Genomic DNA, 121,896 nt, shown 5'->3' on the forward strand with positions numbered 1-121,896 from the left:
GATGACACACTTATTGAGAGAGAAGAAGGCGAGGAGACAGGGAGGAACTTTGGAGTGAGAGACAAACACTGATCAGTCGGCTGCCTCCCCTACACACCCCGACCAGAGAGCAAACCCACAACCCAGGCATGTGCCCTGACTGGGAATTAAACCCGAGAACTTTCGGTTTATGGGACGATGCTCCAGCCAAGCCACACTGGCCAGGGCCAGTCTCATTGTGCCACTCACTCACAGTTCAACCAGAGCCGAGCCTCTCTGAGCCTCCGTCCCTTTGTCTCTGCAATGGCGCCTCCTTCCCAGGACTTTGAGGGGTTAGAGATGACGACAAACCCTTAGAACCGTGTCTGGCCACCGTGGACTCTGATCAATGCCACCATGTCTGGCCACCGTGGACTCTGCTCAAACGCCGGCAGTCTGTTCATGCTGCTTGCTGTTGGACACACGGACAGAAGGTCTGTCCCAACAGAGGGACAGGGGCTGGTGGTCCCGCCCAGACCTCCCTCTCAACAGGCATTCCATCCTGAGCACGGTGTCTTCAAGGAGAAAGGGACTGTCCCAGGGAGAGCCAAGTTCCATCCACGGTGCCTGGGCCACCGCGAGCCCCGGATGTAGCAGGCACTCGGTGGCCTGCTGCACGTCTCCGCTGATTCGCTGAGCAGATGCACACCTGCTCGGCCTCCATCCAGGCCGCCTTCGGACGCCTGGTGCCCCACACAGCCGGTGTTGCCAGGGACAGGATCCCCATTAATCAGTATGCCACCCCCAAACCTGCGGCAGAAGTGTTCTGGGCAGAAAGTTCTTGTTTTGTTAGTTAGGACTTTTTGCCTAATTGTTTAGTCCTGCAAACTCGGATGGGCTACAACTCACAAGTGACAATTTCAGCTGCAATTTCTCATCCACACTGAGCACATGTCTCCGGTCTGCCTCCCTAGTGAATTCAAAAGCAAGAGTAGCGGGTTCCGGCAAATTCCTTGCAGCGGACTCCAGTCCTGGAGAGAAAGCCAAGCCAAGGGGAACACCCGAACCAAGGGCAGTTAGGAACTGGGGTGGTGGGGGTTAGGGAGTGACAGCTCCTCGCCCTCACCTGTCACAGTGCCCACCGAGCCACCCACCCCGCTGGCCCCTCGGGGACGATGAGCCTGACCCCAGCTCACCCACTGCTGTGGCACCCAAAGCTTAGCCACCTCGATCTTTCCAGAAGCATGTCCCCTGCCCCTGCTCCCCCTTCTCTCCGGGGTCTGTGTCCTTCTCTGTCTCTGCTCCCTGCTCCCCAGGCCTGGGCAGCTGCGCAACAGCTGCGCGGCCTGAACAATGTCAGTCTGACCCCTGGTCTGGCCATCAGCAAAGTGCACTCGGCCGAGGGCCCTCGCCTCCCTGCACCCCGGCTTCTTCTCCGTCAGATGACAAGGACCCTGCGGTCTTCCAGCCGGGCTTCAGTTCTCTCTGCAGACGGTGCAGGTCAGAAGCCGAGCTCGCTGCTGCTGCCGGGAATCGAGAGCAGGTGGTCCCAGCCGGAAGACCTGGTGCCCTGGCCTCCCTGCTCCCACCCCCAGCCCAGCATTCGGTGACATGGGACAGACCCTCCTTCCCAGCAGCTGGAGCAATGAGCCCGGTTAGGAGACCCCTGCAAGGGGAGGCCGCTGTCAAAAAGCTACATGAAGTTTCTCTTACAGGAACTGTTCTCAGCAGTGAGGCGGGAATCTGTGTGCGGTGGTCTGTGTGTGTGTAGCCAGGCCCCCTTTTCAACAACTGGTTATAGTGGCATCAGGAAAGAAAGTACTAGAAAGGACGGGAGCGGTCACTGGTAAAACTTGAACACGGCCTGTGTGCCGCATGTTAGCCCTGCATCAGTGTTAAATTTCCTGAACTTCACACTCACAGCGTGGTCCTCAGTCTACACCCTCGGGGACGGAGGGCCGTGCCGTCTGCGTTCCCACGTGGCACAGTGCAGGAAGAGAGCCGTCCCCTAGGTCCGCCCTGGACAGAGCTGCAAGCCCATGGGCGCTGTCAACCACCAGTGAGCGGAGGTCAAGGCCACACAGATGTCCACTGAAGGGTTGAACGTTTTCAGAGTAAAAAGTTAAAAATAAAATGAACTAAGAAAAAATTAAAAGTTTGCTGACCTTCTGGTTTGCAGGCTCGAGAGAAGGGCCGACAGCAGAGTGGCCCACACAGCCGGGCTCTCCACAGGGAATCCCCAGCCTGCCCTCCAGGAGGCCATGGTCAGTGGGGGCCAGAAGCAGGCCACAGTGAGGGAAGGCTACCCAGAGCGGTAGCCGGCCAGCCCTGGACACAGGGGGCTGGCTTCCCAGGGACAGCCAAGCTGAGTCCTCCTGGGACCGCCCCTCAGGCAAGTCCCCTTCGCTCTGGGGCAGTGTGAGCACCTCCTGTGTCCTCAACCTCCGATGTGCAGTTCGGTGCCTGCCCAGGGCACGTTCGGTGTCAGACCAGGCTGCCCCGGGAGCAGGAGGGCCACACCCTGGGTCGCCCACACAACATGGCCCCAAGTCAACACCCCACTCAGTAGCTGTCAGCGGGACACAGTCCCTTCAGGTCACATCAAGAGACAGGGAGCTGTTCAAAGGGATTCGACAGCCCCAGTGTTCCGACTGCCCTTGCCCCTCTCAAACCAGTGACTGCCCATAAAGGAGTGTCACATGGTCACAAAAGACTAGGCTTCTGTGGCCACCTGCACCCCCCAGCCCCTCCCCACCCCCAGTTGCTTAGGGTGGGGAGGATCTGGGGGGCTGCCCACAAAAGGGGGGCAACTCCTCACCTCTCCCTTCCCCAACATTTTGCTCCTCCTCTTACTGAGGCAGCCCTGTGAGGCAGTTGCTTCATTTCCTTCTCTTTCACTCTCACCGCTGTTGGGTGTCCTCTGAGTTAGACCCCTCTGGGATCTAAACTAGCCAAGAAAGGGCCCCGGGGTCCTAGCTCCACTCCCTGCCGGCAGCCTCCCCCCCACCTCGCTCCAAGGTTGGGGTTCTGAGCCCTTCCCCCAAGGGACCACAAGAGGGAGACAGGACGGCCTGGGTCCCCAGCCCTGTGCCCCAAGCAAGTACTCAGAAAAGAGATAAATAATATAATCAGCAGGCGAGAAGTCATGGCCCCAAGGAAAGCCCTCCTACCACATAAGTCCAAAGTACACCTGTCCTTGGGTAAATGAGCGGCTCCACCCCAGCTTCCAGACTGCTGCCCTTCCCCCTCAGCCCCAAACACAGACTGAGGCACAAAGGGGAAAATAGCCCTAACAGCACCTGGGATTATGCGAAGATTTATTATAAAGACAAGACTGTTGTTATGTTCCATAGACTGTTTTTCGAGCAGTTTTAGGTCCACGTCACAACTGAGCAGAACAGAGAGTTCGCACACAACCCGTATCCCCACGACCCCACACACATGTGCAGGCCGCCCATTATCGACATGTCCACCAGAGTGGGCCGTCTGTCGCGGTGGGTGAGCTTATAGTGACACATGATTATCACCTAGAGTCCACAGCTTACACTACAGATTGTCCTTGGTGTTGACAGACGGACCGCGACCTGCGCCTACCACGGCCGCTCCATGCAGACAGAGTGCCCGCACTGCCCCGAAGACCCTGTGCACCGCCAGGCCCCTCACGCCGCGCTAATGCCCACCACCGCCGGTCTCTGCACTGTCTGCACTGACGTGCCTTTTCCAGGAGGCCTGCGCTTGCACTCACACAGCGCGCAGCCCTTTGAGACGTGCGCCTCTCGCTCAGTCACGTGCACTGAGGCGCCTCCGCCTTTTCACAGCCGTATAGCTCATCTCCTTCCATCGCCGAATAACACCCCTAGTCCGGGTGGGCCACGGCACGCACCCATCCGCCCATCTACTGGAGGCCGTCGTGGCTGCCTCCGAGTTCCGGCGGTGACGGAGGAAGCTGCTGTGGACACCCGCGTGCAGGTTTTCGTGTGCTCGCGAGTTTTCAGCTCATTTGCGTAAACACCCAGGAGACAGATGGCTGGGTCTCGCGGCAGTGCTTTTACCAACTGCACTTTTCCATGAAAGGCTCTCAGGCTGTCGGTGGTCTGCCTCCCAGTGACTAGCATCCGATGCACTTGACTCTTGGAAACACTTTTATTTTGAGATACTTACAGGTCCCTATGCAGTTGGAGAAGTAACCCGGGAGGAGCCCTCCACCGCCGCTTCCAGCGGTACCACCACCTTGCGTCATCATCACCGTGCGTCACCATAGCGTCACATCACAACCAGGAGGGGGCAGAGATCACGTGGATGCACCGGTTCGTTCGGCCTGTCACCGGTTGAAGGAATGGTGGGTTGTTTCCGGTTGGGCGCCATCGCAAACCACGCTGCAGGCACATTTTTGCAGAGGTATTCCTTTTTTTACGAACCTAAGTTTTCCTTTCTCTGGGAGAGCATCCTGGGGTGCTCTTGCTGGGTCATGTGGGAAGCGCGTTATTAGTTTGGTGGGAAACTGCCAGACTCTTCCAGAGGGGCTGTGCCACCCAGGGGCCCGGTCGTCCAGTGCACGCTGGGCAGCTGGTGTCGCTGCTTTTACGTGTTGCAGCGGTTCCCACAGGCGTTCGGTGGTATCTCTTTACGGCTTTAGTTTGCATTTCCCTCCTGGCCACCGAGGCTGAAAGTCTTTCTCTGCTTATTTGTCTTCTGTGAATCTTCTTCGGTGGAATGTCTCTCCGTGCCTTTGCCCGTTTTCTAACTGGGCTTTTTTTCTTACCCATGAGTTCTGAGAGTTCTTCGTATGTTCTTGATGCACGTCCTTTGTTAGACATGCAGCTTGCAAATATTTTCTCCCGGAATATAATTCGCCTTTCACGCTCTTCACCAGGTCTTTCACAGAGCAAAGGGTTTAATTTTGAGGAGGTAAAATTGCCCAATTTTCCTTTTAGGGATCATGCTTTTGGTATCAAATCTAGAAATTCTTCATACAGCTCTAGGTCTCCATAGTTTTCTCCGATTTTTTCTAGAAGCTTTATAGTTCACTTTTCACATTTTAAATTTAAGTCCATGATTCATTTGGAATTAATTTTTGTTTAATAATGTGTGAAGTTTAGGGTTTGGGATTTTTCTTTCCTGTGGACACCGATGACTTCAGCACCAAGTGTTCAAAAGGCCACCCGCCCCCCACAATGGAATTGCTTTTGCCTCCTTTTCAGAAGCGCATTGGCTTGACTTTCTGAGTTGCCCCTGTCCTGTTGGGAATCCTCTGTCTGGCAGAACGCTGGGCAGTGCACACCCGATGGCCCAGACCCCCGGCATGGACAGGCCAGGGGACAGTCAGTGATTGCAGCAGCCTGGCTCCGAGGCGTGGCACAGGGCACCCTGACCTACGGAAGTAAGAAGCGAAGATGGTTTGGGGAGAGGACACACCAGTCAACACTCAATTAAATGTTAGAAAAATGGAAACCTGCAGAGTGAGTCTCTTTCTGGGGGGGTGGCAGCTACGCGGGAACCCCGCTTTCCCCTCCCGACAGCACAGGGCTGCCCCAGCCGCAGCGAAGGCTGTGATGGGGGTGTCTCCAGGGTATAACCCCGTGGCGGGGAGACCAAGCCGTTCCCACCACTAGGACCAGCAGCCGAGTCTCTCACAAACTGCCCTGTAGCTCCTCGCAGTGCCCACTCTCCAAGGAGCCCTCCTGACTCTTCTCTGGGGAGGTGTCAGCATGCAGCCTGAAGGACCTCCCTGGAGCCGGGGGACCTGGTGCAGTCGGTTCTGAGCCAGAACCCACAGATCTTTACTTATCTTCCGCTGCCCTGGGCCCTGCCACTCCCCGCACTGAGCACGCTCAGGACGCACTTCACCCTTTGGCTCACTAGGTGGGAAAGGCAGCAGGGGAGGCGGGTGGTAAATGCTGTGGCCAGAGGGGCCAGGGCCTCCTGGGGCCCCCTGAGCATCACCTCTCCCCGCACACACCAAGCTAAGAATCGCTGCTCGAGATCTTTCTGAGTCAGAACGTCGAAAGGCAGGACGAGCCGCTCAGGAAGCAGGCTGCTGGCCCTTCACCGCCGCACAGGAACGGGGAGCTTCCTTCTGCCGACCTCCGGGTCTCCTAGAGCCGAAGGCTACTGAAGACCCCGGCTTCCTGGGCTCGGTCTTCCTGCCTCGCCTGGAGCCAGAGCCGCAGGACTGCCCAGTGTCCTCGGGCAAAACCTTCAAGAGCATCGCAGACCAAAAAGAGCACAAGCCAAAGACAGCAGCAGCCCTTTTGACGCCCCCCCCACCACCACCTTCCAAGATGTGTTCGAGAACATCCCACGGTGGTCTCGTCACAAAGCCACGGTCCCAGGACAAACCAGGAGGCGGTCATGATTCGATCGCCCCGAACGCGGTTACTAAATGACATAAGTAACCACAGCAATGTCAAGCTGTGACTCTGAAACTTGTCAGGACCTTCCAAATTCAACCGCAGCTTGGCACCGAGAAAGCATTCTCTGCATGTGCGCAGAATCTGCTTCTCGCAGGTCTTTGGAGAAGGAGCTGTGCACCCCATAAGCCTTTATTCCCCACCAGAGGCGCCAGCCATCCCAAGGCAATTAAGTGCATTCCAAAGACAACAGGAGGAGCTTGAACAACGAGGTCTACGGTCGGGGAGGAAAACAGAGAAGACGTGAGGGGTCAAAGGGGTCCTGTAATTGCGGTCACTAATATGTTGACATATCCCCAGGGCTCAGAGCAGTAGATAGCACCAAGCCATTTGATTTAATAAAAAAATTCCACAGAGTTGCTGGAATTTTCTCACGGACAGCTGGCTGGAGGTGGTCCAGGCCCGGTACACGGCTGGCGCTGCGCTGAGGGCGGCGGCTCCACACTCTCGCCGGGGGCTGCGCACCCGGTGCCAGGGGGTGCCCCGGGGCGGGGGGAGGACGTCCTCCTGGCCTCTGATCCTCCATGACGACCCCTTCTTGCTTTTCAATCTTTTGAAATGAGGTAAATTCACACAACACAAAACCATTTTTAAGTCTACAATTCAGTGGCATTCACAGCATCAAATCACTGCCACCTGGACTGGTTCCCAAACACTCTTCGAGTCGTGGAAGGAGACCTGTTGGTGAGCAGGCACTCCCCACCCTCCCCCCGCCCCTGCCCCCGCCCATCCCCGGCTCCTGGCACCCAGGGATCTGCTTTCCGTCGCCGCAGGCTGACCTGCCCTGGACGTTCTAGATGCGCGGAACCACGCACTGTGTGACATTGTTGTGTCTGGCCTCTTTCCACGTTGCAGCATGAGTCAGAATCTCATTCCTTTTTGTGCCTGAGTAATACTCCGCAGGAGGGACAGATTTGCTTGGCCATCATCAGCTGACAGACGTTCGAGCTGGTTCCACTTCTGTCTGTTGTGAATGGCACCGCTGTGGCTCCTGGCGGACAAGCTTTCGTTTGCATGCTATTTCGTTGCCCCTGCGCCTCTCCCCAGCCTTGGAGCCACTGAGTCCCGTGGCGCTTCTGGGTTTAAGGATTTGAAGAACCGCCGAACCGTCTTCCCCTTCTCACCTCTGAGGGCGGTTATGCCTTCACTTAAAACTACGCCCTTCCTCTTATTTCCGAGGTTTGGGACATGGGACACGAGGCTTGCTGATGGGTCCCTTGGCCTTCTAGTTACCAGAAGTCCATCCATCATTAAACTAACCTGTTGCAGAATTCCAGGTGGGGATCCGGAAGGCCTGGTCTCCACGCCCGCCCGCCCCTGCCCCAGGGAGAGCTGGCAGCTAATGGTCTCGGGGGAAGAGGAAGAGGACAGCACGGAGGAGGCCGTGGCCTCCCAAAACACTCCACGCGGCTCGTGTGCGCCCCAGCCCACCACCCACCCCCGGACGCCAGGAGAAGCCGTCAGAACTTCTAGTTCCATTTATGTGTACCTAGGAAATTTAAAAAATGAGCTTTGCTCATTGTTATGGGTTGAATGGCGTTGTCCCCACAGAGGAGATGTCAGAGTCCTGACCCCCAGCCCCTCAGCATGGGACCCGGTTTGGGGATGGGGTCTCTACAGAGGCGATTGAGTTTTAAAGTGGGGCCATTAGTGTCTAAAGTAGTAGGACAGGTGTCCTTGTAAAAAGTGGGAGCCTGGGGGGGCACACACACACACACAGAAAACACCGAGTGAGTCTGCAGGCTGAGCCGCCGCAGGCGTGGCCAGCTGCCCAGCGGTGTTTGACCTTGGGGGGTGATGGTACCGTCTGCTGCTCCCAGACCGCCGATAAACGCTGGGCACAAGGCCCTCCTCTGGCGGTATCTCTTTTACCCTTCGGGGGGCCTCCTTCCTAGGGGGTCCTCCTGCCTGGAGTGGCCTCAGGAGCCCCGGGAGCCCCCGGTTCCTCCTGGCGGCTTCATGCACGTCCCAGACAGAGCAGTTCCCAGGGGCAGAGCCACCAGCAAGCGTACCTGGCTTCTCCCCCAGCCCCAGCTTTGCCTGGGCTGACTTGGAAAAGATATTTGTACTAAAGGGCTGAAGCTGAGGGAAGATTTCACCAAGTCTTATCTCTCAGGGTTTAGAAAAACAACAGTATCTCGCTGGCAAGTGACCCCGTGGCGCCTGCCCTTGTGGCTCGAGTCTCTGGGGACCTGTCTCGGTTTACAGGGCTCCGCTCGCTTCCGCTCAGAGTCCCAGGGGAAGACAAGATTCCCACGGACAGGCCCCGTTCTGCTGAGGTGCCCTGCCCGTTCCTGGGGCGCAGGCCTGGACACCAGCATCCCTCCGGGCCCGTCCACATGATGGCCGCCCGCAGTGCTGGGCCTCCAGCCAGGGCTTCGCAAGCCTCTCAGCCCGGGGTGACCTGGAGACCCCCGTTCCCCCTCTGCCGAGTACCACACTCTGCACCGGCCTCAGCTCGTTCCCATGGTCCCCACCCCTAACTCAGGTCCTGCTCACCTCACCCATGCACTCCCGGGAGACCTCGAGGCCTGGGGGGCTCCCCCGCCCCCAGCCTCCCTCTCAGGTCCTGGCTGAACCCCGTTACCTCGAGCTCTCAGCCTTCTCCCAGGAGCCAAGCGAAACTTCGAGTGGAAATCTCTGAGCCCTTCCCCCCACCCTCCTCACCATGGCCCTCGTCCTCCACTCAGCCTGCCACTGCCCCTCCCCACTCCCCGACCTGCTGCTTCACCCTGACAGACGCTGACTGTCCTCAGCCATCTCATCACGTGTCCCCTCCGGCTCTGGGCTTCACGTTGTGATTCTCAATCTTGGCCACAGGTCACATCTCCTGAGGAGATTTCTAAAAAGATACCACTGCCCGGACCGGCCCGGCCACCTTAATTGTGAGACCCAGGGCAGAGGGAATTTGCAGGGTCCCTTGGTCAGAAATTACTAGGCGTTTCAAGATGGCCACAGCAGAGCACTGAGCCAAGCGGGAAGCCCTCGGGAACACGGGGCCCTGGGCAATGTGCCGCGTGGGGACCCGGCCCTGGAAGAAGCCCTGGGCCCCAGCGCAGTCTAGGAAGCACTCAGCTTTAATGAGCCCAAGTGGGGCCCTGGGGCCTGCATGTTGTTTATTTAGTTAGTTTTTTTCAATTACAGCTCACATTCACTATTGTTCTGTGTCAGTTTCAGGGGCCAGCCTAATGGTCAGACAGTGACCGACTTTACAAAGTGTCCACCTGATACCTCCAGCACCCGCCTGGCACCGTGCACAGTTGTCGAAATATTATTGATGATGATGTCATTGCCAATAAAGTCGTTGCCAACAGCATTACTGCCTGGCTAACCCTGAGACACTGCTTCCGTGTGGGGGCCTCTCAGATGGGAACTGTTCTGTCTTATGCTCTTGACCTTGGGGTGAGGAATTGAGCTCATGCCTCCGTTGCTCCGCATTGTCACTTCCAGAACATTCTCTTCTACAGTTTTGCAAATTACCTGCTCAATCCAGGCCAAGGCCATTCCATCTTTTCCTTGCCCTGGTTTAGGTCATTTCTGGACTTTCTCTGGTAGATTTCTTCATCCAACTGCAATTTAGCAAATGGCTCGAAACGTTCTCCACTCCCACTCACGCTGCTGCTGCGGAATCTTTGTGGGTGGTCCAGCCAATGGCCTGGCCCTCATTTCCTCGTTCCCCAGTCCCCAATGACCACTTCCTTCTTCCTCCTCAGCAACCCACGCCAGCCTTGCCCCCTGGATCCATCTGATGTTCAAGGCCCTTCTACCTCTAACCCTCAAAGCCAAGTGCAGCCTCTTGTCCAACCTTCCTCTGTGCTACAGTCCTACCACGTACGTACTCGTACACCGAGGCCTCCAGTCCAGCGGCCCTCCGGATATTCCTGTCCGTTAGTTTTCTCTCTTCGCCTCCATCTTATCCTGCTCATGTTCAATGGTCTAGTCACCAATCACAGCCGATACTAGGCTTCCCCTTCTTCTGTCTCTATTTCCTAACCAGCAAGCAAGATTCCAGCGCTGGAGCAATGCCAACACCCGTCTGTCCTGACACTCGCCCCCCGCCTGCACCGACCCTCCTCCCTGCACCCTCAGGACCGCGGGCCAGCAGAGCCCCTCCGGCCTGTCTGGTCAGGCCGGGATCCAGCCTCACTTGGATCACACTGCAGCCTGCTCCACCATCACCGTGCCGGCCACCCCTCCCCCTCGCCTCACTCGGCGAGCGCCAGCCGGTCTGTGCAGGTGCATTGCCGAGTCTGCACCTGCCGAGTCTGCACCCGGCGCTGCACCCGCCTGGCGGGGCCCCACTCCAGGGAGCTCCCCGCCTCTCCTGCCTCCTGGGAGTCTGATGCTGCCAAGTGCAGTCCCTCTGGCCTGTCTCCTCCGCATCTTCTCTGTTCTGAACCCTTCCCATTGGCATGTGAATGCCCGAGGTGCTGCCCACTTTTGAAAAAGAAAGAAAAGGAGAAAAGCAAAGCTGAAGGCCCCATGTGTTGTTGGAAAGGAAGCCTTGGGCGAGTTGGATTTTTGACGAACTTTTCTTGAGTTCTGCCTTCTGACAATGAAATGTCTCCCCCACTGCAGAGTCCTTCACTGCCTGTTCCTGAGTCCTAAAAACGTAGACTTTTGTTGTGTGTGTGTCAAGAACGGCCCCTTTTTCATTTAGGCATTGTGGATTTGAACCCTAGAATTCTGGGCCGGAGGGAGCTTGGAGATCCCAAGAGCCTCGGCTTCACTGCGTGAGGAAACCGAGGCCCACGGAGGTGAAATGACTGCTCAAGGTCACGCGGCAGCCAGCCCCAGGTCACGTGGCTGGGTCCACATGGTGGGGGCTCGGGAGCCAGGCATGGGAAGCTGGAGCCAGGCCTCGAAGGACTTGACAATCAACCCTAGCCCGATCCAGGGCCTCCCCTGGCCCCTGTGCTCTTGCCAAAGGGAGCTGATATTCGGAGAGGAAATGCACAGGAAAGTCTCATGGGAGGGCTCCCCAGACCCCTGCAGAAAATTCTTCTCTTGTTTACAGCGGAGTGCATCCCAGAGGCAATGCCAGCAGGGCTCGCTCCTTTGTTTATTTTAACCAAGAAGGGAAATTAGTGGCAAAGGAATATTTTGATAATGAATGGAAAGTTTGTCATGGCATTTCTGAGGGGGGAACATAAATAAACTTTTTTAAAAATCAGAGCCATCTCCATGGATGACTGGAGACTCACAGGCCTCAAGCCGTTTGGAGAGAGAATCGAGGTGTCCGAGGGGGGTGCCTACTGGGGGTTCCGGCTTCTCCCTCCGTGCAGTACATGCCTTTGGAGCAGGGGTGCTTAGGGGTGTGTGTGTGTGTGTGTGTGTGTGTGTGTGTGTGTGAGAGAGAGAGAGAGAGAGAGCTCCGACAGCAATTCTCATTAGTGGAAAGGTTTTTTAAATATTTGCAAATGAGCCCCAGAACCTGACAGCACACAACAGCAGGCGTGTATTTCCAAACAGCCTGGGAGAACTGGGTGTCTGCTTGGACCTGGGAAATTTCCACTGTGGGCAGCGCTGCCCGGCCTTGCGTTCCAGCCCAGCTCACTTCAAGTGGCCTGATTTGATTAAGTCTTTCTTTTAATTGCTTGCCAAGGCCCCAGGGCATCCTCTGTCGGGCAGCCTGAGGTGGGCTGGTGCGGGGGTGGAAAGACTCGTCCTTCGTCTAAAAGGCTTGTGTCTGACCTCGCTCTCCAGGCAACAGCTGTGCCGTGCCCGGCAACGCCGCCCACGACGGGGGACGGCCCTGTCTTTGCTGACGGTGAGGTGATTTTCTCCGGTCCGAGACCAGCAGTGTCCGGGGGAGCTGCGTCCACGGAGCCCTGGGCCCCACGGACTGCGGGGAGGGCTTCCCACTGGCCTTGGCCGGTCTCCACCCACCACCTGGGAAACTGCATCTCCGGGCTGCCCACCTGCACACTCTGTTACCATGGCATTTTAGCAGAAGGGTTGTGGAGTAATTTCAAAAACATTTTAACCTGTAAGCGCCGTCTATGCCTCAGAGAAACACAAGCTGCTGGGGTGGAGGTGGGCGTTAGAAATACCGTAGAGCCAGTCCTGGAACATGGTGAGACCCGGGGCAGCAAGCTCCCCCATGGTGACTTCGACTGCCCCAGTGTCTGGTGTGTCAGCCTCCTCCTTCAGAGACGCCCCATCGTTCAGACACCAGCCCGCCCTACCACGCAGCTGGGGCCCAGGCAGACAGGGCCTCAGGAGGAGCCCCCTGCTCTTGAGGGCCAGTGACTTCCTCAGGATGAGCCTGCGACACAGAGATGATGCAGGAGCAGAAGCTGTAGGTGGGGTGCTGGGAGGCAGGGGGGTGATGCTGTGTCTCCCGAGACAGAGGCCCAGGTGGACCGGCTCCTGGTGCCTCAGGACACAGCTTCTCGGGGAGATGCCACCATCTGGAAACCAGCTGGCGGATGGCGCCAGTTCCAGGGAAGACAGGCAGGGAGAAGGGGAGAGACTGGGCCCTAGAGGACAGGGCCATCAGGCCCACTGTCTACCAGGCACATGGCCCAGTCCTCAGGGTTTCTCAGCACCTGCAGAGCAGACGGCCCAGCTGCAGAACATGCCCAGCCCGGGAGATGCTACAAACCAAACGCAGGCCACACAGTTGGTCCCCTCCAAACCGCCTCTGGCTGGAGCTCCTCACCTCCCCACAAGCTGGCTGTTCTCTCCCTCCCACAGTCACCCCCACTACTGAGCAGTGGTACCCCACCAGCAGTGATTCGCCCTTCCTCCTAAGCAGGAGCCTGGAGGGGAGATAAGCGCAGGCCAGGACGGTTTTCTAGAATTTCCCGGAGGAGCGGGAGCCAAGAGGAATGAAAGCAAAAACCTCGGCAGAGGCGGGAGGACCATCTCCCTGCAGGAGAGGGAGAAGGAAATTCCATCCCGAGAAGAACCCCCCCCCCCCCGGGGGCTGCAGACGCAGCTCCTGGCCATGGGGCTCACTGGGGTGTGGACATCGTAGCCCCTCCGTCCACTGGGAGGCTCTGGCTGCAAATAACAGAAACCCCCAGTGGCAGGAGCGGAATCAATAAGGGAGAATGTATCATGTTATGTAATGAGACTCCCCGCAGGGGAGCTGCAGGGCCGTTGACTAAGTGCTTCGAGATGTCGGCAGCCGGCCGGTCCGCTCCCTCTCGGCGCTGGTGTGGGCTCTGAGCTCTGCGGTGTCCAGACGGCTGCAGGAATTCGAGGTATTTCAATAATGACCCCACCGAGAAAAACGCTGGCTTTGCATTCCGTGCCGCTGGAGGACCGCTGACTGCAGATGGATGGGCTTTGAATGAGAACCAAACCCAAGCTCCCAGTGCCTGGGGCAACCTTTAGGCCCAGGGAGACATTTCACAGCCTGTGGCCCTGCAGCCACCCAGGACGAAGAGGATGCTCCAAGCGGTGACCCCTGTGCCCCAGGGGGCAGGGTGCAGACTACCTCTTCGATCCCAGATCAGTAGGTAAGTGGCCAGACTGGAGGGGGCCCTAGAGCAAGAAGCTCTAGAAGCCGTCCAGCAGCGGTCACGCACCTCTCCCGAGCGCCCGTCTCCTCCATATTCTATGGCATGACAGTTGTCCCTGGCCAGATGCTGCTGCTGACAGAGCCCGTGCAAGGACGCCCGCCCACTGTCCTCAACACTCCACCGCCGTTTCTCAGCCTTGGGGCGTTGGGGCCCTCTGCGCTGCAGGACCACCGCGAGTCTGCGGCAGGTTCGCAGAACGGAGGGAAGGAGAGACCTGACTCTGTGTCAAAGCTCTTCTTCAAAAAAAATCACCAAGACGTTCCCAGAAAATTGGGGAAGATCAGTTGCAACACGCGTGACTGAGGTCTGACACCCTTATTTTATCATGGACTCTCACGGGTCAATTTGTAAAAACGCACACACCTGTGAATCATACAAAACATACAGCCTTTGGAACCCCAAAACTACCACCCGCTAGTTATAAACGAGCAAAATTTTAAATGAGCCCCATTTGTTTCTTTTTGTTCTGGTTTGTTTGTTTATAAAACAGTAAAGAGATGCCAGGTTGCAGCAAGGGAGACAGAACTATTAGGAACTGCTAAAGGCAATACAAACTCATGCAACCTCTCCAGAGGTCAAGCTGGCAAAAGCAGAGCAAATAGACTTAAAAAGCGCACATAACTGCTGCACACATAACTGCTGCACTGGCTATTCCACACCCAGAAACGTATCCTGAGGAAACAATGTAAGAAGTGCATTAGGTGGTACCTTGCACTCAAGACCATTCAAGGTATTGTTGCTTTTGAAATGAGAGTGTTGGGAATTACCAAAATGTCTAATGATATTTAGATGAGCTCAGTGGACAATGGTACACCCACTTCCTAATGTGTAGTCATCAGAAAGTAATGGAAAAGGGTAACTCATCAGAGGAGTGATGTTAAGTTAAAAGAGAGAGAGTTACAAATCGGTAAGGTCATCGTCTAAGTTTTCGTAACTAACTCGTGTGGTATAACTTTGTGTTATCTTTATTTTCAAACTTTCTGTGTACACAGTATATACACAGGAAAGATATTCAAAGTCATTAAACAACTGGTTTTTAAGAATAAAGGGTCATGTCCCCAAATATAGTCTGCCTCAGTCTTGGAATTATTTTTATTAACTGATTTATGTGTCAATGGCCTCCACACAAAGCAGTTTTATTTAATAATAAAGTAATTGTTTAAATAATTAGCATTAACTATAATTTATTCAAATAATTAACATTATTTAATTAGCCACACATTAGTAGCTTTATTAACTTTTGTGTTTTCATAGTCCCACTTTTCACATTGGAAATATGTTACTTGTCAAAACATTGATACAGCCCTGGCTTGCGTAGCTCAGTGGACTGAGTGATCCAAAGGATGGAGGTTCAATTCCCAGTCAGGGCACATGCCTGCGTTCAGGCCAGTTCCCAGCAGGGGACACACAAGAGGCAACCATACATTGATGTTTCCCTCCCTCTCTCCTTCCCTTGCCCTCTAAAGATAAATAAATAAAAATCTTTTAAAAAACATTGATCCAATTAATAATGAGGCCAGTGTGTTGGTATTTCTTCGTTCACTGTCCTTTATTCCGCCCTCCCACAGTCTCCGATCCACTTGGAATCTTAAAAGCCATTCAAGCGACATTCCTCAGAAGCCATGAGAGTCTGATCCTGATAGCCACAACCAAACATCTGTCCCTGATGGGGTGTTGGACAGGGGCACCCTCGCCGGGGAGGCCGAGCAGAAGAGACAGACTTGGCGGCTCCTTCAGGGGCAGCCCCGCGCCCTTGTCTGGCTGACGGCGCGGGGTGAAGGGCTGCGATCTTCTGGGGCACAGTCCAGCTGTGGACCAAACCTCAGCGCACAGCCCACCGCCCCATGGACCTGCGCACGCGCCCCTACCGGGACGTCTGCACAGCGCGCCCCCTGCAGGGCTGCAGGGAACAGCAAAAACACAGGCGATGCGGCATCTATCACATGAGACTGCTAGAGTGGGCAATCCACCACACCTGCTGATAGGAAGATATATACAAAGTGTATCAAGAAATTAAAAATGAAAACCCGAAGAACAGGTATACTACAATTCCATTTGTGTTAAAAAGAAAAAAAATACTTGTGCATGTAACATTTCTGGAAAGGTCTATGCGGTTGCTGGCTGCTTGACTCACCAGGGGGAGGGAAGAGGGTGACTTGTTGGGGCTCTTCTTCCTTCCACTCTGCAGCCTTTCGTAGTGTTTTCATTTTGTCATGCGAAACCACAGCTTTTAAAGATCTGCTTCCCAGCATCTCAGGGTGGGCAGGTCCAGGCAAAGCCGGAGGTGCGGACCACGGGGCCAGGCAAGCGCTCTCGGGGTCGGGGTGTGCACTGGCATGCCCCGGCTTGCCCACGCAGCCATCTCTGCTCCAGCAGCCAAGGTCATCTCGGGGCACTGCTCCTCAACTGAAGGAAGTCCCACCAAAGTCCCCGGTGACAGGACTGAGCCAACGTGCAAGCCTGGGGGAAGGAGGAAATTGGCCCAAACCTTTGCTTCAAGCAGAATTTCTGTCCAGACGATCTTAAAAACTAAGACAAATTTTGGGTTTTACTCTAGAATAAAGTTGACTTTGATTTACTGTAAAAAAACAAAAGTTCTCTTCAAATCTCATTTGTAGAATCCTGGTCACTATGTTGGCAAACCCCTCATTTTCAAACGAATAAAAATTTTAGCTAAAACATAAGAGAAAACGTAGCCGTAGGTTCCAAGGCAAGCAAAGGGATAGGGACAGTGGGGACTCGAGACCAGGGCCTTGGGGAAAGTTGGAATGGACGCCGGCTGGGAGCTGCAGTTCAGGGTTCACACGGGGAAAGCATCCGCACCTGACTGGTGCACGAGTTGTACGAACTGATCTCAATGCCGGCTGGGACTCAAAAAACGCTGCTCCCAGTCAACTGGTGGACAATGATGCTACCAACGCCACCAGGAACCCCACTTCGGGGTGCGGTCAAGACAGGAACTTCCTTCTGTGCAAACAGCTCACCAGTCAAACAGCGCAGTGGAGAAATGAGCACGCAGCAGTGAAGAGGTCCCTCTGCACCTAGACAACTCTGCTCCGTGATGCTGTGCTCCCACGACACATTTTCAACTCGGGTGTTTTGGTTCAGGCATGAGATGCACACCCAATAATTTTTAATTGAAAGCAAAAGAATGCTTTCCACGCCAAGGGCAGCTGGCTCATATAGATAAGAATCCTGGGCCCTGGCCCCTGATTGGTTCAGCTTCATGTAAATGAGGACTCCACGTCCTCACAATTTGATTGGTCCAAAAAGCATTGTCCTGATTGGTCAGAATGGAGCTGCTCTGATTGGACTGGAAAGCCTTGGTCCTGTTGGTTGGAAAGGGATTCCAAGAGCTCTCTCTTAGGCTAGGCTCTGCCAACAGAGCCACAGTGCAGGGGGGCAGCTCAGGGCAGGGGCAGGCCGCTTGGTGCCACTTCTCCCCGATGTGCAGTTTGAGTGAATGGCCGGTGTGTGGAAACGGTTGCTAGGCCCTGCTTTTTAAAATTTGAGGCCAGTTGACCACCAGGAGCCCTTCTGCTGTAGATATATCTTTGTCAAGGTTCACAAAACAAGGATTAGGAACCTTCTACCCACCAGTCTGAGAAGTGACAAGGAAGCTTCTCATTGATGTGGACTTTGGGGGAGAAAAAAAAACCCCAGAAATCAGAAGCCCAGGCCAGCATGATTCCTGCATGTAAACTCACACTACCTGTCTGGCACCGTGGCCTTGGGCCACTATATCAATGTAAAAAGTAATTCAACATACACCACCCCCTTAAAAAAAAACCCATAAGGACCCCGATAAAGAGGGGGAAAACTGTTCTGTAAAGATAGTCCCCTAATCCAGGGAAATGGAATTTACCATACAAATGTGAGTCACACGGAAAAATGAACAAACTGCAGGAGGACATGAGCGGCCAGGAGAGAAAATCACAGAGGCGCCGTGAGGGGGAAACCGTGGGGGGAAAACCGTGTGGGGAAACCGCGTGTGAAGAAGCAGAGGCAACGGCACAAGAGAACAGAGACACTCAACATGCTCAAAAATATAAAAACACATGTTTATGCCCTGTAAGAACAGATGCAAATAAAATGGGGATACTGCCAAAGAACCACACGGAAGTTTGAGAAAGGAAACAAACTTTCTACAGGAACAGGCAGCTGATACAGTGTATCTGTCACAGATAAGGAGCCAATCAGTGAGTGGAAAATTACCCAACATGCATCAAAAAATAAAGAGATGGAAAATATGAGAGACGTTAAGAATATAAACAGTTGAATGAAAAAAACCCAACATACATCTAAGAGGAATTCCAATACAGAAAAGAAAAATATGCAACTACTCAGTATTTGAATTTCTGGGCAATATTATTCAATATTGAAGTGAGATAAGAGCTTTCGTTCAATTATCTGAGAATGATAATTGAAATAAGTACATACCTAGACAAATCATAATAAAGCTACAGAATACCGAGACAAAGAGAAAAATAAATCCTCCAACCTTTATAGGGCAAGTGGGGAAAAATGGCAATCCTAAGGGAGAACTATATTACATGATAAATTAAAAAAATAAAGAACACCAACATCTTTTCAAGTTACCACAAAACAAACCTCAAAGTTTCCAAACAACAAAAACAGAACGGAAAGCAGCAGTTTTTAATGACAGTGTAGAAATTAATGTCAAAACCCCCCAAACACAAAGCTTTTACTAGCTGGAAAATTCTAAATACTCTTTCAAACAGCTGCTGAGTCAAAAGAAAAAAAAAGAAAGAAAGGAGAGAATAGGAGATCACAGAACAACAGGGATGGGGGGTGATGAGGAAGATGCTGCCGCCCCACTCACAGCAGGACCACGGCCGCAGGGCTGGATGGAAGAGTGGGGCCTTGGATGCTTCCATTAGTAAACAGAAAACATCAGAGTAAACGAAGGAAGCAAGATAATAAGTGAGTTAGGAAAAATCAAACAGAATAGGATAGCTGAGGGAACAGATTAATAAACACAAAGTTAGAATATAATGATTATAAAATAGAAGAGCATACAGCTAATTAATCAACTTAGAAGTTTTTTTCCTCTGAAAAACAAAATAACAATAAAACATATAAACTGAAGGCTAACAAAACCAGGAGGAAGGAAGAAGAGCAGATATATTATAAGATGAGGGTCAATGAATTCAAACAACCGAAGCAGCCATGGAAATGAAACAAATCATAGGACCACTTTGCCCAATGTTATAAAGATAAATTCTCCAATACATTTGGATGAGAGGGGTGGCCTCCGGAGTGGGGCACGCCCACAGTAGCTGCAGGACACACCTGGGCACTTCTGTGGGTTGTGATGGAAAAGGCTCACTGCGTTCGGAAGACTTATAAAGCAGACCAAGACCACTTCATTAATCATTTTTATTGATCACTTGTTGATAATATTGTTCGTGATAATAGTTTAGATATATGTGGTTAAATAAAACATTACTTCAAACAACTTCACCTGCCTTTTAAAAAATCTTTAAATACGGGCCCTGGATAATTTCCAATTCCATACGTGGCGTGCATCACAGCGACATCGAACAGCGCTGTAGCAACAGCCTCATTTGTTACACCGACTTCAGAAGAGGCGGAGAGTGGGAACCCGGGCCTGCAGGGGGAGGAGCATCAGACGCTGCCCCAGGCTTCGCCCCGCCCCTCTGCAGATCGAGCTCCACTCCCCTCCACTCCACTCCAGCAAGGCTCCCACCAAAGCACCGTCATCAGCGGGGGCTCCAACGGACCAGAGCGTCTTCAAGAGAAAAGTGCGCAAACAGCACCTGAAAGCCTGACAAGAACTGCACACAAAAACTCAGAAATCAACTTCACTTAGAGATACCGCGGCAGCGAACGAACAATGAAAACGCTGACAAATGGGGCGCTTGGGCTTCCAAGGGGAACGCGACCGGTCAGAAAGACTGACGCTGTCCCCGCAACGACAACCACCCCAGCGGGATCAGTCTGAAACTTTCGTGTTTTACAGACGGAGCAGAACCGTGAGAAGAAGGTCTAGATAAACAAAAACTCCACGAGAGAACGAGCTCGCCCTACGTGACCTGACAGCCGTGGGCTGTGCGCGCGCTAACGCCAGCCTGACTCAAATACAGGGGCTCCACGTGGGAAGAGAAACCAGATCTTTTGGTGAGTTCCATGGACTGGAGATTAAAGAGCCCAAAACACATCTTCGTTTTCCCCATGAGACATCTGCTCACTTCTAGGGTGGTCCGGAAGCCTGGGGGCAGAGTGAAATACCCTGCAATCTTACAGGTGCTTAGAAAACCAAGTCCCACCAGGCAGAGTGGCCTGCAAAACACGTGCCCACCTTGCCATCCTGACACTGGCCCAATTTTCACTTGCTGGGGGGAGGGGGTTGCTTAGCTCAAACCCTCCAAAAGCCAGGACTCTCAGGGCAAAGCAGAGGTGGAAGCATGTTCCTGCACCAGAATCCAGCCCCAACCCCCTCAGTCCCTTGCTCAGACCGAAACTGACTGCTCTTAGGGAACCGTCCCCTACTGATGAAAGACATCAATGCACTCAGTCTGCATGAATCCAAGGAAGAGAAATAGAGAGAGAAAATGCATCAAGACACATCTGAGTTAAACAGTCGAAGATCAAAGACAAAAAGATCTTAAAGGCATCTAGAAAAAATGCCCATAACTGTCGATGGTGCAATGGCAGAACTAATAATTGACTTTCTCAGCAGAAACCGTGAAAGCCGCAAGACAGAGGAACGATGTAAAGTGCTGAAAGGAAAAAAAAAAATCTAACAAGAACTCTCCATCTCTCTAAAGATATGAAGACAAAATAAAAACTTTCTGGGAAAAAAACCAAAACCATGAGCTGATCCACCTCTGTGGAGAAGCACCGTGCCAAATACTGAAGTCCGCTTTTCCAAGGAAAGGAAAATGTTCCCAGGAGGAAACATTTCAGGAGGGAACAGACTGCACTGGAAAGGAGGACGACGTGCGGAAAAGAGAAAAGAATGTTTTTTGTTTGAAGCCCAAATAATAATAATGTCTTCTGAGCTTTAGAACATACATGGAGGTGAAATTACACAGCAATACCCCAAAGGGTGGGATGGAGTGAATGGACTTGAACTGTTGCAAGGTCATTACATCAACAAGAGGTCCATCTAAGGTCAAAGGTAGTGAGTCGGGGATGCAGGCGAAAGCATCAGGACAACCACAGTAAAAGAGTACAATTAAAAAGCTAGTAACGGGAAAACAGAATAGGGAGACACATGATTCATTCTCAGCTAGGACTATCGACTTACTTCTTTCCTTAATTCTGCCCATTTCAATTCTGAAATGATGTTATTCAGTGTGAACAAATTTCAGACTGTTGGGCTTCCTTGTTGAATTGACCCTGTTCTCCCAATGACGCGTCTCCGTTTCTCTCTAGTAGCGGCTCCCGCCCCAGAGAGCCGTCTGTCCGCCACCAGGACCACTGGCTGGTGCTGCGAGGCCCGACTTCCTCACCCTTTTACTCTCAGCCTAACTTTGCCCGACTGTGTAAGGCGTGCCCATGGCCAACAGTATGCACTTGGGTCTCGACTCCTTTTGTTTGGTCCGTCTACTCTATTCTCTTGATTGGAGTGTTTCGTATTTATATTCCAAGTACTTACTGATCGAGTTGCATGACTCCTACCATTGTGCTATTTATTTTCTATTTGTTCCATCTGTTCAATTCCTTTGTTCCTCGTTGTCTGCCTTGTTGAGAATTAATTATGTATTTTTTATTCCATTTTCTCATCTCTGCTTTTTCTTAATACTTTTTTCACATGCAGATTGTCATATGAATATATTGCATGTGTGTACATATATGCACACATGCATGAACACATATGTACTGGTACGCTTTAGACTTGTGCATTTTTGTGTATGCTTCAGTTCTGCACACTTTACTCTCTGTAAAAAATGTTAACAGATATTCTAGCGAACAGCATTCACCAGCAGTACACCACGATGCACGGAAATAACGCCGTATACCATGAGCGAATGGGGTCTCTTCCCTAAATGCCAGGCTGATTCGGCCTTAGCAAATCCATTTAATTCCACAGAAAAGCGATGCAGTCGCCTCTGTACAAGTTCCAACAGAACTGGCCAAATGTTACAGTCCAGCCTTGATTAGTCAAAGCCAATAACCTAGTAATAGATAGATGCCTTTAAATTACATGCTTGGTTCTTAAACATATGAAAATATGCTCAATGTCAATCATAAGAAACATACAAATTACAACCATACTGATTTTTAAAACTTTATCAGAATGGCCAAAATCCAAACATTGGAACACGAACAGTTGGGTGAGCCTGGGTGTGGACAGAGGCCCCGGCTGGGCTGCACCGCCCCTGGGAGCGGGCGGGCCTGTCGGCTGCAGAGGGCAATCTGGCCACGTCTGGCCACAGAAGAGAGGCCCTTTGACTCAGCAATTCCTCTTCCAGGGAGTGGCCTTCTGCATACACACAATTGCGTGCGACACTGAGAGTGGAAGACTGCTCGCCACTGAACCGCTTGTCTGCGGGAGTGGTTCGGGCACGTCATGTACCAGTGAGCGGGATGATGACGCACTCCGTGTGCCGTGATGGAAAGAGCCCTTAGCTGACTGAGGGCCACAAGGGACAGAACACGCGAGGTGTGTTAGCAGGCAAGGAGAAAGCAGGAGTCGGGAGTGGGGGGGGGAGATCCATTCAATTTGCTTGTATCTGCCAAAAACAAGACAAAACAAAAGAAAAAACAACAGAAAACCCCCACTAAGGTGGGGGAGAACACTGTACAAAGATAAATAACAAATTAATAATCATGGCTGCCCTTGGGGTGGGGGGTGAGAACTGAGCAAATGGGAAAAGACATTTTCCACTGTGTGATGTTTTATAATTGTTTCTCGAGTCATAGGGTACATTAACGTTTTCAAAACATTAGATAAAACATTTAACTGTGAGCAGGAAGTGCAGACGATGGCCCCTGACTGGCCCCCAGCGTGGCCTGGCCCTGGCTGAGCTGGGCACTGAGTTGCCTCAGTCTCAGAGCCTGCAATGGGCGGGGTGAGTCCCTGCAGGGACAGGACTTGTTCGGGCCTGTCCTGGAGGCCAAGGGCCTCCGAGGTCTGGCAGCCCAGAGTGGAGAGACTGCAGTGATGGGCCTGTGATGTCACAATGAGCCCCTGGCCCCCCAGGCCAGGAGGCAGGCGCCTGGCCAGCCTCTGAGGGGCCACCCCCATGGGGACCAGCCTGCTGGTCCTCTCCTGCAAAGGCTCTGGGTGACCAGGCATTGTGGGTTTTTCTGAACTGACTTCATCAAATTTCTCTGCCCCTGGTCACCCTCCTTGCCTGGCTCTTGCCTGGTGAGAGGCCTCAGCTGGGATTACAAAGCTGGACGGTGGGAGAGACCGGCCTGTCCACAGCACACATCAGCCCCAGGCCCTCGCCCCAGAACCCGGGAGCGCTCTGGTACAGAGATGGGGTGGAGGGTGGGACACCTGATTCCGTGTCATTGTCTCCTTCCGGGAAACATTCCATGTAGCAACTGGCATGGCCAGTGACTTCTTCCAGGGCCTTTTCACACCATGTCCCTGGAGGGCCACCCACAGCCGCCCTGGCCCAGGTGAGGAGAGGAGAAGAGTTAATTAGCCACAAAGCTCTGCTCCTCCCCAAGGCCAGGCACTGGCAGGGTCACAAAGGTCACTGGGCACCTGTGAGATCAGACACCAACCTGGGGCACCCTCCGCACTGGGCAGCACGTGTCAGACGTGGTCTTGTATAGGTCACTGGCTGCTTTTGCAGGAAGTTTCATTCCTCCAAAACTGCGGCCCCTGGAAGTGCGGGTCTCTGTTACATTTCCTCTGCACTCTCCCAGCCCCCACTCACAGCCAGCAGAGTAAGGCTTTCAAGGGGGGGTTGCCAAGGTCCCAGCTGGAACTGGAGGTAGAGGACAGTTGGTGGACCCAAGGTGGATCCCCCGCAGTGCCGTCCAGTGCCACAGTGAAAGCCCATCCCTCACAGCCACCTGCAGGGCCCTCCCAGCCATGCCTGCCCCCTTCTGCCTCCACCAGCCTCCACCAGCCAGACCTTGACCACATCCCACCACTCCCTTGCACCCCCCATGGCGTCTGTCCCTCCCACAGGGAGGGCCCAACTGCCCAGCTGGTGGCCACACCTGGAATGTTTTTCCCCCAGAAATGCATGGGGCTCAGCCCTCACCTCCTGGTGAGGTCCCCTCAAAGATCACCTTGTCCCTGAGCCTCTTCATCACCCATTCCAAATCACTCCCCTCTGGCCATGCACCCCTCTTTTCTGCTTTAGAAACATCACCACATCACCTACTACCACCTAAAGTACCCTGCAGTTTCCTGTTTGCCACCGTCTCCTGTGCCCGTGGGGGCTGCCCGGAGCGGGGCTCCTTGGAGTTTGTTCAGTCTGGGACCCTCAGAGCAGAGGCTGGCCCATAGCAGGTGCTCCGTCGGTATTTGCAGAATGCATTAATACAACACACGCATTGTGTGGTTAATTGAGCTGTGGCTCTTTGTCAAGGTTGATTGCAACTGAAAAGACTCAGATTACGTATTGTTTCTGAACATGGGTAAAAACACTCCCATACACTCCTTTACAAACAGTTGCACAGACAATTTCGTTTTATCATTGAATTGTTGCCTTAGGAATTGTTACCATTGTGATTCTACAAAAATGAAAACGAAGACTCGGAAAAGGGAGCAGACTTTCTCAGACTCAGAGAAGTGGGAGGCCTTCCAGGACGTCAGCAGGCCAGCAGTGGGTCGGAGGCATCCTGGCTCCCGGCCTCCCCAGGCTGCGCTGGCTGGGCTCAGGCCTTTGCACCCGGTGACGGCCCCTCCTCCCTTTCAATTCCGTGGGCTCTTCCGGGAGCTTCTACTCTCCTTTAGAAAGAAAAGCCTGTATTTTTCCCTTTCCTTTCCTCCCCCTCCTAGATGGCTTAGGGCCTTGGCGCCCCCACCCCCATCCCAGAAGAACCCACAGTGATGGTCTCTCCGCCGGAGGGCTCTCGGCTTTGCACAGCGTTCACTGCGTTCTGTCCTGTCGTGAGGCGCAGAAGCGGGGGCCTGGATCCCCTGAAATGGGGGTGCGGGGGGTGTTGGCGGCAGTGATTCACGTGGAGCTCAGAAAGATAGGAATCTGGTAACACAGCCCAGCATCGTGCAAACGCTGCGCCGCCCCGCAGCGCAGCTGGGGCTGGAACACCAGGCTCCTGCGTCTGGCTGGCTCCCTGCTCCTCTCCATCTGCGCCCCCCACGCCCCTCCCCGCCCTGGCGCCCCAGCCAGCGCTCCCTCCTGGGTGGCCCCTCTGCATCCAGGCACGGGTCCAACTGCGTAAGGTTTGGGTGCTGGTCTGGGTCTCTCTTCGCCCCTGGGCGATGAACACAGCTTGGCTGACGCCTAACACTGCGCTCTCTAGGACCCAGCAGCCACGTCCACGGGGCGCCGTGGTTCCCAGGTGGATGGATCTAGAAAGGTGCCCTGTGCATTCGCTCCCCCAAAACGCCGAGTCCAAGAGGCCGGCAGAGGGGCCTGACAATCCTGCCAGGACAGAGCGAGGCGGGGGCTGGAGACGTGGTTTATGACACACACACAAAATGAAGCGGGGGGGGGGGGGTACGCCAACGTAGCTGCGCACCAACCCCGTACTAATGCAGGCGTCGCCAGCTCTTCTTTGGTTGCTTTTTCTTGCAGAAAAGTGGGGACAACCAGCGAAAAACGAGGTCTGGCAGCGCGACTGGAGCAGGAGCGCCTGGAGCGCCGAGGCGTTGGGGTGGCCTCGCGGACCGGCAGCGCGACACCCAGGGGAGGCCGCAGCCGCCAGCGCGGAATTTTCCACCGCCACTCGGAGGCAGAGCCCGGAGCCTGTCCCCGCGCCCTATGCAGACTAGATTAGCCTGGGAGCCTCCTCGGTGGGCCCCTCAGCGTGTTCCCACTAAGTGACTAATGAGGTCGGCGGGGCGGGAGGGGGCAGGGACGGGGCCGGGAGGGGCCAATGTCTGTTTTCAAACAGCCTTTGTTACCTTTCCGTGCAGAAAATGCTCCAGTGAGCCGGAAAGGCCAGGTAGAATTTGCCTCTAAATAGCAACATTTCCCTGGAAGCTGCTAAGAGTCCCAGTGCTCAAGTCCTGTTCCCTCCGGGTCTGTCACCCGCCCCCCACCCCCCCTTAGGTGGGAACCCAGCCAGGCCGCCCTCTCCCTCCCACCCTCTCCCTCCCGGGCCCTGGAAGAGCCTTTGAGTGCCCAGTGCCCTGCGGACCCTCTCTTTACAGTGACTCTCACCATCAGGAGTTCAGAACCAAATCCGGGGTTGCCCCCCCAGGGTACGTGGAGAGAGGATGAGAGAGGCGGAAAGCACACCTCCGCGTCTGTGGTGACCATGGTAACTGCCCACGCTGACCCCACAATGGGCGCCCAGGCCCCAGGACCAGCCCTGTGCCAAGAGGCTGTTGACTGCCTGGGATTTGCGTGGGGGCACCTCGTGTTGATTCATGATTGAAAATGCGGCCCTATTTCGTTTTCTCTGGAAGTTTCTGGCACTGGACAGCAGCTTTCTGAGTCACTGTGAAATCTGCCACAGGGGCGAGCTCACTCTGGCCTTCGTGCGCGCTGAGTAAATGGGGCTCCCAGGCCCGCGGTGGCTCCATCCTGCACTAGTCATAGGGCCTTGGACAACTGGCACTTTCCTTGGGGTTCAGTTGCCTTGTTTCTGAAACAGCACTAACAGGTTCCTCAAAGAGCTGAATAGAGAAGGGTCACACGGCTCAGGTGTTGCAGTCCTTGTAGGCACCCGAGATTGAACACAGAGTCCTGAAGCCTTGTACGCGGATGCTCGGGGCAGCATCAGTCACAGGACCAAAAGGAGCAGCCAGCTGAGTGTCCCTGAATGGGGATAGATGGATGCACAGCCTGCGTTCTACCTGCGAGGCAGCGCTACCCTGCAGCGAAGAGGTGCCACGCGCTGGGGCTTCCCAGAACACGAAAGAGCCTCCGGCACAGCGCTCCCCGTGGAAGGAGCCAAACACACGGGGCCACAAGTCACACGATTCCATTCACATCACCTCTCCAGAACAGACGGAAAGCTGGCGGTGGTGGCTGGTGGGGGTGGGGAGACAGGGAACACAGCTCGATGAGGACGGGCTTCTCCTGGGAGGGATGAAAATGTCTTGGAACGGGAGAGAGCCGTCAGTTGCATGGGGGTGTGAATGTGCTCAGTGCCACTGAAATGGTTCATTTTCAGACGCTTGATTTTGTTACATGAATTTCACCTTGCTGAAAAAAGTTTAATGGGGCCGGTAATAAAAAAGTACCTGACCAAGGATTAAATGTGACATCCGTGTTGATTCTTTTGAGCAAGTTAAACACCCTGTCTTTGGTTCGCTCCACGTTATCCCCCAGGCATTCGGCCCTGTGCCTGCTCCTTGGGGGAAGGAAACTCCAGAGCCAGGGCCAGACAGGGGTCCGTCCTGCAGGCAGAAGGGCCTCGAGGGACCAGGAGAAGCGCCAGAACCGCTGAGTGGCGGAAGTGGAGTCTGTGAGGACACGGGCCTCCGAGAGGAAACAGCACAGAGGCAACGGTGACTCACCACCACTCAGACTAGGGGCCAGGCCGCCTGGGCCACCAGCCATGCCTGAGACCGCAGGTGAGGGCTGTTGCCAAGAGTCACCCTCTTTATCTAAACAATGGGGTTTATTGGCGCACCTACCACAGGGGCCTGCAGTCAGTATTAAGCTAATTAATGCCTGTGCCGGCAACAGCGTGCGCTCACTCACCAGTGTTAGCTGGCATTGTTCAGGAAAAGGAAATGATGAGCAAGAGACACTGGGGGCTACATGCTCTGTTGGGGGCTGGTGGGCCGAGGAGGGCCTTACACAGCATTTGAGGCCAGAGGGGGCGCTCTGGAGTCGGCTTTTGCAGGTGCTTTAAGCAAGGTGCAGCCCTGCAGTGTGGGGGAGGGGGAGTCGGGACAGGACAATGACAGACAGGGCGGGAGAAGTCTGCCATCAAAGGGGAGAGTCTGAAAACGAAGCAAGGAAGCACTGTTACACTAGGTGTGGGGACAGCAAGGACATCTGGCATCTCCGCAGGGCACAGAAGAGCCTTCTTTTGTTGTAACAGTGAGAAAGGGCCTGCAGTTCCGTCCCCTGCGACAGGGCAAGGGGACAATCGCTGTCAAAGCAGGTCCACTGTGCCAGGTGGGCTCCCTCAAAGGAAAACCACTAATGAGCTTAACCCAGGAGACGCCCACCCTGCAGGCACCCCCAACGCCCCCCTCCAGTTCCTGCCCAAGATGGAAGTCCCATCATCACTTTCGGCAAACCGGCCGAAGCCAACAGCCTTTTGCAGCCAAAGGGAGGGTGCCGGCCCAGACCTGCACAGGGGTTTGGGCACCTGACAATGTTCTGTGGTGACCCCGACCACCCTCCCAACCATCCTGTCCCTCCACAGTCACTGGAGACTGTGCCCAGCCACTCCCCAGCACCACACCAGTGGGAAAGCCCCGAGGGGCCCTGGATGAATGGGCCTGGGTCCCGGAAGCCCGGTTCCCGCCAGCTGCAGGGCAGGGAGCCCAGTGAGCTGGCCCTCCGGAGAGAACAGGTCCTGGAACCCCACAGCATGGGGCCTCGGCTTTGTCACAGGGCCTCGTCTGCAGACCGCTGCAGGCTTCCAGAGATGGAGATGGAGATCGAGATAACAACGGCACTGGATCGACACATCGTCCGCCCTAAACTTACACCACGCTTCACGTCAATTACATCTCAGTGAAGCTGGAGGAAAAGCCACAGACACAGGCTTTCACCTGTTAACAGTATAGGGTCCGAGAGCCTATGAAAGACTGGCTGTTATAACAGGGCAGGTGTCTCCTAGAAAGTCACTTCTCCCCGAGATAGTTTGAGGCCACAGCTCTGTGGGGCGTTTTATGTCTGTGGTGTGCCCCCCCAATACACAGACACGCTGTCCCTTCCCTCCTCCCACCCCCAGTACTGTGACACAGGTGAAATTTACTGAGGATGACAGGAAACAGTCAAATGTTCTAAGCAATTAAGTGTATTCAGCTATTAGAGTCCTAACGGACTTAAAGCATATCTTTATTTTTTAATACAAGTAATAAATGTTTATTGCAGAAGTTTGAAAGACACAATTAAGCAAGAAACTATTTTTTAAAACTTTTAAGCAGCCCAATCTCTTCATTCAGGAATTACTAGTACTACATTTTTAGATTCCAGTTTGCATTGCTGCAAACGTACTAACATGCACGTACACGTGTGTTCAGCACACGTGGGGAGCAGCTGAGGCTGGTGAATGAGGGCCCCCCCCCTCAAGAGCTCACTAGGGGCGGAGAGAGCTTCAATGTCAGGTGCATGGAGGCACAGGTCAGGCAGGTCTGCAGAAGGGACGACAGCATCAGTGCCAGCGTGGCGACGGGCCCCAGCCTGCCCTGAGCCCCAGGTCACCCCTGAGGAACGACCCCTGCTCCTCTTCCTCATTCTTTGCAGAAAGTAGCTTGACCCCGCCCAGCACAGGGTCAAGACAGGTGTCTTCAGCCAGGTGAGCACAGGGTGGACATCCGGGAGGGACCAACGTCTCCCAGGGTCCGGCAGCAGGGGGGCTCTGGGGCTGTTCTGGTGCAGCCCTGCAGGGGACGGACACCAAAGGCCAGAGAACCTGAGGGGTCGCTGTCCTGGCAGGTGGGCCCACCAGAGTGAGACCCCCTCCCCGGGGCACGAACACTCTCCTGCACCTCCACGTGTCGAAGCACCACTGCAGAGAGAGGGGCGACCCAGCCGCCACCCGGTCCTGGAGGACGGCTGAGAGAGAGCCCCCTGCCCTCTCCCCAGGCGGTTCTGCGTCATCGATCTGGTGTAGGGCAGGCGTCTGTCTTTTTAAGGACATTTCCAGCTGAATCCATATTTTTAAAGGGAAGTAAGTAAATCTAGTGCGATCAGACCCCTCTAGATTTTGGGCTGGAAACGAAGGGAACCGAGCAGAAAGGGGTATGTCATTCTGCGGCATTACGGACTCCGGGGCTGGCCGGCTGGCCAGCAGGACTCCGCGGAGAGGGAACCTGACCGGCAGGGCCAGGACCCCGCAGACGCACCTGGCCGGCCTGGGAGCCGCACCCGACACTGGTGCACCCAGGGGACCACGGCGACAAAAGGCAGGACGGGAGCCCTGCTGGCTCCACGGCGAACAGTCGGGCCTGCATCCAGCGGTACCTGATACCCACCTCCAAGGTCAAGGCGAGTGAATGGATCTCCGTGGTTTCTTCCCTCACAGTGAACGTTTCAGGCGTCTGCATTCTCCTCCCCCAGAGGGCACCGTCCAGCACATCTGAGCTGCCTGGAACAGAAGCCCAATGTGCCCCTAATGGAACCGAAACGGCTTCCGTAAGAAACGATGTTTCTCGTTCAGCCCTGAGGGCATGGGCTGGCAGGCCCAGGGAAAAAGCTGTGCTTCTCGAAGTGTGAAAACTGACCATCAGCAGCGGGAATCGGGGTCTGAGGCTCATTGTAAATGGAGAAGTTTTCTTCTCTGCCACTCACAGCACCCAGCTCACTGTGGAGCCCAAATCATGATGTTGTCCCAGGACTGGGGGCTTTGGGAGAGGCTGAGAAGGTCTTCAGTGAAGGGTGAGAAATGTTTCCTCTCCCCTTGGCCAAAGCCAGAGCCAGCCACTTAACCAGTCCCAGGACCCCATCCTTGTAAAGTCGCCCACCCCATCCACAGGCACGTATCCCGAGACCCCCGCCGCTGCCAGAACACTCTGCGTAAACTGAGTCTCTCCCTTACATACGATGCTCTCTGCCTTTTCCCTGGAGGAAAGTGCTTTCTGGCTCCTCCGTGGCCCATCTGAGTTGCTCCATTACTCCTCTTGCTCTTTGAGGCCATTAGTGAGTAAAGCCAGTCACTTGAACACAAGCACTGTGACACCGGACTGCTGATGTGGCGCCCCAGGCGGCCACTCGGTGACCAGTGGGGAGGGGGCGTCCACAGTGTGGAGACACAGGACAGGTGAGTCTCACCGCTCAGAACGGAGTGCAGTTTAAAACTTATAAACTGTTTACTTCTGGAATTTTCCATTGAATATTTTTGGACCAAGGTAACTGAAATGGCAGAAAGCAAAACCAGGGATCAACAGGGACGACTATATCCACTCTCCCCAGGTGGCAACTTGGTAGATGTCCTTGGTTAAAGCCAGAGGTCCACACCTGACACCCAGGTATGCGGTGTTGGTCCAGCCCCACCCCAACCCTCCTTCTCTACATCAGCTTCCTGGCTCCTGCAGAATCGGGGGTGGGGGTGGGAGGGGAGGGCTGCGTCACTCAGTGGGACGCGCCACCTGCCCTCCACTTCCTGCAGAGGTTTCAGCACGGAACACCTGGGGCGGGAGGTTGCAGGGAGGCACACGGATCCCACGGCCACCCAAGCCCAGAACGTTGTCCTCTGCACAGAAGCAGCAGCACAAGGCCAGAGCCGCCGCCACCTGGACCCGGCCACTTGACCGGGGAAGTGAGGGAAGCCAATGCTGCCCTTCCAGTCTTCCCCGGGCTTCCTGTGAACAGCCGGGGCACACGGTTCGCGTCTGACAGCTGGGCAGTCACCTGGGCTGCCTGGGTAGACACTGTGAGGGCTGGAAGGGGTGGGGGAGACGTGATTTCTTCTTAACTCCAAGGCTGGGGCGGCTTTTGTACAACAGGACCGGGCGGGGCGCTCCCCGAGGGTAGGTGCCAACAGTCTCCACATGCTGGCGGGCCTTGGGGCTTACACCTGCTAACGAAGATGATAAGGCTTTTGCCCTGAGTCACACAGAAATTCGGCTGGCCAGGGACCCTGGTCCTGCTCAGCACCCTGCCGTTCAGAGGGTGGTTTGCTCTCAGGGGCTCTCTCCCCGTGTTCACTGTCCCCGGTGGGGGGAGCTCATGAGGGTTCATCGCTTCCTTCCACACTGTTTTCTGGAACTCGCTCTGTGGACTTGGAAGGACAGATGGACAGCGATGGCTTCCGAGCCTGATGTGCAGAGGCAGGTCTTGCTGCAGGCAGGACCCACGGTCCCAGGTCTGCAGCCACACGGCTCTGCCGAGGGACCCGGTGCTGCCGCCAAGCTGCTCCATGTGGGAGCCCTGGGGGAGGAGACACTGTGGGCGGCAGAGGGCATGTGCCCGGATTCGGAGCTCAGGCTAGAAGGGTGGTGTGTACATGCAGGTGCAGGTATGTGTGCAGGTGAGTGTGCACAGGCCCACACTCATGGTCATCTCCCGGGGCTTGTTTTTCCCTCACCTGGCAAACAGAAGTGACAGTGCCCAACCCGTCTTGCTCCCAGGATTGCTGGGGAGACCAAATAAGAAATGGGTGTGTTGGGGTCTCCAGAGAGCACAGCCGATGGAATAAACAAAGGTGAGAGAGAGAGAGAAATGAGTGACAGGGAGGGAGAGAGACGGAAAGATTTATTGTAGGAATTGGCTCGTGCAATGGCAGAGTCCAATAAGACCCCAGGCCTTCAGGGCAACTCAACAGACTGGAGACCCAAGAGGCCAGTGGGAAAAGTTCCCATCCAAGTCCAAGGGGCTGAAAACCAGGTGAGCCAATGGTAAAGTTCTAGCCCGAGGGTGAGTAGGCTTGAGACCCAAGAAGAGCTGATACTTCAGTTCAAGTTCAAATGCAGGAAAAAGCTGGTGTCCCAGCTCAATGGGGGAGAGTCAGTGTCTTGCTCTATTCAGGCCTTCAACTGATTGGGCAAGGCCCACCACACTAAGAAGGGCAATCTGCTTTACTCAGTCTACCGATTTACATGTGAATCTCATCCAAAAACGCCCTCACAGAAACACTCAGAATACTGTTTGACCAAACATCTGGGACCCCTGGAGCAGTCAAGGTGGTGCATCAAGTGAACCACCCCAGTGGGGCAAGAGGCGACATCGAGTCCTGGAAGGAATGGCAGCCCAAGGTGACCTGTAGGTCACTCTGTCTCCCTGGGGCTGCCTGCTGCCGTTGTTTTGGGTGCCAAAACTACTTTTTAAGGTTCAATTTGCCCTTTGCATTTCATGTACATTATTATGTTAGCAAAAGAGGCGGTCGGACATAGAAAGTACAGGAAGAAAAAGACAGACATTGACATCAAGACAGAAAGTTTATGATCCAGAGGGTCCACTGTTGGCCCGGACCAGGTTGGCACGTTCTCACTCTTGAATTAATGGCACAGGATCTGGGGGTTTGGAGAAGAAATCAGAGCTACTAGACCGTGGGGCTTCTCTCCTTCGGTGAAACTGCTCCTTTAGTGTCCCTGGAGGTCTGCGGGCCCCTGCTCACCTCGGGGCCTCCTGTGGTCTGTGCAGAGTGTGGGCCAGTTCCACTGTGTGCACGCATGTCCCACAGTCATCAAACCCAACACATCTCGTACCTGATGCCACCACCCGCTGTGAAAGCAAAGTATTTTTCCATCTAGAAATCGAGTTGGAAAACCTCTCTCCCAGTTGGTTTGGCCTTTAAAAGCACAGTAATGGCAGCAAAGATGGCCTGTCCATCCAGACAAGACCGGTGCCAACCTGGCACCTCACCACAGCCTCAGTCCCTCTTCCAAAGTCCTGCAGAGCCTCTGAGTTAAGTCAGCAGCGTCCTCCAGGCAGCTGGATGGACTCCGAAGGCAGCTGGATGAGCAGAAAAAACCCAGGTGGCATGGCAAGAAACCGAGTACCGGGCCAGCCAGCGGAGACTGCTGGGGCCAGCGTGGTGGCTGGCGCGTGGTGTGACCGACGTGTTTGGGGACCTGGCACACCCTAGGGTGCGGGGGGCCAAGCCCTGCCGCCTCCTTGTCCCCTGTGCCTTTCCGAGGAAATGAAATCCACATGGCCCTGATGTGCTGACACTCACAGCTCAACCAAAGGTGGTTTCGCAAGAGGGGCTTGGACCCAGGAAGCCCAGACACACTTTGATTATGGTTGCTATTGTTCCTTTGGAAACGCAGACCTGCGTGCTTACGCAACAAAGGCCGTGCCCACGAAGTCAGAGCCCAGCCCTGCCTGACCGCACCTCGGGAACTGGAGTGGACTAGAGAAGACAGGCAGCGACGGCACCGTCCAACCCCGAAAGCCACCTTGCAAATGGCACCGTGAACGGCCCCTACAGTGGGGCTCCCCCCACCCCTACCTGGGAACGGCCAAAGCTCGGGTTCAAGCACACGTGGGCAGTACTGGACTGAGGCTACTGACTCCATTACTTCCTCAGGCCCCTGCCCCCGGGACAAAAGCCTAATTCCAAGATGGTGCCCACGGCTGGTCCAGAACTGGGTCACAGGGTGGGGGCGGGAGGCCCTCACAAAGGCACCCTGAAGCCGGTTCCGAAACGGCCTGCCGCGTCCCTGAAGGAAACCGGACGAGCAGCAACCAAAACTCTGCTCTGGGGAAACAGAGTCCCATTACACACTTTGACCTCTCCAAGTGCAGTCACAGGGAAACCACCGGCCAGAGAGACCAGAGACCAGACGGTCCTCCTCTGAACCGGGGGCGAGCGTGCTCAGTGTCCCCCATCTGCCCCCCTGGCCGCAGCGGTGGGAGTTCTCCACAGTGCACACCTCTGCTGGCCCCAGGCCGCGGGCTGCTTGCCTGGCAGTTTACACTGCAAGGGCCGGGCCCTGGGACCAGTCGGCCCCCAGCTCCGGGTCTGGCCCACAGTAAGTGGGCCTCGGGGCTCCAACCAGTGAGGCCCTGAGGCCAGAGGGAGGACGGGAAAGGACCCGGCACCCCCGTCGCTCTCGGCCCCTGCTGCCAGGCCTCTCTGGGTGTGTGTGTGTGGTCACTCCTTGCTCCTCCCTCTTGCCCTAGAGCCTCACAAGGCTCCCCCAACCCCCATTTTTATCTAGGTATCCCTACTTATCAGGCCCTGGACCTGGGCCCCCCCCTCCCCGAGACATGGTTCTATTTAGCTCATTCAGCACGAGGTCAGCGGCACTGCTTCCCTTCCCACTAACTGGGGGCTCCTGGAGGCTGGAACTGCACCCCCTCCCTCAGCCTCTCCCCGGCCTGGAGACAGGCTCCCACTCTGGCCCTGCGGCCCGGCAATGGCTCCTGCCTGGGAACTGCCCGGACAGGCCGCAGGCAGCGAGTTCGGACGCTCCGAAGCTGGCACCCACCTGACTCAGTTTGCCAGGGCTGCCATCACAAGGACCACGAATGGATAAGGCTCAAAACCACAGGAACGTATCAGTGCGCAGCTCCGGAGGCTGGAAGTCCAAGTTCAACGTGTCGGCTGGGCTGGATCCTTCTGAGGCTGTGAAGAAGGGTCTGCCCCAGGCCCCCGGCCAAGCTCCTGGGGGTGCTGGCAGCCTCTGGCTCCCTTTGTTTGTGGAAGCATCACCCCAATCTGCCTCCGTGGTCACGAAGCTCTCCCTGTGTGTGTCTTCTCTGTGTCCACAGTGTCCCTGTTTACAAGGACACCAGTCACTTTGGACTGGGAGCCGCCTGATGACCTCATCTTAACTTCACCACCTGCGAGGACTCTGTTTCCAATCAAGGTCGCTTTCGCAGGTCCTGGGCTAGACCTTCAGCATCTTTGTTGGGGATGCCATCCAACCCACAACAGCACTCTTCCCGTACGAATTTAAAGGGCAGCTTAGCCATGGCTGGGGGGCTCCACTGGAGTGTCATCCTGTACACCAAAGGTTGCAGGTTCGATCCCTGGTCGGGGTGCATACGGGAGGACACGGATCAATGTTTCCGTCTCACACTAATGCCTCTCTCTTGTCCCCTCCCTCCCTCCCTCTCTAAAAGCAATGAAAACTGTCACCAGGGAGGATAAAAAAGAAAAAGGCGGCTTAAAACTGACATTGAAATACAGTAACCCTTTAACTTACAGCCCAGATTGGAGCTTTCCTTGAGAGGCACGACTCCTCGTCTTACAGGGCCCGCAGGCCCACCCCAGGGCCGTCCCCCAGGCAGGCTATCGGGGACGGCGGCAGGGCCACCCTCCGTGCGAGGCTCATCACCCAGCCTTCGCCCTTCACGCGGCACCCCCACCGCAGGTCCCCTTTGTCTGGGTCCCCAGCGAGGCCCGTCTGTTTTATACACAGTCACAGTGAAACCAGGGAATTTGCTGTGCCCCGGCTGCAGCTAATTCATGGTCTCCGGTTACCTGCGCAAGCCCATCTCAACAATTAACTTGGCCCGTTGGCCCCCGGCCTCTCACACCTGTTCCCCTGGTTAATGAGGCTCCGATCTGCCCGGGGCACCAGGGACCGTGACCCAAGCCTTTGTAGATAAGGAGGCCGTCATCAGACGCCAGTCGGCCGTGGTGTGACGCACAGGCTACATCCCCGAAACAGCTCCGGCCTCGGCCCAGAAGTCGGCCTTGACGACTGAGGTCCCCCCAGCGCAGCAGGGAGACGACCCCTCCTGTGTCAGAACCTGCCTTTCACCCTCGCCGCCTCTCTGAGGTCATCGCTGGACGGTGCGGCCCGCCCATCTGATGCAGACTCTGTTACGGCCCATCAGGGTACTGAGGCGGGTGACAAGGACATCGCCTTCCTCTTCGTCCTGGTGTTTTGGCCGCGGTTCCTCCCTTTGGAAGAAGACCCGATGTTAATGAGGACAAGTCACTCATTGTCGGGGAGCAAATAGAGAGATGACACTGGTGTCTGGTCTGAAGACCCCTCTGGTACACGAAGCCCTTTGTCAGGCTCTATGATTTAATTAATTAATCCCATCAGGGCCACCACATTTCTCCAAATCCAGCCATCCCACCCCTGGTGACAATACTTTGTACGATACAAAAACAGAAGTTAATAAATGCACGGTCAGCCCAAGAAGACAGCACGTTTGCCACCACGGGAAACCCAGCATTCAACCGACGCCACCCAGGGTGATCACACCCTTCCTGTCCCGCAGAGGACGGGCCCTCCGGGTTCCCCTCAGTCCCGAGGCCCAGGAGGAAGAAGGGAGGCATCACCCTGGTCCAGCTCACCTTCTGACTCTGTATCGGCCGCCCGCCTGGGGCCAGAGAGGACAAGGTGACATGAAATGTGACTGTCACAGGGCCAACTCTAAGGGCCATACAATGGGAGGGAAGGCTCCCAAAACAACAGCTCCCACACTGCGGGGCCCGGTTTTGTTTGCTTTCCTTCCTCCCTTGTCGGACGGGGGTCCTGACCCCCTCTTGGCTCATCCATCTCTCCCTGCGTCAACATGCATGTTAATTAAAGAAAAAACCTGCATTCTCTTTAATTCCCTTACTCTTTCTGCTCCCCTTTTTCAACTCCTGCCAACTTGTCTCAGAATTCCCTGCCTACCACCTGGCAAGAAATTTGCCTTCAGGAAAGGAGACGGCAAACAGTCCAGAACCACATTTAAGAAAAATCCAACTCCGGGAACCAGCATCGTGGCATCAAGAGACCAAGGCCAGCCACACTGCCAGGGCCCTGACAGAGCCCCGAGCCCCCTTCCACCGGCGATGTCAGCACAAACAAGACGCTGTCGCTGTGTTGCATTCACTCTGTATCGCCCTCTGATGAGCTCCTAACACTGAGGGAGCCTTGTGACCCGCCCCTTCCACGGGGACGCAGCAGAACCTCCACTGGAGTAGGACCGAATGTGGCTTTGTGTGCCGGCGTGGGAACCTGCCTGCCTGCCACTCGCAGGAAAACAGCCCGGTCCCAAACCGCACTCTCAGAATCCGGAACCCAGAGCTAGTGGTCAGCGGGGCAGCTTCCAGCTCAGTCCCAGCCCCACCCCCACCCCTCGGGCCAGTCACATGCGCATTTTGTTTTCATCCTTTGTGTTCTGAGCCCATTCTCAGAGCAGCACTGTGAAGTCTGTGGAAGCCCACCCAAGCTGCAACCGGCACCAGAGTCACGTGGAAGGCTCGTCTGAACAGGCACCGGAGGTCCCGGGTGGCACTTCTCCCCTCCCTCCCAGCGGGAGGTCTGCCTTCAGGACAAGGCGGTCCCACCGGGAACAGCTCTTGGAGACCCTCTGGCCTGGGCTGTACAGGTGTGGGGAGGTGCCTGGACTTTCAGAGTCCCCAGAGGCCAGCCACTAAGCTGGCTGAGGCAAAGGCCACATTTCTGTGGGCTGGACAGGGACAAAGGAGCCCTTCCCCGGTCTCTGCCTCTACCTGCAGGTACGGACCATGCCCCGGGTGACACCCACAATCTCCTGGGCCCACACCAGCATCACCTGCAGTTTCATCATTAGATCAACAGTGCAGAGGACCTGAGGCTGCGGGATTCCTGAAGGTTTGTGAAACGCTCTGCTTCGCTTTGCTCGCTGCTTCCCCTGGGGCTCACGTGTCCTCCCAGAAGTGCAACAGGTGTGACGAGGCTTGGGGGTCGCCTCCCACCGTTCTCCAGGGAGACACACTCATGACGCTGTTGGAGCTGAATGGGGACCAGACCACGCCACCTCCGTCTGCTGTGTCTCCAAGCCCCCTCCAGCCCAGTGTTCCCCAAACTTCTCTTTGAACCCCATTCACAGAGAGAGGCCAGGAGACCAGTCCCTTAGCATGTGTGTTCACGTCCACATTGTAGTGTATCATTTCGGCGTCTTAGCCTGGGTTCCTCCCGGAAGGCGGAGCCTGTGGAGAGGACTTTTGTAAAGGAAGAGTATTTGGGAGAGTTGCCCAGCAGACAGGAGTCAAGGCAGGTGGGGGGGGGGGTGGAGAGGGGTGGGAAGGAGAGGGGGGGATCTTGTAGCCCACCTCCCCTGCTGTCAGGACCTTCCAAGAAGCAGTACAGAATGCACATCATCGTGTTCAGCCTGCGGGAAGAAAAGGGGAGGCGAGAGCTCGCCAGCCCCACTCCCTTCTGGAGGGCTGTCTTGGGGGCCGCTGACTCCCTCACGGTCCCCAGCCTGGACAGGCCTGCACGGGGGGCCCATCCGAGAGGGGTTCAGGTCACAGAGGGAGACAGAATGGCGTGGTCGGGGAGACACGCTGTCTGGTCCCACCTGCACAAAGCCAGCTGGTTGCCCCGGCGACAGCCGGCATCAAACGTGAGCCGAAAGGTGAGACCTGCACAGAATATCCCAATATGGTGCATTAGGAAAAAGAAGGCCAGAGGAGTAGAAAAATGTTTATACACATATACCGTATATTATAAATCTCATATTAGTACAATCTTTGATGTGCAATATATTTAAATGTTTAACTGAATGTGACGATTATCATCACACTTCGAGGGTGTGTGTCTACAACCTAACAACTGTACAATATGCCCTGTTTCTAGAAACCCCTATCGTCTGTGCCCAAAAGCCACTAGGAAATAGTGACTGAACAAAAAACATTCACCACAGCCGTTTCAGACACAGTGAGCGGTTAAGTCGGTAGTAAAAGCACTGGTCTCTGATAGCCCTTCGGCGCTCACCCTGAAACGCAGGCTGAAACGAACAGTGGGCGCCAACAATGGCTTTCCCCACCTCGAGTCTGGCTGGAGTTCTTATAGTTGGTGCTTAAAAAACCAGCTGGCTGTTGTTGGTAGTCCCTTGTGTGCAATTGTTTGTTCTTCCTAAATGACATCCAAAAGGTGACATGAATCTCCACATCCTTTCTCTCTGCAACCCCAGGTTTCCGGGTTCAGGGGCATCTTTGGAATTTCAGTGTCTGTGTTGCTAATGCTTCCGTCTTTAACAAATAGCCCATTCAGAACACGGACTGAAGGACGGACGGACAAGGACAAAGGCCATCTGAGACTGCACAGCGCTCATGCTCCTTGGGGGTTCAGCCCAGCTAATCCGACCGAGGCCAACCCACGCACACGCTCAGTGGAGCAGCCCACCCTGCCGCACATGCGCACACAATGCCCACTGAAGCCCGAGATGCATTCTGAGATGACAGAAGGAAGTATCGTCTACAACCTTTCCATCATTAAAATGTTTTAAAAATATGCAAAATTACAGCAACTAGAATAATAAGACCCCCGAACACCTCACCCAGCCCCAGTAGGAAGGCCAGTCTTAAATACGTTTCATTATTGTTTTTTTTACAACTTAAATAGGCATCATTTTGCTCTGAAGACACGGAGCTCGGGCAGATTTTCATGACCCCCTGAGGGTTCGTGACCTGCTGGCTCTTCGGTTCACTGGCCATGCTCAATCCGCTCTTTATACTGGGGACGCTCTGCCTCTCCCATTCTCTCTGGCTGCCTCTCCTCCTTGCAGCAAATTAAGCGGGCTCTGTCTACTGTCTCCACGATGGTGACATATAATCCCAGTGTTAAAGGGTGGAATTTTCCAATGCAAGAGGCAGCAGACAGCCAACAGAGGGAAACGTTGCCACGGGCAGAGGCTCAACACAGTGTCTCCAACTGCGCTCCAGAGCCACCCAGCCTTTGGATGAAGAAGGAAAAGAAAAAATCCGACAATGGAGGGATTGTTCTCGCCCCACAGGCGATCCTGCTATTTCTACCCCCTCAACGGGCTGTGCTGGCAACAGGCAGACAGCGCTCTCGCTCCTGGGTCTTCTGCAGGGACAGGGCACGTGGGAAAGGGTCTGTCCCCTCCCGGGGAGGGGGGGTGGTCCCAGGCCGGGACTGCAGCCGCCGTTGCCTCTTTGTAGGGACAATGGGAAAGAGCAGGGCCGAGACTCAGCTCATCTTGTTTGTTCCCCGGGAACCCAAAGCCAACACCAGGGATCAGCTTTCTTGCTCTTTGTCCAACTCCTTGACTACTACTCTAGAAAAACAACCAGGGTCTGCCAAGAACCGGCAATCTCCTAAATCTCAAAATAATGACTGGCCCGTCCAACATTTCCATCCAAGGAATTGTTGGTTCCGATACAAGAAAACCCTCTGGGATGAGAGTCAGGAGTCCGAGAAAGGCATGTGGTTATTTTTGCCACACTTTGGAAAGAGAGGGAAGTCTATTTTTGGCATCAGCGATTCGGCTTTCCAATAACATCGGCCCATAGAGCACAGCTGAGGTAAATGCTGATTCCAAATTTTACTTCACTTTAAGGCTTCTTGGGGGGGTCTCCTCCTCTTCTGCCACACCAAGCGTGCGTGCACACACACGCATACACACACTTAATGCTTACTATTTCCAGGTCATATGTGAGCGGGAGTTCTGGAACAGGTTAAGGAATCAGTGGAGTGGTCAGGCAGAGAGTTTGTTTGGTTGGTCCGTTCTTAGACTGGCCATGGCATTCAGTACACAGAGTCAGGAAAGGGGGGGCCCCATGCTGGTGACGTATGAGGGGAAATGCAAAGCAGAGAGGGGGAAGGAGAGGGGTCTCACTGCAGTTTTAGAACATTCCAGCGGGGGTATGAGCCATTACCCAGTGACCCTGAACCGTGGGCAGAGCTCAACTGTGAATCTCCCTGCAGGCTGGTGACTACAAACGAGGACTGTGCTGTCGCTGATGACCCAGTCACCCCGTTCACATACACGCATGGAAGTGTCTTCTCCACCTGGGGGCCCCTGGCTTGAAGGGAAAGCCAGAACAATGTGTTCTACGGTCTTAAAGAGAGAAATTTCTATTTCTAATAGTCAGCAAATGCCTTGTAATCCGGAGTTCAGCTCGTCACTCGTTAAAAAACAAGGCCGCAGCCTTTTACTAAAGTGAATACCAGCGGGAAGGTACAGAGTTGCTTTTGCCCTTAACTCATTTCAAAGACAAAAATCGCTCTTCTTCAGAGCCCTCGGTTCATGTTTTTTACCTGAGAAAAATGAAATGACAAAAACAAAGCCGCCCCCCTGCTGCTCTGGCTGCTGCTCTGTCAGCACCGCCTCCTCCGAGTTCCCTCGTGGTGACCTTGACCACCGCTGCAGCCCGACAGGAGCCCACGCTCCTGACACTGAGCCCGGTCATAGCCGGGAGGTCGTCGTCACACTGGTCCAATGAGCCTCCTCCATGAAAACAGGAGAGATGGGGTACAGACACCAGTTGCGGCTGTAGGTTTGGTATCAAATATCGTTGTGCCTGGAAATAGTATTATAGATATTAAACTAAAAGGAAGCTGAGTAAGAGAGAGGCCCTATCCCTTGGCCAACAGCGCTGGTGGGCCTGGGACTGCCTGTTCGAGGACTGAGGGTCCTAACTCCCGGGAGACCCTTTGGGCCTGGGCAAACCTGGAGACAGCTGACCACCCTGCGGCCTGTCCATGGCTCCAGAGACCGAAGTCCAAATGGCACCTAAGTTAGACACTGGCAAAATCGGAGAGGACACTCACAAACGCACGCGAACCCGTCCCCACCCCACGGGAGGTGGCACCTCAGCCCTGTCTGCTTCCTCTGCTGTGCGTCAAATAACACAACTGTTCCCCTTGTTAGTCCTGGACCAAGTGTTCTTGACGCTCCCTGGGGTCAAGGGAGCCGCTCCACAGGGTCATCTGGCTTGCTGCCCACGGCAGCCCTAGAACGTTCTCTGGCAAACGGTCGGGAAACATGTCTCGGGTGCAGAACTGTCCCCGGGATGAGATTCCGACCGAAGGGCTACGCTCGCCGACCACAAGAGGCAGAGGCACCGACAGCCTCGCGGCTCAGGAACCCGGGCGCACCCAGCAGGGGTGCCACCTTGTTTCCAAAAGCCATCAGCCAAGTGGCAGTCCTGACACAGCCACTGTCACCTCTGCACATCATAGCTGTCCACACAGTCCCCACTCTGGTTGAGGAGACGCACCTGTGAGTCTCACCTGCAAACGTAACTGCCACTTAGAAATATCCTCCAGAAACTCCCCCCTGTGACTGGGTGTGGAAACGACCAGCTGTTTTGTGCTCAGGGCACAGAAGCCAATAGCAGGATGGAAGTGTGTGATTAGTGGAGACTGTCCGTCACGGAGGATTGGTCATCAGTCCCCATTTCCTCACGAAGGAACAACAAGCGCCTCAGGAACCTCGGAAGGAGGACACCCACAAAGTCGGGCAAGCTGGCTGCTTCCTGCCACAGAGACGCCAGCCTCACGGACACCACGTGGGAGGGGACGGACGTCAGGTGGTGCTGATGTGACCGACCTCCACAGGAGCCTGTCTCGGTTCGCTGGCGGCATTTTCCGTCCCTGCTGGCATATGAAACAACGGTGGGTCTTCTATCCCTCGATAGAAGGATGGAATGCATCTCCGACTTGGCACAGTGACAGAAGGTGCCGGCCTTGTCTGCGCTTCTATCTGGGTCCGTGGAATAGCCATCAGTGGCCGACAGGCTCGGCGAGTCCATACAGCTCCCTCAGAGCCCTCTGGTGACGGCGCCGTCTGCCGGCCAAGCAGAAGAGCACGTAGGTTCTGATGCCACCAGCCTGTGCACACATCCCACGGTCACCCCTCACGCAAGGCGCCCGGCTGGCCGGCCCCCAGGGTGAGCCAGGGCTCACCTGCCTGCAGATTCTCACTATCCTCTCTGCACCTCCGACCTTGTCCTGCCTCACAGGCCTGAGAGACCCCGAACACTGGTTCCAGTGGGCATCTCCTACGTGGTGACACACCATCGGCAGTGGCCACGGCTGCATAACTGTGGAGAAATGACCTATGTGCCCCATCGTGTCCCTTCCACAGGACGGAAGCCCGAGATGCTCAGAGACGGGGCAGGCACCGCAGTACGAGATGAAACCTGGCTGGAGCGTCGGGAGAACCATTGGGAAGAGTCCTGTTCTGACTTGTGAGCAGTGACCACACACTGGGCTGAACGAAATGTGTCCATTTCTCCTCGAGTCTGCAGTCTCTTGGTGCATCGTTATATTCTCAAGTCATTTTACACTTTGTTCAGCAATTTACTCTTTGACTTGCCCAATGCGTGACTCTACCAGGCTCGGGGCGTGAGGGATGAACAAAAAAGATGCCCCTTCCGCACAGTAGGCAGCATAGGGTAGGCGTTCAACCTGCGGCCCACAGACCCCTTCCCACAGTGGTTCATGAGCTCGGGTGGGAAAACAGTCACAACGCTGTCCTCACTAACCCTCTTGGCCCTGGAAACCACCCACGTGTCTCTGTCCCTCCTGCTTCATTTTTCCATATAAACAGAATCATACAGAATGTAGTGCTTTTGAGACTGACCTCTTCCACTCAGCTGACACGGTCAAGATTCATCCGGGTGCCGGTGTGCACCACAGTTCCCCGCGTTTTATTGCTGAATTGAGGCGTACCCCCCAGGGATGCTCCCATCCACCTGCCGGAGGGCACGCAGACTGTTTCCAGTTGCTGACGATCGCAAGGAGAGCTGCTGCCCACATTTCAGGACAGGCCCTGGTGTGAACCCAAGTTTTCCCCCCATGTGGGCAGCCACCTGGGAGCGGGACTGCCCGGTCATCTGCTGAGTGTCCTGAGCTTTCTGAGACACTGCCAGGTGGATTTCCACAGAGGCCCTGGTGTCTGTCCTTCCCAGCTGGCGAAGGGGCCCGGACTGCTTTGCATTTGTCACGGGTGCGTGGTGTTCTCGGTGTTTTTTCTTTTCACCACTCTAGGCCTGTAGTTCCATCTCATCAGGATTTAATTTGCATTCTTCTGATGGTCAGTGATGTTGAACATCTCTCCGAGTGCTCATGGACATGTGCCGAAATCTTGGTGAGGACTTTTGCCTCTGTGCTCACGAGGGACACTGTCCTGTCCTTCGTTGGACCACCGTTGTTTTTTGCATCAGGGGACCAGTGGCTGCAGAAAAAACTGGAAGTGTCCCCAATTGTGCCGGTGCCATTCCCCTTCTGTCTGAAGGACTTCCTGTAGCAGTAGAGTGGGGGCGAGGAAGCCCCGAGTTTTCTTTAACATGAGAATGTCTTTCTTTCGCCTTCATTCCTGCAGGTATTTTCAGTGGATATAGTACCAGGAGTTGAAAGTTCTTTTCAAATGTTCCATTTCTTCCTGGAAGTATCTGTGGCTGAATCATGGTCCCCTGAGTAATGTGCCGTGTTCCTCTGCCTACTTCAAATACTCCTTTGTCTTTAGCTTTCAGCAGTTTGGTAAGGGTGTATTTGGGCACGGATTTCTTCGCGTTTGTCTCCTTTGGGATTTCCTGGACTTCTTCAGTCTGCAAGGCTGTTTTTCTCCAAATCTGACAACTCTCCAGCCACCAGCCACCGAGACCACAAACATTTTCTGGGGGCCCCGCACTTGCTTTCTAGGACCCTTAGGACAAAACCGTGAGATTTGGTTGGTATCTTCCCACAGGCTGATGAAGCTCCGTTCTCTTATATCTTTAATCTTTTTCTCTATATCTCTCCTACTCTCTAATCTCTGTGAAGCCCCCGGCCCCTCTGTCATCTCCAGGCTGCTGCGGAGCCTGCCCAGTGAGATTTTTCTTTCAGTTGTGGTATTTATTTTTCTGCTCCCAGGTCACCGTTTGGTTCTTCAACTTTAAGTTGCCCATTTCTTTCCTCAGACTTTGTAACCTTCTCATGCGTTTCAAAGGTGCCTGCCCTTCCGTGCGGTGTGTACTTTTATCACAGTTGATTTGTGTTCTGTGGCACCTGAGCACTGGTTTCTGTTGACCATCTTTTCTGATACAAACTGAGACTGTCCTTCTTCTAATGTGCTGAGTAGTTTCCAACTGTGTCCTGGAAATTTTCATAGTTATGTTACAAGAGTCCAGGTTTTTGTCTTACTGAGAATGTTGGGGGTTTTTTTAACAGAGAATCTACCAGGTTGAGTCCTGGGTGCTGGTTCCATCCAGCTTTCTTTTATTTCTCTCACCTTTTTAATTCATAGGCCGGCACTCAGTCCACTGAGCTACATCAGCCAGGGCTTCTCTCACCTTTTTAAAAGATTTTATTTACTTTAGACAGGAACAGGAGGGAGAAAGAGAAGGAAAGAAACATCAGTGTGTAGTTGCCTCTCACTCATCCCCTGCCGGGGGCCTGGCCCACAACCCAGGCTTGTGCCCCGACCAGGAATCTAACCTGCGACCTTTGGGGTCACAGGCCGGCACTCAGTCCACTGAGCCACACCAGCCAGGCGCTATCTAGCTTTCTGTGGGGTATGGTTCCAGTGGAGTTCTGTTTTCTGAGACTCCAGGCCTGTCCCAGTGTACACAACCCAGTGGCCAGTCTGAAAGCCGGGCAATGCTCTGTTCTGCCATTCGGTCCTGAAAGTCTACGGCTGTTTCGGGTCAGGTCTATTCCTGCGTCTCTCAGGGGTCAGCCCAGAGGTTCAGACACAACTTTGCAGGGTTGCTTTCTCAGGCTCCTCCCTCTCTCTGGAATGTTCCAGGTCCCAAGGACTCAGTGTTCGGTCCTCGGGCCAGACAGCAGAGGCTCCCCTATGGACTTCCCACAGCCGCACCTGCGTCCAGGGGACAGCGGAGACAGACCCAGAGGGAAAGGCACTGGGAGTGGCCCCCACACTCCGGCCCACGGCTCCCCCAACCGGAGGAGAGAGTCCCTCCCTAGACTCGGGCCCCCGGGAGCTGTCACACCACGGGATGGCTCGGGGGCCGAGGCGGCAGCGAATGGAGGGAAGAGAAAACAGAAGGAACCGGGGGGTTTCTCCGCTCCTTCTAAGTGTTAGGAGCTGTCCCTCCGGCTCCCCCCGGAGTCCCTCTGGTGCTCTGTCTATGGGCAGCTGGTTCCCGTCTGGGTTCCAGGCTGTGCTGCGTCCCAGCTGGTTGGTTCTGAGGGGGGATGGTAACTCACCAGGAGGACTTTGGATTCTGTCTTCCTCTCCGACCTGCCGGCTGCCATTTACTGTCCTGAGTCTCCTAGCCACTCCTCCATGCTTCCTGCCTGCTCTCCAGAGTGGCACTCCCTGCGAGACAGAGCGGGAGGTACCGGTCCGCCTTGCCCTGAACCAGAACCCAATGTGCTTTATTTCATGCAATTAAAAACATGATTCTAAGGTAAGAACCATGGGCCTCATCAACTTCTGGAGAGGTCCATGGCACAGAAGGGACCCTCAGCCAAAAGGGAGGGACAGAGAGGTCATTAGCCACATGCAATCAGCATTATACGTGCTGAGAGGAGCAGCTCGCATCTTGGGAGGCCTGTGGAGCACATAGGCCAGTGGGGGACCAGGGGCAGATCCCCAGCAAGCAGGGGAAGAAGGGTGCCTCAGCAGGTGCAAAGTCACACTCGTGAGCCAGGAAAGAATGAGAGTGTGGAAGGTGTGGGTCACAGCTCCTAGTGCGGAACGGCCAGCAGGTCAGTTTCTCCTGGCCCTCGGACCGTGCGCAGAGGAGACTCGCCTCGTGCTGCTAGATCGCACCTGCGGGCTGTTAAATTCCATGAAGTTCTAGGTCTGTGGGAGCCTGTCATCCTGACGATGCCCATCCCAGACTCCAGCTCCAGATCTCCACCCCAGCTTTCTGCACAGACTCGGCTGCCCAGGCATTTGCTGTTTGTTTTGGATCAGGAACCCATTCGTTTTTTTTGTATGTCGGCAGCACACTCTGTTGGGGGCGCATACAGCATGGGAGAGCTGTTTTAAATTGCTACTTCAGAGATCAGAAATTGAATCAGGAGACCGACAGCAAACTATAAAAATTAGGAATGCAAAAGAGTAAAATGGCCAAGGGGAAAATCTTACTTCCATCTTTTCATTATTATGAATTAGAAGAAAAACCACACGTAACAGACACCAGCAGCATAATGCATTTCTCTGTGCTTTTTGAAAAGGCCACATTTGTCAGAGCTCGGGGCAGAACACGGAAATAAACAAGGAGAAACAGGCAAGTGTGCTGAGAAATAAAAGGAGGAACTAAGTTCCCAAGGCAGGTAAATCCCGCGGACAAGCTCACCTGAGGCCGCCGGAGGAGTCCGGAGGACTTGCCAGGGGTGAGCCCAGCTTCAGGCACGGAGCGCACTCCCTTACCGGCAACAGAAGGACGGGGGTGGGCGGCGGGGAATGGGGGGAGAAGGAAGGAAAGGGCTGTGTGTTCACACCAATGCGGAGGTCTTCACACAAACTCTGACTGGCTAAGGATAAAACGGACAGTACAACAACAGTTCATCTAATTCATCTGAAGAAAGTTCTGGGTGCAATGTCACGCAACACAACTTGCTTCAAAGTCAAAATGGGGAAAGAGAATGGACTGGGGGACTTCCACCCAGACGCACAAGTAACTGTTATTGAGCAGCTCCTATGACCCTGCCCGCGCTGAGCCTCAGAGGCGTGCTGTGGAATGAGCTGGGTCCCCCACCCTCACAGGTCGAAGCCCCAACTTTCAGTACCTCGGCTGTGACTGTGTTTGCCGAGGGGCCTTTGAGGAAGTGATTAGGGTGGAATGAGGTCGTCGGTGGGGGCCCGGATCCGATCTGACCTGTTCTGTCCTGGACAGAAAAGGGACTCTGGACCCACGCAGAGACACCGGGGACGTGCACAGATAGAGGGCGGCTCTGTGAGGACAGAGGCACAGTGGCCCCTGCAAGCCAGCCAGAGTGACCTCAGAAGAAACCAAACTTGATGACGCCTTGATCTTGGACTTCCAGCCTCCAGCTGGGAGAAATCCACACCTGGGTGGATTTCAGCCTGAGCTGACCAATGCAGGCGGGAAGGTGAACAGCACCTCTGAGCCCAGAAGGAGCTCTGCCAGGGACAAAGGGTAGCGACGCCCAGCACGTGTGGTGGGCTGGTGGCCAGCACACGGGGCCACACATGGAGCACACAGGGAGGAGGAAGTGGTCCCATGAAATGGCCAAGAGAATCAAAGAAACAACACCACTTCAAAGCCGTCAACGCTGCTAGTTCCTCTAGAAACCAGTTTCATCCCTGGGGTCAGTTGGACTGAAAACGCCATCTGGGACCAGTCTTAGGGGCAGATGCTGCCCTGTTCCCAGGTAACCTCCCATCCAAAGCCTTGGGAACCCCACTGCCTCCAGGTGCAAACCACCCCCCAGCAATGAGAGCAAAACACGTAACGTGCTGATAGCCGGTACCCACGGCTCAGCCCCGAGCTTCCCACACGGTGCAGACAGACGCGAGCCGATATGAGTGAATGATGATCGGATTGACCTTAAGAGCACAGAGCAAGAATTCAATGAAATGAAAATGTAAGAGCTAGGGAGCACAGACTCGAGAGGATTGTACACTGGGAGAATATTGGCGATTGAACGTTCGAGTTCCAGGAGAAGAAAAAACTACACGGAGAAACAAACTTGAAAAGCAAGTAGAAGAAAATGCCCGGTAGTGAATAAAGACCAATTTTGGGGTCAGAATGTAAACTCCGAGTACCAAGTAAAATTAATAATGACCATTTTAAAAGCAAAAAACAGTCACGCCCAGACACAATCTGGTGAGATTCCCAAAGTCCAGCTCCCAGAGAATGAGAACAAAATACTCACACAGGGAGAGGGTTCCACCGGCACCAGGTCCCTCACTGGAAACACCTGGAGCGCGGGGGCGGGGAGCCCCGCACGAGGGTTTGGGGAGAGAAGGCTCTGACCCCAGATTCCGCTGCTTGGCCAATAGCGTGCATAAGGGAAGCAGTGAGAGACACTCGGGAATGGCAAGGATTTAAGGAAGTATAAGGCCCCTGCTCCATTCTTGAGAAAAGGCTCGGGGGTGCTCTGAACTAAGGGAAATCAAGTCAGAAAAAAACATACACAAGGGGAATTCCACTTACCAGTGAGAATGGGGACAAGATGGGTAGAAAGAATTACAAACAAAACTTGACCAATCAAAAAAATTGAGGATAATAAAAAAGGGGAGGCAAAAAGAAGTCTTAATAAATAGTTTTAAAAAGGAGATAAGATAAAACTATAAGACCAAAGACATCAGACATCTCAATAAATGGACCGAATTCCTCCACTGAGTTTTAAAGCTCTATTTGTTACTCGACCTGTGAGAAACAGCCAAGCCAAGTGACACAGAAAACTTGAGAAGACAAGATGGGAAAACCCGGGGGGAGCTAACGCCGTGGGAGAGGAAGCATCGTGAAGACCAGAGCGGGAGAGCAGCCGCTTCAGACGGGACAGAGAGAAACATTTCGTGATGAAAATAGGCACGCTCCAAAAAGAACACGCCTCGTGAACCATCACGCCGTCCTCCGTGGTGTTGCTTCCACATACACGGGGCAAACTCTTCACCGACAGCAGAAAGGGACAGACCCAGTCTTTGTGGGACCCTCCGGCGGCTCTTTGGAGACAGACGGGCCGAGGGGTCCCAGGAACAGTGGATGCCCTGAGAGCCTGAGCGACAGAGAGCCGGGGGCCGCAGACCTGTGCAGGGCTCTAGCCTGAACGGGCAGGGGAGTGCATTTAATGCAGAGAAAGGCGCAGAACAAATCGTTCTGAAAATTCTGATGCCCTGGGACTCGGTCCTGCCACACCAGACGAAGGGAGCCTTTGAACAGCAACCGGCAGCCCTGGGGATTAAGGTTGGCCAGACTTCAGTGAGTACACGGAACTCCAGGGATCTCGGGGCGGTCTAATCAGCCTGGTGACTCCTGAGTCAGAGCCACCGCAAACAGCGTTTTGAACTTGCTTTTGTTTCACCTGAACACAGAGGAAACACAATCAGCAGCTTGTATACCAGGAAGGCAGGGGATGTCTAAGCCCCTGGAGGGAGGGCCTCAGTGGGGTGACAGCCCAGCCTTAGCATGTGGGTGGGGCATTTGAATGACAAGTGTTCCTAGGAAACTGGCCTTCTAGAGCTGTAAGAATGCCACACGCAAATTCTGTGAATTGGTTTACTTTCTGAAGCCTCGAGCGTCGTCAGCTTTAGGATTCTAAACCAAAACAGAGCAAAATAATTCTGAGTTTTACATTTGTGACAGGACAGAAGGTGTTTGTCCTCCCCGCAGGCAGAGCCGCACACCAGACCCTAGAACTGTAGGGGAGATACTGCCTATTTGATCACAAATGGCACCATGGGAGAACAGAAGCCCCAGCTCCCCAGTGGCAAGCAGGTGACAGATTCCGTAGGGCAGAGACACAAGCCACTGGGGGTCGTGCCGGGAGCTGGTTGTTGGAGGTGAGGTCAGGGTGACGAGTCATCTCTCCAGAGGCTGGAGAAAGTCCTGCTGCCTCTGGTCCACCCAGGGTTGGCTAACCCAGGGAGCGCGGGAACGGAGGTGTCCTCCCGCCTGGGGCGTGACCGTGGGAACACCTGTGCAGATGGAAGTCGATGCCACACTCTTGCAGCCGATGTCACCTCACCTCCTTCCTGTCAAAGTGTTAACTCCGAAAGTTGAACCCATGTCTCTCTACAAACATGGAGTGAATGTGTGTGAAGTGCTTAGCGCATCAGTGAGCAAGCCAGAGGGACAGGGGAGAGGGTTCAAAGTGCCTCTGTGGCGTCTCCTGGCACATGACAATGACAGCTGGGTCACCTGGCAGGTGGCCAACGCTCGATGGCTGACCCGGGAAGAAAGCCATCACCCTTGTGACTGTCGTTTCCCTGGGACAGGAAGCCACTGTGATGCGTACCTTGGCCATGTCTGGATTCATCGACTAGCAAACAGCAGGTTCAGACACAGGCATATCCGCCCCAGAACTCAACGGCCCTCGTGGGAGTCTGTTCCAGGACTTCGGCAAAGAGAGTCTGAGTGCGTCACTCAGACTCCCCTAGGCTCTTGGCGACCAGAGTGCCCATTGGCGGGGACAGTGTCCTGGCGTGGCTCAGTGGTCCCAGCAGCCCTGGCGGGCCGCCCAGCGCACAGATGGCCACCAGAGCTCCTGTGGCCAGACCTGGCCAGGAATGCAGACAGCTTTGCACTCCAGGACACGCTGCTCGGGAACAGACGGGGTGAGTTCACACCTTCATCAAGACATCACTGGGCCTGTCACCGGTTCAATTCCTGGTCAGGGCACATGCCTGGGTTGCGGGCCAGGTCCCCAGTTGGGGGCGTGTGAGAGGTAACCAACTGACGTATCTCTTGTGCACTGACTTTTCTCTTCCTTTGCTTTTTTCTCCCTTCCCCCCTCTCTAAAAATAAATAAATAAAAATTAAAAGGAGAACTATAGCAGTATTAAAAAAAAAGACAGCCTAGGATAGGAATGTCAAGGAACCTTCTAGAAAGTCTCCCTGGATTTCCTCGAACAGTGTCCCCTGCACGTAGCCCCCCAGGACTGAGCACGCCCAAGGTCAGCCCGGGCGAGGGTCTCTTCCTGAAGCTCTCAATCAATTTAAGGCCTTGTCTCCGCACCCCCACCTCCTCTCCTCTGTGAACACGGTCACAATCAATCAATGCCTTCATCTAAAACCTCTTTACTCACTTAAGACAATTTTCAGGCCGTAATTTCTTTTAGGCTGAATAGTCTGAACTGTTATCATCGTTTCGATTCTATGGTTAGCCGTGCTTCTCCGAGCCCTCTTGGGTCCCTCCTGAGGCCAAAGGAGCGTCGGCTGGTGCCTGGGGTTGACGACATCAGGGACAGATTCACCGCCCCCGGCGCAACGGCGGCCCCTCTTTCCGGGCAAAGCCGGCCTTGCTCACACCTGCCGCGGGGCTGAGTCGCCCGGGCCCCCCCGCAGCTGTTTCTCCCGTCGTTTTCCTTGCTCAGCCTTTATCGTCCACGGAAGTATTTGTTTTGCTCTTCAGCACATAGCCGCTGTTTTTAAAAAGTATCGGTTATAGTTAACAAAAAAAAAAGGAAATAAAAAATACCATCACACTTCTCAGAGACAACTGAGGCTCGTGTGTTAATACGTAGCAGCTTTTCGGTCTTTTCTCCTAATTTTCTTAAAGAAGGAACCAGACTGGACTGCACTTCTCTTCTGCTACTTAAAAGTCAAAACCTGTGTGTAGTTTTAGAGGCGGAGGAGGGCGAAGGGAAGAGAAACATCCACGCACAAGAGATACATCCATCTGTTGGCTCTCGCTCGCCCCCACCTACAGACCTGGCCCGCAACCCAGGCGTGTGCCGTGACCGGGAATCGAACCAACGGCCTTTCAGTCCCCAGGCTGGTGCTCCATCCACTGAGCCACACCAGCCAGGGCATTAAGCTACTTTTCTCACCCAATGATGGCTGGGGGCCCCCAGGCTCCCCCTGCTCAGAGCTGTCTCCCCTTCCCCGCCTGTTAGGTCACAGCCTCAGACTGTTACCGTCACCACAGCCCGGTTTGACACAGTCACTCCTACTTTCCGAACCAGCCCCAGCGGTCATTCCGATTGAAATCATCCTGGCCCTGCGGCTCTAAATCCAAACCTGGTGTCCCGAGGGGAGGGGAGGAGGCACAGACACGGACACGGGGGGGGGGGAACCCCAGGCAAAGGAAATGTCGGGAGCCCCCAGAAGCTGGCAGAGGCAGGAAGGCCCCTCCCCTGGGGCGTCCAGAGGGAGCTCGGCCCTGAAGACACTTTGATTTGGGACTCCCGACGCCAGAGCCAGGAGAGAGCACACTGCTGTTGTTGTAAGTCGCCCGGGTTGGGGTCCTTGGTTGCGGCAGTTCGGACCCCGGTGGGGGCGGTGCAGGAGATGAGAGCTGGCTGGACTCCAGATGCGTTTTGAAGGTGAGGACACAGGATTTGCAGTGGAGACTGGATGGGGACGTGGATGACAGTGAGTGGCCCTGAGCCCTTGGGGGTCTCTGGCTGGGCCAGTGGGAGCCAGGGAAGACCGTCGGAAGAGCAGGCTGCGGGGGGACACTTGGCTGGACATGCAAGGGCTGCGGGGGAGACACCGTGTGGACACGACCACTCCGAGCCTCAAGGGAAAAGCCACGCTGGACACAAAAGGCGGGAGGGTGTTTGTGTGCAGGTCCGTGCACAAGTGTGCAGATGCACAGATGTTTAAAACCAGAGTCAGTGAGGTCACCCGGGACACCCCGACACTCAGGCAGGGAGCGAGGAGGGCCCCAGGAGCCCCGAGTCGGGAAGGGCAGAGCCCACAAGGCCCAAGACACCAAGGCAGGCAGGTTTTGTGAGGGAGAGGGCGCAAACCTGAGAGGAACATAGTCACCTGTCGTTATTGGAGAGCCACATCCCAGGAAGGTGCCCCGGGCGCTGGTTCAGAGCACGCTGGCCCGCTGCTCCCAGGGGTGGTGTGGGGCTGGGCTGTGAAGGCCGACACGGCCACACACAGTCTTGCTCGGTGTGTGCTTATTTCCAGACACCTTATCGAACAGATATTGTTGAGCGAGGCCTAAAGCACTATCACGCAGCCTGAACAAGCTAATCTAACACCCACTTCCTCTGCAAGGCGCCCCCCCCCCCCCCCCCCGCCCCCGTGCTCAGGGACCACAGAGAAGGCCCTTGCTCACAGCATGACACGTGAAACGAGATGGCACAGCACCACCTTGTCCGACCTCAGCGGGGAGTGGATTCACGCAGAGACTCAAGTTTTTGCCACTCTAGCCACAAACGGCTGTGGAAACACCACGAGTATTGATTTGGTGAGCTATAGACACATTTTGCAAGGAGACAAATTTGCAAATGCAGAAGCTTCCAATCTTGAGGCTGGAGCACACCAGGTAGCACAGTTTGATGCCTGTCAGAACAGCGAATCCAGTCTCCCATGAGAAGCTGCGTACGCCCAGGGGCCCACTCAGACGAACAGTGCTACGGAGCCTCCACCTCCTTGGCACGGAGAGGTCCAGAGTGCAATCCGCACGATTCCTACTCCACGCCTTGTCCACTGCACAGAGCACCCTCGTCCTCTCCACCACAATGGAGTCACCCTGCAAACCTCCCCGAGAAGGCAAGGCAACACCACATTTCCCGTCCCAGAGGCGCAGCCCAGTGCTGGTGTTTCAGGGGGACACGGTTCAGCTGCCACCCTGGGCGCTCTGGAGGCACAGCCTCACTTCAGGAGCCCAGCTCTTGCTCATCTCCCCTCTGGGTTCGGGTGGCTGGGAGCGTGGAAGGTAAGCTAGGTACAGCCCGCCTCACTGCAAACTTCAGAGTTGAGTTCTGAGGTCATGGTCCGGCTCCCCCAAACCAGACCTGCCACCTCCCAGGGATTTCTTCCTCGCCGCTGCTTTCCTGCTGTGGCCGTGTGTCCCTTAAAGCTCCGCCCTGGGAACAGAGAGGATGCCAGCAATTCGTGCCCAGCAAATGAGCATCCTGACACTGGGACCCCCTTTGCTCTGTCTCCCTGTGGTTGAGCGCAGGACCTAGGCTGCTCAGAACCCGAGCCACAGCCCACGGCGCCCACCGCAGGCCACGGCGCCAGCCCTGCTTATCAGAGGGCAGAAAGGAGTGAGCAGTGAGCCTCCGAGAGACTCATCGAACCCTCCCCACCTCCCCACCCGGCCAGCTACCTGGCTCTCTGGTCACTGATGGAACGACCCATCAGCAAACTGGGCCCAGTGAGACCTGCTGGGTCACTGGACCATCTTCCGTGTAAAGAGGTCTGAGGCCAAAGAGAAGGTAAAAAATTGGCCAAGATCGTGTGCTGGAAGGTGGCCACCCAGGTCTCTGACCCGAAGTCCTGTGCTGATTTGACTCCTGCATGTTTTAGGTGCCCAGGAACCCCGCCCACTGCCCCAGAAACGCCCCACTCCCAGTACCTACCGGCCTGTTCCTGGGCGTGAGGCGGGCACAGGTGTGCGCGGGCACTAGTCCGGGTCGGTCCCAGGTGTGCACAGCTCTCGCTGAGCCCTCCTGACAGCAATGGCCGAGGCCTGGACCGCAGTGAGCAGAGAACAACGCCTGCTTCCCAGCGCTCCCACCAGGCCTTTCGGGGCACACCCAGTGCAGTCGGGGGTCACTGGTCGCTGTGCAGTCCTCTGTCTGCTGCGGTGGACATCGGGACACCTGCCTCAGCCCTCTTTGCACTCCTCCACGGGGAATTTGGGTAGTCATTTCTGCCCCCCAAGTCTGTGGGGGCAACGTGGGGGTTGGTCAGTCAAGAGGCACATTTTCTGCCAAGTTAGTACACACAGAACTCATTCTCGAGTCTTCGAAATTACCCGTTCAGTTCAAGAAGTCTTTAGCACCCACGAAATGTCTCTTCGCCAGCCGATGGTAAACTTAGATGCCTCCCGAAAGCCCCGCCTCCAAGCTCCTTCCCCCATTACACAGGCTCCCAGGTGTCCCCCAAACACACCTGCACTTCTGCCACCTCCCATCTCCCACCTGCCATCCTCCACCCCAGCTGTCCCCATGCCTGCTTATACACCACCTCTGCTGGACCACCCTCCCCCAATCCAAGTATTCACAGGTCCAGTTCTTGGTCTGAATCTCAGTTATTGTTACTGGGGCCTGTTTTCAGCCAGCCGTGTGCCCTCTGTGAGTGCAGCCTGGGAGTCGGGGGTGGGGGGCGGAGAGAAAAACGCCTCAGAAGTTATGGAGCAGGGAAGTCGTGCAGAAAGGAGGCCAGGTCTCCAGGGCATGCTAGCGTTTGCTTCTGTTGTTCTCAGGACCTTTTTTCAACCCCAGAGATGAAAAACACTTCTGAGGAATCCCAGACCCACCCTCCCCTCCCACCATGGGGGAGCCCGGGCCTCAGTCCAGGTATGGCCAGGGCGGGCTGGGTGGTGAGCTGCTTGGAACCCACCCCCATGGCCTGCACCCAGCGACTGGCAGTGTCCTCCCCAGAAGGCTGCAGTGGGCCAAAAAGTGCATTTGCCTCACCCACCCCAACCCTTTGCAGCCCTGGACGAGCCCCGTATTTTCGGAGCCTCGGGCACCCCAGCTGTGGGACGGGCAGGCCACGGCCTCCCAGAGCCGCGAGGAGAGGTCTGTTCACCCCCCAGGCGTTGGGGGGCAGCAGCTCTCAACTCGCGCAGCCGCGTGGGAGCCCAGTGCTCGTTTCCCCACGCCAGGTCCATCTGCAGACGGCTCACCTTCATCATCACAGCCACCATCCGGGGCTGGACGGACCCTGACGCAGGGGCTAGCAAACCCTCTCCTGCGACACACATCTCCGGGAAGCGGCAGTGGAGAACACCTGAGACCAGTGTCCTGGCCCCTCCGTCTCATTCCCCGCCTCCCCACCCACGTCACGCAAACACAAAAGGCCTTCTCAATAGGCCTTCCGAAAGGCCACTGCAGCTGACAACGCAGGGACAGACGTGAGCCCAAGGGAGCGCCTGGAGCCTCCCCTCACCTGAAACCCGGCCTCTGCGCTGCTGTGGCCCCTTGGCTTCTGCAGCCACCCCCCAACGACCCCACTTCCCAGGACCTCGTTCCCCGGCCTGGGCCCTCCACATGCTGGCACAGCGCCACCCCCCCCACCCCAGGGTCCAGCTCGGAGACTCGAGGCGCCTGCACCTGCTGTCACGGGCCCGGTCCTCACGCTTCGTCCTCACCCTTCAGTCTCGACCTCGCCATCTTCCCCGACTGCGTCCTCTGTCCCCCACGGGCAGCAGCACGCCCTCTCCTGCCTTCCCACCGAGCAGCCCACGAGGACACGACAGCCTTTCGCACTGCTGCATAACGTCCGCCGCAGGAGCGGGCCACGGAGCAGTGCCTCTGGGCCTCTGACAGCCACATGGGGCCCAGATGCGCCCCGCACCCACATTCTGCTCGGGTGGGCGCAGGAGAAGAACGTGCCAGCACCGCCGTCCGGCCACAGGGAGTGGCGACCCTTCACGCCGGGCCCCCAGGAGCCCCGTTTCCCCAGGGAGGACGGGGGCAAGCTCACGTTCCTGGGTGGAGACCGCATGGTGTCATCCCGTTCAAGGTCCTCACTGTCACTCGGACCTTGTGGGCCAACAGCAAGTCTCAGAGTCAGTCCCTCACTCAGAAACTAGGGTCACCAACACCCCCTGGCAGAGCTGCTGAAAGAACCGGGCAGCGTGGCAGGCAGAACGTGTGCATGGCTCTCGGCGTGCAGCATGCAGGTTGCAAGCGTCAGGGTGCCTGTGTGGAGCCGGACGCGCCACCGGGCAGCAGGGGGTGCTCCCCACACCCACGAGCCCTGGCTGGGGGCCAGCACTTTCAGGAAACTCCTCCTGAAACAGGAAGTGGAATATTTCCCAGATAATTTCCACTTCACCCCTTCTACTTCCTGTCTACAGTTCTTAATGACCCTCTCCACTGAACTATTGCTCTTCAAAGGCATTTTTTAACTTTTTGCCTCTGGGGAAAGTCGAAGCTGGAGACTGACTGAACTCAAGAAAGTGACAAATCTGATCTCCAGGGCAGAGCCCAGCAGCAGTGTCACCAAGGGAGGAAGTCCAGGACCAAGGAGCCACAGGGCTCCCCTGGGTTCTCAGGGCGCCTGACTCCCACCCCTCCCTGAGCTCCAGTCTCAGTGCAGAGGTTACCCAGAAGCAGGGCCCGGCCCCGGGGCCCCTCCTGCCTGCACGGGATCTGAACAGATGGGGCAACAGAGATTGCTGGAGATTTCCCTTAGAATGCGGTCCCCCCCAGCACTTGACACACTGAGGCTTTGTCAGCGGGGTTGCTCAAAGACCCGCTCAGGGCACCCAGGCAGGTGGGCGGGTTGGTCAACCTCCTGCAGTTCTCCAGCTCCGATGAGACGGACACATTGCCAGCATCTGTTCCAGGAAAAGCCTTACCCGCAGCCGCCACAGAAGCCATGCCCCTGGGCACCACCTTCCCAGGGCTGGGGTGGCACGACACGTGGAACTTCTCAAAGAATGGTCTCCAAAGGGGGGAGCCCTTACTGATTCTAAGACTGGGGTGCAAACTCGGGTCCACAGGACAGATCGCCTGGACCTGACCAGGGACGGAGGACCGGTTTGCTTCTAGGGCAGTCTTCCAGTGGGCCGAGGAAATGAGAGTTTGCAGCAACACAGGGCGCCCCCACTGCGCTCTGCTCTGCAACTCCTGGCGCGCTTCCAACTCACCTTGTGGCCGAGGGAGTCAGCTGCAAGGCCTTGAAGCTGGGTGCTGACTTCGCTTCCTTCTCGAGGGCTTTGCAGAGCAGGGCAGACCCCGTCTCTGGCTGGGCCCTGCTTATGTCTTTGTGGGATTACACTCCAGTTGCCACATAAAATGCAGGCTACCCCGGTGAACTTAAATGTCAACACATCTGGGTTTTTTGCTATAATTATGTTTCACGCAATATTTGGAGGATGCTTGCAGGAAAAAATGATTTGTTGTTTATACGGACTTTAACTGGACACCCGGCATTTCTATTTGCTAAGTACGGAGACCCCCTACCTGCAACCATTTCAAGCAAAGACTGGTTTGTTCTTAGTCTCAAAAACATAACATCCCAAAGCCAACCTCTCCCCTGCCAAAGCAGTATAAAACTCAAAATAAAACTTACCTTTTTATCTCTACATTTTTTTTAATAGAGCTAAAAGCTTCACATTTTAAAACGTTTTTGAGGAGACTTTTCTTCCTGCAAGTCCTCCTAAACTAAGAGGCCGCTGCTGGTGAGCGCTCCGGGCAGCGCCCTCTCTGCAGCGGCTGGCGCCGGCCTCGTGGGGAGGACGCAGCGGGCAGAAGCAGAACTCAAAGGCGGCAGGTGCTCCGGGAGGCCCGCCCAGGCTGCGAGCCCAGGGAGGTAGGTGGCAGAGCCTCACGTGCCACAGCGCGCTGCACGGGACACACGTGCCCCTCCACGGAGAGCCACACCCACCGTGATGCAGCGGTGAGGGGACAGGTGCTGATTTTCCAGCGCACCCGGCCACCAGGGGCAGCCTCCTCCCAGCCCCCCTGGGTCTCTGCACTCGGGCTGGTCTCCAGGAAACGCAGCCCACCACCCAAACCCCCGCACTCCGGGTGACTGGAGCTGCGAGGCTGGGGGCAGGTAAAGCCCAAGCACCTTCCCAGGTTTTTAAAAGTCACGTTTATTAGTCTGATCAAAAGTTACTCATACAATACAGCATGGTTTTACAGTGATATTTTATTTCACCAAGTTATACAGCCTGAATGACTAGCTTGCAATCGAAGACACTTTTATGTTTTATTATTTAAAGGGATGTGAGTGTTGCAGGGCAGAGAGATCTCACCGACCAAACACTGCACTGAGTTTAACGGAGTCAGGAACCGCGCGCTGGAACCACGCGGGTTACAAAGCAGCTCCAGCCATCACTGCCCCGCCTTTCGCAGCGAAGAGGACCTCGCGGTGCACTGTGACCCACTTAACACAAAGGCCAAGCTTGCAAATGAGTAATCCACGGTGCTCCAAAGCGAGTGAATTAGACACAAGGCCCAACCTGGTGAGTCTTCTCACTTCCTCCTCTTGGTGGAATACAGCTTCTCCTCAAGTGGGACCGGGACAATCCCGTCACACTCCTTCACCTCCTGGGTCAGAGGGTGCTTCACAATGGTAGGTCTAATCACATCAATGTCTCGAGACAAGTGATCCACTATGCTCTCCACACTTGCCGTTGGGGCATAAAAATCCACCAAGAAATACCTGCAGTAAAATACAAATTTGTGAATTCCTGCATTCTGAAATGCAACACTGCCCCTATTCTGGCTGATGCCTTCACCCTGACACAGCTGCCACCCGCACACAGACACAGCCGCCCAGCCGAATGGAGGTGCAGCGGCCTGCCCAGCCCTATCCCCACGGGCCTGCAGTAAAAACCTGAGTCTGGACGCACGCATGGCAGCAAAGACACCGTGTGATGCTACGTACAGCGGAAAACACCAGAAAATGTGGTTCGAGTGCGGGTGCAGACACAGAGTTCACCGTTCAACAAGACTGAACTTTTGAACAATCCACTAACTAATGTTTTGTGTGTGAAAACATCTGTTAGGTAGTATTCCAATTTTCCAAGTGATTTTACAAATAACGATGCACCAAAGAGACAGTTAAGACCATCAGCTATACTTCACAAAGAAAGAAAGAATTAAGAAAGGCTGGGACTTGCCTAAGACTCCCTGCACACTCAAAACTGACAAAGAAAATGACTTGAAAAATTACTCCCCTGCCCTCCGGGCAGAAGCAAACATCCGGATTCAGAGCCCCGAGAATTCCCGATGAGAAGAACCCAGAGAGGACCACACCAGGACACACCGTAATTAAGATGTCGGAAGTTAAAGACAAGAAGAAAACACTGAAAGCACACAAGGGAACTCCCGTCAGACCATCATCACTGGCAGGTTTCTGGGCAGAAATTTCGGGGCCGGGAGGACGTGGCGCGACAGAGGCCAAGTGCTGAAAGGAAACCACAGCCAACCGAGATTATCTGACGGCAAAGCCATCATTCAGAGTCGAAGAAGAAAGGGCTTTCCAGATAAGCAAAAGCTAAAGGAGTTCATCACCACTACACCAGCCTTACGAGAAGGGGACTTCTTTAAGCTAAGAAAAGGCACTAATTAGTAACAAGAAGACATTAAATGATACATCTCACCGGAAAGGTGAATATATATAGTAAAGGTAACCGACTCATTACTTATAAAGCTAGTAAGAAGGGTAAAGACGCAAGCGGCAAATGTTACAATTATGATAACTAGTTAAAGGATACACTAGATGAAAGATGTAAAATGTGACATCAAAAACATAAAATGACCCTGACAGGTATGGCTCAGGGGATTGGGTGTCATCCCAAAAAGAGAAAGGTCACCAGTCCAATTCCCAGTCAGGGCACAAGCCTGAAGTCACACAGTCCACCTGCGCCTTCCCCAGCGAGGTGGTCGGGGCGGGGGCCTCATCTCCCTGACCTTCTGTGTCGTATACGGGGGCGGGGGAGAAGGTCCTGAAGTCTCGGGTGAGAGAAGGGGTTCGGCATTCCTCACTCGCTGGCATTAACACGGACGGGCTTCTCCCGCAGTCCACGGAACACGGAAGACCAGCCAGGTCTTCAGCTCGGCGAGGGGACAACACAAGCGGGTGTCCTTACTGCCCCTCCTCGCAGTTCCAGAAGTTCCAGCCTCCCCCGTGCTGTTCGGTGCGGACCACGGTGCTGCTGAAGGATGGTCTCCGGGTGGAGTGTCAACACTCCGTGACTTCCCGGCGGCCCCGCCCCCTCGCCCCACTGGAGCCCGCTCCTGCCCCAGCGCCCCCCGGCCTCGGTCTCTGCAGTCCCGACTCCTCCGCCACAGGCAGCCTTTCCCCAAGGCCCGGGCTGCTCACCCTCACCACCGCCATCGCCATCACGTGCCTGCCCCAGCGTCACCTTGTCCTAGGGTCCCTCCTCGACCGCCCACCAGGCCTCGTCTCTATCTCCTCACTCAACGCTTTGCTTTTCCCGCAGCTCTATCACCGCCGACACAGTGTCTGCTTGCCCACTGCACACGCCGAGCTGCCCTCGGGGGACCACGTGTGTCCCAAGCTCCCTGAACAGAGGCGAACACAGGGCAGGCCGTGGCGCACAGCTGAGGGCAGCGTGAGCACCAGAGGGGCCGTCTTCTGGACAGCAGGGGAGGCCAGCGCTGAAAACTCAGCGAGGAAGGAAGGACGCTGTGAGCAAAAGGACGGCGTTCGGTCATTCCACACGCACAGGGTGCAGACGGCGTCAGGAACCTTCCCGAGCAGCTGCTCACTCTCAGCCAAGACAAGTGGGAAGGTCACTCTCGTAAACAATTATGAAAAGTAGAAGGACCGAAAAACAAGTTTCGTGCAAAACACTGATAAAAACAAAGCTCAAGTGGCTATAGTAACAGAGTAAGAGCGCACACTTGGAACAAACTAAATTACCAGGGGGTGGAGACCACACAGAACCAGGGGCCCCCAGAAAGACAGGACAATCCTAAATGTGTGGTGTGCATGGCAGGCAGCAGAGCGTCGACACGCAGGAAGGACAAACACCCACAGAACTGAGGAGGGAATGGTCGAACGCAGCACACGGCGGGGGAACTCTCAGTGACTGACAGAACGGAAGCCTCTGCCCGCGCACAGCAGGTGCGTGCTGTTCAAGAGTGCACGCAAAACACCTCCCAAGGCCCACCACGTTCCGGGCCATCAAAAGAATCTCGATAAATCTAAGGGGAGTTGAGTCATGCAGAAAACCGCTGGGAAAACCCCTAGGTACCTGGGAACCAAGTACACGTCTAAAGAACTTACGGGTCAAAGGAGAAATCAAAAGGGAGATCGGGAAGCACTTGAACTGACAATGGAAGCACATCGGACTGAGGGCGCGTCACTGGGATGGCACGCGGCCGGGGGGGGGGGGCGCGGGGCGGGTCACGGCACCCAACGCAATGGAAGAACACAAGGGGGTCGGTCCGCCCCTCAACAATCTTAGCTCCCATCTGAGAAACTGGAAAAAGAAGGGCAAATGAATGCAAAGTAGGACAAAAAAGAAGAAAAGGAACAAAAAGAAAATAGCAAAGATTAGAACAGAAATCCCTGAACAAGGAAACACAAAAAGAAGAACATCCGTGAAACTAAACACGCGTTCGTTGTGAGGATCGGTAAGATGGATACAACTCTGACCAGACCGGTCAGTAAAAAAAGAAAAGAAACGAGTCACCAACATTTGGGAATAAGAGAGGTGAAATGTCTATAAATTTTACAGCTCTTAAAAGGACGGTAAAGAAAGGTCATAAATAATTTTGACAATAAATTTGACAACTTCACTGAAATTCCTTGAAAAAAGAAAAACTATCAAAACTCACTCAAGGAGAAAAAGCTGAAACAGCCCTATAACTCGTACAGAAATTAAATTTGTAGTTAAAAACCTTCCCACAAAGAAAACTACAGACCCAAATGGCTTCACTGGTGAATACTACCAAACGGTTAAGGAAAAAATACCAATTCTGACAAACTGCCCCAGAAAATAGAAAAACTTCTAAACTTGTTCAATGGGGCCAACAACCTTGGGGCCAAGACCAGACAAGAAAAGGGGGTGCAGGGAGACCAACATCCCTCAGGAACATAACGACAAAGCCCTAGACAGAATCAGAGCAGATTGATTCCTATGACATACAGGAAGGACAATTATCATACCAAGCAGGGTTTAGCCCAAGACAGAAGACCAGTCTAACATTAGAAAACCAATGTAAATCACCACATTAACAAACTAAAAAGAAAAACCATGTGATCCTCTGACAGACACAGAAGAGGAGCATTAACGAAATCCCCAGCCGCTCCAGAGAAGAACGCCCGCAAGCTGCAGGAAGGGCCTTCGCCAGCCTCACCCAGAGCATCACTGAAAACCCCACCGCGGACGGCGCGCTGGCTGGCGAGGCTCTGGGCGCCTTCCTGCTGAGACTGGGAACGGGCCAGGGCGGCTGCTCGCACTGCTCCATCATTTTCCTGAAGGTTCTTGCCAGTGCGCCAAGGCCAGAAAACAGAGACATGAAGAAGATGCAAAACCATCTTTATTTGCAGATGTCATAACTGGGTATATTTAAAAAACTGAAGAAATTTATGAAAAGATATTAGATCTGGTGAGTTGAGTAAGATTATAACCTACAAGATTAACACACCAAAAAAATCAACTGTATTCCTACATATGAGCACCAAATAATCACACCCTCAAACTACAGATGGAACACAGGCATCAATCTGATGAGAGGTGCCCGAGACCTGCCACTGGGAACTGCCACCTGCGCTGACACGAGTGAATGAAACCGACTCCGATGGAGAGGGGAGCCTTGCCCGTGAGCAGGAAAACCAGAGTTATTTCTATGTCAATTCTTCCATGTTGGTCTGTGCATTCAAAAAAACTGCAGTCAAAAGCACAGCGGACTTTGTTAGAAATTGATAAAGTGACTCTGGATTTCATACAAAATTCAAAGAATCTGAAAGAGCCAAACAATTAAAGAGTAGTGGAAAAACTACCACCACCCGATTTCAGACTTCCCATGAAGCTCTGGCACTCAGGCGGCAGAGCTCACAGAGAGACGCGCACAACGGCAGAGCGGAGCGCCGGTCGGCAGGGCCAGGCACATGTGTGCAGGGGTGGCAGACACAGGTGGGGAGGCAGTGCGGTGGAGAAAGGACAGTCCTTTCAACCAACGGTGCTGCAGCTACTCAATATCCACGTGCAAAAAATAAACGTTGATCCATAATACCACAGGTACGAGTTAACGCGGAATGGAACACGGGTCTACACACAAAACACAAAGCTATACAATCAGCATAAACACACATACAACTCTTTGTGGCCTTGGTTAAGCAGATTCCTTAGACATAACACCAAAGTCAAACCCACAAAGGAAAAACACATGGTAAGTTAAACATCAGCCGAATTCAAAGCTGCTTTTGGAAGGACACTACTAAGATAATGAAAAGACAAGCCACAGACTTGGATCTGTAAATCGCATGTCTGGTAAAGGACTTGTTTCTAGAATATAAAGAACTTTAAATGTTTGAATTTAGAAAATCTTTGTAAATGGGTGTGAAATCTGCACAAGCACTTCGCTCAAGATACACAATGGTGAAGAAGTACGAGAAAAGCTGTTTCGTACCATCTGTCATGGGAGAAGCGAAAGTCAAACCACAAAGAGTCGCCTGCTATCGCGGTCAAAGCCAACCGGACAGCCGACACTGCACACGGGCGAGGGTGGCGAGAGCCGGTGCAGCTCGCACGGCTGGTGGGAACACACGGCCAGCCACTGATCAAGCCCAGCCACGTCCCCTGGGGCTAACCCTGCTCGCTCTACTCGCTAACCCTCGCACAAGGATCGTGACCTCATGCTCACTGGCTCACACACACTTGCCTGCAGCTGGGCTCTGCAACAGGCCTGGAAAGTGAGTGTGACCAACCCTCACTGGCCTCGTCCTTGCCAAACAGGCCCACTCAACCCATCGACCACCCCTCCAACCCCACACAGTGAGGGGTGCCCGGGCTGCAGGCAGCGGACATCCTCACTCAACACGGACCCAGCATCTCTCTCCCTACTTCATCCATGTGTCCCTTCATTTAGTTTCATAAAAATGACTTTCTGATGGCCACGGACAAGTCATGGCTTCGTCTGCTGTCTGCCAGCACTCCCACCACACCTACTCCCACGGCAGGCAGTTGTTCCTAGAATGCACACGCACCCCCTTTGAGCTCCTGCCGCCCCCCTCCTTGCATGACAATACCGTGCGTGACACAGGGGCTGTCGAGGGCGGTGCTTAGCAAGGGCGCGATGTGCTGTGGACACTCCGTAACCCAGCTGTCACCACGACCAGCCCTGATGCTCCCGGTCCCCTCCCCCAAGAAAGCCCACAGGCGGCTTCCTCTCTCATGCGTTCAGCCCGCCCTTCCTCGCGGTCCAGGATCCTGGTTTCCACGGTACCCTGTGCGGGGCCAGCAGGCACTGTTCCATCCCGGTTTCCATCCAACGGCCCGAGGCGGTTTCTGCAGACGGGCTTCAGGTACAGATGTGTTTCTAAGAGAGCGTGTGTTTGCAGTTGCCGACCACCAGCTCAGCAGCCCACAAACCGACTCTGCCTTCCTGAGCAGTGCTCCCCATACCCTGGCTGTGCTGCGGATGCGGCACTCCGAGAAATGCACCCGCGCTCTCTGGACGCTGTTCTGCGACAGGGAGAGAAACGATACCCAAGGGTGGAAACGAGAACCCAAATAGACCAGAAACCTCTTATTTAAGAAATTAAAAGGGAAGTGTCTACACAAAACTTTCTTTCAAAGTGCCTTTCCGCCTTTTCAACAGCCCGAGGCAGAGGCTGATGGGGAGTGAAGGCCGACTCTGCAGCCATTCAGGACAGAAGAGAGGAGGTTACCTGGCTGGTGTGGGTCCCTCTCCCAGGCAGCACCCAGGGCTCCAGCAGCTTTCTCAACCTGACTCCTCCTGCTCTGGCCTCTGTGGGGTTGTATGAAGGTTAAGTCCTCAGCTCAAGGTCACTCAGCTACTAAGTGGCCACAGCCAGGATTCCAATAGAGCGGGTGCCCTGACTCCCGGACACAAGAGGCTGCAGACAGCGGTGGGGCCAATGGGTTACAGGGTCATGGGACGTCTATGCCACAGAGCACCCTGAAGGTAAAGCCACCCACCCCTTGCACTGCGCAGGAGGAAACTGACTGGCCCTAACCCACAGGTCCCGGCTGCCAACCACAGCTCCTACTACCTAGCAGACAGCACTTGGGAGGTTCCTCAGGAGTAAAGAGAAGTCCTGGAAGAAGACCTTGGAAATCCTCATGTTCCGTTTACTTCCTTTAACCTCCTCTGCCTCTCCCACCAGCCAGGACCCTCCTCTGGCAGCCAAACCCAAACGGAGCTCGGCCAAAATGCAAACGAGGCTGTGCCCGCGAGTCTGTGCCCACACCCCAGCTGCAACAGGCCTCTCGTGCTTATCACCTGCCGATCTGTGCCTGGGGCTCACACGAGCAAAGACAGCTTTCGCTGCCCTTACTGCACGGCGGAAATTTCCACAGAGGACGACCCCACCGCACAGAGAAGGGAGAAGTGGCTCAGAGACACAGAGCCTCCTGCAGTCACACTGCCAGCTGCCAGCTGAACCTCCTACCCCCCCCCCCGAAACAAGTGGTCTCTCCCACCACGGGAGGAGCAAGCAGAGCCCTGCAGAAACCCGTCTGCCTTAGCAGGCCAAGCACAAGGTCAGGGGTCCATGTGGCTTCCCCACACAGGATGACCAGGACCGACCCCGGCTGCTGCCAGTGCACACACTTTGTTCTCACCTCTTCGTCTTGGGCAAACTGAAACTATCACTTAACACCCACTGTGGGCAAACCCCAGCTGGAGGCCAAGCAGACAGAGGCACAGTCCGGCAGCTGGGGCAGGACTCCCAGGGCGCTGTGTGCACAGAAACCTGGGCCCCACTCCCTGCCAGGTCTCCCACCCCCACAGCACACCCCAACGACGCAGGGGTCACGGACAGCCAGTGCCCAGCTGCTGGGCTTTCCCAATGACAGATGACCTGGGGGGTGACTGTGAGACTTTCCACAGACAGGAGGGTACCAAGCGCAGCCCTGCATCTCTGTCTTCACGCGTGAAGGGAGTGAGGCCAAGGAAACCACCCCTCACAGCTGCAGGTCTCAGAGCTTCGGACACCTGCAAGGGTCCTCCCCCACGACAGCAAGGCCCTAGCACACCTGCGGTAACAGGAGCCAGGTGGACGAAGTGACCTTGACACTCCCCCGCACCCCTTCCTCCATGCTGCTGAAGGTTGCCATGGAGAACCTATTCTGAAATTCAGATGAGCTGCCTTCAAGGGGCCAAACGGGGCAGCCAGCAGAAGTCTGAAGGCCCTCTGCCCCACCATCCACCCCCCCAGCCCCGAGAAAAGGGAGGAGCCCCTTTAAGGTGCACCCCCCCCCACCCCCTGTCCGGTGGGTTTCACTCAGCAACAGCTCCACAGCCAAGCACCTCCTTTTCTACTGAGCAGCACTTGACCTTCAGACAGCACCAGCTCTGCAGCGGTGGAGGTGAGGAGCTGACTGACCCGGGAAGGGGAGAAAGGACAGCAAAGGTTCAGCACAGTAATGCGTGTCTCCTCACAGATTCCCGGGCTCCCAAGCTGGACGAACAGCAAATCACTTCACAGGTGGAGCGTGCCCATGCGGTCTCCGAAACGAGAACTTGACCCACATTCCCATTTCCTAGATGTACCAACCACCACACCCTCCACCACCACGGCTGAAACCACGCAGTGACCTGAAGGACCCGGAGAAATGGCCTCCCTGGGCTGCCTGCGCACACGCTATGAATCCCCGGCCCAGCGGCGCGACCCCTCGGTCAGACACAAACCACACAGACCGCCCAGGACTGCCAGCCCCCTCGGGTGCTACCACAGGGGGGAAACGTGTCTTCCTGCAATGCCCCCAAGTGTAAAGGCTGTACTTGGTTTTTATCTCACTTGTCTCAGCCCCGTATTTACAAGTTTCCCAGAGAAAGCGCTTGCCTGGATTTGAGTTACGTTCTCTGTCTGTCACAGTCTCACACTCTCACACACAGCCTCCCCTAGCCCCAGCAGACAAGTGGAAATTTCCAGCGAGCAAGCACTCAGTGCTCAGTGTGGGGGGGGGGAGGGGGGAGGAGGGGAGGGGCTGGAGGCCAAAGCGTCTGGGAGCCTTTTGGAAGACGGCAAACAGACCCACGTGGGTGCCAGTTCCCTGACTGTGTCGGCTACCCCGGGCTGGCTCTGGGCTTTGCGGGGGCTGTGGATGACCCCCCACCATGGCCCCCTGCGTGCAAGAGCGCCGTTTCTCTGGACGCCTGCCAGGACTCACACGTGTGAGCAGTCACTGAACCTGGTGCAGAACCCTTACAAATCGTGGGCCGCTGCCACTGCAAAGGTGCCGTGGCCACTGCAGCGCTGCCCTGGAAGCCCATGGTGGAGTCCGACACGCAGAGCGGCGCCCGCCGGCCCCCCGGCCTTCATGCTGGCAGGCAGGCGCACTCGCCCACAGGAAAACTACAGAAGAGAGTCAACCCCCCCAGCGAGGGTGCCAGCTCTCTCAGAGTAAGATGCAGACTTATTTGGGAGCGAGTCAGTAAAATTCCACTGATGCACCACAGACCCAGTTATTTTCACCCTCTGCACACCCATAAATAGAAGAGTCTGAGATGCAGGCCAGCAGGTCTTCACTATTCGTACCCACTCAGCCTTCCCCACTTGGGAGGCAGCCCTGCCTCACTGCAGTCAGGCCCGACCTGCAGACACAGCCGCAGCCCACCTGGGGCATCCGCTCACACACACGCACCGGCCCCGACTCTCGGTCCCTTCGCCTGCACGGGCGACCACTCAGCCCCAGCCCAGCCACATCCAGCGGGAAGAGGACCCCGAAGCAGCACGTGCAGCCCGAGTCCCACACTGAGGGGCTCCCGGCAGGGTGACTGCCTCCAGGACCCCAGCAGGGTCTCGGTGAGCATCTGGCCCGTCTGCACCCGCCACGCCGCCCCCTTACACTCTGAGGAGCGCGGTGAGAACGCTCCGCCACACCTCGCCCTTCCGGCAGACTAATGAAGTTGTCCGGGGAGCACGGGAAGGTCCAAAGGACAGAAAACCTAGGGGTCCTGCGAGAGACCACAGCAAATGCAGGGCTGAGGAGGAACCCCAGTCCTCAGAAGAACCCGCAGCCCCAAGTCCTGCTCCAGGCACTGCCTGGTGACAGCAGGTGGGGCAGGGCCGGGACCTCCATTGGAACGCTGGTCCGAGGGACCCAGGCGTCCTCAGCACCCCAGCCCGGTCCAAACGGCAACAGGGGCACCTGGTCAACTCCTGTGCTCCCAAAGTCACATCACCGGGGGGGACAGCTGACATGGCAAGTGACTGCTCCTGGAAAACAGTCTTGATTGGCGACAGCGGTCTGAAATACCACCCTGCCCTCCACTCTGCTGCCGGCTGTGAGACAGAGCAGCACCTTTTTTAAGTCCTCACCCGAGGATTTGTTTACTGATTTCAGTGCGGGGAGGGGTGAGAGAGAGAAAAAACATCGATGAGCTGCCTCCCGCATGTGCCCTGACCAGGGATCCAACCTGCAACCTAGGTACCTGCCCTGACTGGAAATCGACCCCACAACCTTTTGGTGCACAGGACAGCGCCCTGACCGATTCTACCGCTCCCAGAGACGGAGTGAAATAAGTCTCTGTGGATCCGCCTGAGAACTTGACCATCACGGTAAGTTGTTCCAAAGACAAAACTGGTCCCCAGGTACAAACAACAAATCTGACATGGGGACTGACCACATTAAGATTTGCACTAAAATGACCGCCTTTTTTTTTTTTTTGCATAAGCTGCGTACACAGACCAGGTGTGGTAACAACCACCAGGCACCTCTCGGTGTACCCGCCCTGCGATAGTAGGCGCTGCCCTACCTCAGCGCTGCCCTGCCCGCACCTCCCTCCCAGGCCGCTGTGGTGTGTGTAGCAGGGGTGCGTGTGGGGAAAGGAGGGGCAGGTGGGAGAAGGGCAGAGACAGCCCAACAGGACGGGACGCGGCTGCAACAGAAAGGCCTGGGTGATGCCTGGGCCAGGCAGCCCCTGCTGTGCTGGGCCCCTGGCCTTTTCTTTTTTTTTAATTTTTATTTATTGATTTTACAGACAGAGAGAGGAAGGGAGGGAAGAAGGAAGGGAGAGGGGGCGAGGGAGAGAGAGAGAGACATTGATTTGTTGTTCCACTCACTGACCCATTCATTCATTGGTTGATTCTTGTATGTGCCCTGACCAGGGACTGAACCTACAACCTTGGCACATCAGGGTGACGTTTGAACCAACTGAGCTACCCGGCCAGGTCCCTGACTCACTTGCAAACTCCTTGAGATCAGCGACCGCAGCATCACAAGAACTGCCCTGAGACCCAGGAGCAGCACCAGACCACACCACGCCCCCCATCAAGTGTGGAAGCAGCAGACACACCGAGCCAGCAGCACCACCGTGCAAGGTGAGTCCTCGGAGGGCACCGAGGCGCCGAGAGCCAGCCGCTCACTGGCTCTCACAGCCCATCCTCGGGACGCAGACCGGGGCCCATCGAAGTGACCCACGGCACACACCTCCTGTGGACTGGGACGGTGACCCCGCATCTGACCGGCCACACAGATGCCGCAGTTTTTGGTGGAGCACATGCGTGTGACTAGCATGGCACAGACCATACTTTGCAAAATGTTACCTTACGAACCAAATAAACAGCTGACACTGATGCAGCTGAAAACGGGAAGGTCCCTAAGGGGGCCCGGCACCGCCCCCGTGCCCCCGTGTCCGCGTGCGGCACACACGCACGCTTCAGGAGTGCGGCTTCTCCTTTGCCGGGGAGTCCGAGGGAAAAGAGGCGCAGAAACACCCCCTTACGTACAGACGAGCTGCCGCCAGCAGCCCAGAGCTCATGGGACACGTGTACCTTGTCAGGACCCGGGAGTACAGGCTTCGTTCTGGCCCGGCTCCAGGTAACTTTCCAGAATCTGAATCTGTCCCGCCTGCAGAGGAGCACCACACTGCTCGTCCACAGAGGCCTGAAGACCAACCTCGTTAGTGCAGAGGGTCTCGGGGTAAGGTCCGCAGGCAGCAGCGGCAGCAGGCCCGGCACCCAGGCCCAGTGGGAAGAGCGTGCGGGGAGCGCTGGTCACACCCACGCTCCACACAGGCAGGCGCAGCCCTGAGAGCACGCGGCAGCCAGAAGACCAACTGCCCCCACCCCCACCCCCACCCCCATGCTCTCCATCAGGGACCCTGGCCGCCCTCTTTAAACATACAGACAAAAGGGTTCATAGCCTTGCTGTTAAGGCCAAACCCCTTTGTGGGTAAGTTGTATAAAAAAATATGTGATACACACAACCTCTATCCCTTGCTGTTACTGTGATTCTGGAAGAGAAACAGACGCTGTGTGTTTCACGTTGCCTAGCAACGCCGAGGCACTCTCCTCCGAGGTGTTCTGGGGAGCAGATCACTGGCACGGAACCAGGTGAGGCCATCAGAAGAGAAGACGGGCGGTGTGGGCCTGTCTTGGCATGAGCCTCCACCTGGCCTGTCACGGGACCGCACCTGCAGGGGACCGCAGGCTCTGCATGACGGCATGCGACACCCAGAGGGTCACGGAGCATCTCTCCCGGCGCATCTCCTGGGGTCCCCGCACCAACGTGGATGGGACCATCACCACCCAAGGTCAGTATCCCAGGACGCAGGCACCAAAGAAGCTTCATGACAAGCTCAAGGCCACATTGCCACTGCAGAGAGTTCTCCTCCTGGGCCCTGTTTGCCACGGAAACCACAGACCCCCCCCTCCCATCTCCCACTCCCAGGAAGCCGGACAACAGGAGATTCTCCCCCCAACCAGGAACCAGGCGCACAGAAAAGACACCACCAGGGCTTCAAGAACCATCGTGCCAACTCGACAAACTGGTCTCAAAGAATTTCTATAAAAGATGATTTGCGGAAGTTGCTGCATACTATGAGAAAAAATTCCATCACGAAAAACTGTGATTGGTTGAGTAAAGGTGGATTAGGCTGTCCCTGGCTGGTGTGGTTCAGTAGACACCGCACCAGTCTTCGAACCAAAGGGGTTGCCGGTTCGATTCCCAGTCAGGACACATGTCTGGGATGTGGGCCAAGTGCCCAGTAGGAGGCGCACAAGAGGCAGCCACACATTGATGTTTCGCTCCTTCTCTTCCTCCCTTCCCCTTTCTCTAAAAAACAAATAAATGAAATCTTTTTTTAAGAAAAGGTGGATTAGGCCAGATTAGGTTGGATTACGTTCTCATTATACATTTTGCTTGTTATTGTACATACCTACAAAGAATGCGCTGAGTCTGGGATCAACGCACGGATCAACGCACTGCTCACCGAGGCAGTTTCAAGGCCAAGGTTAAAGAAGTGCCTGGGAAAACGACACTTAGGTTGACGGGAAGAAGTTCCCCACAATCGAAGGCCCCTAATGCAGCTGCCCCTGGCACGGCCTGTGCTCGCCCGGATCCCACCATCGGGGCCGGCACTGCCCACCGCCTCCGTCTCTGAGGCCCACCTTCGCCTGGCCCAGCACCGGGCAACCCCCACCCCCCGGCAGGACCCTGACTGCGGAGCTGTGCCGCGGAGCTTACCCTCCTCTGCTGTGCCGCTGGCCGTGGGTGGACATCCTGTAGGGAAGCGCACGTTCGCCCAGGTTTTCCAAGGTCCTCACTATCGCCCCTCTGTCCATCAAGGCTCCGAGCGTCCTTTTCAGAGCAGCAGTGGTCTCTGGCTGTTTTGATTTGTTGTTTTTAAAAAGAAGAAGAAAGCACGTCAGAATCAGTGAAAGAACTAGAATGATTAAGTCTGGTCATAACAGCTCTACCATTAGAAAACTTTGGGTAGAAGCAACAGAAACTGTTTCTGGCTATCTTACATTTTTTAAAAAGGGAGAGAGGGAGGGAGGGAGGGAGGGAGGGAGGGATGGAGGGACGGAGAGAGAGACTGGCAGTTGTTGGGAAGATGTGCAATCGCTCACAGGTGCGAAGGGAAATCTGAGGACCAGGCCTGGGAGAGTGCAGGACCAGAGCAGCTCCAGGGTCTGGGAGGTGGGAGCTAATGGGCGGCTTCTTCACAGCACCACGGCGGGGGGATCAGTGCCGGTCACTGTCAGTCCTTGCATCCCATGCCTCAGGACAAACTCCAGGCACAGAGCACCCTCTCCACAGGACGCTGGCCATCCCTGCAGAACCCCAGGCGGTGGGAAAAGCGGTCACCCCCCAAGAAAAGTCGGGAGACTGTAACCACGAGTGGGAAAGGACAAGTAAGACCCAGTCTCTGCCCTGTGGAGCTTACAATCTAACAAAGGAGTCAACACAAAACTCCACGGAAGATGACTGAGGGCAGAGCACAGAAAGGGACACAGGGCCCGGAGAGCTCCTGGAAGGAGAAGGCGCGTTCAGCCTCCGGTGAAGGCTTGCTTGTGGGGAGCCCTGAAAAACGATCGCAGGAGGTTCCCAGAGCAACGACCGGCACCAAGTGGGGAGCCGAGGCAAGAAGCAGGAGTGAAATGAGACGGTCAGGAGTCCCACTGTGGGGGGCTCAGGACGAGCGCCGCTGAGAAGTAAGACTACAGGGTGGGCACAAATATGTAAATACTAAATGCCATTATAAAAACAATCCAAACAACATAAAACCCCACCACGGAGAGGTAAAGCCTTGACACGTTTTGATGAATCTCTTTCCAGGCAGCTCTCTGCAGATGCACCCACAGAAAACTGTTGAAGGGGCTCCTGTGAGACATGGACAGGGTGGTGCGGCTGAAAGGGCCCCAACGTGTGGTGGCTGGAGCAGCCGGGGGCGGCTGGCGGCGGACAGGGACGCGTGCCTTTGGCTCAGGGGCACCAGCAAGGCGGGCTGCGCTGCACACTCGGTGGCCATCTGTGGGGGAGGCCCTCTGAGGCCCCCGGAGCAGGACGTCACTGAGGAGGGCATAGGGCGGGAAGGAAAGGTCAGCAGAACCTCGGGGAACACACACATTTGGGGGCTGACAAGAGGGCGTGAAGCCAGAGAAGCAAATAGGAAAGGCACAAAGAATCTGAGGGAAGCCGGGCCTGCCTTGTCACAGACACAGAGGGAGCCACCCCAGGACAGGCGGAGGACGGCAGGGAAGGGAAAGCCATGGCTTCGGGGCGGCGCGGTCTCTCAGCAGGATGGGCTAGACGGCAGGCAGGACGCAGGTCTGCAGGGCAGAGCAGTGAGGGGAACGTGCCGGCACTGCAGGGGCAAGGAAGTGTGAGCCGAGAGGTTCAGGGAAGAGAAAGCGTGAGCATGCTCGTTTGTTAGAGGGAAACGAACCAGGAAGAGGATACAATGTTACATGCAATGACAATGACAACGGTGGCAGCTGTGATTTACAGGGTGACTGCTCCCCGTTGGAACTGGTCCAGGGTTTACTGTTACGTGTGTCGTCTTGACCGGAACACGAAGGTTTACAGACTTGGAACCGGGGCCTCTGGGAGCCACCAGGACTGAGAGGAGCGCCCGGCACCAGATGCACAGAGGGCCCAGGCGAGGGAACACAAAGCAAATCGGTGGGGGGAGGGGGACGCCAGGGGACACCTTGGTGAGAAAGGAACAGAAGCGAAGGGGTGCGAGCCAAGAGGACCTGACGTGCAGGAGTGAACTAAGGAAACGCTGCCTTCCAATGGCTCACCGGGGACCAGGCGAGAACCGCAGAACACATGCACGTGTGTGTTCCCGGGGCAGAGACAGCCCACTGTCCCTGTAAACCGTCTTGCTCATGGACACTACTGACACACCATGGATGCACCCAATGTTAGCGAAAGGCTTGGAAATAAAATGGTCACTCTCCCTTTACATGGTAGCCCACCAGGGTTGAAAAAGCCCTACTGAAAATTGCTTTCATATCTGACCTTAAGATAAAACAAACTCCCTGAAACCAATAAAAACAGGGGCCCGAATCCCTCACGCGGACACCAGCCAGGGGAGCGTCTGCCTGTGGCCACCGCCCCTGTGGCCACGCGCGCAGCTCCGGCGGGCGGCTCTTCTTGCACGGCATCACGCACGGGCACTCCCGCGGCTCTGCAGAGGTCTGGCCACTAACAGCAGGGTAGTGTTTCATTTCACTGAAAATACCATTTTTCTACCTGGTATTGCATCAATTAACTTGTGATCAGGTGAGTGAACAGTCCATCCAAATAAGAGGATGAGGATGTTTTAAAGAATCCAACTTTCTGCCCTGGCTGACGTAGCTCAGTGGATTGAGCGCGGGCCCGTGAACCAGAGTATCGCGGTTCGATTCCCAGTCAGGGCACATGCCTGGGTTGCAGGCCAGTTCCCAGCAGGGGACGAATAAGAGGCAACCATACATTGATATTTCTCTCCCACTCTTTCTCCTTCCCTTCCCCTCTCTCAAAAAATAAATAAATAAAATATTTTAAAAAAAGAATCCAACTTTCATTCATTACTACTAGTCTCCTGATTAGCCACCCAAATCCCACACTTTGATTTCAGTTTGAGCTATTAAAAAGGAACATATCTCAATACCTCTCGTCTTGCTTAAATTCCCACTCAAGCATTCATAGTATAAAGTAAGGGCCTGTGAAAGAAAAGATTTTCTTCTGCTGAAAAAAGGGGTGTAACTTAAGACAGTATCGAAACACTGTGTCTGACGTCAGTACGTGGGGCCACACTGACGCACTCACTTCGCCGCGACTTCCAATCACCCAAGAGTCTGAAAAAGTAAGATGAAGGAGGGCAAAAGCATGACCAGCCTGCTGGTCCCGGGTAACTGACCTCGTCACTGTGAACCACACCAGGGCCTGTGGCCGAGTCTGGCTTGCCACCCGTCTGTACCAATACAGCTCTACAGGGACATGGGCAGCTCGGGTAGTGCCACCATGTCCCCAGCACTCCTGCCGAAGGCAGACCAGTGAGGACAGAAGTGACCCCGCGTGGCCCCCAAGCCCACACCACCACTGCTGCTGACTTCCACGCCGCGCCACACGAGGCCACAAGCTCGCACACGTCAGCAGGATGTCCCAGTCACCAGAGGGTCTCAGCAAACTGGCACGTCTATCTGCCCAGAGCTCACAGCCTGATCAACCCTGGAGGCCAACTTCGACTCCCCCCGTTTGGGCCAACTACAGAGAGGTGTATGAACCTCACAAAACATGTGTGCCCACACAAAACATGTGTGCTTACCCCCACACGATGTTCAACATGAAACCCGGGGCCACAAGGAGCAAGTGACCTCACCTCGACAGCCCCACCTCCGCCGGGCCTCTCCCCGCACCTGGAAGCAGCTCGGCCCCACCCCACGCCACCCGCTTGCCAAGCTACAGAGCGGAAACCGTGAGCGACTGCGAACGGGCACGAGGGACACTGGGAGCCCCAGCTCCCAGACCACAGTTTGAAAACTGCAGTTCTAGAGATTCTAATGGGAAAAGTTTCTACAATGAAGGTGAGAGCAAAGAGACTGAAAAAATAAAAGGCCATGTATCCGGCCCTGGCTGGTGTAGCTCAGTGGATTGAGTGCGGATCTGCGAACCAGAGTATCGCAGTTCGATTCCCAGTCAGGGCACATGCCTGGGTTTCGGGCCAGTTCCCAGCAGGGGACTCACGAGAGGCAACCACACATTGACGTTTCTCTTCCGCTCTTTCTCCTTCCCTTCCCCTCTCTCTAAAAATAAATAAAATATATAAAAAAACACCATGTATCCCCACCTGCCCCCTACACCCCCTGTTCAGTGAGCTTACTGAAGCCAAGGATCTGTGGAAGCCCCAGAAACATCACCAATGGTCAGTGACCAGTATCGAACCCAATTAAACATATTTCCATCCCAGAAGAGATCGTCAACCAAATTACCTTGGAAATTAGACTCGGGCAGAAAGTTTTGAGCAGGGGCCCCTGGGTGCACCCAATACCCCTCCCGACACTCTCACTGCCCACCAGGACACACAATCGTGGAGAAGCCACATGCACTGGCACGTGGCATCTCCTCCTGCCCTGCCTCCCTCCCATTCTGGGAGATCAGCAGGATCTAAGGAAGGCAGAGCCAGGTCAGAAAATTGTCTGTGAAGATGTAAATGACTTTCCCATTCTCTAGAAATCTCTCTTTAAGCTTTTATTTATTTATTTATTTTAAGAGAGAGGGGAGGGGAGGAAGAGAGAGAGAGGGAGAGAAACATTGATCAGCTGCCTCTCACGCATGCCTGAGCAGAGACCTGGCTGGCAACCCAGGCATGTACCCTGATCAGGAATCGAACCGGCAACCCTTGGGTTTGTAGGATGGCACCAAGCCACTGAGCCATACCAGTCAGGGCCATTCTCTGTAAATATTAATTCCAAAATTTGTCTCCTGAAAAAATGTCCTTGAAAATTACAGAATGTCCCTGGAAATTCTACCTGGGGACTCTGAAAGCAAGTTTAAAAATAGGTCCTGAGTACCTACCATTCAACGGAGCAGGCTCGGAGGAAACGTCTGCCAGGAGCAGACTTCAGGGAAACGCAGTGGACAGCGGCCACCTCGGAACACGCCAGTGCTCGCCCGCCCGCCGCCCCGAGCCCGCCTCTGGACACCATTCCTCGGGCGGCGTCACCACACGCGTTCACAAGAGCGGCCTCCTGCCTCCGTAATGTGCTGGATCAGGGTTGCAGTCCTCCAGGTACTTAAGGATTAAAGCTTTATTAAGCACATACGTATTTTAAGAATTAGGATAAAACTCAGTAAGAATGAGTGTAGAACACTAAAAAGGAAGATACATAAATAGAGGCTGGAAGGTGACTGCTTACCGGCACAGACCATTATGCATTGTTTGATTTGTGGGTGACTAGGAAAGCACCTTTCATGTGTTCTTCAAACGCCATCAACAGAAAACACTTGAGAACTTAGTGCTCCGTTACTTCGCCCATGAATTGCCATTTGTAACAAATACAGAATAGGACGTGAGACACAAAGCCCCCACTGGTGACAAATGTGTGGGGCAGGTGTGAGGACAGGCACAGGAATGGCAGTAAGGAGAGGCGGGTTGAAATGTGGACAGCGCTGACACCAATGCGACAGTCACTCGGGAGGAGCCACTGCGATCGATGGCTGGCTTGGGGACTGTGGGCTTGGCCAGGCCCAGATGGCCCAACACCCACCAGTCCAAGAGGAGGGGGCAAGGAGGGCGGGGCTGGGGCTCCGAGGGGCGGGGTCAAGGCTCTGAGGGGCGGGGTTACAGCGGGACAGGATGAAGATGGGGAGATTCTGATGACCTGCGCGTTTGCAGTGGAATCAGTGTGCGCGCTGTGTTTGGTCAGCAAGAAACCACTGCCTTTTTCTACTCAAGGCAATTTTCTGACTAGAACATTAAAATTCCGGTTTCTTCACTCACCTACACTGGTAAAAATGTAAACCTTCTGGCGAGTGATTTAGCAATAAATACTAGTTTAAAATGCATACGCCTTCACCCCGCAGTCACGTCCGGGAGGTCACGCCGGAGACTGCCGTGCGGGGGCGGAGGCTCAGCTGTGAAACGTGCACCATGATGGAGACACAAGGCCGGTTCAGTGAGCGGTTTTCACCGACCCAACACGTACACGCAGCCGTTAGAAACAGGGTGTTGGTCCTTACATCCCGACATGAAAATACTTCAGTAAAGAAGTCAGGCCTTGGCTGGTGTGGTTCAGTGGATTGAGCACAGGCCTGTGAACCACAGGGTCACCGGCTGGATTCCCAGTCAGGGCACATGGCTGGGTTTCGGGACAGGTCCCTGGTGCCAGGCATGCAAGAGGCAACCACACATTGATGTTTCTCTCCCTCTCTTTCTCCCTCCCTTCCCATTTCTAGAAATAAATAAGTAAAAATCTTTAAAAATAAAAAAGAAATCAGCATGCCACAGCATTTTCTTTTTCCATAAGGAAAAAAGTTAATTATGCATACATACACGAAAGAAAGTCTGGATGAATATGCAGCAAATTGTTATTAGTTTTCCCTGGGTAGCCTTTTTCCCCCTTTGTTCTGTGATCTCATTTGTTTTACAATGAGCTATGGAAAGGTGTTTTAGAAACAAACTTGTTTAGGGGCAAACTGAGTTTAAGAAGAATTTCCCCCTCAACCTATGCCCACCGCTCTCTCACAGTCAATGCCATGACCAGAAACTGCCCTGTCAAAGCCCTGGCGCTGCCTCAGCGTCCAGAGCGCGTGCGCTGGCCCCCCAGCCTCACCAGCGACAACTGCCCTGCGGCTACTGGGGAGCCCGCGGGTGCGCCCCAGCACCCCAGCACCCCGGGCTGCTGCAGCTGGCTGTGCTCTTCGGGGCCAAGAAAACTGGGCTCTGTAGGTCAGGAGCCTGGAAATCACTGGTCCTGGAATCAGGGCAGACCGATGAAACCCAGGTGAGGAGAAAAATAAGAGCAGGCCACGTGCCCACGAGGGAGATTTTTGGGACCTGGGAAATCTGACATTGAAACGTATTCTTGAAGGTCAGTGGGGAAGACAAGGGGCCCAGAGAAGACTGAAAGAGAAGTCGGAGGAGCAAGAGTCCAATGACTGCTGAGTTCAGCACAGAGTAACGCCCCGGCAACAACAAAGCACAAACAATCCAACAGAACCCACAGCGTGGCTGGACTTGCCAATGGCAAGGAAGTAGACAGCCGTCAAGTAACTTCAGCTGCAAGGTAGGCTGCCTGCCTTTAAGGCATAACCTGGGTACACCTTAACCTTAAGTGCAGTGGCATCCAAGGGACCCTTGCAGCCAGTACGTGCTCAGGTATCAACACCAGCATTGGTAACAAAAGGTGATGAACAAATATATCTCAAGTACTATCCCACAGAGTAAGAAGGAAGTCTTGATTTCATGAGATCCAACTTTGTATGAATTCACCAGTCCTCAGTTACTAGGTGCCTAGGTTAACAGTAAATCTGTGTAGTTCATAACGCAGTTTTGTTCCTTAATTAACCCACTTGTTTCGAGGTCTCAAGTCAAACAATGTCTTTCAGACTGGGGAGCTCACTGGCCCACTGTTTCCTGACCCAGTGAGTCAGAGGCAAAGGCTGCCAGGCGTCCCTCTCGAGCACTCGGCACTGCCTGGCAGGGTCTCTCCTTAGAGGCTCCTGCTCGGCTGGCCTGGGGACTCAAAAATCTGGGGCACCAGAACTTTTTAAAGCACCACAAGTGCAAACAAAGGTGAGAACCACATTCTAGCGGGAAGCTGCCTGGCTTCTCATCACCCCAAAGCTAAATGACGCTGGCTGAAGTGCACATTATAAAGGATGCTCAGCATTCTCCTCTCATTGAAGGACCATAAAAACGCTGCTTTGCTCACAGAAAGGACAGAGCCCTCCACGAGCGTGCAACAGAGAAAGGACGATCCCGGCAGGGGGACCGGCTGCTCGTGCTCCGTGCTGCTCCCACAGGGCATCAGCACCCAGCGTCCTGTCTGGAGGGCATTCTCAAATCCACCCTCCTCCCTTTCCTGGGAGCGCTCCACTTCTACCCTCCCTGTCCCCCTCCAGATGCACATGCAGATGAATAAAAGAAGATGGGAAACAGAAAGATTGGCAGGAGTCCTGGTTACTATGGCAGCAGGTACATGAAATGCCAAAGCTCATGAAACAGATAGCGAGCTTGGGAGTCAGGTGGCCACTGGCGACCTACCTGCCTTGCTGACTGCTCTCCCTCATGCACAATTCAGTTCCCTGCCTGCGCCTGATATTTCAGCCTCCACCGGGAGCGGGAGGAGGACACCCTGGAAGGACAGGGAGACCAGGAGAGAGAGGGAAGACTCGGCAGAGGACTTTGATAGTAGAGACCAAAGTGTTGTAAGAAAATTCTGTTTAGATCTGGTGAGTCTTCTAAGCATCAGTGTGTGAGTTTAGCAAAAAGATCAATTCACTGAGAGTAATTTTTTAAAATATGCACCAACAGAACCAGAACCTTGGGCTATAAAGAATCAGATTTGCATACCTGGTTGAACAACAGACTGAAAGAGTGCCCCCCCAACACCAGGCCACTGCACTGCTGCTTAATTCAAGGAGTGGGAGGGGGACTGTGCACCTCAAGGGCAGGGAAGAGGAGGGGACACCAGCGGAAGGACCGGAGGAAGCAAACCCAGTAAGGTTCGGCTTCTTCCTGCAAGCCGGCCTCTCCTCTGCAACCCACGTGCATCTTGAACACACGTGCTTTTCTTGCCAGTGTCGTTATTCAGGAGCACACCGCCTTCCCTAACTAAGCTCTTCAAGGCCACACCTTACTCACCTTTACTAGAGACTGGATATGCAAAGAACCTGACTTGCAGTATTTTCTCCTGTTTGATGAGTAAGTACATGAAATCAAGAATAAATGGAAAGATGAGACGTGAAAGTTGCTAACTGTACTTAACTCCAGCAGCAAGAAATACAGGATTAAACCAAGTCATGAAATTTAAGAAGCTCTTAACTGCAAAGAGGAAAACAGCAACTCGGGGGTGAGGGGACAGGCAGAGATGCAGAATGAAGGCTGTCAAGGAGACATGCAGTTCAGACCGGGAACAGACCGGCGAAAAGGCAGAAACTAGAAGGTACAGTGGAGACTCATGAAGGCGCCTTGACACTTCTGAGGAGCCTTGGCCTGGAATAATAACAATGTTTTAAACAGTGGATGGTCAACTTCTAGGGTACAGGGAATATGACAACCATAAAACCCAGACTGGAAAAGCTATGGACACTGAGCCAGCAAGTGCCACGCAGACAGCAGGACGTGGAAGAGAACCCACCACAGGCCCTGACAGCGCCCTGCGTACACTGGGGCCAGGGGAGGGAGGCCGGAGGGGCGGCAGCCGGCGTGCCGTCCGACTGACTTCTCGCCCCTGCAGCCCGCTGGCAGCGGGGCTGCCCTGGAGTGCTACAGTACAGGCCATGCACAAAAGGGGACACCAACTACCTCAAAATTGTCCAAAACAGCCCCAAAAGGGGCTTTCAGACGGCAAAAGGTCTGAAACCGACATCTTTCGTTGCACAAGCCAGAGAACAGAGGTTATGCTGAATTTTGAGGTTTTATATATCTATCTTGAATATTTAACTTCAAACACGTGAATGGAGGATACTACAGACGCAGAACTCGGGACTGTGTGATGAAAGCCAGAGGCAGGTTTGGTTGACAGTCAGAAAACCCTTAAAAGTCCAAACTGTCACAGTGGAATGAACCCTGTGGGAGAGGGGCTGACGGTTACACAGGCGCTCACCTTACACAGCTGAGCTGCTTCTCACCGTTTGTGGGGGCCGTGCCTGCCGTGAGCCTGACAGCTGAAACTCACTGGGCCCCCCACCAGTGCCCGCGCTGTGTTTGCAGCCACCGGCAGACACGCGCCAGCAGAGCTGCAGGAAACCCGAGCTCCTGGCACGTGCGTTCGTTCCCAGCCGAGGTCCAAAGGTGGCGCTCTGCCTTCTCACCTCGGCCCCCAGACCTTACACAAGGGTCCTCTCCGTGGCCTGCACAGTGCCACGCTCTCACACGCTGGGCTCTGTGTCACGTGGCCCAAGTGTGGTGCTGCAGTGCTATCCGGTGTCCCTACCTGCAAGGAGGCTGTGATGCGCTTCACAGGGACGGCACAGGTGAGGCAGGCTTCGTGCAGGCACGGGCTAGCATCTACTGGCCTGAGCTCCCTGTTTCCCACGCCCAGTGTGCTGTATATGGTAGTTTTAAACAGTAACACACATAGAATAAGGCTGTGCGCTGACCAGCTGACAAAATGCAGTGACCAGCGAGAGGCTTACAGAAAGCAAACCACGGATCTCCCCAAGGGGACACACCAGAAACGATGGCCGTCACCCAGACTGTCCACACTGTGGACGTCAGTGTTCCAAGGCCCGAGTGTACAGTACAGACGTTCTGATGGGAAGTGCCCACGTGCCGCACAGAGAGTCGAACGTACACCATCTATATGTAGAGCACAGGGGCAAACCCAAGGCCTGTGGGACGAATCCCATCCTCCACCTTGTTTCTACCCGGCAGCAGCACCAAGCTCTGGCTCAACTGTAAAGGGCAGTTACACTTACAGTCCTAACACTACATTCAGCCCGTTGAGGGCAACCGCAAGGCTGGTATGGGCCCATGAAGGTGAGTTTGATGCCCCTCACGCAGAGGAACGTGTCACCGCTCCTTCCCAGGTACTGACTGATCACACTGTGACCGGATGAGCGGCCGTCCTTAGGAAACAGGCCCCCACCCACTCGGTGGCTGGAACAGAATGACGTCTGCACCTTCGCTCCAGTGGTTCAGAGAAGTGCGTGGTGGAGAGACGACAAGCCCGTGTGGCAGCGTGTGAACTGCTGGTGCACCCGGACCATTTCTGGGTTCCCCGTACTGTTCTTAACAACCAGGGTATTTTCTCACTTGGTGAGTCACATCTAACTCCACTCTCGGTGGACCCCCAGGAGTTCTGATTTGCAGAGGCAGACAACAGCGGTGGCAGCGGGGAAACTCCCTGGAGCCACTCACGGGCCAAGAGGAGAAGAGCCAAGGTACAACCCCTTCATCTGAAACACAGGACGCTGTGAACGGACGGCAGACAGGTTCACACTAAAAATACTCAGCCACAGAGATGTCCATTTTCATTTTATTCAAAGTTGGTACATAAGTGCTAACATTTCCATAAAATAATTACTATACTTCAGTTACAGGACAAAAATACCACAGAAAGGAATATACTTCGAAAGAAATGCAGTTCATCTTAAGTTTCCAAATACTTTTGAAGGCCAATGCAGCAGCTGGCAGATAACACACAGCACACACGAAAAACAGGGTACTTTACAGCGTCAGTAATGGAGACCAACAGCTCGTTAGCAGATTTGCTTCTTTTTCATTTTTAAAAACAGTAACACTTTTAGAAACATTAAAACCAAGATCATACATGTCTACAATTTTAAAAATCAGGTTGTATACAGTAGGTTAGAACAGTCAAGTTAGAACTGTCATATGTGGTTAACCATCCTAAATCTACAATTTCAATTGTATTTCTTTCAACATGAAAGCAACCTGGTTTATAGCAAGTTCTACTTTCTGCTTGCAACTAAAACATAGTATGAGATGGACCCAACTAGTTATACCTTAGAAAATAAAAATGAAAAAGCCGTAGACGATGAAGGGTACACCGGAAATCGGTGAACAACTCGGAACATACACCGGGGACTCAGCAACTTCACGCACGGCCATGCCTGACCCACGATGCGTCACCGATGACGTAGCACACACACTACACTCCCCCAGTGCGCAGACTGGTCTTTCAACAGAAACTCCAAGTAAAGCACAACAGGCAGGATGCTGAAAAGACATTTTTCACTGTAGACATTTTTTAAATGCATTAATACTTAGATATCAAAATTACTAGATAAAAGCAGCAGTACTCTGCTGACATTTGGCTTAAAAATAAAGAAATGAAAGAAGCAATTTCACAGAGTATTTTAAAGGAACTGGCTTTCTTCCTGAAGAAGACTACTAACTTTTGCACAGCAACGAGTTCTGACACGCACCTAACCAAACAAACAGAAGAGCAGTGAGGAGCACGCCACAGCTCCCGCGTGACTGCCCACAGAGCACGGGACACCCGAGCACGACGCGGCAATGCCCGTGCTGCCCCTGGACTCTGCCGGCCATCTGCCAGCTGCAGCAGCACTGGGGGGGAAGCGGGGGAGCAGGGTCCGTGCCTCCGTCGGACACTAAAGCAATACATCCTTATTAAAAAAAATAAAGCTTCTGAATTTTAACAACCCCACAGAAAAATCCATGAGCAAAGACCTGTTGATCTGTTTGCCACTCAAAAGTTAGAGATCTCACAGTGAAATCAGGAAATTGTAATTACACATATTTACACTGCTAGGACTGCTTCACCTAGACTAATTAAAGCAATTTCCCACGGGACTATTAACAGACGTTCTAATGGAAGAATCTTGAGAAGCATGACGTTCTCACACACGTTTAGATTTAAAACACTTAAAGATACAGAACACACACGCCCCAGGACGGACAAGTTCTAACTGCTCTGCCTTATCACGTAGTACTAGGCCAAAGGGGCCTGGTACTCCATCTGCCTGCATCTCTGGCACTCCTCCCCCTCAGCCCCCGAGCCTGAGGTCTTACACTCCCACCTCTCCCTGCAGGTACACACCCGGCTCTGCTGGAGAGGGGAAGCCCCCCACCTCCTCCAGGTCAGGTTAACTGTTCTACAACCTGTCTCATTAGTGTGCGCCAGCTTAGCCATCATTCCACGTGATTGGAGTTGACTAAGTCTTTCCCCAAGAAGACAAATACACAAGACAGAGTGGGAAACAAAGGTAGTTACTTCTCCCCCATCCCGAGAGTTTTATCTTTTGACCTACCAGCAAAACTCAGGACAATGACATATTTCTTCATTCACGATAAACAGGGACTATGCAGGTGGAGAAGGTTCGGAGTAAGGGCAGCAGAAGAAAACACACACTGTCTTCTTTCGCTCCCTCGTTCACAGACTGATTTAGTCTGGAAGCAGGTGGTGCGACAGGCAATAGAGTCCCTTAGACTTTTAGAACCACTGTGAAAACCAACGTAGTTCAACTGGCACATCTGTCTTGGAACTAGTTTGCCACTCAGGACACCTGGGTCAAATTCTGCTCTATTATTATGAAATGCAGTCAGGCATACACATTAGATAACTTCACCTCCTCCTTACAAACTAATACAAATTACTAAACACCAGTAGTATTTGCCCTCTTAAAATATGAAATTTCTCCATATTTTCAGGACACTACTGACAGGAGGTTGAACATCCCAAAAATTTAAGATTAAAAAAACAAACCATCTACAGCACAAATTTCTCAAACTGTCACCCCAAAACCTGCGAGTCTGTCCTGGCCTCTTTACTCCCAGACTGCAGGGCAGAGCCCATACAACCCATGTTAGCGAGTGACCCCCAAATATAACTAACAGCAGCACTGCTGACATTTATACTGTCTCTCTCCACCAAAGAAACACAAACTCATCCGAACTATCAGACTGGACTGCTACCATGTGGGACCCCTACGGAGACACCGCACTGCCCGAAGCGCTCCAGCGTGGCCCTCTGTCCTGACACCCGGCTCCGGCTGTGCTCCACGACCAGCACTTGCGGGACACCAAGAACACTGCCACTCTTGTGCTTTCTGCGTGTGGACACACACACGTGGGGGAGCAGGGTTTGTGCTTTCTGTGGATCTCAAGCTTTGCCCTGTTGTGGAATGTGAAACCTGTTACATGCGAGTTCTCAGATGCACCTGTCAAAGCTACACTGGAAAACAATCCAGGAAAGTATACTCACAGAATTAATATAAGTAACTTTATTTTTTAATTAAAGAAACAAATACATATAAATAACACTTAAGCTGCGACACCAACTAGGCTACCTGGTTTCTTTGAACCTAAAAATATAGGCTGCATATAAAGTAAGTAAATATAAAGATACTTTTACCTCCTTCACAAGCTGTAACAAAATTCAAAAAGAAAAACTGTAGCAGTTTTCAACCAGGAAGGGAAAGGTGTAAGTAAACCAGCAGAGTTAATGTCGGCAACCAGAAGGCACTAGTCAGACACAGGACTTTCAGATGCTGATCAGGGGACGCCCTGGCCATTGGCCTTTGCCAATTTGAGATTTCAGTAACAGCAATGAGTTTAATGTAAGTTTCCAACCATCACAACAACAAGTGAGTTATCAGGGAACATTCCACTTAAAAAGTCTAGGCTACACTGATAATTGAAAAGTTATCCAGACTAGTCAGTCCGGAGTCAGACAAAAATGAAGCAAGCACTCCTCCATCCACAGCACCAGGGTCAGGCTGAGTTAACCAAGACAGAGAAACGTAAGCCTCCAGTAAGGTTATGGCTGTCCGCTGTCAACTTGTGCTACTGCCAAATGCACAGAAATGTACTTTCCGTTGTAACAGAGCCCTCGGATCACCCCTCGGCAGGGGCGGGGGGCAGTCATGGACGACGATTACAGTGCAGTGCTTTTCTGAGCTGCCACGCTGGGGGGATTTGAGACCACTGTGCTTTGCCTTGACTTGCTCTTCAGTTGTTTTATTTAATCTAGCATCCCCTTCTGCAAACATGCTGTGTATCCAAATAACCAAATGGAACTTTCAAAGGTCATTACATACAGTAAGGGTAAGGGTTTAGGTAAAGAGCTTCAGATTATGGGACTCCCCTAGAAAGAAAAGTTCATGAAATGAGTAATGATACATATCCACCGAACGTTCTGTTTACTTCTGAATAAAAGACTATGTCAATAGTTAAGGACATTAACTACCACGTAAAAGGGGTGCCTAACCCAAAACAAAACAAACTAAAATTTAACTTTTATAAAGGATTTGAGATGGAAACAAAAACTTAAGTAACACCAATTCTCGCAACACCTTGTTAAAGGTGAATCAGTAAAGTCTCACTCCCAGCATTGGAGGGAGCAGTTTAAATGAAAACCTTTTCGTGACCAGACAAGGTGAAGAGCAACATGGGGCCCAGCCCTGGCCATGTCCACTAATCACTGCGCCCTCAGCTACTTTGCATTCTAGTAGTCAAAGTGGCTGAACATGGAGTCTTCCAACAGAGGGGAGAGCTAGGCGAAAATCACCCCAAATGAACAGAAGCGGCCTTGATGGAGGAAAAGGGGTCTGCAGCCCTGAAGTGCCCACCAAGTCTAACCAAGTGTAAAAATCCGAAGGCCGAGTCCCGGGTAGCCAGCTCCGTGTAGCTCCCCAGTACACAGCACTTCTCTACACACAGACTGCTCAGCCCAACTTTTCCCCTTTAATTATCACAAGAACAAGGCCTTTGGCATCAGAACTCCATTCTTCTCTCCACTGTGGTACCATCATTTCAAAGGGACTCACGAGTTTTAACACCATCCCCCTAATTTTTTAAACAGGAGTGCTGAGAAAACATACTGAATTAGGGCTTTCATTGTTAGTAAACACAAAGTCTCAGAAAATTATTTTTGAGAATAACAGTTCAAGCTAATAGAGACTTGGTATTAAACACTTCTATAATTAATACATCATCATTTGGACACAAGTCTCCTCACCAGGGGCGGAGCAGCCCTTCTGCACACCAAGGCAGGAAGCCCGACAGCGAACCCAGCCGACAGAGTCAGAGGAGTCTGGTGAGCACCGAGAGAACAGGTGAAGAACCCAAGTGATGTGAAGGGGAGAAATGAAGGGGACAGACCGGTCTCTGAACGGCAGGTGGGTATGCGCGCAGACAGAAATGTACCCTCATTAGCGAAGTCTGCTCAGGCTAATGTTAACAGTGAAATGACTTAAGCGATGTAACACCCGGCTAGTAAGAAATCTCATGAATACTGAAGCCTAACAGCACTTTTCTACTAAAATATCACTTCAAATACCAGTCATTTTGATACCTCAAATATGCTAGTAAACTCGTACTTTACAGTATTCAACACCAAACCAGGGTTTAGAGGCTGGACCTCCCTCACTGGCGCCCTGTCTCCTGGGGCAGGGGTAGAGCAGCCGAGGGCCGAGACACTCCTTCCGGGTCCAGGGCCCAGCGAGCGCGGTTCTGGTCTGCGCCTGTGCCCTTCACCAACTCGCCGGCCCGTCCCGCCCAGGTCCTGCTCCGCATCTCGCCTGCCAGTCTTCTGATTCCTTAGGAAGGCGCTGTCCTGCCAAGTCTTTGTAATCCCATCATTTAACAGGAATGGTCTTTATACATCTCTCCACGCAAGCCTGGGGAATCGTGAGATGTCACTGCTAGAAACCCATGTGGTCCCTTCCAGTCTCATCTTGGGTGGAAGTGACACGGGAGAGTAAAGCAGAAGGAAAGCGAGGAAGTGGAGGGTTGGGGGGGGGGGACTGGCCGGTCGATCCCTGCAACAGGCAGTACCAGCGCCAGGGCAGAGGGTGGTGCGGATGGAGACTCACCCACAGGCCACCTGATCTCAGGACATTCAGAGACAGAGGGAAGACCCGCAAGCCTGGCAGAGGGAAGGAAGCAATGGGCTGAGAAACACAGAGGCAAAGACGCCAACAGCCCTGGATGAGACTCGGCAGCTCCCCCAGCCCCAATCAGCCTCAGGCTCGACCCTCGTAGTGTGACGGTGCACTCGGGGACGGTCCCTGCGAACTGCTGCAGGCGCTGAACGTGGGCTGAAGGACACAGCACCACGCCCCTGACTGACGCTTTCCTAAGCTCAGGAACGAGTGACAAAGAACCTCACTGAGCAAGAAGAGCCGGTGGGAAAAGAGAGACTGGCTCCAGCACTCGGAAAGCTACCTCGGGGGCGGACAGAAACGAACCCCGGTCGAGCAGAGGCCTCGGAGGCCCCACGACGGAGCCAGTGTTCCTTCTGCCTGAGTAGCAAGGTCTGCTCATCAGGTCTTAAGACAACAACTGCCTGAAAGGACAGAAAGCAGAATTGGGGACACCATTAACAGCAGATAAGACGGCATTTTCTACACCTCTGAAGACCAATGTCCTCACTTCATTTTGACTCTTAACTATTTTAGTCACCATTACTCTTCGCCAATTCTGAACCTTAGCTTGAGCCGATATAAAAGTATACACATGTCAACGTCTGGAGATTCGTGTCATCATCAAACAGCCGCTGAGTTGGACGTCTTGCTAGCTCAGGGTACACCACATACAGGCACCACCCCACGAGTGACCACTCTAAGGAAACACAGACTGAAGAGTGAGCCTCTGAAATGAAGCTGCACGGAGTGAGTCACACACTTCCAAGTGCGTCATCTGGCACTGGGAAGCAACAGGACAAGCTCCAGGGGTGTCGGTCTCAACAAAGTGATGTCTGCACCGCTGAGAACGAGCCACCCTAATGGATATGCTAACAGTCATACAGGCATCACTACCCTATTTACAGGCATCACTACTCTAAATTTGACCTACTGCTACATACACACAGACAGACACAAGATGATGCATCTCACATATTATACCAAGACGAGAGCACAGAGAAGACGACGGGGGACCCTCTGACCGTGGAAGGGGAAGCCTACAGAACATCCCCTACCATCGCTGCTGTAAATAAAGGGGTGAGAAGGCCGCCCGGCCAGTCCTCACTGCTGAGGTGCACAGCAATGCACTCGAACGAATTTCAATTCCCACAGCCTGACACCGGTTTGAAAATGCAAGATCCTACTACTTCCTCAAATACTGAAAGGGTATCTCCAAGGAGGAACGGTTCTTTGAGGAAGGGACAAACCGGGGACAAACCGGAGCTGGACACCCGGTTACCTGTCTCCCCAGTGGACCCTGTAACCCAGGGCATGTCAGAGCCTCAGCCTCCGCGCAAGGAAAGGACGATCCTATTTGTTTGGCCCCCAACTTACAAATTGAGAAAAAAAATGGCAAGGCACACTAAGCTCTCAAAAACCATGCTAGTCATACAAGAATTATTTTTTCCTCCGCAGACTCAGTCCTTCAGAAAACCTCCTGGAAACGGGAAGATGCTACGCAGTCTGATCATTTCTAAATCAGCTTCAGACGGTCAAGTCCACCATTAGTTAATTAATGAAACTGGTTTACAGAGTACAAAAAACTTAAAGTTTAGGACTGAGCTTTGATTCAAAATCTAGAAAAGTTCCTAAAAAGTAGTAATTTTCCCTAAAGATCAAAAGCTGAATAAAATCATGCAATTTAAAAAGTTTCAGATTACAGAAAAGTCAAAGAAAGTAGATACACAGTCGGTCTCCTTCACCTGGAGCTCGGAAAAAGGACAGTGGGGGGCCCACTCGGGTCCGCCCTCACACCCCCTCCCCACAAAGGGATCAACCTGTGGAGAGGGACCCCCACTACAAAGGATGCAGCCGCCGACCAAGCCCCATCAAGACAAAGGGTCCCGCCCCACGGGCGCTGCGCTGCCCTGCTCTCCATGCGGCACGGCGCCCACGCCCAGCAGCGCCCACTAGAGGCACCTCTGGACACACTCTCCTCCTGTGGAAACACCTTTCGACAGCCTGCCCAAGGCAAAGCGGGCGCTTCCTTTTCTGCTACCGAAGGCTGCACCAAAACACCCTCATGCTCTAAGTCACTTGACTTTTTAAGCAAAAATGTAGAGGCCAGGTACAGAAGGCAAGTCTTTTGAAAAGGCAGGTCAAGAAAAATAACTTTACCAAGGGTACAATATGACCTCAGATTGAATTTTCTCTAAAAACTCAGCCTCGGCAGATCGTGAGCTAACCAAGCAACAGGAACCCAGACACTGTCGCTCTATCCCCAGACGTCTGAACGCCCTCCCCCGGGATCTGCAGGGGAAGGCATCTGGCCAATCAAGAACGTTGCCAAGTGCCAAAAACACACCCACAGAGTTACCGGAGCCTGAGCACTCACCTGTCTAGCCCAAGGTGACCCAGCGCTGCTCAGAGGCTGCTCACGCCCAAAGTACGTGACACACCTTCATCTGGCCACTAAATGCAAAGACCACCGGCAGTGTCACTTCGTGTCCCCATCCCCAGTCACTTAACAACACAGTCATGACATGTACCTTTACAAAGACAGACATGGGGCTCATGTGAGCGTGATTCAGCAAAACTTCAAAAGTAGGAAAGAAGGAACCAGAAGCAGCTTCCCCCAACACTGCGTCTACTGGCGGTGGGAGAGCAGCCAGCCAGACACTCCGCTCTTTGGGCGATCAGAGTCCACAGGCTCACGTGGGCAACGCGGACCTGGCGCCTACCCAGCCTGTCCTGAACGGGCGCCTCGCAAGCACATCAGCCAGATGTTCAGCACTTAATTGCTTATACAATGTCTACAGATGCGGTTCTCTTTAAATGGCAGTAGGGATGACAGAGACAGGAAAACACTCTGAGACAAGCCAGGCCCCCACTCCAGGCCGAGAAGATCCGACCCACATTGGCAGTGCGGACAGTGTACTTTTTTCGAGCATCTTAGCATACACTCTGCTCTCAGTGTTCTACGAGAATAATTGGTCTCACTTTGGTATGGAAATTTTAAACCACACTTGCACAATTCAGTCTGTTAAATTTTGCTTCACTTAGGTTGAAAATTTACTTTCATCCATCTCTGGGAAAATAAAGTCTTGCAAATAGATAATGTTCTGCTAAGTAAAATTTGGCTAAAACCTACAGCGTAAACAATGCCTGAGAGATGCAACAGTTACATAAGTCTTTTTTTCTCTTTCAAAGACCAGTATTTTCTTAAGTTAGTGTTTCATCACACCCTTAAAAGTTCATAAGGAGAAATAAACAAACATGAAAATCCCGAGTGAACACACAGCAAAAAGTCCAATGTTTAGTATTAGTTTAACACGTGGAGGCTCTTCCAGCATCTGTAAACAAACGGCCTCCTCCTCCATCAGGTCTCTGAGGCTCCTCTTGCTGAGGCTCTTACTTTTAAAGCCACAGAACCAGTCTACGTACTTCCAGTAGCGGCCTCCGTCACCTGCCTCCTTCTTTCTCTCTTTCTCTCCCATGAGCGCTGCCTGCCCATTGGAATAAGCATCTACCGGTGTTTCAGCCTCAGAATGACCTAAGGAAGCCACGGGGTTGCCCTCCTCTCTGCAGGTCACCAAGAGATTCACATCTTCAGGCTGAAGGCCCTTAATGCTGTCTTCGGATTTCCCGTTGGGTATGACTTGGTTGATGGCCTCACTATTCTCACTGCATCTCAGGATGCTCTTCTCTTGCATCTTGTACGGTTCGTCTTTTGGGGAGCAGCTCTCCTTCACCACTAGGCTCTTCTTAGACCAAAAGGTGGTGGTACGAATCTGTTCCTTCGTGGGGGGCGGCGTGAGAAGGCTAACAATTACAGTAACGAGTCCTGTGACCCAAAACAGTGCTGTGGCCACATACATGTAATGAATGTCTCTGATGAAGCCCGGCCTGTTATCAGGCTGGTCGCATTCTGGGGCCCGGTAGGCAAAGGCTAGTGTCAAACGGACCACTCCGAGGACAAAGCCCGCCATCCCACCATAGAAAGCCCCTTGTTCATTGCACCGCTTCCAGAAAATTGCCAGAAGGAACAGGGCCGCGATTGGGGGCGTCAGGTAGTCTGCTACCTCCTGAATGTACAGGTACATCTGGCCGCCTTGCATCTCCACGATGATCGGCACCCAGGCAATGCTGATCACCACCATGAAAGCCACAAACACGCGCCCCACAATCATGAGCTCCCGGGAGCTTGCGCTCTTGCGGACGAGCTTATACACGTCGAGGGTGAATATGGTGCTTGCACTGTTAAAGATCGAGTCCAGGTCACTCATCAGTGCCGCAATCATCACAGCCATCATCAGGCCACGGAGGCCCACGGGCACCAGCTTCATCACCAGCCGTGGGTAGGCAATGTTGGAGCACCCGGCTCTGCTCCCACACACATGCATGCAGTGCTCCGGGTTGATGCAAGCAATATCGTCAGCAAACAGTATCCTGGAGATCATTCCCGGCACCACAATGATAAACATTGGCAGAAGCTTCAGGAAGCCAGCCATCAGAGTAGAGCCTTTGGCGTGCGCGATATTCTTAGCCGCCAGCACCCTCTGCACGATGACCTGGTCGGCACACCAATACCACACTGACGCTGGCGTCTGCCCAAGAACGAATCCGGGCCAAGGAACGTCTTCATCTGTTGGGTTCCGCAACATTTTCAGCGCATCTTCCTTAGGGTGGACATTACAAGAATTGGTATTGGAAAGGTTGTAGGTCAACAAGATGGAAGTGACATTGGGTGAGGCCAACATGTACCTTCTCTTAACTTCCTCAAACCCGCCAATCTCCATCATGCTGATGACCATGAGCGTGAGAGCCCCCACGATCATGAGCAGAGCCTGCAGCGTGTCTGTGTAGATCACTGCCACAAGGCCTCCGGTGACAGTCAGCAATGCAGTCATGCCAATGAGCAGGATGACAGACACGTAAAGGTTCCAACCCAAAGACTCCTGGATAAAGAGGGCACCTGAATACAGATCCACTGAGAGCTTGGTGAAGATATAAAGAATCAGAGACAAGGCTGCAAAATAGACCTGAATCCTATGGCCACCGAACCGCTTGGACAAGTATTCAGGCATGGTGTACACCCCTGACCGGATGTAAATGGGGATGAAAACCCATCCCAGCAGTTGCAAAAGCAGTAAGGCATTGAATTCCCATGCGCCCACTGCAAATCCACTCGCAGCTCCAGATCCTGCCAGCCCAATGAAGTGCTCACTCCCAATGTTGCTCACAAACAGAGAGGCACCAATCGCTACCCAGGTCATAGAGCGCCCAGCCAGGAAGTATCCACTCACGGTGCTTCTATTAGACTTCCACATGGCAAAAAAGCCAATGCACATGACCAAGACAAAGTACAGGGCCACTATGGCAATGTCTGCTGTCTCCAGAACAGCCCTCATTTCGGTCACTTTGTGAGTACAGGTGTCCAATGACAGAAGTGTCCGACTTTTTATTTACTCATCAGTAACCCAGCCAGGTCTGCCAACCATGCGTGAACTGGGACTACACAGGGCAACAGAGCAGGTCAGAGTCTTTGTCCTTTGGTTTGCTGTCTTGATGGTGGTGGCTGTGATAAACTCTGAAGGAAGACAGTTTAAATTTTCCTCCGCTTCTTAATTGGAATTGAGAACTTAGCTCGTACTTTTAATCCACTCTCCACAAGACCATCAGCATTTACTCAGGTGCTGGAGGAGGAGTCCTGAGTTGCGGCCTAGTCTAGTGAAGCCTACTGTACCAGCCCTGCAAGGCAGCAAAGACAAAAGACAAAGATTGAATTAGAGGGAGCGCTCACCACTCCATGAGGAGACGTTCAGTCTAGCAAAACGGCACGAGACATTCTTTATAAAAGGAAAAAAAACTTTTAAAATATACTTCATTTCCACAGGAAAGCGCAATCTGTACTATCACAGCTGATACTTAAAGTCAGTGAAAACATTTATCATTTTGAACGAAGAACAGAAATTCATCAACCTCATAATTAAATGGCCCGACTCGCTAGCAACTGAGAACCGCTACCATGACAGTGCCTTTCTCCTCTTCCTGTGTATCTCAGACTGGAACAGGTACCGAGATCTTAAAACACCTTAAAAGGGGGAAAATACTAATTCGTAAAGAGCTCCAAAATGAATCTTCAAATACTACGAATCCCAAGAGTGACATGACAGCCAGCGAAGCTGCTCGGTGAGCAAGTGGGTGGTGTTTCCTAGGTGTCACCATCCACTCCGAGCAGGAAACAGAGCACCACTCAGTCTATGCGAATCCGATGTTACAAAGTCTCCCTCGATTCCCACTAACAATGTCCATCAGCACCAGTCATCACACAGGAACTGAGAAATTGTGAGGTGGCTCCTGTCCTAAAGGGAAAAAGGACATTACCCACACACGCATACACACACAAGGTAGGACCACACAGACCCCAAAACCGCCCTAACATTTTACTCTTCGGACAGCTAGAAGAAGACCCAGGGAATGATTAAAACAAGTGTTCAAGGAGGTCGTTTCCTTCCCTCCCTTCTCACCAGGCAACGGTTCCCCAGAGGCTCTGGGAGGTAAGAAACCGACGGGCTGCTGGTGCTGAGCACTTCCCTTTGGCGCTTCCCTGTTGAAAGGGACAGAAGCAGGGAGAGGAGGGAGAGAGAGCTTTCTGGAAGACTGAAAAATAATTTGATTTTTATTACATCTTCCAAACCTCAACAAAACAGACATTTGTCAACCATAAGATAATATAAATCATCTTCAGTCAGGGATTCAGGTATTTTTCAGTTGGGGTTAAGAAAATCACCCTGCAAAACACATTAAAATTTACCTAAAAACAAGTTTGTGAATTTGATGGTTTTTCACCTGGAAAAGAGACAAATTCCGAATTTTCAAAGTTAATAATAAGTGTAGCCAACAAATCAACAATGCACCATTGTTATTCAAACCAAAGCCTTCCAACTACCAACCTCAGAGTGAAGTGTTTTCTACGCTTGACAAAGAACATGCTTTTTGATGAATCTAGGCATTTTCTTTAAAAATCAGGAGCAAATTTAAGTCCTACAAATGATACTAAAATAAAGCTACCTCTTTTCAAAACTGTCCAACACAGACCACAGCACTGAAAACTAAAACACACACCTTTCTTATTCACTGGCTAGGAATGGAGCTGAAAACACAGCCGAAGCTAAATGCCTACCAAATTAGCTTAATAGGTCTAATTCATAAAGCTGCCTAGACAGGAAAACTCGGTCCCATCTTTATGGCCTTTTAAAGCATAAAGCACTACAATAACTGTATCAAGAAATTATAAAAATCCTTCGTCTTAAAAGCCAGTGTCAACGACAAGCATGCAGGAAGCTGCCACACACTGCAAGTTGGGATTTGTATCACACTTCACACTTGCCTGATCCTAAAGGTAGTCAAATCCGTCCACTTATCACCCACCCCCAAAAAACCTTCTCGTTTTTGAAAAAATACTAGGACACTTTTTAGAAGAACCACCTAAGTCTGTACCAAAGGCGAATCAGATGCCCAATGAACAGGGCAGGGAAGGGCGCCTCTCGCTCTCGGGAGGGGTGGGTTCTGCATCACAGCCCAGCCCTTCCCCCTGCGAACCAACACCCACGGTCCCCATGGCCTTGTTCCGGCTTACACAGGGGGGCCTGGCGCACTGGTCAGAGGGCCCTTTCAGGTGTCACTGTTCCCAATGGCAGTGGCAGACAGTGTGCTTCCCCCAGAAAGGCCAAAGGCTCAGAGTGGTTTTTTTGTTTGTAGGAGCAGCTTTTTGTGAGAAGTGAAACAAGCACTTCCTCTCCTGGTCAAGTACTGGGAAGTACTGCTAGTGTCAGTGGCCTTGATTTTCGTGGTCCAACGCGGTTCAAGTCAGATACATCAGCCTTGCTCAGCTCCCCGATAAGCGCTCCGACTAACTGAACTCCCAGGCTAGGTCTACCGTCCCTCGCTGCTCCTCCGGAACAGGTAAGAGAGGAAAGACCTCCTGCCTGCAGCAGAGCAGCAGGGAGCAGCAAACGGCCAGGCCAGGTAGCGGCGGAGCAATGCTTCCTGCCTGTGACTCCTCAAACTCTTCAAAAGCCGCAAGTCCCCATCTGGATACCACACCAGTGTGTGGGCAGGCTTAAGGCTTTTCGAATTAAACAAAAACATCCAGAGACCAGCACCTGGTAAAGACTGGAAAAACAAAACAAAACCAAATTTACGTCAATTTACTTTGTAGAAAAATATAAAATACTATAAAATATTTCATATTCTAAACTTCAGATCTTTAGGAGATGAATTGTGCATTCCTTAGAAATTATTCCAAGTAAAATATACAATATGTTTTAACTACTTTTCTCTCCCTTTTAAAGCAGCAAACATTTCTACGACAGTTGTCCCTGGGCATCTGGGGGACGGCTTCCAGGACCAGCGTGCGAGTCCCTCACGAAGTGGGGCGACGCGTCTGCACACAACCTCTCTCTGCAGAAAGGCTACCAGGCGTGTGCCTGCGTGCGACTTCACTCATGGGGATCGAGCGTAGTGCTCATGGGGTGGCAAACTCCAATTTTGCTTTTTGGAACTTTCTGGAATTTCCTCCCCAAAGACTCCCAACCTGCGGTTGGCTGAACCTGTGAACGCAGAACCTGAGGGTGTGGAGGGCCAACCGTAAGGCGGACACTGTACAGAGACCTTTACCCCAAGGAAGAATACACATGGAAACTTCCTGTCTTCAGCTAAAATGAGGTTTTATTTGTTTGTTTTTTAATTCCAGGACTAAGCTGACTCACAATTCAAGCTCCTCTCTCAGGTGAGAAACGTGGGGCCACAGGTGTGGGACTGAGGACGTGAGCTGGTTCCTTGGAAGGACGTTTTTAAGAGAACAGTCACTTCTACAACAGGAGGAATGCTCTATGGAACTATAAAGAAATGGTCCCCCAGGGACAAAAGACAGAGAGACTTAGCCAAGTCTCGAACACCAGGGGGTTTGGAACCAGCAAACTCCCATCCACACCCAAAAGAGAGGCTTCCTTCTCAAAAAGTAATGTTTTGATAATTTCCCACAAAATTAAATAAAATTTTGGTACTCTTTCAGGTACTTGTGTGAATTAAACAGCAACTGAAGAAGTAATCCCAACAGGTAAATATACGTATTGCTGTGTTTGAACAACTAGAGAGCAAAATAGGTAAGACCGGATTTAAACCAGTTACTAAACTCCTACAGTTATTAGAATCAAATCATAATTGGTAATAACAACCAAATCCAATACCTTTCTCCTAACACCTCGGTTAACCATTTAACACAGTGACCCTGAGAGGGACCAAACGACCCTGCAGCTGTGGAGCGGACCTGAAAACCGTGCTCTTGCATGGCGGCCTGGACAGGCTAGCCCGGCGCTGCGGACTTGGCAGAAGCCCACTGTGCCAGCTGGTCATGGCCGGGCTGCAGGCCCCCCCTGACCCTCTACCGCCTACAGGGGCAGGCAGCACGGTCAAGGAGGCAGAGGGCCTCAGGAGGGGTGGCAGTCCAAACTGTCACTGCCCGACAGTGGGACTGCAGCCCAAGGGCAGTTCATGAGCCTCTCCACTGTCTCACCTGTGAAACACACCCTGTGCCCAGCTCCTGCTGGTTTAATGAGGAATAATCAACACGCAGAAAGTGTGCAATACTGCCCAGTACAATGGGTAGGTGCTCAACAGATGTCACTTCACCTTCAACTTCTAAAGACTACAAGTGACAATATCGGCTTCTTTCAAATTAAAATGTCAACCACATGCCAGGCATCCTAGGATCCTCATTATAGATTTTTTAAGTAGATGAAATAAGGTATTAAACACATTTCTCTCACAAATATTCTGAAGAGGCTCCCAACCACCCCACCAACTATTAGTTCCTATTTACATCAATTTACTCAAGTAAACTACAAAAAAATAAACAAATATAAAACTCTACTTAGGGACTTCCCACATTTCAGCAAAGCAAACCCCACTAGTGGGGCGGCTGATGGTGTGGGTCCCGAGGGCCACAGGCTGACGTGGGGCCGACCCACCCAGGTGGACACCCCATGGTCCACTGTGCACAAGACAAGCGCTCCTGATACAACCGATCAAGTCCTGGCCGACCTTAGATCGCAAACGGGGCCGAGAGGAACGCTCACACGCGAACCCACGTGGTGGCACCGCCCCCGTGACGCTGCTCTGGCCTCTCCCTCTGTGCCGGGCTCCTCTATGGCACCTACAGCTTCACCAAAGTTGGTCAGAATCCCTAGGAAATTTAAGAAACCCCCGTGGAGCCCAAGGGATGGTCAAACTGTACTCTGACGGTCCCCAGGCCGTGTGCGTCAGTCACCACAGGGGACTTCCAGCCGAGCCTCCCCAGCAGAACAGGGCTTTTGGCTGGTCGCCTACAGCGGCAGGGGGCAGGCAGCAGTTAGGGGATGCTTTCCCAAGTAAAACACCTTTTCAGATAAAATTTATTCACCTAGAAAGTTCATAAACGACCAGATTTCTCATTTCACACACATATACACATCCCCCAAGATACACTTACTTTAACTTTTTAATCAACCAGGAGTTTGTTTTTAAGGACGCCTTGGACAATGAAGACCCTAGGGGCATGGGGCCAACTCTGAAGCTACTTTTTTGTGGAGCCTGAATGTGTGGCAAACTACTCCAAGAGCCTTTTTTTTTTTGAGAGATGAAATATCAGAGCAACAGCACAATGATACGGTATCATATACTCCTAATGACTAAAACATCTATTAACTTTTAATGGGCAGAATCCAAGAGGCTCAGCACTGCTCACTTGTTAAAGGCTGGGTATCAAAGACGAGCCAGAGACCACGGATGTGAAGGCTGAAGTCTGACGCCCGCTGACCTGAGCGCTGACACCCTGCGGGTGCTGGGCCCACAGTGCTGTGTGTGCCACACTGACCCTCACAGCGCCCACGGGACTGTTCAACGAGGGCGCCCGTTCCACAGGTGAGACGACTGAGCCACGGCAGGCGCGGCACCGGCGTGGGGGCAGGTGTCCGTGTCCACGGCAGCACTGGCACACGCACCTGTCCAAGCAGCTGCCACCCTTCATCACACCACCACCTACCACAGAAAGGACACTGACAAGTCACTCCTAACAAAGTTCAATTCCAGTTTTTTTGCCTGATCACCCACAAATGGCTGTGTGTATGGAGAAAAGTAGAGTCGAGACAAAAAAGTCCCAGGTACGGACATCTCGGGCAAAGAGAGTAAACGCACAGAATGGCACAACCGTGCCAGGTCAGCCATGGGGCCAGGCTCTCACCACCCAGGGCTTGGCCCTCCGCTCTCTTCTCAGCAACAGAATCGGGACTCCAGGTCTGCCCTACGCCTGACTTGGTCCCAGGGGCCGTGTCAATGCATCCAAGCCAGTCCTCCTCCTCCGCCAACACGTGTGTCTGGAAGACATCAGGCTGAGAGAGCTGGCGCGTGGGATCCACAGTCTAAGAGTTCTCGTAGTAAAACCTATAGAGCAATGTTTCTACTGAATAAAGTGTTTGTGGCCACCTATCCTTTTGCTTGGGAGTATAAACAATTTGGGTGGACCCCTTAACCCTGTCCTGCTGTCAGAGAAGAGCAGCTCCATCCTCACCATTGCTCACGCCGAAGTATCAATCGTCCACGCACGGGTCGCTCACTCTTGCACCGCGCACATAACCGATCCTTAGCCTGCTGGCTCCACCTCAAAAACCTACCCAGAATCAGACCACTTCTCATGTCATCTGCCAGTGCCCCGCCCTCGGCCCACTACAAGGCGTGAATGCGCATGGCAAGCTGTCCCCGCTCAGGTCCTGATGCACACTGTACCAAACAGGCCTCAGGGCCTGGACACCGCTTCCCACTCCAGGTGTGCGGGCAGACCTCCACGGGACGTGCTCTCCGCTCACTTGCATCACTGCTCCCAAGTCGCTTCCCCAACCAGCTCGGTTTCTCCTCCTCCCGCTTTAGTCTTTCCACAGTGCTCACCACCTTCTAACACACTACAAAACTCCCCTGTGCTCGTCCCCACGCCACCAGAAAGCAAACTCCATGAGGGCAGAACCCCTGGGCCTGGGGCACCACCTAGCACGTTGCCGGTGCTCAAGTGTTTGTTAAATGAACGAATCAAGTATCAAAAACCAAGTCCCCAACCAACAGTGTTAAATCCAGGACCCTACAAAACCATCAGCAGCAGCGGCTTCTCTCCGAAACAGTAAGAGGCGGCAGGCCAAGAGGCCCGGCAGGAGAGCGAGCGCTCTCCCACCCCTAAGAGTGAGCGGCAGTCTCGGCCCACCAAGCCCAGTGAATCGGACACGGCGGGGACGCCCTCTGCCAACACAAGTCTCCCGGGGCCACAACGGAGTCCGAGTCTGGCTCTGCCGCCACCCCTCACCCCACCCGCCCACTGAGGGGCTGGCCCACAGCCCTTTGCGGTACTACCTCCCTGTCCTAACGCGCTCCAGACTGGACCACTGCAACTGTCAACGTGCCCCTCACGGGGGCAGTGACAGACGCAGACCTTCCTCACACGTGAGCCTTCTGTGCTACGGTCACATCTGCGGGCCACAAACAGGTCAGCGTGAGCAGCAGCACTTCCTTTCGATTCCCTCTCTACACGCCAGCGGCGCCCTGCTGGTGTCCCCGAGGAAGAACCCTGTTTCTCTGCCCCTCCCCACAGGGCACACCGGGTCGCTGCAATCACCACCGTTCACCACCGCTTGTGCCGGGTGGCACTTCTACACGACTTGTTTGGGTTCAGACTCATCTGACCCTCAGGAAGCCCCCAGGAGGCAGGCACAATAACGGTCCCCAACTCACAGATGGTAAAACTGAGGACATCAGACAGGGTCACTAACCGAATCCAGAAACATCCTCTGTGAAGGTGAGGGCTGTCCTTTTCTACACTTTTCAGGAAGCTGCACATGAAAAAGTGGAAGTAAACACCAGTCAGAGGAAAACCAATCCAGGAATAATGCAGCTGGAAAACGCCCTTTGCACTGCCCAGCAGCCCTACGGCCCAGGCAGGGGACACGAGGTTATGCGGGACCCTCACGTAAACAGCTGACGGGGCTGCCGACACCACGCCCGCCAAGAACTCCTCTCATCTCTTCAAGGCAGGCACGTGCCCCCTGATGGGTGCTGCACCCAGGCACCCTCACGTACTCCTGCCAAACCAAACACCCTGAAGCTCCTAGGACTGTTCTACCTACATACGAGTTTACAGAAAACAGCCAGACCCCAAGAACAGTAAGACACCAGGAAATGATTAACCAAATTCAGATGGGGCTGAGGGGGGAGCTATTCTGGTCCTACGACAGGTAAGGACCAGGACAGGTTCCGAAAAGCACCCCCTTAGGCAACCTGGCCACTCTGCACACAGAGCAGAGGCACTCACACACGTAGAAGGCAACGCCCATGACACCCGGGGCTGTACGGTGCACCACTGCCACGGACGCAGCCTGTCACTGACAGGACCACCGCTACCTGGCACATGAGACTTAGGAAGCCATCAAGCTGGACCTTGTTTGGGTTCAGGTTCATGCAAGCCAACTGTGGAGAAACAACTGAGACAATTCAGGGAATCTGACCATGGATTAGTTAAGTATTTCATAAAGGAGCACCTTTACCTTTCAGACACATTCTAAATATTTACAGGTGAAATTTTTCCTATATGCATTTGCTGTAAAGTAATCCAGCAATAACTGATTCAAAAGCAACAGATGCTAAAGCCAGAGGAAAACTGTTCGAGAAAAGAATATTCCGCCTCAAGCATATCGCTCCATAAATCACTGAACTACCAAAGGGACAAAGGCAGGTCTGCGATGGAGCGCTCTGACGTCACCAGTGGGACAGCCCAAAACGCCTCCTGACAGGGTACCCTGACACCTGGCTGTGACACTCCTGCCACAATGTATGACCCGTTGAGAAAACCACCAGACAAATCAAGAGTGAGGGGTTCTGCAGACCAGTGGCCGCAGACTGTCATTAATGACAAAGATTTGAGAACTTTCCAGACCAAGGTGCTAAACAACTAGATGTGTGATCCTTAACTGAATACTGGATTAGAAAACTACCAGATATTACTGGAATAACAGTAAACTTGAACATAAATCTGACAATTTAGAACAGCACTGAATCAAGGTTGAATTTCAGTACAATGGTTGTTTTGGCTGGAAGAGGCCCCTGTTCCTGAGAAAGACACGTCAAGATGCCTAAAACTTTCCAATGGTTGAGATTCTTAAAAAAGGGTAAATATAGGATAATTCTAACAATTAGTGATCCAGGCAAAAGGCCTACAAGTATTAACTGTTCTTGCAACTATTCTAAAGGTTTAAAATTTTAAGATGAAGAATATAAAATAATCCAGCAAAAAACCGGGGGGATTGGAAATGAAGCAAGACTGGTAACTGTTGACAATCTATTGGAACTGGGTGGCAGGAGACTCACTTAACTCCCTAGTTTTCTGGGTATGCCTGGGCCCGTCTTAATCGCTACATGAAGTAGAGTAAACACGTGCCTGAGGCAAGGTCAAGAGCAATCTCTAGATGAGGGGTCCTGTAGGAAAACACACTGAACCACTACCACACGCCACTGGTTCGCTCAGGCAGGGCCTGCCAGCCACCGTGAACAAAGCCTGCCTGACCCTACACACAGGGCCATTCCTGCTCCTGTCCCCAGCAAGGGACTGGGCCATCACATCTTCCTCACCTCGCCACCACCGGGCCTGAGCATTCTGATGAAAATGAACTTGCCACATTTTGCCCCTTTATCCCGCTGTCTCTTACTAGAATGTAACCTGCCCAAAAGCCAGCACTTTGTCTTGCAGTGTATACCCCTCTGCTCCCCAAATAGGCGCCTACCACCGCTGCTGCCTGGCAGGCGCTCAAAAGAGACGCTCAGCATCTCCTTCAACCTGAAGGGGCTCTGGCTGCAGGACACTGCCTGCACCTTTTCACAGACCCGGCAACCCGGCTTGGGAGACCGCCTTCGGAGTCCAGCCTGGCCGCCGCCTGGCTGACTGCGCAGAAACCACAAGCGGCCCCTGCTTACACCAGCCACTGGGGATCAGGTGCCACGAACCTGAAGGTTCAGAGAGGTGCAACGCACAACCCGGGCAACTCCGTCATTTGCCCTCGGGTTCTCTGTCCTCATCCCACTTGGTTCCAGTTTTACATTCCTAGAAAAACCATTCCTAGAACAGCGATGGAAGTTTCAACTTTTCCATGTGACTGAGGCCAGAAAGCATAAACACCAGAGTCTTCCTGGTAGACCAGACTTTAATTCTCCAAGGAGGCCAAATCATAAATAAAAGATCCTAAAATTGGAATGTTTCCTCAGGCATATACTTTTGGTTGGAAAATTCAAAAACTTTCTAATTTCTCCCAAAGCTTGGGGAATATAAGATTTTCAAGAAGTAAAAAACACATTAGTAGGATAACCTGAACAGTATTTGGGAGGACCGGTAAAAATCATGGTCTGACTGAGCCTGAAAGACGAACCTACAACTTAGGGCAGCAGTGGAGACTACAAGGTGCAGCTGGGCTTCTTGTGTCTTTGCAGGAGGGACCACGGACAGACACCAACACGTGGCCCAACAGGGTCCCAACTGCCTGCACCGCATGCCAAGGGCAGGATACCTGAAATTACAGGTTCCAATTATTCCACCTTAATCAGATAAAATATTTAATAAGGGAAGTGATACCAGGAGGAATTTCTCTTCTTCACATTAATCTTCTTACACCGCATTTGTAAAAGCCCCCAGGTGTCCGTCCGCAGGTGAGAACTGCAAGCCCCAGGCTCATGGTGCCGCCAGAGTCCACTGGACGGCAGGTCGCCCCGACAGAAACCTGGTGTCCGAGGTTGTCGAGACAGCATACTTGAAACAATCACTTTCTTGTACAAATGCGAACAAGGCAGAAGGTAAGTAGTGCACGAGCAAAAGAGCAACAATAAAAACAGCCTATTACTGGGTTATATGTTTACTTAACGGGTTCAAGCGATTGCTAACAGGACACGTAAATGTGCCTTTCCTGTAACATCCTCCCAGCAAAGGTCCTACCTCCAAATTTAGCATTTCATTCAACAGCAGAAACACACCTTCAGTCGGAATCTAAACCAGGACTGAATGTTTCATATTTGCAATCTCCAGAGGGCATCTGAACACAGACCAAGAACAGCGGGGTCTGGGACCTGACCTGGCTGTCCGCCCCTGACAGCAGCAGAGGCTGCCCGTGCTCCCGCCCAAGGGGTTCCCAGCACCTGAAGTGCAAGTGCAGCCAACACTCACCACACGTCCACAGCAGCCTGGCTGTTACACCTGTACTTGGGATTCTTCTCCAACAAAATTAAGCACTTTAACAGCCAGGTCAGGGGTTGAGGAAAATGCTCTAACAGCTAAACGAAGGCTAAGTGAAGGCTAAACAAAGACAAAACCAGGAATTCATTCTGGGGCAGAAGCAGGCAAATGCCAGTTTAGGAACACGGAAGGTTAGAGGTCAAGGTTTTGTGTGGTCAGGTCCAGTTTCCCTTACGATTTCATCTGCAAGCTCTCACCCACGCCCACCTCCAAGGAGTGTCCCTGCAGTGAGCAGGGGCTCCACACCTCAGGAACTGTAATCACAGCAAAGACAACTGGGGGACAAGGGGACCAAGCAAATTGATTGCACCTGGACTGGAAAAGTAAAATGAACAAACCGGACCCGAGTTTTTACTTGTGATCTGCTGTTACGTATCTGGGGTGGGTGGGAAAGTGAGAAGTCAGTCGAGGTAATAACTTGGCCTCTGTTCTGTGACGACAACGGATAGGACCTGGTCCAAACAACCGTCTGCCACCTCTCAGCTCTACCCAGTCTGGAGGAGCACCTTCTTCCGTGGTAGCACTTTTCCGAGACCATGGGTCGTATATGCTCAAGCGAACTTCATAGACATACTCCAGGCCAAAAAAAAAAGTCATTTTCCAAACAAAGCTGTCTTTGCCCAGAAGCAGCATTTCAAACCTTTCAGAGATTGTAAATCACCCAGACATTAAAAGAAAAAAAAGGCAAATTGTTTGCCTAAGTCATACTTCGGGAGGTCTAAAGACCATGAATGTCTAAAACCAATTATCGAAATTAGAAATTGCAAGATGGTAGCTGTATCTAACCAACAAATACATTTCATTTGGTCCATGGGGCTTAAACATTTTTTAGTTAATCGCCAACATCAGGAAAGTCAGATTCCCTGTAAACTTGAGTTCTGGGCAGAATGGGGTAGAAGGGAAGAAGCTGGCAGAACCAGGCCCACACTCCCACGGCAGTAACAGACTGGAGTAGTGAGCGCTAACGCACACGCACACACGCACGCACCCACGCATACCCCTTTCCCTCCAGCCACACGCCCACCCAACACTTCGCACCATGAATTAAAACACTCCAAACTGTGACAAAGTCCTCTAAGGCTGATGACAACCATTCATACTTACCAGTTTAAAACACAGTCGTTAAAAAGAATTAAAATCTATTCCTTAGGCAACTCTGTTAAATAGCTTTTTATTAACCCATGAATACATTCACACTTCACCTTGCCATCTCCAAAAAAGGATAAAAACGATTTAAAAGTTAAGCGGTATTACCCTTCCTCTTGGGCACACTCACTTCGTCACCCCTCGTGCACTCACACATGTTCCGAGGGCTTGCTCTGCACGGTGCCCAGCACCCCACGCCACCTGACACCCCATCATACAGCCTCAGAGTGAAACAGTCAGGTGCAAAGTGCGGCCTGAGATAAAGCTGGGTACACATCAAAAACATGTATTCTCTTGTAAAAGGTCTTATTTTTGACTTGTTGGATTGCAGGTACTTCTGGCTTATAAGACAGTTACTAAAAAAATCAATCACGTTAACAAAATACATACATTCCAGCAACGTGCTATAATGTAAAATACTGCTTTATTTTAATTTCTTTATAAAAATAAAATCTGTACCAATAGGAATGAAACAAATCTCTTAAACTCACGAACTGAAAAGGTAATATTATAATATACTGCTACATCAAAAATGAAAAGTAAAATATTAACTGAAAATATCACGTAAAGCAGAAATCAAGTGGGTCATTACATCTGCTCCATCTGTTGATTCCACTGGAAAGTAGTCAGCATTACACCTTTAGCAATTGCACAACTGGCAACCAAACATTGATGAAACAAGTTAAAATACTGTTTTTTCTCCCACACCTGCCTCTGCTCGCCTTAGCACTGACCTACATGCAGTGTGGAATTCTTCCGACTTCTTCTGCTCTTTACTTTTCCCACCCTCCTCACCTAAAGAGCACGTTCAGGTCTCACTAAGTGCTAGGGAGGGAAGGAAGGACAGCAGAACGAACACGAAGCCCAGCAGCAAACGCAGCGGTGCAGTTCTGCGGGAGTCCCGGCGCGCACAGGGCCTGGCCAAGGCCAGCAGCTGTGGAGCGAATGATACCCATGTCTGACAGAGGCCAGTCCACGTAGGCAGAGTTCGTGGCATCCCTCATACATTCCCTACATCACAGACGCAAACGTCTGTCCTTGTTTAATTATCGTCGTGTGCAAGCTGTTAATGTAGAATGGCTCATGTTCATTATTTATTCAGAAAGTACTGCATTCCAGGTTGGACTCAGCCTCAGATTCTGATAAAATAACTTACATAAAGTTATCTTCAGGAGTCTCTTCATCAATGAGATGGAACTGGAAAACCAGGCAGTAAAGTCCGATGACTTGCCTAAGATCACACAGCTAAGCTCATGGCACACTGCACACCTACTGCCTCCAAGGTCATGTGAGTACCATCTCCTCCACGGCTCTCCACCTGAAGGAAGGCTCCCCTTTCAGAGATGAGAAGTTGAGGGTCCCAACAGGGTACAATCCCTAGGAAGCAGGTGTCAGGAACCAAAACCAGGCTGTGATCTGTCTCTAAGGCTTTCTAGGATCCCATGCCAGTTCTCTGTTTATTCCAACACAAAAGGGCCATTATCTTCATTCAGGATCTTATGTCCTTCTGTTCAGTTAGGGTAACAAAAATCAGAGCTCTTACTGAAGAAGCAGCATTCATATCCAAAACAACCATATCCAAAAGTAATAGGGGGAAAAGGGATTAAAGCTAAAGTGGAAAATCAAAAATCACACATACGTACCTTAAACATTTTACTTAAGTTTAGCACATAATTGTACGTGCATTTGCCAAACTCAACATGGGGTCACAGCACTGGGAGAAGGGAAGCGACGCGAGGCTCCTTGCCGAGCACCGTTCCGTCTGCTTGGCCTGCGCGCCCAGGAAGGCACCACCTACGGGTTCCACGTCCAGCTTCCTCACCGTGGGAAGCTTTGAGAAAGCCCTGAAGAGCAGTCTGCGCAGTCTTGCTGCACTACTGCTACTCTTCCTCTCCGAATGCGCTGACTGCAGCCACATCTAATTCTACAGCCGGTGTTTTAGTGACTCACCTTCATCAAATCCTTCCCCAAAATGCCACTGTTTTCGGGGGGTGGGGGCCTGCAGGGGAAGTCTGTACTCATTTTCACAGTTGATATATTTAAATTATTACTGTAAAAACAAGATTACCTGCCATGAAATTGTGTTAGAAGCCAACACAACTTGAGGCAAGCACACAACTCACCCAGTGCCAGCAAAGTGCACTGACTTGAAAGCAACTTACTAGCACCAGAGGTCAGCATGCCATCGCACATCCAAGAACTGTTTTGAAGGGATGACAGTAATATTCTTTGTAAGGCAGCTAAGTGAGTATGGACCTGTGTGCAAAGCAGAGCACAGGACAGGAGTGAAACAGACTTGAGCCTCGAAAATTTGTAATCTCACAAGAAGGTAAGAAACTTTCACCCACTAACTGGAATACCAAGCAGCGATCCACGGGACAGCACACAGAGCCCCACGCAGGCCCAAAGGGAAGATCAGCAAGTTCGAGGCGACGGTGCACATCTTCCTTCAACAGCTGCTCACTGTACCGGGGAGTCAAAGTGGCCTTGCGGCGGGAGTTCCTGGAGATGGTGGAGTAACATGGAGAGGGAGGGCATTCCAAGAAATGCAGTGCGCCACACGCACCCCACAAAGTAAGAGAGTATCATCTGTGGGACCTGCAGCAGACGGCCTTGGGTGCGAGAATTCATCTGAATGTCTTCTTTTCAAAAATGGCTGCGCTGCAATATAGCGATACTGACACGATCAATCAGTATGTGAGGGCAGCGAGATAATCGGAAAGGCTTGGTATTATTTTCTTAAAAATGCACTTCAATTTCATTCTTTAAAGCATCTTAGGAACAATGTGTTTTTGCACTCCAAGAAGCATATTTGTAGGCATTAACCCCTCAGCCGCATGTTAGAAAGACCAGCTAAGAAACTGCGAGAACTGAGAAAGACAGACGAGTGGTCATCTAGGACAGAGAAGAGACTAGGTGGGATGGAGACTAAGGGACACAAAGACTGGCATTTGTTCAGCTCCAGGTGACAGAAGACAGGAGAACCTGGGAGGGAGATGAGACAAGCTGAGGGCAGACAACTCATTAAATCTGTGCCACATTGACTTTGCACTGCCAAGGAGACACCAGGGGGCTACAACCAGCACAGGTGAAGTACAAACGCCAGAATTCTCAGCTGTTCCCCAAAAGGAAAGTCACCCATATGAAGGTCAAAGGTACAGTGCATAATGAAGAGGGAAAGGAAGTAATCAAAACAGAATGCTAGAGAATAGCACAAGAAGCTAAGAGAAATACTGAGCCTGGGAAACTGCATCTGTACACTCTAAATCAGGATCAGCAAATCTCCATAAAAGACCAGATAATAAACATAAAAAAGACACCTGTATTTATGACTCCCACATTTGAATTTCACGTCATCTAACATTCTTTTGACTTTTCCCCCCAACTCTTTAAACATGTAAAATCCTTTCTCCACTCCCAGGCCTTACAAATGCAGGCAGCCAGTTACATTTGGCCTGTGACCCGCAATTGGCCAACTCCTCCTCCCAACCAGAGCAACAAGCCTGGGAGAGCTGGAGGAACTGCCCCTTCCCAAATTTCTGAGGGTGTTTTTCCTTTAGTTAATAACTTACCAGACTTTCATTAAATTTGAGTGACTTTCTTAAATTAGTCTAATTCCTTATATTTGATGTCCCTAAGAATTACATGCTGGTGATAATCCCTGTTAAGAACACTGCCTTTCACTAAAAAGAGGCTTCCTCGTCTTGAACAGAAACGTGACTCCTGTACCACAACTACAGCGAAGGCACGAGCTGAAAAACATCCCTTCCGAATGCGTCCCTCATCTCTTTCCAACACTTTGTCTTCTTTAAAGGGATTTTATCATCTCAAGGCAGAAAGACCCAATTGCAGTCTGCATGTAAATATCTAGATTTTAAAAACCTACGTCAGTATCAAATATGAGTCATAAGTGACAACAAAAAAACTTGAGTGCAGAACGGCAGCTTCCGACAGGCGCTGTTCTTCAAGGTTACACACCATGTCTGCGAGGAAGGCCTCCTTGCCCCCCGCCACTCCTTGCACCTTAGCTGTGGCTCAGGGGCAGGACCGGGACTCCTTCTTCCACCACTTGCTGCGGCAATAAGCTGTAACCCAAGAAAACTTTAATACCAAATGAAAGCATGACATTGTCCACAAAGCCCAAGTCTTTCATCACTGGATAACCATTTTAAGTTGTCCGATTTCAAGCACACAAAAAAACACAAAGGGTGATTATTAAAGATACAAGCTAAGCTGTTCAAGGAGGGCCCAAGGGAAGGAAAAAAAGACTAACTTAGCCATCTGACAGCTAGAACTAAGATGTTTCCAGCTAACTTTGGCCTGCCACCAGCTGAGAGCAGAAATGTCACCATTTCCTAGTCATCAAATGTTGCCAAGCAAGAGCCAAGCTACAATGTGCCGGAGCTGGCCAGGCCCGTGTTTGAGTTCCTGAGACCCTACGCCTCCCCCAAAGGTATGGAAAGCGCAAACAGTTTGTAGTTACTGTTTTCAGAAGATCCTAACTTAGATACAACTCTACGACTAATATAAAACTTTTGCCAGCTTTTCTAATCAAAAAGGCTTGAGTGAAAAGAAATAAAACTCTTTACCACACAATCAGAAAATCCACTGCTTTTTACATTTTAGGAACTGGAACATCACTACTTTGATTTCTAAACTTATAAAATCCAGGTGGTAAATTAAACTCAGATTATATTGTAAAATTCTTTGTCTCCAAAGAACTATTTCAATAAGTTATCTTAAAATTTAACATATAATCTACTTTTCAATAAACTTAAAACCAAATGAGTGGTATTAAACATAAATTGTGAAATGTTTTAAAGAAAAAGAACTTGAGATTTCCAAACTAGGTATCTGCTCTTACTCCTACTAGAAAAATAAACAGAGGTGCACAAATGCAGTTTTATTGCACACACACACACACACACACACACACACATTCATTTGGTGATTAAGTTGGTTACTATTTAAACTATGAACCTTTAGTCCCCCATGTAAAAATTCCTAGTAGCGTGAGACCTCAGGACCAAGCATTTCCCGGGGCTCTCACAACTTGAATATGCCAATTCTGGGCAAACAGAGAGTCCGGCAGAAGTCGACACCTACCTGAGTGGGGTTGCTGGGGTAATCATACGGGTATAATGATTTATGGTTCTAATTTGAACATTGCACCGAAAATGTCACGTGGCGTGCTGAAGGGTGACGCTGTTGTTACAGAACAACTGCTGATGATTTGTAATGAAGAAGGGGCATTATGTACACTGGACTCTGTACAAGGCACGATAAAGTGTCCATAACCAAGTAACCGAAGAATGTAAATGCTCTGCGTGGATCTTTTTTCACCACAAAATTCCTCTTCTTGAACCCATCCCAATAACAAAACTTCTCTGCAGTTTCTATAGCCTTTCCTAGGCTTCTCTACACTGTGCATGGCTTTTTCATTCACGCACTGGCAATTAAGTCTTTTACCGAACTGAAATTAAATGCCAGTCTTTAAAATCTAATTTCAAAGTGAAATCAAAGGGCATTGGCCATTTTCTCACTCTTAAGAGAAAGGAGCTCAGAAATCAGTGTCAGATGTCGCCCAAGAAACCAGATGTGGTGCCGCCCATCTACCTGACTGCTGTCACTGCAGGGATAGGGCCTGGGCCATCCGCCTCCTTGTCAGCTGGTGGGAAAGCTCTCCCATGCCCTGCGTCCAGACCCCCGAAACCAGCAGCCCCCTTCTCTGCAGCTGCGCACTTCCACATATGAACGCTGGGTTTTCCAGACGTGAGGAAAGCTCTCCGGTGCTACCTGACTGGGGCAGGGTAACAACACTTCCACAATCTTCTCTTTCTGGAGACTCTCCTGCACACAAGGTCTAAGTTGGTCTCAGCAACCGTCTTTTCAAACGGATGTAGTCACTGCCTTCACAGGCCTGTTTCCCAACATCCATTATAGAATTTAACCCCACTTCTTACTTTTCCCACTAAATTAAAACTTGGGGGGAAGATAGAAATGACTCTGTTATACCCACACACTAAAATAAAAGTCAAGCTAAATGGCACCTGCAATAAATGTCTCCTTGGGAGGAACTGGTCTCTACACACATCAACGCACAAAGGCGGAAGGGAGGACAACAAAAGCGAAGGCTCAGTGAACTCCCAACCACAAACCGAGGAAAAGCACTGCAACTTGTAAGTGACTGATTCACACGCCACTGTACACACCTCAGTGAGAACTCATTCTCTGCACTGTATGCACCCTGAAATCTTTCAACGGGGCGCTCCCACAGGTGACTTTGTGAGAGCCTCAGCAGGGTATCTGCATATTAAATTTAAAAACTCGTGTATGTGCTCAATGTTAAGGAGTCCAGGTCGGGGTCAAAGGAAGTAAAACCATGACGAAGAAGGGGTGAGACACCCCAGAAGAGACTAAGAACACTCGCTCTTTGGGCTTAGAGAGGGCCCCTGAAAAGCAACAGAAAAGCACCTTGGGAACCCAAGGAAAGGCTGGGAAACTACCACCGCTCAACTTCCACTTCTGCTCTAGAGTTGTCCAAAATAGCGTTATTTCTTCAATTCCAGGACACATAAATGATTTGGGGAAATGTGGTAGGGAACAAGCCATCCCCTCGAAGTGGCATGCTATAAGAAGCACGTATTTCAGGGTGTAAAAATATAAAAAATATGCAACTTCAAGTGGAGGAGCTGCAACAGGCTTGGGGGGGGCACCCACAAACTGCTGATGAAAACCAGGGTTCCCCAGCCTCCCAGAGCTGTGTGAGCTCTCAGTGGCACTCACTCTGCAGTAAATACATGCACTGTTAACTTTTCCATTCACCCCCCATGCACTGACCCTGTTTTAGAATATACCACTTCCCTAAGTTGAAAGAATAAAAACTGTTCTAAGCCAGCAAGTCTTTGGGTTTGTTAAACATTTGCAACCTACTTAAAAATAAATCCTGTGAACAAAACCTAAGTTTTGTTATTCTTTAACCTTACTTTATTTAGGTCAAGGAACTCTTCGGCACAAGTTCGCCATCCTAACAATGTCCTGTGATAACCTTGGGGGCCAGCCTCAAGGGAACTGTTCACCAGGATCATCCTGAAGGTTCCCCCCAACCCCTGGATTTCAAGACACTCAATTACTGTTTTAACCAAACTGTGCTGCCTGGCTTATCTAAACTAGGGTAGGAAATGCATGCTCCACATACAGGAGCATCCAAGAAAAAAAAACAAAACCCACTGGACACAAAAAAACACACGTTGGCCTGGAACAGGAACCAATGCACTTGGCAACTCTGTCCAAGACAAATTTGAAGTCTCATTTCAAAGCTTCATGGAACCAATGTGCCTATACCTTGACTACCCAGTGATCACCTGTTCCCTCCCCAGAACATAGTAAACAGCAGAAAGTTCAATGACTGGCTACGGTAGTTCCTCAAACGCCCAGGTGAAAGGGAGAGCTCCAACAATTTCCACAGGATTACAATGGTTTCCTTTCCAATAACCTGCGTTTTGTTTTCCAGTTTCTATTCCCATTAAGCAATAGGGGGACAAAAGGGCCAAGAAAGGGGGACCATGCCAGGGGCTCCACACGACGATCTTTTCTCTCTAGTCCTGGGATGTCAAGCTGGCGGACACACGGGACTGCGCCCTGGACCGGCCGCGGGGGACTAAAGGCACGGAGTCCTTTCCTGCAGTCCAAGGGGCAGAGGCTGCAATCTCTGCCTGTTGCCCTGTGCCTGTCTCCATGGAGCCTGGACCGCGCAACCCGGGCTGAAGTTCGGCCCAAGTTCCTACAGCCCCTCCTCCAAATTGACCCAAAACATGATTCCCACAGAAAACGGGCCCAGGTCTCTAGCACTGAAGGAAAGCTATGCTTCAAAAGTTCAAGCGTAGGTTTGTTTTTTTTATACCTGGAAAAAAAAAAGCACACACCATACAGCAGCACACGCTACATTACCGCATTCACGGGAGAAGGAAGACTTCAGCGCCGGCTTGTGGCATACCTGACCCAGCACAGGGGACGAGGAGCCGCCGTCAGGCCGCGGGCCCGGTCCTGGGCCCCACCGTTACCTGTGAACGGGCTGCAGGTGCGCTCAGCGTCCCTCCACGCCAGAAACGCCCTACCGCGATTTCAATCAAAAGCAGGGGAGCAAAGTTTCTTCCGGAAGGCGCAAAAAAGGTCACAAATTGGATGAATGAAACGGGGCTAAGGGCACTGGGAGCAGGACTGTCGCTGGAGTCAGAAAAAGAGAAGTCAAAGGTTTTCTAACGTGAGACCGGCTCTCAGAGGCCGTGATCCAGATACGACTGCACAACACGCGTTGGAGGGCGGTTTTATTGGGCGCGGACGGTTCCGGGCGGACGGTTCCGGGCGGGCGGCAGGCTGGCGACCGCAGGGCGGGCGGCGGCGGCGGGGCCGGACCCAGGCAGCTTCGCGACGACTGAGAGGAGTCGGACGCTCGCGCGTGTCCTCCGCGGACCTTCCACTGCTCCCGCAGCCCGCTCTGCCCCCGCCCCCCGCCGGCCGGCCGCGTGCGAGGCACACCCTCCCGCCCGCCGCGCTCCCGCGGTCACACCCCCACCACCCGCGCGCACGCGGCCTCGCGGAGCCGGCCGGCCCCCGCGCGCCCCTCGGTGCGGACCCCAGCCCGCGGCCCCGGCCCCTTCCTGGCCTTGCGGGGAAAGGCGAGGGGCGGCGGCCTAGCGACCGTAGGGCGCCCGCAAGGGAAGTCGGGCTCTCAAGGGAAGGTCACTTACCCGCTGCATGGCTTTTAGGATCAAAGCCAGCTCGTAGCGGGGCATGCCCCAACACACTGCACGCGGCTCCGGACCGCGCCGGTTCCCGGGACGCTGAGAGGCGCGGACCGCCGACACCCGCCGAGGTGCTAGGCCGTAAGGCTGCCGGGCGGCGAAAGCAGCTCCGGCCGCGGGAGCCCGGGCTTAAAGGCTCTGGCAGCTGCGCAGACCGCGCGCCACGCCCCCGCGCGCCACGCCACGCCCCCTTCTTAAGGCGGCCGCGGCCCCTCGACAGCCCGGCTCCCCGCCAAGCCCCCAGGGAGCGCTGATCTCGCAGCGGTAGCGCTGGGATAACGCAGTGGGCTGGGCCGGGAGCGGCCCACGGAGCCCTTACGCCCCCTCAGGTCTTGTCGCCGCCGCGGCTGCGGCCAATGCCGCGCCCGCTATCTAGGGTTCCCGAGCCAGCTGGAACTTTCCATGCCTTCCGTCTCATCCTAGGCGGCGGACGAGCGTGCGCCCCGGTGTGCGCGTGCGCTGCCGTGCGGCTTCTCTGTGCGCGCGCCTCTCGCCCGCGACTCCCCGCCCGGAGGAAGGTTCTCGGTGCCCTGCTCCCCCGCGTGGGCTGGCGGGCGGCTCGCGTGCTCTCCAGTCCCCGGCCGCGCACAGAGGCTCCCGAACGGCACGTTCGGCACCGCTTTGGACTGCGACTCCCGCGCTGCGCGAGGAAGGCCGGTGGGGATTTCGCGGGCGACCTGCCGCTCACGCGGCTTCCTGGGCCTCTTCCCTGGAGCGGTGGGCCCAGGGCTCAGGCTGTGGGCCGCCACGCCGGGGCCGCTTGGGCCCATCCCCCGCGCGCTGCCTGACCTTGCCAGGGTCCAGCACAAAGGGGACATGGAAGGCATCCACTTCCCAGGGCAGTGATGCCTTTGAGTGAGCTGATGTACGTAAATCTCTGAGAGCCATGCCTGCCCCCAGAGGAACCACGCGGGCATTTGTTCTGTGGGCCGGGCATGACCCACGTGCTGTTGCCAAGGGCAGGCTAATACTTTTGGGTCAAACCAGTGTTCTAGAATGCTCTGCTTCAATGTTCTAGAATGATCCCCTAAATAGGGGATCGGAGGATCGGAGCATGCCTGGGGGGGGGGGGGGGGGGGGAGTCAGGTGTCTCCTGAACACACAGGGTTACTTACCTCTCCTTCCAGCCCCTGCTATGCTCTGCCTGCAGTTGTAGTAAATACATTTTTCTCCAGCACTACTCAGAGACCGAGGTCCTTGCAAGTGCCGACCCCTGCCTTGCCTCTCCCCATTAAAAGGGTCTCTAAGTGAGACGATTCTCAACTTGAGAGTGCCTTAATGATAATAATAGGTAAAACCAAGCATCACTTATTGTGCATTGCTTATTGTGCATTGCTTATTATGCATCACTACAAGTCACGTAAGACTTTTACATGGATCATAAAATTCTTGACAGCATGTGAAGCAAGTCACTATTATTAACCCCCACTTCAGGGATTGAGAAATAGAGGCACGCAAAGGTGGTGTAACTAGCTCCAGGTCAAGTATACTAATAGAAACAAAATTTGACCCAGACTTTATGAAGGTTCAGCCCCCAGTTTGTCCATCCTCTGGTTCTCCCACCACACGGTTTAAGGAGTTGGTATGATTTAGTGGATTTAGCATGATTTCCGTATTAACCAAGAAGAGATTCCCATTGGTCACCTTATCCAGAGACTTTGCTACTTCTCATCTGCTTTCCATCCCCCACAAAAGGGAAGGATGCTTTGAACACAACCTTATCTATTCTTGGACTTCTACATAACCCCTGTTCTTCCAAAGAGAAACCATAGTGGCTCACTACAAGTTAATGCAAGTTACCTGGCTGGTATAGAATAAGTTCTCCCTTAGTTAAAAAGAGTAGACTACTTACTATCAGTTAAGCAACAGAAGGAAGCAAGGCACTCCTGGCCCTTACAAATTTTCCAGGGTGGTCCCTATGTCAGCCCTTCCTGGTGTTACGAATCACGTCCCATCTGAGGAATGAGAAAATGTGGACCCGGAAGGAATATGCCAAGCCTAAGACCTCAGCAGTACCATGAGCTGACTTCAACTTTTAGTGCTTCCTCTGGAAGCTCCACAGTTTTTCACAAATTCCTAGCGGTGAGTGAGGATTTTGCTTCTCCCTCCACTTCCTAGGATGCTACAAGTGGGATAAGGAAATTAGCCTGATTGCCTAGGGCTTCAGCACCCTGAACCATCCCAGTCCAGGCGGTGCCTACAAGCTCATTCCATTTATTCTGAAAGGGGGAGAGAGGGCAGCTACCCCAATTTTTCCCCTTCAACATTTCTTTTTAAAGCACAGCCCCGCAATGCTGGTGAGGTCATTAAAAATCAGTAACAAAATCGAAAGGAGTGCTGCCGCACATTCAATGTCTTCTACTGTCACCACAAACTTCACCAAAAATACCTTTTTTATGTTATGCTACATATATTCATCATTTAGAATATAAAACATCACTGCAGCAGTTAATATCTTAATTTTTAAAAATTATCCCAATACTTAAGACTAAGCTAACTAAGGCAGTGAAACATCTGTACACTGAGAACTGTAAAAGAGTGATGAAAGAAATTAAAGCAGACACAATTAAATGGAAAGATATCCCATGTTCCTGGGTTAAAAGAATTAATATTCTTAAAAAGTCCATACTAACCAAAGCAATCTATAGGTCCAATGCAATTCCTATCAAAATGCCTAGGGTGTTTTTTACACAAATGGAAAAGAGTCATAAAATTCATGTGGAACCACAAAAGACCCTGAATAACCAAAGCAATTCTGAGCAAGAAGAATAAAGCTGGAGGTACCGCGCTTGCCGATTTTAAACCAGGTGGCAGAGCTATGATAATCAAAAATGTAAAAGTACTGGCATAAAAACAGCCATGTAGACCAAGGGAACAGAATAGAGAGCCCTGAAATAAACACACACATATACAGCCAACTGATGTCCAGCAGGGTTGCCGAGAACACACAGTAGGGAAAGGGTAGTCCCTTTAGTACATGATGTTGGGGACACGTGTCCACAGGCAAAAGGATGAACTGGACCTTTATCTCATACTACAGACAAAAAGTCAACTCAAAATGGATTAAAGACTTACACCTAAGACCTGAAACCATAAAACTCCCAGGGGGGCGACAAACAGGGGAAGCTTCTTGACATTGGTCTTGATAATAGTGTCCTGGACATGACACAGGAGCCTAGGCAGCAAAAGCAAAAACAGAGAAGTGGGGTTGCACCAAACTAAAACCCTGCTGCTCAGCAATGGAAAGAGCACAATGAAAAGGCAGCCTGCAGAATGGGGGGAATGTGTGCAGACCGTGTGTGGGGTAAGGGATTAATATCCAGAATATATAAGGAACTCAAACAATCTGATAGCTAAATAAACAGCCTGATTCTAAAATGGACAAAGCAACTGAATCTCTCCAAAGAAGGTAAAGATGCTCGACATCGCAAATCGTCTGGGAACTGTGAGTCACAATAATATATTATCTCACATCTGTTGGGATAGCCGTTATCAAAAAGTCAGGAAATAGTACGGTTGGGGAGGAGGCAGGAGAAAGGACCCCTCCTGCACTGTTGCTCAGATGGTAAATCGGCGCAGCCATTACGGGAAACAGCATGGAGGCTCCTGAAAGAAAAAATAAAAGTCGAACTACCTTACGGTCTAGCAGTCCCACCTCTGGTTTCATATCTCAGAGGACTGATGTCAAAATCTTGAAATGGTGTCTGCCCTCCCCTGTTCATGGAAGCATTGTTCATAACAGCCAAGACAGGCGAGCAGTCTACAGGTGCAGGGGCGAATAAAGAAAATCAATTTTTAAAATGCGGTGCAATGGAATATTATTCAGCCTTTGAACAGAAGGATAAACCTAGGAGACTTTACGTAAGTGAAACAACACATGCAGAAGAACACATATGTAACATGATATACATGTATAAATGCATGTATCCACTTACATGAGTCATCTAAAACAGCTATAGGAGCAGAGAGGTTGTGGTTGGCAGGAGCTGGAGGAAAGGGCACTTGGTCAAAGAGTACAAAGTTGCAATTATCCATGAAAAACCATTAGTCTGTAACTTAGGGTCTCCACAACATTGAATTTATGTTGAAGATTTAATTAACCAGAAATCTTGACTCATGTTCAAGTATGTTTTCATGAGAAGTAACAGGAAAGAAAATAACAGAAGTCAAAATTCAGACCAATTTCAAAAATGTAACCTCAGTGTACGCCCTGGGTCAGTTGAACCACATTTACCTTCTCGGTATTGCTGAAAAACGGGCCTTGACCCTGGGCTCGACAAGACCATTAATTCTCGAAGAGAGCTCTCATTTTTTATTACTGAATCTAATGTTTTGAGCAGTCACTGTGAGCCAGGAACCATTCTCAGTGCTTTGCATGTATGAATATTAACATTCACTCCCCACACCAAAATAGTTATCACTTCCCCCATTTTACAGATGAGGAGAGTGAGACGTAAGAGATGTTCAGTAACTTCCCCCGCCCCGTCATCCAGAACGCAGAGCATCCTCACTGCACCCTGAAACCTGGCAGCACCTGGATGTTTACTAGCCAGCACAAACTGAGTAGCTGTTCGTTCACTGACAAACTCGCGCCGAGGCCCTACTGTGCACTCTCCATTTGCAAGCTCAGTTCCACCCCAGCAAAGTCCGCGGGCCTCCCTTGAAGGTCTCCAGACTTTCCACTCGCGGCTTCTTCCTTACGCCTTCAGCTTGTGTAGGTCTCGTCTAGGTAGAGAAGCCTTAGCTTAGCCCCATTGCCCTTTCAACATGTCACTCTCCTTTCTTTCTTTTACGGTCACACTTCTCCAAGTGTCCAGTCCAGGCGCACCTCCTGCCAGCCTTTGCCAGCGTATTCAGCCATGCCGTCACTCAGGTCTCCTGTTCACGCACCGAGTATCGCAGTCAGGGACCCCTCTGCTGTCCTGAGGGTCTCTTCTTTGACACCCATGGCCCCGCATCCTTGGGGCTTTCCTTTGCCTCCTGGGTCTGTTTTCCTCCTGCTCTGTTACCCCCTCCTGTCCCTGGACGTGGCTGTTCTCCAAAGCAAAGCTGAGCCCTAGCGGCAGGAGTGAAGGCAGGACCTTCATATCACCTGAGTTGCATCATCCAGGTGCAGGGGACTTCAGCTCCCAAGAACCTTGGACTGACCTTTCCTGCCAGAGTCCCAGTCTACCCTACGAGTACAGGTGGGAAGTGGAAAGTGTATGAAATAAGTGATCCCCCCACCTGTAGATAAGATCTGACAAGGAGACCAGGTAACTTATCTTCCGCAGGCCCCGCACCTCTGGGCTAGCACTACGCAGAGGAAAAAGCCTTAGTTCCTCGATGCCTCGCCTCACCCACATGCTATGTGCTCCAAGGTCAGTTCTACTGTTGCCAGTGAACAAATCCACAGGGAGGCAGACCCTCCAGCATTCTAGTAGGTTCGCTCTAGACACCACTGGGGAGAGGTAAGATAAACACAAACTATCATTCTCCTCATGTAACTTTCTGTCTCTGGATACAACCCTCGAACAGGGAAAAAATAATCCCCTGGTGGAACCAAGTCATATTCTAAACTGTCAGTCATCACTGGCGTCAGCCTTTCGTCACCTCCCTGGGAAGGCGAATCTCCGACACGGGGAGCATGCGCCCCACCTCCTGCGTCTCCCCTCACTGAGCCCCGGCGTGGTTTCCTGGCTGGCTGCTCCCAGGCCTCCCAGGTAGACTCCTCTCTCTCCGCTTGGCCACTCCGGGTGCCTCTCTGTCCCTCAGCCGATGGTCCAGACCCCAGACACAGCATTTCAAACTTGTTTTGTTTTTAAATGTTTTACCAGTGAACCCACCGTTACTTCCTAAACGACACACACCCTCACCCACAATTTTAGACCCTTTTGGCCACGTTGGTTCACCCTTGCTGATGGCTTTTTGACTTCTCAGAGCACCCTAGGCACTCTCTGAACTGACTTTCCCTAGCCCACTCAGGTCCCCGGCACCCATTCCATCCTGCGGGATCAACTACTCAGGGGCCACGTATTCCTCGGCCAGGTGTTCCGGCAGCTGTTAAGCCTTTCCCTCCTTTCCAATGCACCTACTTCCAAATTAATTCTCAATTTTAATTCTCAATTTTTGATCAGTTAAGTTTTTTCAGGGGAGAAGCTCAAATTTGGATTCCACTTATAAGAAAAAAAAAGGTAAAGCAAATTTTGCCTAAATAAATGGGCTATTTCTTCCCTTCACCCCTTCCTACCCTCCCCTACAGAAAAAATTATCAAACGTTTATCGATGTTCTTCTTACTACTCTATCATTTTTAGGAAAGAAATGCCTAATATACTTCACAACTGTATT

The 121,896-nt window shown here is 53.0% G+C and overlaps 2 protein-coding genes across 3 annotated transcripts; both read right to left on the reverse strand.

Annotated features, from left to right (window-relative positions):
- Positions 1 to 59,452: 59,452 nt before the first annotated feature.
- MRPS6 (mitochondrial ribosomal protein S6) lies at positions 59,453 to 115,599 on the reverse strand. The gene is made up of 3 exons (XM_037127199.2): positions 115,515 to 115,599; positions 72,960 to 73,099; positions 59,453 to 59,986 (listed from the first exon to the last, which is right to left on the reverse strand). Exons 1-3 carry the CDS (start codon positions 115,557 to 115,559, stop codon positions 59,797 to 59,799), a joined length of 375 nt encoding a protein of 124 aa, XP_036983094.2. The 5' UTR covers positions 115,560 to 115,599; the 3' UTR covers positions 59,453 to 59,796.
- Positions 83,874 to 115,604, reverse strand: SLC5A3 (solute carrier family 5 member 3). Of its 2 annotated transcripts, none has more exons than XM_053657573.1 (2): positions 95,795 to 98,513; positions 83,874 to 95,015 (listed from the first exon to the last, which is right to left on the reverse strand). In XM_053657573.1, exon 2 carries the CDS (start codon positions 94,673 to 94,675, stop codon positions 92,519 to 92,521), a length of 2,157 nt encoding a protein of 718 aa, XP_053513548.1. In that variant the 5' UTR covers positions 94,676 to 95,015; positions 95,795 to 98,513; the 3' UTR covers positions 83,874 to 92,518. The 2 variants fall into 2 exon arrangements, with proteins under 2 accessions (XP_053513548.1, XP_036983093.1); XM_037127198.2 differs by lacking the exon at positions 95,795 to 98,513 and adding an exon at positions 115,515 to 115,604 and having other exon boundaries at positions 83,918 to 95,015.
- Positions 115,605 to 121,896: the final 6,292 nt, after the last annotated feature.

This window comes from Artibeus jamaicensis, unplaced genomic scaffold (assembly GCF_021234435.1).
Source record: "Artibeus jamaicensis isolate MK-2021 breed Jamaican fruit bat unplaced genomic scaffold, CSHL_Jam_final scaffold_474, whole genome shotgun sequence".
Lineage (NCBI taxonomy): Eukaryota > Metazoa > Chordata > Mammalia > Chiroptera > Phyllostomidae > Artibeus > Artibeus jamaicensis.

Bases quoted from the DNA above. Each gene is read 5' to 3' on its own strand.
- SLC5A3 (XM_053657573.1), bottom strand. From the start codon at position 94,675: ATGAGGGCTGTTCTGGAGACAGCAGACATTGCCATAGTGGCCCTGTAC.
- MRPS6 (XM_037127199.2), bottom strand. From the start codon at position 115,559: ATGCCCCGCTACGAGCTGGCTTTGATCCTAAAAGCCATGCAGCGG. The intron at 73,100-115,514 runs GTAAGTGACCTT...AAATCAAAACAG, and splicing joins TCCTAAAAGCCATGCAGCGG to CCAGAGACCACTGCTGCTCT. The intron at 59,987-72,959 runs GTAAGCTCCGCG...ATTTTACTGCAG, and splicing joins CAGCGGCACAGCAGAGGAGG to GTATTTCTTGGTGGATTTTT.